General features: G+C 44.4%; 3 protein-coding genes and 2 pseudogenes across 4 annotated transcripts; 2 read left to right on the forward strand and 3 right to left on the reverse strand.

Annotated features, from left to right (window-relative positions):
• Nucleotides 1–27,186: 27,186 nt before the first annotated feature.
• LOC106009036 (pterin-4-alpha-carbinolamine dehydratase 2-like) lies at nt 27,187–27,599 on the reverse strand (annotated as a pseudogene).
• A 3,288-nt stretch (nt 27,600–30,887) lies between these two features.
• On the reverse strand, nt 30,888–90,444 carry Cds2 (CDP-diacylglycerol synthase 2). Of its 2 annotated transcripts, none has more exons than XM_004840781.4 (13): nt 90,096–90,444; nt 50,267–50,403; nt 49,234–49,330; nt 48,216–48,313; nt 46,344–46,483; nt 45,357–45,415; nt 44,699–44,781; nt 42,470–42,557; nt 41,669–41,737; nt 40,534–40,686; nt 38,921–39,040; nt 38,244–38,347; nt 30,888–37,890 (listed from the first exon to the last, which is right to left on the reverse strand). In XM_004840781.4, the coding sequence occupies exons 1-13, from the start codon at nt 90,150–90,152 to the stop codon at nt 37,758–37,760; spliced, it is 1,338 nt and encodes a 445-aa protein (XP_004840838.1). In that variant the 5' UTR covers nt 90,153–90,444; the 3' UTR covers nt 30,888–37,757. The 2 variants fall into 2 exon arrangements, with proteins under 2 accessions (XP_004840838.1, XP_004840839.1); XM_004840782.4 differs by having other exon boundaries at nt 50,243–50,403; nt 90,096–90,336.
• On the reverse strand, nt 82,817–83,881 carry LOC106009012 (zinc finger CCHC-type and RNA-binding motif-containing protein 1 pseudogene; annotated as a pseudogene).
• Nucleotides 90,445–101,808: 11,364 nt separating the features above from the next.
• On the forward strand, nt 101,809–106,110 carry Pcna (proliferating cell nuclear antigen). The gene is made up of 6 exons (NM_001310245.1): nt 101,809–102,187; nt 103,014–103,111; nt 103,572–103,639; nt 104,402–104,596; nt 105,589–105,712; nt 105,791–106,110. The coding sequence occupies exons 1-6, from the start codon at nt 101,967–101,969 to the stop codon at nt 105,868–105,870; spliced, it is 786 nt and encodes a 261-aa protein (NP_001297174.1). The 5' UTR covers nt 101,809–101,966; the 3' UTR covers nt 105,871–106,110.
• Nucleotides 106,111–107,336: 1,226 nt separating this feature from the next.
• Nucleotides 107,337–116,442, forward strand: Tmem230 (transmembrane protein 230). The gene is made up of 4 exons (XM_004840779.4): nt 107,337–107,662; nt 109,647–109,767; nt 111,739–111,861; nt 113,378–116,442. The coding sequence occupies exons 2-4, from the start codon at nt 109,669–109,671 to the stop codon at nt 113,516–113,518; spliced, it is 363 nt and encodes a 120-aa protein (XP_004840836.1). The 5' UTR covers nt 107,337–107,662; nt 109,647–109,668; the 3' UTR covers nt 113,519–116,442.
• The last annotated feature ends 27,423 nt before the right edge of the window (nt 116,443–143,865 follow it).

Genomic DNA, 143,865 nt, shown 5'->3' on the forward strand with positions numbered 1-143,865 from the left:
AGGAAACTGTGGTCTCCCTGCTCTGGCCCTGTGCTGGTACCTGCAGAGAGGCAGCAACATCCAGGGCTGCAGGGGGAACAGGATGCAGATGTTCCCAGGTCACCAGAAGCAGAGAGAGCAGAGATGGAGCTGGGAGCATGATGCCCTTGGCTCCTGACTCCTTCATAAGCATCTCATGAAGGACTTAAGAGAAACTCCCATCAAAGACCAGAAGGCTGGAGGCTGGAGACTCTAACCATGCCCAGTCAAATATTGTACCTTACTGCCTTAGTCTATTTGCTGTTGCTATAACAGAACACCAGAGACTGGGTAATTTCAAAAGAAAAAATTATTTCTTGCTGTTCTGGAGGCCAGGAAACCCAAGGTTGGGGAAGGTATGTATCTGGAGAGGGGCCACTTGCTAGTGGGGCATCTGCATAGTCCTAGAGCAGCCTGGGGCATCACAGAGTAAGGGGTGCATACAAAAGAAGCAGCTAAACTGGACTGTAGGACAGACCACTCTCAAGATAACCCTTCCACTCATTAACCCTTTAATTTAGTAATGGATTAATCCATGCATGAGGGCAGAGCCCTAATCACCTCTTAAGGGACCCACCCAGTTCTACCCTTAGTTCTGTACTTCCCAATGGGGTTTAAAATCCAGAATGAGTGTTGATGAAGACATTCAAACCATAGCAATTAGGAGAATATGGTTTTATCCTCATTTGAAAACTTGGAAGCTACTCTTCATCTCTTCTCTAGTGTTTCTATAGAGTGAGGAGAAGAAAATCCCACACCCTTCCCATCCTAGACTGGAAAGGAAGCAGCCTTCTAGAACTCCTTCACCAAGCAGAACACACCAGCAACCCACTTCCCACACGTTTTGCCACTGCCCTTCCTGGGCCAGAGACACTGCTTTCAGGTGTCTTTAGCTAACTTTGTCTTGATAACCCCTTCCTTCTCCCCTCACATCAAAGAGCAGGCCAAAGCTGCATAACTCATGACTGAGGCTTTGTAACCCTGTTATCTATTGCAGGTGATCTATCGGCCATTCATGCCTGAACCTCACTCATCCTCACTCAGTCCCTGTAGGGAACAGGGAAAGGGGACGTTACTAGAACCTCTGCAGTAAGTCTTGGTCGCCTACAAGCCACGGCAGCACAAGGCGAATTACAGGAAAGGTAGAAAATTGAGACTTTGAGAAGCTGAGCTTTGGGTCTGATCAGTGCTGCTCTGGGCAGCAAAGACAAAAGCCCCGAGCTTGCTGCACCTTTTATTCAACACATGGGAAGAAACAAATGTAACAAACAACCTGCAGAGAGTTCAGTACATTGGGATAAACAAAGTGTAACAAATGACTGAGGGGCAACAGAAATCCAAGAACAAGGAGGAACTGAGTAGATGAAGATTTTGTTCCTCCCAGGATGTCTTCAGCTGGTGTAATCTTGTCCTGGAGCATCACAGCATCACTGGATCATTGAGGTCTCAGTTGTGACCAGGGCCAAAATGGAATTATGTCTCAGAATGACATAGCTGGCCTGTAGGCAGGAAAACCAGGATTTTTCCCCAAAATTATGTAGCGTCCTCTCGACAAGTCCCTGTTATGGCTTGTGTCTAGATGTCCCCCCAAAGCCTCATGTGGTCATAGCTGGGACTTCTCAGACATGGCTGGATCTAGAGTATATGATGCTGGATTTAAGTTTGTGAGGCTGAGATTAAGTGTGTGATGCTGGGATCTAGTCCACTGGATGGTTTGACATTATTCTGGGTGTGGATAATGGGAAGGCCTACTGTGGATGTGAATGCTACTCACCCTAAGGGCTTGTAGCCTGAGTAGAATATAATGGAAAGAGGGCTGCTGTCATGGCTTGCTACTTTGATACTTCACTGCTTTGCTGCTTTTATTGCCTTTTGCCCACCATGAACCATTTCTCCTGTGTAATGCCTCTCTGCCATGACACCCTGCCTTGGAGCCAGCTGACTTTGGACTGAAACCTCTATAAACTGTGAGTTACAATAAACCTTTCCACCTCTAACTTTGGGTGTAGTGGATTTTGTCTCAGCAATGAGAAAAATAACTAAGACAGTCCCAAATCCTTGACCCTCCCACCTTCACTGCCTATTTCAGTTTCTCTGGCAGAACTGGCTGTCATGACTGAGCAATTGGCTGGATCTGACCTTGTGCCCAGCCCGGGGTTTTCCTCCCCACTTGGACAGAGCCTACTGGATACAGAAGGATTTACTCTAGGGAGAAACCACCGCCCAGAGTCCCCACCACTAACCTCACAAAAGGCCGGTTGCTGTTCCAGCACCAGCACAGATCGGTGACAGTGACCACAATTTAGACCTGTGAGATACAGCTCTGCTTTTGGACTTGATCCCTGGGCTCTATCCCTATAGCTCCCCAGTTTATTCCCCTCTCCTTCCCTCATGCCAACCTATGTTCTTGCTGTCTCAGGAAACAAATCTCACCAAAATTAGAACACTTGCTGCCTTTTCTCTTTCTCCGTGTGCCAGTCAGGGTCTTAGTAAGAAATGAATTCAACTCTGCTGGTGTAAATGAGACTTAAGTGAAGGTGCTACTTATAGCAGCATGGGTAGGGCTAAGGGGGCCTAGAAGGGGTGACTGGGTTCCAAAGACTGTAGCAGAGGGCAGCATTACTGCCCTTGGGGATAGAGAGGAGCCCAGGAGCCCAGTGAGAGCTGGAGCCAGGGAAGAGGGGCCCCTCCTAGAGGAACAGAACCTCTTGCAAAGCAGGGGAGGAGGGTGGTTCTCTCCCTACATCTACCCTCCAGTCTCAGGCCCCCCCATCGGTCAAGTCCAACCAGAAACCAGTGGCAGGGGAGCCACAATGTGCCACCTATAGGTCACCCTCTCAGGTACAGAGCAGGACAGAACAGGGCACCAAACACATCAGAGCGTGGGGAGATGGAAACAGAACAAGCAGCTGACACCTCCTGGTAGGCATTGTGTTTCTTCTGCAAGTGCCACAGCTTGATCCAGTCTGTGGGCCTTCTGAAGGGGGGTTCCTGAAATCCTTCCTGACTTATCTGCCTGGCAGAATAGCTTCCACGGTGCCAATTGCTATTCCAGCTACTCAGCTGTGAGTGGATGCAACTCTGATTTCCTTCTATCCCTATGAGTCGGGGTCAGAGATCAGAGACCCCCAGGACTTCTCAAATGCCAGGAGCTCCTAGGAGGTATAGAAAAGGAACAGTAAAAGCCTGTCCCCTACCCCCCAAGAGGGAGCTCCCTGTGAGATGCAGGCAGGCAGCACAGAAGCAGAAAGGAGGAAGAACCCAGGAATGAAAAGCCCATGGCGGGGCCTCTGGCCTCATTGCCTCCTTCCAGGGATGCCCAACAAGCAGCAGAAGGGCTCAGGCAGCCCTGCAGGGAGGGTCACAGCTACACCTGCTGCCCATTCCGACTTTCACCTCTCATCTCATCCCCACCAGGACAGATTCTTGCCCCTCTCAGGCACAAACAATTGTCCTGCCTTTAATTTGTGCTTCTGTACCTGCTTCTCAGTCTTAGTCCCTTCCTCTTTTTTACAAGTTTATTTATGTCATCCTCATCACTTCTTGTTTTCACATAGTCCCAATTTCATGTTCGTTGCCAATTTAGTGACTTTTAAACATTTGGTTGCCATAACAACCTTTGCAAAAATCACAGGCTGGCTGCATTATTTAGCAGTTGGCATGTCCCTTCTTGGAAAGACATCCTGGTAAAAGAGGGGATGGGTTTCCATGTTATGTTAGCACTGAGACTCAAGCACCAGAACCAATAGGCTCAGATGTCAGGAACATACATTAGCTCACAGACTCCTCTCACTGATCCCTTGAGGTATGAGCCACTGTTGGTTCCATTTTATAGATGAGGAAACCAAGGCTCAGAGAGGTTAAGAAACTCACCCCAGGTCATACTGCTATTGAGGGTCAGAAGTGGGACATGTGAATACTCAGAAATAGAGATTGGAACAGTAGTTACCAGGATGGGGAGAGGGGAGAGATGGGGTGCTGTAGGTCAAAGGGACAAAGTTGTAGCTATGTTAACATGAATAAGTCTATAGACCTAATGGATAGTAAGATGACCACAGGTAATAATGTTGTACTGTATGCTGAAAATTTGCCAAGAGAAAAGATTTTGTGTGTGAACACACACACACGCACACGCACACGCACACACACACACACACACACACACACACAGGTAACCATGGGAGGAGATGCTATGTTACAGAAGCTATTTTAATTTGCTTGACCTTAACAATCTTTCCACTATTCTATTTATATATATAAACATCATGCATGCCTTAAATATACATAAGTTAAAGAAAAAAGAAGGAAATGGAACATGACTAGGGATCTCAGTCTAAAACATATGTTTTGCTCCCAAATTTAGTCTCTCATGTCAGTCACCCCAAAGATCCCCAAGTGAAGACACAAACAGGAGATAATGATGCTGACTCCAAGGCACTCTGCTCCCAACATCTGCCCTGCCTCCCCCACTGGGAGATCAGGAGCTTTTCTAAATTACAATCCTGCTCCAGGGCACAGATGGTTGAGGCCGACTCCCTTTATTCCTGAGGACTTGAGCTGTTGGCTGGAACATCTTCCAGGGGCTCCAACACTATCAGAGTCTCACCCTGAGATGGGGATTCAGGTGTAAGTGGTCGCTCATGGAAGAGTAAACACCTTAATGAATTAGATACTAACTTAGGAGAAGCCAGTAAGCATGTGGAGGAAGTAGGATCCAGAAGGGAAAGCAGCCATGCAAGGAGGCACTGCAGGTACAGCCCCAGCTTAGCCTCATCCTGTGGGGAGCTCTGGAGCACAAACTACACCGCTGGCTTTGCTGGGCTCCCACACTTGCTCGCCTGTTCTGGGATAGGAAGGGAGGAGTTTGGTGAACATGGCTGGAAACTTACAGGCCTCTCTGGTTCACTGTTAGGCAAGGTGACTCCACCACCCTACACAATCTTCCAGAAGATGAAGATGCCAGTGTTAAAAGTGAAGCACACAGGGGCCGGGGATTTAGCTCAGCGGTTCTGCTGCCTGCCTCATAAGCAGAAGGGCCCAAGTTCGATCCCCGGTACCAAAAAAAAGAAAGAAAAGTGAAGCACACAGAGCTGGTGTACACAGAGGGCTAGTAAAGGGGTCCCTGGAGACCAGGGTGGCACAATTCCACTGTCCACCGATGCTATGGTCTGAATGTGTCTCTAAAATTCATATGTTGAGACTTCATCACCAAAGCAGTATTATCTAGAGGTGAGGTCTTCAGGAAGTGATGAAGTAATGAGGACAGAGCCCCCATGGATGGGATTATGGCCTTTCTAAAAGGGCTGAGGGAGTGGGTTTGCTCTCTTGTGCTTTTTCACCACTTGAGGACACTGCGCTTGCGCCTTTTTCTCCTCTCTTCCTCCACATGGGGTGCAGTGTTCAAGGCGCCATCTTGGAAGCAGACACTGGACCTCCTCTCACCTTGATCTTAGACTTGCCGGCCTCCAGGACTGTAAGAAATAAATTTCTATTGTTTACAGATTACTCAGTCTGTAGTATTTTATTATAGCAGCACAAAGAGGCTAAGATAATGACACACACCAACATCTCTCCTAAAACCGAGAACCCAAACTGTTCTGCTTCAGAGCAACAGACATTTCCCCCTCTGGATGCTCTGTCCTTCCAGGCAGTCCTTTTGTTGTCCAGCCCTGGTGTGAACTTTGCTCAACTCCTCTCTGTTAGTTCCTCTCTGTCCTGCAAAAATGTCCCTGATCCTAGGGTTAGGTACAAAAGCAACATGTGACAGATGTTGTTTTCTCTCCTCTTGCAGTCATTTTTCTGGCTTCCCCTAAGATGTTGTATAGCTCTTCCCCTCCTCCTTGTTCTGTGTTCCAGGACAAGACTGATCGAATGAATAGCCAGGAGCAGCCTCCTAGATGGGGCTGGCAACCTGAGCCCCAGAACAGGCCCCCTGTGACTGGGTCTTTTCAAGCTCAACTGAACAGCCAGCCATTGTGTCTTTGTTCCCTTCTGCCAGCCTGGTGCATCCCAGGGACAGAAGAAAAGACTTTTGTTTCCTCCAGGAAGTGAGGAAGTAGGGGTCATTCTGGGCAAGGTAAACTGAGACAGAAGTGGGGAGAGCCCCTCACTCTTCCTTCAGCCCCCACTGCCACTGTCAGCACAGGAGTTGGTTTCCATTCTACAAAATCAAAAAGCATGGCAGCCCTTAACCAGCCATTTCCTGCATTATCTCAGGCAGTGTGGGAACCCCATACTCATCCATACCCCAGCACGTATGTGCATACACACACACACACACACACACTCACTCACAGGCGTGCACGCTGTCTTTGGGCGGAACAGAGTGGACACAGGACCAAATGCTCCTGTTCTAGTTGCCTCTGAAGCTAACCCATGTTGTTATATGTGAAGGCTCCACAGAATCCTCAACCCTCTTATTTCCTAAATAGGAAAATCCTATGCAAGGCCACAGAATCTTTTGCTGCCAGGGTATGGTGCAGAGCCCAGGTCTTGTGGTCCTCCCTTCAAGGGCTCCACAGTGAGAAAGGATGTGGCCCCACCTCCGCTCCACCACAGTGAGGTAAGCAGAGTCAAAAGCAAGCAGCTGGACCCCACCCACTAGAATTAAGAGGAGATGGGCAAGGGAAACCGGAGAGCTGAGACTCAGCCTTTCTTAGGTCAGAGAGAGCCTTTCCCAAGTTAGCTGTGAGGCTGACAAATTAAAATACAGGACACCGAGCTAAATTTGAACTTCAGATAAATGAGTAGTGGTTTTAGTAGTAGTATGTCCAAACATTGTAATTCTACCCAATAATTCAATCCCAAATTCCTAGAATTGTGGACTGGGGGATGCTGTAACTGCCACAGACCCTTTCTCATTTCCCTGGGGGAGTTCTGGGGACACCACTATAATGAGTCTCTGACCTGTTTTCCAGCCAACAGAGCGCTAAAGAGCAACTGAGGAAGGCAGAGTAGTCACAAAATACAGGTTCCAAAACAGCTGACCCATGCCACCTCCTTGCCATCTGACTTTCTGAGAAAATGAGACAGATACTTACGTAGGACAGTCTGCCCATTGGAAAGTCCTGGAGGAAATGTCCAGCCAAGCAGATTCCCTGAAAGTAAGCAGGTGCTCAATACATATTTTTGGTGAATGAATGAATGAATGAATGAAAGAGTGAATGAGCAAGCTAGGTCAGGGTAGGGCATCAGGAAGCCTGACCTCCAAGGGACAGCATGCTTACCTTGCACAAATCCCCTCTCTTCTCTCCAAGCTAAGGTCTGAGCCATCCATCAGAGCTCAGCAGAATCCCCTCCTCTTCCAAGAGCCAAGCAAGCTCTGATTGTCAAGGGCTTAGTTATTCACTGAGGATGCCAAGGTACAAAGCAAAAATCAGTTCGAAGTTGAATGAATGAATGAGCTGAGCTGACCAAAGGATCTCAGGAGTCCAAGAAACCAGCAGCTCTCTTGGATTTGGACAATAATAGGAATTTATCCATTCATTCCTTCAAATTAAATATGCTGAGCTTGCTGAGGTCCAAACAATGAAGAAATAACTTCATTTATCCATCCATCCTTTTCTTCAGAACTTCTTTGTTTTACCTCTAGAAAACATTGGAGACGGTTCAGTCACTTTCAACAATAAGAACAGTCTCGTTGTAATATTGTTTTAATTTTTAGCTACTAGAAAATAAATGTGTCCAGTCCAAATGAAAATCCCAATCTCATATGCAATTCATCAACTCTCCTCCCAGCTCATCCCTAACCTGTGGCTCAAGGCCTTGCAAGGAAGAAAGAGGCTATGAGCTGTTCTGCTCTTCCTTTACTTCTTTCTTCTTCTGGGGTATTGCAGAAGGACTAGAGAAACTACAGAAAGCTGGAGAAACCATCAGTGTGTGGCAGGCTTTCAACCTGGCTCCTAGGAGGGTGTGGAGGTGGGTTCTCTGCTGTGAGCAGAATGCGGTCCCTGCAGAACCTCATGTGTCCCACTCTTTTCTGATTCTTGTCTCACGGGTCCATCCCAAACCCTCTTGCTGCTGGAATCCCCTCACCTCTTGAGCAAATTCCCATCCAAACCCCTTAAACCTGGGCCCCACCCACAGTATACCCTTGCCTGGCCTTGCCAACACCAAATGCTGAGAATCCTCACCCTCCCATCCCAGACAGCCCTAGGTAACATTCTGTCTTTAGCATAAGCTGGTGAAATGTGGGTTCCAGACCTTGTTTCACATAAATCCACCAGGCCCAAGGTCCCTGAATAATTCCCATCTTCCTTGTTTGTGGGGCTACCCCAGTGTGAGACCACAGGATTCAGCAGCTCAGTCCTGGGAAGTGGGTAAAGGGACTATGAAGAAAAGAAAACAGCCCAGCAACCCCACCAGGCTGTGTTCTCCTTTCCCAGTGACTTTACAGTAATCATTTCAAATATACTCTTCTCGTGAAGCCTGGAGGTAGGAGAAGGGGTTGATGGCCACTGGACCTGTTCTGATATTTCTAGTAACTCTGCCATGGTTTTATCTAGCACCTCCGCTTGGAGTGGGACTAACCACACCTTATCTGTTTCATCCTAGTCCCTCTCTTTGGAAAGTGGAGGTAACTTTCACTACTCTCCTCACATTTGTGACTTCATCAAAATTCTATAACATCAAGAAAACCCCCTCCAAAATTCATCCATTCATCAATTTATTAATTCTACACATAGTTAAGAGTCTATTATTGAGTATATCCATGGAAGACTTGATTTACAAGGTCCAAAGGGAAGAACTCACTGGGAGAGGACACCTGGTTCCAAGAGTAAGGTGAGCCACCAGTTATAACAAAGAAAAGAGTGAAGTAAAGCGATGTCATCAGTGGCCACATTAACAAATGTAAAATCTGACTGTGGGGACTAACAACCACCTTATGCTCAGCAGCTCAGACACTTAGAATACTGGCATCTATTTGGAGCACCATATTTCTGTGAAGGATGCCAATAAACTGAAGGTGGTTGCCAGAAGCAGCTACCCAGAATGGTGAAATATCTGAAAGCCATGCTCTAGGAAGTAGTAAAATAGTAAAGCACTCAAGTAAAGAGAAGATCAAAGAGAGATGGGAAAATTATTGCTACCTTCAGAGTCATAAATAGTAACCATCCATGTAGGGCATGGTCTCAAGTAGAACTAGGAACAAGGACAGAAGTTTCATTGAATACAGATTTGAACTACATATATTAAATCACTTCCTAATATTCAGAATCATCTAGTTATTTGCAGTCTGCCAAGGAAGATGTGAACTACGCTCTGGTTGACCATCTGTCAGGGATTTGTACAGTGAGTTTCTCTACTGCAATAATCCTCAAGCAGGGCCAGGGATTGAGCTCAGTGGTTCCACTGCCTGCCTTGAAAAGTGCAAGGTCCTGAGTTCGATCCCTGATACAAAAAAAAAATTCCTCAAGCAACATTTGTAGGACATGTTAAAATACAGATTCCCAGGTCCACCAGACCTGAGATCAGCACCTCTGGGAGGGGTCTCTTTGGGTGACTCATGTGACATGGTCCCCCACTCCATCTCTTCTGTCTGCCCTGGTGTGCTCTTGGGCTGGGGTGCCCCCCCCGCCCCACTCTGTTCCCCCAGGAAAGCTTTGTGTGGGCTCCTGTGTGGGGAGGACAGACAGCACCACCAGGCCAACAGTGCAGGCTTTGTTTGTTCCCCTTACCTCCCAGAACTCCTTCTTCATTCCGTGACTACTGGTCTTTAAGATTTGCCTTCCAGGAAGTTCTCCTAACTCCCACATTCTCCCAGAGCTGGGTAAGATGATCCTCTTCCGGCAGCAGTGCAGAGCAGCCTGCCTTGAGTTTTTTTAATGCTACATAATATTCTGTAGTGTGACTCAATCATAATATACTTCATTGGTCCCTTGTTAGTCCACACAAACCTTTTAAATACCTACTGAGAATTGAGTGCTGAGGGCATAAAATTTAATAAGACACAGTATTTGTAAACAATGAACTTGGTGTAATGGGGAAGACAATTGTTAGACAAAATGCAACAATAAAAAGAACGACCAGCAAATAAAATAGTTTTGATCGTTTGAATCCCCTAGTCAGGAATTTCTTAAGAAAAATAATCATAAAAAAAAGAAAAGAAAAACAGTCATAAAAGCCACATGTAAATGATTTCAAGTTTAAAACTCTTGCTACTCCGAGTGCAGCCTGTTCAAGATGCAAGTTTTCAGCCCACACCTGCAGAGTCGGAATCTTCATTTTTTCTTTTTCTTTTTTGTTTTTTTTTTTTTTTGGTACCGGGGATTGAATTTAGGACCTTGCGCTTACAAGGCAGGCAGCGGAACCACTGAGCTAAGTCTCTGACCCCCTGAATCTTCATTTTAATGAGATCTCTGGTGATTCAGGTACACATTGCCATACAAGAAGCACTAACCTAAAGGATTTGTTGTTCTGTACTATTTTGGCCTTATCCCCATTCCTTCAGGAATACTAACTTCGTGAATTTGGGAGTAAATTTAAAATTTTTTCCACATCTTTTTTATTAGTGCATATTGGTTACACAGATGAATGGGTTTCATTCTGGCAGATCTGTACATGCACACAACATACTTTGATCACTGACACTCCAATCACCATTCTTATTCAACCTCCTCCCTAGTTTCACATTGTGGGGTGAGACAGTCTCAATGTCTGCAATATATTCTGATCATATCCATCCCCCATTTGGGGGTAAATTCAATTAATTCCCAAGAATTTAAAAATAATGAATGTAGGAACAGAAATTCTACTAACTAAAAGAGAAGAGTCGCTTGAAAGCTGTCTCAGCTCTGTGTGAGAAGTCTGGGTACAATGCTGAATCTCACATTTAGCTCTTGGGGCACTTCCTATGGCTAAGCCTCTAGCCACAGATGGATTATTCCAGCTCTGAGAGTTTCTAAGCCCTTTTTCTCAGGATCCCCATCAGAATAGATTGTGAGGAAGACACCTCCTGCCCAGGGGCTTATGGGAAGGGACAGAGCAGTGTCCCCAGCTCCCCAGCTGCTAGTCCCAGGCTTGGCCTCAGTCCCCCTTACTCTGTCTCCCCTCCAGGGTTTATAATGTGTATCATGCACCACACTCAACAGATATCACATATGCTTATTATATCATTACCCCCAGAATGTTCCAAAACGTTTGAAAACAACTTTAAATAGAAACTCAATGTATTTTACAAGGGTTTGGGTAAGGGGGTGGTCCCATAAGGAAATGGTGACAACAGATGCCACGGGAGAGTGTGGTGAGTAGACAGTTTAGCAACACGACTCCATTTCCAGGATCCTCTGCTGCTTGTGAGTGACACTGAGTCACTGAAACTGTCACATTTCATCTACAAGGAAGTGGGCGGTGTTCACACAGACTTTCCTGCACTGCCCAGAAGTGACACGAACTTGAGAATCCTGAAACTGTGTCAAGCTTACCTACAGGCCAGTGGGGCTGGCTTCCCAGGTGCCCTCTCGGAGTTGGGGAGTAGGTTCCCAGGGGGAAATGGAGCCAGGCCAGGAAAATCCTCAGCTCTCTCTGGGAGGGGAGCCAGATAACCTTCCCAACCTTATAAATAATGACTGTGAAAACAGAAACTCAAGAATATACAGTTATTCCTCTGTATCTTGGGTCTTGCATCATCTGTGGATTCAACCAACTACAGATCAAAAATATTCAGACAAAAACCTGAATCTAACCTGAGCATGTACAGCCCTTTTCTTCTTGTTATGATGCACTAAATAACACTGCAAAATGACTGTTTATATCACATTTACATCAGTAAATCACCCCATCCCCCCAAAAAAAGTAACATTTTAATGTATAATATTCCAAATGTTTCCTGCATATGTACTAGCACTATGTGTAATAAGCTTACATATCTTTTTTTCTTTTTTTTTTTTTTTTTTGGTACCAGGGATCGAACTCAGGTCCTTGAGCTTGTGAGGGCAGAACCACTGAGCTAAATCCCTGGCCCGCTTACATATCTTTTAAAATACAAATACGAGCCGAGAGTGGAAAAAATTTACCACAAAATACTTTGTGAGCTATGCATAGGATTTTCCAGTTCATCTTAATCAAACCTCCTTTCAAAGCAAGCTCCATTCACACAGCATTTCAGGCTGGATCTTCCTTGCTATACCACCTAGTCTATGAAACGATCATGAGTACATTTTTTTTTTATTTTTTGTTTTTTGTTTTTGGTACCAGGGATCGAACTCAGGACCTTGCACTTTAAAGGCAGGTGGCGGAACCACTGAGCTAAATCCCTGGCCCAATGAGTACATTTTTTATGGGCTGCTCAACATTCTCACCTTAGAATCCTTTCCCTTCCCTTTCCCAAATTAAACCACATGACTCTTCATAGCCACAGGCTTTTTGCTTTTTATTGTTCAGTAAACACTTTTGTTACAAAAATCATTACTGTTGAGAAAATATCTTAATCTAGATCATCTTTACTTTCATGGCTCATTAAAAATAGTTCTTTCAGGGCCAGGGATTTAGCTCAGTGGTTTCGCCGCCTGCTGCGCAAGTGCAAGGACCCAAGTTCCATCCCCGGTACCAAAAAAAAAAAAAAAATAGTTCTTTTTAGTACTGACACAGAGTCCAACAAACACTATTAACTGAGATGTATTAGGAACATCTTTTACCAAACCACCTATATAATTTAATAGTTTCCAAATCTCCACCAATATTTCCTATGTGCCTTTCACATATTTTCCCACTAAAGACTGCATTCTAATTTTGATGCTTTATTGTTCCTCCATATTCTTTCAATTGTTTTATTCTAGGAGGACGAGACAACATTTTACACAAGTGTAGAGCTTGCTCTTATTTACTCTTAAACAAGAAATCTCAAGAGGTTAAGTATTTATTATGAAGTTATGTGAAATTTTTGAAAAGGTCTAAATCAAGTTTCCTATAACTTTAAAAACAAAACAATGAAAAAATAAAGTTTTGCCACCCTCTGGATGCTTTTTTTTAAAAAGTCCTATAATCTTTATAACTTTATGTTGGATTGAACTATATGGAGTTGCCAATATCATATCAAAATATAGCTGAACATTATCAACTTCATTTGATTAAGACTAATACTATGACTTGAATTCTCAAGACATAGTCAACTAAGATAAGGTTCAAAACTAGCAAGAATGGCTATGAATTTGTATTCCAGAAAGATTTCTTAATAACTAAATTTTTAAAATCAGATTGTCATTGTTTTTAACCTTATAGCCTATTGACATAAAAAATGAAGAATATCAGCTCACCATTTTCTTACAGTCTGCTTGACTTATCTCATCGGAATCCTTAGTATGTGACTTACTTGCAGCAAATCCCTTTTAGCAACTTGGTTTTGGAAAATACAACCCATGAATCCACTTAGCCACACTGACACCAGAGAGAGGGTGAGAAATGCCACAGGCAGCCCCTCCATTCTGTGCAACACCCTCACTTCCCTTTGGGCCCCGTCTCCACCTCATGGGTCTCTCAGGGGTCCAAGGGGAACCCAACAAGAACGTCAGTGTCCATTGAGCCACGCAATATTAGCCACGTTTTAAACACAAATAACACTGGGCATTCTACCACTTTCTTCTTGCCATTCAGAGCCACATCCAGCATGAACACCTTCCTTAGGATTTGCAGTTCTAGCAGGTTATGAGCACAGGCCCGTTCTCTGCAACAGGCTGCCCATGGCTCTCAAGTCCCCACCAGCAACCAGTCAGACTCCTCCTGTGTTGATGGCCCAGCCTCTCTCGCCAGAGCCACATTAACAAGAAGCCACCTTCTCTCTCTCTCTGCTCTTGTCTGGTCTGTTCTCACCCCCACATTCTGTATTCTGAACCCTGCCTGCTCTTTGGGAGTCACAGGTGCAACATTTAAATATTGCATTAAGAAAACTTGGCCTTCAGTCTGGCAATAGAGAAAACTGATTTAGAAACTGGAATACACCACACAGACATTGGAATAATACTGTCCTCAGGCCCAACCCAGGGCCAAGAGATCCAAGTCTCTGGGGTGTGGCCGGAAATACCCATTTTACCCAGTTTCCCATTTGTTATGCACAGTTGTGTACACTTAAATTTCAGAATTTGAGTAGGAAATATTATATTCCTGACTGTTAGGGCTTGTGTCTTGATATCCCCCTAAAGCCTCATTCAGTTACACTGGAATTGAGTCATGGTATAATGCTGTGCTCACAGGCACTAGGATTAAGGGTGTGAATGCTACCCACCCTAAGTAGACTGGATAAAAGGGGCAGAAAGATGCTGTTAAGGACCCTTGTTGCTTTTGCTGTTTTTGCCTACAATGAACTGCTTCTCTTCTGCGAAGTCTCTCTGCCATGTTCTGCTCTGCCTTGGAGCCAGCCAACTATGGACTGAAACCTCTACAAACTGTGAGCTAAATAAATCTTTTCCCCTTCAATTTTGGGTGTTAGGTATTTTGTCTCAGCAATGAGAGAAAAGTAACTAAGATACTACGCTACCCATGTGTTAGGAAATTTCCAACATTGATGTAGGATGTAAGAGAGTACCTTCTTCATGAAGAGCAGAATCAGAGCCATATGATAGGCACTGCCATTATTGAATGAATCATTCCTCTGGGTTTCTAGGAGGAAAATAATTCTTTGTGCTAAATCTTCACAAGTCTTTCCCTGAGGACTATGAGAAGTAGATTAATAATTAAATGTAATCAGGAGAACACGGAGATAAGGATGTGAAGTCGGGGAAGATTTATGATTTGTTCTTGTTCTCAAAGAGTTGGAAGGAGTCTATAAAAACATCAAAATTGTTAAGAAAACTTTCTGAACTATGGATTTATACCCATTCTTTCTGGGTTTGTACTCTGCCTTAGGGGAAGACATTTTGAGAAATGAAGGAATGATTGAGTTAGATTGAATCATGTGAGTCCATAGGGGAGGCCTTTGCAGAGTGAGCTGTCTCTGGAAACTGAGCTGGACATCTGCACAGTGCCTGAACCAGAAGAAGGATGAAGGGGCTTCTGATGAACCATGTGGGCCTGGAATGGGGCAGTGCTGCAGGCGCAGGTGCAGGCAGAGCTGCAGAGAGGCCAGGCCTGGGGCTGTGACCTCTCTCTAGATCAATTACTACAGAGATGTTGGATGTCTTACTTTTCTCCTTGCCGAGACAAAAATAGCCAACAGCCAAAGTTAAAGGAGGAAAGGTTTATTTGGCTCACAGTGTGTAGACGCTTCAGTCCATAGTCGACTGGCTCCAAGGCAGAGTAGCATGGCTGAGGGGCACTGCAGAGGAGAAATAGTTCACAACAAGCAGACAGGTGAGACTACACTGGCCCTCTTTCTGTCCCTTATATTTTATGCAGGCTCCCCACCCTAGAGCAGGTGTAGCACTCACACCCTTAATCCTAGCCAGAAAGAACTGTGCCAAAGCAATCAGTGGACTGATTTAGTAATCACGTACCCTTGACCCCAGCACCACACACTGTAGATCCGGCCACCTCTGAAAAGCTCGGCTGCATGAGGCTTTGGGAAGACACCTAGACACAAGCCATGACATTCCACCCCTGGTCCCACAAAGACTCATGCACAGCCCTTTATGCAAAAGGAATTTAGTCCATCTTTAAGAGTGCCAAAGCCCTATCATTTTCAGCATTACTGAGAAGTCCAAGTCCAAAGTCTCCACTGAGATTTAAGACAAACTCTTAGCTGTTAGCGCCTGTACAAATGAAAAGAAAGTTAAATATTTCTAACATTCAATGGAACAAAATAGACATTTCCATTCCGAAAGGTACAAAGAGTGGAATACAAAGGAATGGGATCAAAGCAAGTCCAAAATGGAGCTGGGCAAACATTAAGTCCAATACAATAGTTCTATGTCCAGCATCTGAGGCAATCTGTGGCATGCTGTGAACTCCAAAGGGCTTGGGAGGCTCTGCCCCTATGACATTGCTGGTGGTTGTAGCTCTCAGGGCTTCTCTCTTGGGCTGGCTCTACTCCCTCTTGGTACTTTTCCTCAGATGATCCACATTCCTGGCTTTTCCAAACTTCTGGAGTCTCCACTGCACCTTCAGCTTCACACTCAAAGCTTCGCACATTGCCCTATCAGGGACACCCTGCCTGGCCTCCCAAGCCTTCTTCTGAAATCTGGGTGGAAGCCTTCCTAACCCCACAACTCTTGCATTCTGCATGCACCTAAAACCAGCATCATGTGGATGACACCAGGGTCTGCCACTATGTAGAGCAGTAGCCAGGCTTCCTTCTTTTTGGCTGTATGGTTTAAGTGCCTGGATTGCTGAGCACTCTGAACCCAATCCCAAGGAACAAATTCTCTAGGCTGCCACCATTCTGGAACATGGTTCTCCAGGGCTTTCTTCTCAAAGCAAAGTCTTTCACCTTTGCAACTCTGAGGCTGCAAAGGCTGGAGTCCTGCTAGTTCTTTTTGTTGTTGTTGTTGTTTTGTTTTCCAGTACCAGGGATCGAACTCAGGACCTTGCACTTCCCAGGCAGGTGCAGCGCCACGGAGCTACATCCCCAGCCCTCTGCTAGTTCTTGTGTTGTCCTCAGGCCATCTATTCTGTTGTCTTCTTCTGAAATACTTGGCTTATTCTTGCTACTCTTTTCAGTGACCAATTTCTCCTCTGTTCCTTCTTTGCAGGCCACAGCTTTACTGGAGCTTCCTTTCTGGTGAAACTCAGAATGTTTTGAATCATTATACTGGCCTCTTTGCTCTTGATTCTCAACATAGATCTGGCTAAATGCTCCCAACAGTAGCCATGCCACTTCCTCAAGATTAGATTGTCTTGAAATTTCTTTTGCAAGATTAGTCTGCCACTCTTAATCTCAGTCTCAAGCAAAGTCTCTAGATATGAGCAAAATGCAGACAAACTTTCTGCCAAGCTATAAAACACATCATCTGGAGTCCAACAGCCAGTACAGTCCTTTTTCCCCACAGAAACTCCTGAGCCTGGTCTTTACTGGCAGCATTTCTATAAGCATTCTGTTCTTCTGAGCCCTGACCAGAATCTCCCATCAAGTACACCGTAAGGCTTTCGAGGACTGCTTTTCAGCTGGCATTTCTGAACCTTTTCAAACTCTTCCCACAAGCCAGTCCCAAAGGCTCCTGAACCATATGGTCAGGTATAGTCACAACAATGACAACACTTCTCTGCCACCAAATTCTGTCTTAGTTACTTTTTTCATTGCTAAGACAAAATACCCAACACCCACAAGTTAAGGGAGGAAAGGTTTATTTGGCTCACAGTTTGTAGAGGTTTCAGTGCAGGTGGCTGGCTCCAAGGCAGGGTGGCAGAGCAGAGGGGCCTGGCAGAGGAGAAACAGCCCTTGGCAAACCAGAGCAGGCGAAAGGTAGCCAGCAGTGAAGTAGCAACCAGCCAGAAGTGACAAGCCTTTTTCTGTCCCTTATATCTTATCCAGGCTACCCACCCTTAGAGTGGGTTGCACTCACATCCTTAATCCTAGTACCCTTAAATCCTAGCATTGCACCATGAATCAATCCCGGTGTCACACCCTAGATCCAGCCACTTCTGAAAAATCCCCACCTATTACCACATTAGACTTTGGGGGGACACAAGCCATAACATTGGAAGAATGAAGCAATTTTTTAAAATTAGCATAAAGAGGGGCCAGAGATTTAGCTCAGTGGTTTCGCCGCCTGCTATGCAAGCACAAGGACCCGAGTTCGATCCCCAGTACCAAAAAAAAAAAAAAAATTAGTGTAAAGAGCTTTGACAACAAACAGGACCCCCCACCCTGGGTAGGAGCAGCAGCAGAAAAAAGAAACAGGATGGAATAGTCTGTCTACACAGCAGGCACTGATAGGCTGAAATTCTTCCAAGAACCCTGCCTTCCCCTTGACTTTCATGAACTGGGTTACAGGTTAACAGATATGGACCGTCACCTGCTTCTTTATCAGTGGTGCTAGACAATTTGAAGTCCTCTCCTGGTAGTCATTATGAGCTGAGTGTGTGACAAAGAAGCCCAGACAGCTGTGATAGGAGGTAGAGCATGGCAAAGGTGGTTGGGGAAATAAGAGGGACCTACCAATTAAAGATCCCAGGTCAGCACCAAATAAGTCCCAGGACCCCGTATGTGGAACTTCTCGTGGACTCCCACAAGATGTGGATGGCATAGGGCCGGGGGTTTAGCTCAGTGATTTCACTGCCTGCTGCATAAGAACAAGGACCGCAGTTCGATCCCCAGCACAAAAAAAAAAAAAAGATGTGGATGGCATAAAAGAGACAAGACACCATAAAGAGCCCACTATTGTGTCTCCTCATGGTAGCCCATCCTTTGTCTCTAGTCACAGGATACACTTTTATTTTTGCTTTTATCTTTTCCTCTCTTCATTCAGCCCAAGTTCACTCTGCAGAGCTATTTCTCCCCATACCCCTTCACCCCTCACTTTTCAGATGAGATCAGGCATGTTCAGGGTGGTATGGCCATAGACCATCTCACTTTTCTTTTTTCTTTCCCCAGTACCGGGGATCAAACTATCCCTCACTTTTCAAATGAACTTTTGGCATCATTTTTGGTTTGTCTTGTTCAATTCTTTATTTGAGCAAGAAGGACCTGGAATAGTTTTGATTGGTGAGCCTTTTCTAAAGGAACTACCCAGTAACAGTTGGATATGATTCACGTGGCAGTCAAGCCAACCTCCTGTGAGCTCCCTCCTCTGGACCGAAGTGGAAGGGGACCGAGGCATGTTTTTGCCTTAAGGTTAGAATAGATAACCCACAAAGATGGACACGCAGTAAGGACTTGTATCGGTTTTCTAGGACTGCCGAAACCAAGTACCACAAACTGGGTAGTTTAGACCAACAGAAATTTACTCACCGTTCTGGAGGCCAGAAGTCTGAAGTCAAGGTGGTCCTAAGGCTTTGCTATCTCTGGAAGCTGCAGGGAGACTCCCTCACCTCGCCTAGCTTCCTGTGCTTGCAGCCAATCCCCGGCGTTCTGTGGCTTGTAGGTAGATGCTCTGTTCTCTGCCTCTTCTCTCTGCACTTCTCCTCTTCTTAAAAAGACACTTTTCACACTGGACTAAAGCCTTCTCTACTTCAATATGGCTACATTCTACTTCATTACATCTACAATGACTTTATTTCCAAATAAGCTCACATTCTTCAGTTTTCAGTGTCAGGACTTCAATGAATCATTCTGGTGGGCATAATTCAACCTAGCAGAGGGTTTAATAAGTATTTGTTGAAGGAATGAGTTAGGCCCCTCCCAGCACTTACATTCTGCATGTCTGTAAATGAGACTGCCAATGTGAAGACCTGTAAAAGCAAGAGTAACATGCATAAGAGCATATGGCGGTGTTCCATGACTGTCAGTGGGGATAGTGTCACCTGGAGATGTCATTCTGACTTCTAGCTCTGCCATCAGATTCCACTTGGTTCCACTTGGTTCAGATCCAGAGTTGCTGAGTTCTGGCAGCTGTTGAATCAGAATGTATAATCACAGCCTCTGGTCACAGGAGAGCTTTGTTCACCCCTACACCTTCCCACCTGTAGAAATAACTGGTGTTCATAACAAGAGCCCATGGCTACACAGTCCAGGAGTAGCTTCTAATTCAACAAAGAACCACTAAATCACCTGAAAAGTGCTTCTGTTAAGCGCATTTGAGCAGTTTCTTTGAAATTCACAATATTAAGTCCCTTGAAAGCAGAGACTGAGACACAACTTGGGTACATGTGATTTATTGCGGGAGTCTCCCGGGATGGAAAAAATAGGAAGGGGAAGAGGAAGGCGCTGAGCAAGGATATGGTCAATATGAAGTCTAACCTGAGCGTGATCCACAGGGCAGGGGCTGCTCCAAGCATGAGTTGATTCATCTTTAGGCAAGAGAGTGACCCTTTGTACCCCGTAGCACAGTCACTGGCTATGGGCTGTAAGGGGAGTGGGGACAGGACTTCCTGAGCAAGGAAGATCCTGGATGAAGTGAAGGGGACAACAGTGAACTGTGAACCACCAGCACTCAGAGTAGCTGACAGGCTGCACTGGCTGATGAAAGGGAGTCCGATGGAGCACCAGCAGCGTCCTCTACAGTTGAGAGTATGAGTACAGAAGAGAAAGGTGTGTGCCTGCCTGTGCTCATCCCATATTGACAGCTCTCAGGGCCAAGATGTCCCATTAGCCTGGAAATCTTCTTTCCCAATTTCACTAGAAAACCCTGCTAGAGTTCCATTGTGCCCAATGTCCAGAGGTCACCCATAAAAATGAGTTCCCCTAGCGCTCTGTGTCTGCAGAAGGACTACTAACACTCGGGCACCTCATTGGTGTTTCCCCCACCCAACCAGGGCACTTTGTCCAATAAAAAAGCAGGGGGTTTTTTGGATAAGAATTATAAATTTGAGATTAGGGATGGTTTGAATAACAGTGGGAGAGAAAACCATTAGACTAGGTATGCTCATTGTCTCCTGGTTATAGAACATCTTCACTCTGTAATGCTGATGGGAGGGAGGCAGTGAAGGGTCATGGATGAGTAAACGCTTTATGGCGATACAATCTTAACCACAGATTTATTGGTGGTTGGATTATGATTGGAAAACATTCAAATAGCTATTGATTTTTGTTTTTGTTTTGTTTTGTTTTGTTTTGTTTTGTCTTGAGACAGGGTCTCGCTATGTAGTTCAGGCTGGCCTGAACTCACTCTGTAGCCCGAGCTGGCCTTGAATTCATGGGATTACAGGCATGTGCCACTACACCTGGCTTGATTTTTATTTTGCTCTGTGGGGAAAAGATCAATGCTCTGATTTTACCATCCTCTCCTAAACAATCAGTAAAGAGAACTGTTGAGCCTTTGTTGGACCATTAGATGGCCCCAGCTCTGTGGTGAAGCAGGGTGATGCCACAGTGAACTGGGGCCTTCTCTGAAGGAAGAGATAGGTCTCTTAATGGGTGTCATTAAGTTGCCCAGGCTGGACTCAAATCTGTGATCCTCCTGCTTCTGCCTCCCAAATAGCTGGGATCACAGGCATGAACCACCACACGTGGCCCAAGTTTTATTGGTGTTTTTTTAAAAATCCATTGCAAATAAGATTGTTTTCTTAATTTCCTTCCCAGATAGTTCATTGTTGGTGCATAGAAATATAACTAGTTTTGCTTATTTTTTGGTCCTAGAAAATGAACCAGGGCCTCATATATGCTAAGCAATTTGTGTATATTGATCTTCTATCTTGCAACCTTACTGAACTTATTAGTTGTATTAGTTTTTAAGTGAATTCCTTAGATCTTTCCAGTGCAGGTTCATATTGTCTGCAAAAAGAGATAGTTTTGCTTTTTAATCTGGGTGACTTTTCTTTTTCTTGTGTAGAACCTCTATTACTGTACAGAAATGATGAGAGTAGATGTTACCTTGTTCCTAATCTTAGAAAGAAAGCAGTAAGTCAATATTAGTTATTATATAATAACAGTGGCTTTTATGTAAATGTCCTTTATCAAGTTGAGAAAGTTTTTTTCCTAGATGGTTGTTTTTATCATGAAAGAATATTAGATTTTTGTCAATTTTTTTATATTTATTGGGATCATCATGTAGTTTATTGCATTTGTTGATTTCCAGTTGTTAAGCCAATTTTACATTCCGGGGCTAGATCCCACTTGGCTACTTCCTAAGAACATTTTTGGTCAACAATGGATTGGATACGTGTCGGGGCTGGTGGGCTGAGGGGAGCCCCAGACAGGTGAGGTTCCCAAAGAAAATAACACACATGGAGCAGAAATTACAAAGCAGGAACCAAACTTTAATTTCCAGTACAGAATTTACAGTAGTTCTTTATCAGCTTTTCTGAGACACAGTAAGACAAAACATTTTGGGCAACCTTGTATAGCCATGTGGTTCATGTGTGGTCATCCATGCTGATTTATTATTATAACAAACTCCTTCATGTGCCTGCACTAATGACAGAGTTGTGTCCTCAAGCACCCTCAGACGTCCAGCTTTGACCATCTGCCAGCAGCCTCCTACACTATATGACAATGATTCTCTGAGATTATATCACCCAGTAATGCTGTGGCTTTCTTGGCTTATATAAGGACACTACATGATGTTCACATTATTACAGGAAGCTAAGTTAGATAAAAAGTAATATACAGCCAGAAAGGGGGCCCTCAAGGAAGTCAGTGAAAGGTGGAGACATCAGAATTGTGGCTGGAGCACATCAGAAGATGACAAGACCTCAAGATTGATATCATAATGGCCAGGTTTACATACTTCCCAAGGGGTGGGAAACTTGAGATTATACTGTAATTGGTACCAGCCCTTTGGGATTTCCCATAGAAATAGACCATTATCTCACTAGGGGTGGACCATCCCCTAAGACTAAGGCTAAGACTACTAAAACTCAGAACAAAGACAAGACTAAACTATAGATGATGTTAACAGTGTCATCCATATGCCCTTGCTGTGTACCCTGCTTCTCTATTGGATCAATATTAGCTAAGCACCTACACTTATAATTGTATTGGTTGATTATAGTTTGACCCACATTGTACCCACCTTCTGGCTTTGCTCTACAAAACATTCTCAGAGAGATTACCTTGGTGGCAACCTACTTGGGGGCCCCTCCTGTCTCTCAGGAGCTATTCCTATTCCCCATTTCTATTCCCCAATAAACTTCTCCCACTCTTAGACTCCTTTGTTCTTTGGAATTCATTATTTAATTTCAGAGACACTAACTCGGCACATCTGACATCTAGCAGCTTGGGAGTTATATTCCTCCTATATCAACACAATGGCACAATCATCTAACAATGCATTTCTCAGAATTTATTCCCACATGTTAGGCAATCCATGACTGCATAATCTTTTTATGTGCTGCTAAATTGACTTTGCTAATATTTAGTTAGGGATTTTTGTGTCTACATTCATAACAGTTACAGGTTTGTAGTTTACTTGTCTTATATTTGTCCAATTTTACAATTAATAATGGCCAAATTAAATGAGTTGGAATTTTTTTTTAAAGAGTTTGTGAAGAGCTGTTAAACATTCTTTTTTAAATATTTAGCAGATTGCCAGGAAATTCACCTGGGACTGAGCCTTTTGTGGGGGGACTGCTAAGTCAATATCTTTATTTGATATAGCTTTATTTGGATTTTCTATTTGTTCTCGAGTAAATTTCAGTAGTTTGCATCTTCCTAGGAATCTGTCTACTGTACCTTTCTTTGACTTCCCAGCATGCAGCTGTTTACAATACTCCCTTGTAGGGCTATTTCTGCAAAGGCAGTGATGACAAACCTCTGTCTCATTCCTGACTTTAGTAATTTAAATTTTCTTTCCTTTTATCTTGGTCAGTCTAGATAAAAGTTGACCAATTTACTTGATCTTTTCATAGAACTACAGTTTGTTAACTTTCTCTGTTGTCCTTCTATTCATTCTCTCATTAATTTGCTCTCTAATGTCAATGTTTCCTTCCTTCTACTATTTTAGGTTTAATTTGCTCTTTTCTAGTGTCTTAATAGGAATTATTTTGTAATATAGGCATTTCCAGCCACCAATTTTCCTCTAAGCACTGCTTTCACTACATTCTATACACCTTGGTTTCTCATGCTTTCATTTGCATTCATCTCAAAATATTTTATAATTTCTCTTTGATTTCTTCTTTGACCCATTGCTTTTATTTTGTATGTTTTTGTGGCGCTAAGGATTGAATCCAGGGCCTTCGCACTGAGCTCCATCCCCACCCCTTTCTTAGATCTCTGACACAAGGTGTGAGTTGCTAAGCTGCCCTGGCTGTATGTGAGCCTGCAGTCCTTCCGCCTCAGCCTCCGAGACCCACCGCTTTATTTTAGGAACGTGTTGATTAGTTTTCACTATTGTGAACTTCCCAAATTTCCTTCTGCTGTGGCAGGATTATGGATGAAGAATACACTTTGCAATGTTTCTACCTTCTTTAATTGATGAGGGCTGTTTTGTCCCTAGCAAGTGGGTTGATCTGGAGGTGTTCCTCAGGTGGTGAGTGGAGTACAGACATCCCGTTGGTCTTTCTAACTGCTTAGTAATGTTGTCCACAGTTGTTATACTGATTACTGAAAGCAAAGTATTGAAGTCTCCAACTATTATTGATTAAACTATAATCTCCCTATGTCATTTTTGTTTCAGTATTGTGGGGCTTTGTTCTTGAGCATATAAATAACTGTTATATTACCCTTATGGATCGATCACTTTATCATTACAAAATGTTCCTCTTTACCATTTCTTGTTTTAAAGTTTATTTTTACTTCAATCATATTACTATAGCCACTGTAACTTTCTTATAGTTGCTATTTATGACTTATCTTTTCCTCTCTTTTTACTTTCCACTTATTTGTATCTTTATTTTTTAATTTTTATTTTTTCTAGTACATGTTTGCAGTACATGATGATCACATTCCTTGTGGTAAGTTGGTACATGTACTTAACACATCTCAATTCTTTTTTTCATCCCCTCTCTCCCTCCATCTCTTTGTCCCTTTTCTTTAAAACTGAAGTTTGTCAGCTGGGTGTGGTAGTACACACCTGTAATCCCAGCACTCAGGAGAATGAGGCAGGAGGATCGCCTCATGTGTGAGCTACATAGTGAGTTCGAGACTAGCCTGAACTGCCGTAAGACCTTGTCTCAAAAACCAAACCTAAAGTTTATCTCCTATAAACAGCACACAGCTAAATCATGGTTTGTTTTTTAAACTCCAGGCTGACAAACTCTGCCTTTTGATTAGATTGGTTAATTCATTCTCTTTGATAGTATTGATTTAGTTAGGTTTACATCTGCCTTTTTGCTTTGTTTTCTGTAAGTCTCTCTCTCTGTTTTGTTTTGTTTTTTGTCTGTTCCAGAATGTGTCTACACTTTGCCACATTATGATCACATTCGCTAGATTTTTAACTAAAGCTTCAAGCTTCAAATTGATATAGGCAGCTAAGTTAGGTAGAAATATTGTAGGCAGTCAGACAGGGCTGGGCCCTCAAAGCCAAAGAGCGTGAGAACACATGGAAGTTGTTGCTGGAGGCGCATCTGAAGAAGACTGAAGTCACAATGGCCAGATTTGCATACTTCCCTAAAGGATGAACAGAAGCTTGAGGTTATTGGTATCACCCTTTTGGACTTTCCCTGTAGATAGACCATTATCTCATTATGGGTGGGCCATCCTCTTCTACCCACTAAGACTAAGACCACTAAGACTCCTAAGACTAAGAAGATTTAAGACTAAGACTACAGATTATGGACCAAGGTTAATGATATCATCCATATACCCTTGTTACTATTGGATCAATATTACCTAAGGGACTAGACTTATAGTCTCATTGGTTGATTGTAGTTTTTATCCACATTGCACCCACCCCTCATGAATTTGCTTTATAAAACTTCCTTTGAGAAGTGGGCTTGTTGGCATCCCATATGGGACCCCTCTCATCTCTTAGGAGCTATTCCTATTTCGCAATAGATGTTCCTACTCTTAATCTCCATTGTTCCTCAGAATTCATTCTTAGAATTCAGAGTATCTGACATCTGGTAGGTTTGGGAGTTACATCTATTCCCCCTATATCAAAATCATTTAGGAGACAGTATAAAAACAAAGTAAGAAAGAATCCTTGCCAAGTGGCATTTGCTTGAGAGGCTAGGATCCATCAGGGATTGTCTTGGGACCCAACTGCTAACTCCTTACGAGACACGGTGGCATAATACATGAAATATGCAGAATAATATTTAGCTCCTGGGAATGTTATGAGAAGCCACACTATCTGGTCCACAGAAACCTTTCAAAACAGTCACTACTGATTTATTAACTAGTACGCCTTCTCACATAGTGTTGTAATGGTCTAATTATATATCTCTCACTACCAAAGCTGGTTTATCTTAGCAGGGGGTGACATTTGTCTTTGCATATTATTTTAGTGAATAGGTGAAAGGATAATCAGGATAACTCAGGCCACTGAGTTTTCTCTGAGTCCTGTTAATACCTGAGACCCATCTGGGCCACACCCAACCCAGTGCTATAAAGAAAGGGACGGGGAGGGAGAGGAACTGTCTCAGTGAAGGATTGCGCCGAAGCTCTGTGTGTGACTTCAGTTCTCTCAGAAACCACCCCTCCTCCTCCACATGACTTCAACAGCATTTGAATCCTCGCCAGCTGACAACTCCACAGCCTTAGCATGTTGGCAGCACAAGTGGGCTGTCAGTGAGGCAGAGGCCTGTTTTCCCCTCCTACCCCATTCCATTCTTCAGTCCCCAAACCAGCTCTCGGATGGAGGCTGATCTAAGCAGGGGAGGAACACAGCTATTTGGCAGTGGGCTGACACTATCAGGGGACACTCAACAAGTTAACAGCAGAGTCACCCAGGGAGGTCACTTAACACACACACACACCCTAGGGAGGGCAAGGAGGGAGACTGACAGTTGTAAGAGCTCTACACTTAAGAAAAGGGAGGCTTGGGCCGGGGATTTAGCTCAGTGGTTTCACCGCCTGCTATGCAAGCACAAGTACCCGAGTTCTATCCCCAGTACCAAAATAAAAAATAAAAATAAAGAAAAGGGAGGCTGGCTGTAATTCCAGCACTCTGGGAGACTGGGGCAGAAGGATCACAAGTTCAAGCCCAGCCTGGGCAATTTAGCAGTACCCTGTTTCTAAATTTAAAAGGGTAGGGGTGGAGGCTGAGGATATAGCTCAGTAGAGCACTGGCTTAGCATGCAGGAGATCATGGGTTCAATGCCCAACAACAGTAGTCTAAGCTTCTAAGGACAAAAGGCAAGTTCTGTAGTCATTGCCTTCCTCAGGATACCTAATATGATGGCCTTTTAATTTACCCATTTTTTAACAGTCAGTTCTTCAGTGTCCAGTTTGAGAATGCTTGCCTACTCTAAGGTCATGAAGGTAGCATCTTACGTTTTCTTTGAAATCTTTATTGCTTTTCCTTTCACACTTAGACCACACCCATCTGGAGTTAACTGGGGGAGGGGCTTATGTTATGAGGTAATCTTTTATCACATGGATATCCAGACAGCACATTTATTAAAAAGCCTACCTTTTCCCATAGCACCTTTGCCATAAATCGAGTGTCAATCTATGTGAAGGTCTATTTCCTTGCTCTTAATTCTGCTACTTAACAATTTTTAAATTACCTAAGGTGCTAACTGATTCATCTTTTTGCAGCAGGTATTTAGTACCCAGGACGCAGTTTATTTAGGTTTAAATCATTTTGTATTTAAGCACTGATTATACAAAATGTAAACAAGTGAATTGATTTATGGTGTGACTTGTTTATGTAAGTTGCCTTCAAAATATATTGCAGCTAAGATAGGTGTAAGATTTTACATGCATTTTGGAAGAAATCACACGAAAACAGATGCTTTTTCAATAAATCTCACCAGCTGCACATCTCTTCTGGTCAGTCCACCATAGTCATGTGATGTGAGAGTTATTTGTTGTATACATTGAACCATTCCGCGTGATGATTATCTTCTCTGCTTGTAGGGCAACTCGGGACATAAAGCCAAAAGCCTGTTCATCACTAGGTTGCTGCTTTCTCGGGATGGTGTGGTGATAGTTGGGACATAATTTATTTAGAAAAAGCAGGATAAACGCTTGGCTTTCTCCTTTAGTTTGCTAGTTTAAAAAATAGATTTGGTTTAGTAGCATCCTTCAGAGATGGTCAGTGGCACTTTGGTATCATCATAAATTCACGTGTTAACATAACTGCTGTTTCAATCAACTGCAGTTACTATCTTTATTCATGTTCAGAATCTCCCATCCTTGGGAGCCTCTTCTGGTTGGCTCTGGGTCATCCTGGCACCTCTCTCTCTCCCTCTCCCTCTTTCTCTAAATGTACATACATACATACATATATATATACATATATATATATATATATATATATCTTCCCTGCACGCTGGTGAGTTCGTAGCCATAGATGACAGACAGAAAGAAGCCCTTGCTGGAATAAAAATTCCACAAAGCTGACCAATGGCTGTGGAGGGATTGGTGCCAGCAGCCACTTGTACAACAGCCATGCTGAAGGGCGGGAGGTCCTAAATCCACCCAATGTAGGACCATTTTGAGGGTTAAATGAAAAGGCCAAGCACACAGATCAGGAAGGAAAGGAGGACACTAAATTGGTACTAGTTAGTATTTGTGAAAACTTACTATGTGCCAGAAGCTAATATTGCTCATTACAGGTATTAACCTACTCAATCCTTAGGATGACTACATGTCGTGGGAGCTATTTCTATCCCTCTTTATGGACGAGGAATTGGGGCTTCTTGGTGAATATGACGGGGCCTCTGGAGGGGACTCTGGCACTGGTGGGGAGATGGACGCTGCCGTGAACTGCCCAGCCGACCCTGCCGCGTGCATTGCAGGCCTGGGGCACCCCGTAAATCAGCTCGGCCGGCCGGGTTGGTGCTTCGTCCCCAAGAGCGCTCTTCCCTCCCAGGGCCCAGCCTGTCACCCGAGAAGGCCCCTTCTCTGCCTTCACTGAGCACCGATGCCCACTCCCTCACCACGTGGCAACAGCACACACAAGTTCCTGCTGAGTCATTACCAGGCCAGGAGCTGGACAGGCGCTTCGCATATTTTCTCAATTATCCCCTCCTCACAGAGGAGGAGGTGGAGGAGGCTGTTTTGCTCAGGGTCACAAAGCTAGGGAACCTGGGGCAGGGAACCCACCCAGACGCATCCGATGCCAAAGCCCGGCGCCTCATTCCTAATCCTCTTATTGCCCTCTGCCGGCCGAGGACCGCATTGCCGCGCTCAGCCGGGCCCGCTGTTAGGAGGCCTCGCAAACTTCAACTGAGGAGGGAGCGGCGCCCTCACAGGAGAATGGGGGCGGGGTGGGGAATGGGTCTTGATCTCAAAGCCACCAAAGCCGGGTGTGGTGCCCATGTCTGTAATCCCAACGCTCTGAGAGGATCACAAGTTTGAACCCAGCCTCCTGGGCAATTTAGTGAGATCCTGTATCAAAAAAAAAATTTTAAGGCTGAAAGTGTAGCTCAGTGTGAAGCCCCTGGGTTCAGTCCCCAGTACACACACACACACACACACACACACACACACACACACACACACACACACACACACACACACACACCAGTGAGCCCATTAAATTGCACCAGTCAAAATATACGTTAGTTTTGCAATGGGGAAAACCGGTGAAATTAGTAGGGTTACATAACAGTAAAGCAGCAGCCTGTCTGCAACTTTCAGATGATTCAGAAAAACAGTATACGGAGACAGAAAATGCAGGAGAGCACACAATTTTTAAATTATGGCAAAAGTTTAATATTTGAAGAATTTGAGACATGTAGAGAATTCATTATACTATTCTTACAACTCTTCTGTAAGTCTGAAACAACTTCAAAATAAAACAATTGCACCTTCAGAAAGCCACCAACTACCCCTCCCCAAGACCCTGGAATATTCTCTGGTGACCAAAGGCATCCACTGGAGACTGTGGGTTTGTTACCACAGGCCTCTCCTTGATGACCACAGAAGCACAGAGACCCTGAGGCTGCAGGAGGAAGCAGCTCCCTCTTGGCCAGGGTCCCCAAGGATCTCTGGTACCTCCTGACACACACACTGCACCACTGCAGGCAGTGGTAGGGGCCCCAAAGGTGTGTCCAGACATTGGTAAGTATATAAGGGTCAGTATGTAAGGCAGGCAGCGGAACCACTGAGCTAAATCCCTGGCCCTTGCTGGGTTTTGTTGGGTTTAGGAAAGTGAATAAATGCAATGTTTTGCCTCATGACTGTTGGCAAGGAATTCATTCCAGAACTCCCTATGCTGCTGGGTCCCTCTAGCAGAGAGCCCTATCCAAAGAGGCCTAAGGCATTAGTCCTGGCCTGGCTGGCCACCTGCCCCCAGAAGTTGAGACTTGTGACACTGTCCGCCAGAGTTGTGAGGCAGGAAGCACACCACGAGAAGCACACAAGGGCTCCATGAGGAGGTGCTGGTGATGCTGAGAATACAGGCTAGCAGGAGTTAGGCGGGCTAGGGGCAAGAGAAAGGAGGACATCAAGCAGAAAATGGCACACCTATGGCCAGGAGACAGCTGACTGGAAGAAAGCAGGACGAGGATCATGCATGACTGTGACAGGGCTGAGGGGGTGTACCAGGTAGTGACCAGCTCATTGATGGCCCCAGAGACCGCATCAATCTTGTGTATGTGCTGCTGAAGCAAGCACCAGAAACCACATGGAGAAGTCTGAACTTTAACCCAAGGCACCGAAGGGTCCCAAGCTGGGAAAGGTCACCCAGCTGTGGTGTGAGGAATGCATGAGCAGAGGCAGCCATGCTGCAGGGAGGCCACTGGAGGCTGCCACAAAAATTCTGGCAGGAGAAAAGGGCCTGGCCTCAGCAGCCAGCAGTAAGGGCAAATCTGAAGGCCATTGAGAAAGTGGAGCAGGAAGGCTGCAGGGGCTAGTGGTCACTCCTAGTTACTGCTTGTGAAGCAGAACAGATCTGGGATGGGTGCAGAAAAAGCCATGGGTTTGGTTTTGCAATGTCCTCCAGGAGAAGCATCACGGGCTGCTGTAGGCAGAGCCTTTGTGGGAGAGAGGCAAGGACTGACCAGTATGGAGGAAGTGTGGTGATCAGAGCCCTTGAGCAAACAAAAACACCGGGGAGAGAATGCAGTGGGGGAAAGAGGCCTAGGCAGAATGCCGCCATCTAGAGGACAAGCGGGGAAGCACTGGAATTGGAAGGCCGGCTGAGGAGTGCAACCAAAGAAGCAAAGGCCAGGAGAGCTGCTGAGAAGGCAAGGGGCAGAGATGTCTCCAGAGATGCGGAGCAGTCAGGAGCACCCCAGGATGCTGGCTCCACAGTGGTGACCCCCACAGGGCATCTGCACCACGTCACCACAGCCTTGTTGCACCCCTGGGCTTCAAAATGCATTTCCCCCACCACAAACCACACATGATCTAGAATTCAATATATGTTTATTTGTGTAATAGGAACATTTGGGTATATAAATAGGTAAATACTTTCCAATGTACAATATATCATATTCTTATACTGCATTGAAAAAGAGCCTATGTGTACTGTTCCACATAGATCAGAAGTGCACAGAAAAGGTCAGCTGTGGCAAAAACACTGATTTAGTAAAATGCCAACATGAATAAACAGTGAAGCAAGGGCACACAAACACATGCCTATCTGGGGAGACCCACAGGTCTGAGGAGAGGAAAACCATTGGCACCCAGCCAATCAGTGTGAGAAAGTGAATTCTACCTCTCCCTCCAAAGAAGGGGGTGTGCTCCACCCTGACTTCCCAACTCTGACTTTGCCCTCCTGATTTGGAAGGTGTTAAACATAAATAAAAATTAAATTTGGCATCAGCGCTGACTCTGGAAGGTAATCCATGAGCTCCCAATCTCCTTGGATGGGTTTCCATCCCCACACCCACAAGAGACTCATCTGGCCTCAGATGGTTGTCCTCAGTGAGGGACTCCCATCCCTGCCCCATCCCTCCTGCCGTTGCCCCCAAGGGTTCTCAGAATCTCTTAGCAGACAACAACAAATCACTGCCTCTCAGCCCCTCACTGTTCTCTTGCCACCAAGTCCTTTGGTCTCACCAGCCCTGGTGTCTGGTTGGCTCCTCCTCTCTGTGATCAACACCATACACCCAGTCAGGGTGACAAGGCAGAAGCAGTTTACCAAAGGTCAGTGCTCTTCCTGGGGGATACTGTTACAGAAACATGTGCACATTCTGCCTGCTAGGAAGTTACTCCAGGAGCAGAGGACAGATGGCCAGTGGGTGATGCCAGCAAGCAGCTTCATGGGGGCAAGTGCCAGGTGCCAGCTCTCTTGCACACTATATGTAGGGGAAGTCCCAGTGCCAAAGAGAACTGCATAGACGGTCAGCCCTGTCCACAGCACCCTCCCCCAGCCAGTGGGAAGCCTCCCTCTCTCCAGGTAAAGGGCTGCCTGGGTCAATTTTTGTTTTTCTTTTCAAGATAAGATCTCACTATGTACCCCAGGCTGGCCTCAAACTCACAGCAATTCTCCTGCCTTCCAAGTGCTGACATGCTCCACCACACCTAGCTGCCTGGGTCACTTAGATGGTAGTGAGGAAGTGCCAGGGCTGGTGAACCCCAGTTCAGAAGGGCAAGAGGACCTTCAGGGCAGCCCCCCCCCCCCCGAGATGGGGCTACCCTGCAGGGGCTTACTAAAAACCTCTACTGCCCTTCTCTGACTCTTGTAATTATTCAGTAATGAACTCTAGGGGAGAGTGACCATTTAGATTCCAGCAGTGGGCCTTTGGGTTCCATAAACACCCAAGAAACAATCCACAGTCAAGCCAGTAGTTCTAACTTTTACTATTACCCCACTGGCTTAAGAATCCCATGGATCGTATTAGCCAAACTATTCCTCCAACATAGAGTCCTCCATCTCACACTGCCTTCCCAATCTTGTCTCCAGTAAGAAAACTAAGACAAACATTTTTTCCCTCTGTCTACAGCCTGTTCTTCCCTTACTTGCAAATCACTTTGATTCTTTGCTCACCTAGAACCCAAAAGAAACAGCCTACATCACTTGTCCTCAGCTATCACATACTCTATCACAGGAATCAAACTCAGGGCCTTGTGCTTGCCAGGCAGGCACTGCAAAACTGAGCTACATCCCTGGCCCTTTTTGTTACTATTTTTAAGAAAGAAGAAAAGAAAGAACAGAAGGCCCCAGGCTATGGACAAGGGAGTGGGCAGAGACTCCAGGCTCCTGGTCGGTGATACGCTTCAGAGCAGGTCCTGTTTTCCCCTCTTCTCTAGAAGGCCCCTGAAATCATCCACTGGCACAGGGAACTGCGGGCTCCAGAGCTTCATGCACAGAGTGTGGCCTTTGCTTGGCCTGGGAGGGGAAGTGGGGCCCAGAGAAAGTCACAGGCCCTCCTGTCCACAGAGTGCAGTTGCCCCAGGAAGTGGAAAAAGCCTGGGGGGGGGGATCAGATCATGTGCATAGGAAGTGGGCACCATGCTTGGGCAGGCCACGCCCACTAAGCACAGATTCTCTGCACCCTCTCCTGTCCTCTTCCCCAACACTGTGAGGCACCAAGATGCCCAAGTGTTATAACTGCGTTGCTTCTCTTGAAAGGATGGTGTGGTCACTTTCCAGACTGTAAACACCAGGCTGCGGGCAGGGTGGTGGCAGTATGGTGGCTGAAAACCCATTTTCTGGCATTACACCCAGTGTAGGTCAAATGACCAGCTAAGTGCAACAAGAATAATAATCATTAAAAAAAATAATAATAATAACAATCATTTAATGACCGCTTACTATGTGCCAGGCACTGTGCTAGATGTTTTCATGTGTTACTGCATTAAGTCCTTATAACCACTCTTGGACCCAGGTGGGTAGGAGCAGGAGGCCCGAAGCCACCTAGGGACCTACCCAGGCCTAGGGTTGACTGAGCCTGAAGTCTGTCTTCTTAGCCTCTGCTCTCAGCCTCCATGGCAGAGATTGTTTCCTCAACCGTAAAATGGGGACAACACCATCTCATCAAAGGGTTTCTGGACTAAAAGGGATAATGGATGCAAACCCTTAGCACTGTGCTTTGCACATATTAAGCACTGTATGATTGCAGCCATTAATAGATATGCTCCTGGTATTTCATTAGGTTGAGAATAAAGAGAAGGAGCCTGCGGATAGGCATCTGGTGAAAAAGGGGAGAAGAGGGGGCAAGGTCCTCAAATAGTCGATGGATCTGAACCTCTAGATTTCATATATTCAGCCCCTTCATTCTCATAAATCACCCACACATCCTAACGACACTTCATCCAAGTCACCTCCCAAATTGTCCTCAAAGCAGGATGTTCTGGGCTTGGGATGGTTCCCAGGCAAACAGGTGCAAGTCTTGTCCAACCAAGGGGCAGCCCCAGGTGAGAACAGCAGCCCAGGTAAGGTCAACCTGAAGGTCAACCAGAAAGGGAAGGCTTGGGGGGACAGAATGGTGGGCCACATTCAAGTGAAAACAGCAGCTAGGACCCTGCTCCTGAGGGCGTAAGTGAGGAGAAACCCGGACCAAGGGGAAGTGGGCCGAAGGGCCATTCATCACCACTTGCTCCAAACCCAGCACCCTATGTGGGTGGGGCCTTACAGAGGGAAACCGAACAGGAAGTGGGAGCTATTAATCTCTTTAAAAATTGGAAGCTGGTACAGTGATATTAGGAAAAGGAAGTTCGTTTTGACCAAGATAAGGATGATTCTGTGCTCAAGGATCAGCTCCCCTCTTCAGGAGCTGTGTTCCAATACAGAGCCCAGCCCTGGCTTACTGCCTAGTGGCGTATCTACAACAGTCACCATACATCTTCCCTCGGCCTTTCCTCCCCACCCTGACTTAGGAAGAACAGGAATCTTGGGTCTAAGTGAAATCACTCCCGAAGTGCATGCATGCACACACACTCCTCTCTTTTCCCCCCACACATAGGCATCATGTACAAGAACAGTAGGCCTGATGCAAATTACTCTGAAAGACAACAGTGCCTAGGACAGTGCTAAATAGAGGTTTCAGCAGTGACATGCCGTGTTCGGGAAAGTGATGAAAAGGCCCCTTGGAAATCCACCTCAACCTGGCTTCCTAAAGAACACGGCCACTGCTGGCCAGCCTCTCTGCGAGGACTTTCTGGGCCCAAGTCTCCACATCCTCTGACCCAATGCTATCCACTGAAGGGCTGGCTGGGCCCGCCCAGGCCTCTGACAGTGAGCCCCTGAACCAGGATCCACTCACACTGGGCTCCTGCCAATCAGCAACCAGTCAGGCCCCAATCACAGATGCCTGTGGTCTCCCTGAAATGTCCTTTCAGAATTTCCTTGCATAATGTAGGTCAAATTCCAGGATACGAGCCCAGTTGGAGAAAAGAACCATCAAAAAGGTTTCAAGGTCTACCTGTAGAAGGTTAAAGTTACATTTCGACCCCTGAAGAAAGACCAGTTCACATACATTACACAGCTATCCAACATCAAGAGCACATACATTTTAAGTACAGAGCTACTACAAGACTCTGAATATAAAGGAAGCAAGAAATAATAAACATGAAAAAGTCTCAGCTGCCTTAGAGGGTTTTACCTTCAGGAGTAAAACACAAATGTGCACATTTCCAATGACACGGGCAGTTAAAGAGGGTGGCTCGTACACACACACAGGAATGCTCTTCCCCTGTGAGGTCAGTCGGGGGCCACCAGGCTCATCAACTCCTTATTTCACCACTTATGAGCTAACAGCAATTCAAATACCAGCCTGGCTTGATGGGCCAGGCCTCCTGAATGTGGGGGAAGGAACACTGCAGCATTTCAGGGGCAAGTGGGGCTGGAGACCGACAGGTCCTTGTCCTGCAGGCACAGTGCTGATGGGGTGAGTCTGGCTCCCCTCACCACCCTGGGGAAGGTGCTCATGGCCCTCCCTCGAGGTACTTCAGAGGCCTCTGAGAATGTATGGGATACAAACCAGAAAATGAAACAGAAATCTGTACATCACGTCTATACCACATTTATGAATACATCAACAAGTGGAAAACATCAAACCAGGCATGGAAGCGACAAACACTGAATTCATGACAAGGGTGGGCACACGGTTTTGGTCATGTTTTATTTCTAACAAAAAAAAAAGAACCAATGGGTCTACAGGAAGTTACGCAAGTCATTAAGATCTGCATGGACGCATGTTAAGAGGTCTCTGGAATTTGGTCTATAAATGGGAGAAACACCGCTGTTGAAACCCAAGGTAACGTTGCTCTCCTGGCCACTTGACTGGGAAATTCTGCAGGCCAGGAAATCAGGAAAAAAAAATACAGCCCATATTGCCCCTCAGGCCTCTTACTGGAGGCTCTAGGCAGCACCCAGCTTTAGTTTCCCAGGACCCCCAGCAATGACAGTGTCCACAAAGGAGCACCCAAAGGTGGCCCTGTTGCAGAGTGGGTTCTGCTGCTGGGCCTCACAGAGCTCTTGTTCTCAAGAATCCCACCACATGCCCACAGTGGGGTGACGTGAGACAAATGAGTTCATTCCAGACAGAAAACTACAGCCTCATTCCTAATCACTGATGAAGATGTGAGACGTGAATCATCTCGGAGGAGGCCTGAAAGCACTTCCTTCTGGGTGCCCAGGACATGATTCAATATCCATGGGAGACTTGGGTGGAATCACGAACAGCACAATTAGAAGACAGCTCAGAACATGAAGACTCTGAGTGAGGCTTCCTGCCCAGGGCCACAGCCAGAACTGAAACCCCCAGCACAATGTTTACAGGGCCTTGGGCCTGAAAACAAAAGCCCTGAGGCTGAAATGGAAGTTTAGAGAGAAGCTGCCTCTACCCCTCACCCATCCAGGAGCCTGCACAGTGACAGGGACTCTGACTCCTGCGGACGCTGCTGAGATCTGGGCTGTGAGGTTTCAGGTAGGCAGCATGGCCAATTTAAAAACAAACACCATAAAACAGCACCTGACCAAGGTGCTGGCGAGTTCTGCTCTCGTGGGCAAGGAAAATGAGCAGGGCGTGAAATGAGTCAGCACACTAGGCGCCAAGTTCTCCTCTTGTGCTTGACCACTTGTGGGGCTGACCTGACCGAGAGCTAGTCTGTCTTCCCCCAAGTCAATCTCACCCCTATAATCAGGAGGGGGAAAAGTAAATCACAGTTCATGCAAACAACAACCAAGAAAGGTCCCCCAGTAAAACATACACTACATGTAAACTGTTCACATGATATCAAAAGTATACATTTAATCTCCTGAATAATCAAGCCTCTCATCAGGTAAGGTTTGCCATAGTTTTAAGCCAAATGTTGTGGTTTCCAGCAAACAAGTCATGGTATAAGTGAAATCACTGTAAGAAAGAAGTGACTCTTAGAACACAGACAAGACACACACTCACCTCAAGAGTAATATATACACAACACAGCAGCTACGTGGGCATTCAGTGAAGGGTATGAACCAAAAGCCCCCTGCTCCCTGCTCTCTGCCTGTGGAGTCTCCCGTCCCCCTGGATTCAGCAGCAGCAAGTCTACCGCACAAACGCCCATGGCCTCACCCCTGAAAAGATGCAGTTTGCCAGACTGCCCGCCAGGAGAAGCTAGAGCCCACATCATGGGAAAGGGCTTGGTTACAGTGCATTCTACTGCATACACTTGAACCTTTACAGTGTGTTTGTTCTCCAGATTATTATAAGTAACTTTTCGTGCTTTCTGAAAAAATAAAAACAAACCTTTCAGTCTGTGACGACGTAAGGTGAACCTGTAGTATGAAGCAGAGCTCATATACTCTCTGCAGGATTCTGGTGTGGATGCAGTGCCCATCTGACCAATGAGCCTCCATCCCTCCCTCTCTCCGGGCCTACAGAAAGCCATCCTCTGCAGCTTCCCGCAGGGGTTGCTGCAGAAGCCCCCAGGGACCTGTCAGCACCCTAGCCCAGGTAGGAGAGGCCCCTGCACAAGTTGGGTACAGATCAGCATCCACCATGTGCGCCCCAAAACAGTCCAGTGGATGGGGCTGGAACCACCAAGCAGACATCTTGAGCTGGGCAACACTGTCTTCCAGGTTGTTCAATACTTCACTTGTTTAAAAACTCCAAATGTAAACCCCCGTGACTTCTTTCCAACTCAGAGCTACAGATTACTCACTACTCAAACCATAAACAGACTGTATATACAAATTCTTTTTAAAACCCACAAATAAAAAACACTACCGAAAAAAGAAAAGAAAAGCCAGTGAGTTGAAGCTTGTCACTAAGTCATAGCAGCTGGGCTTGCCTTGGAGACCTGCCCCTCCCTCAGTCCTGACCCTGCTCTCCGGCCCAGGCGGCCCCTACTCATCTTCTGCGGCAGGTGTCAGGATCCCCTTGTCCATTAGGTGAGACTTAAGCGTGTTGAAGATGTGGAGCTGCTGATCTGGCCGCAAGGTCAGGAACTGCTGAATCAGCTTGCTCGGGTTAGGACCCCTGAAACAGAATGTAAAGACACAGCCTTGAACGGGCCTAGATGCTTCCAGGGCCTAAATCCCCAAGTGGCCACTCTGACTTCCAGAGTCTCTAATAATGGAGGGGAGATGGAAGAATCCATGGCCAGTAAAACTGAGAACTGTGTTCATATTTGAGATGCTTTTGACTGAAACTTGTATGTAGCCAAAATTCCAGAACAGCACCATACTTAAAAAACCCACCAACTTGGGCTGGGGATTTAGCTCAGTGGTTCCGCTCCCTGCCTTGAAATCACAAGGACCCAAGTTCAATCCCTGGTACCAAAAAATACACAAAAAACCCACCAACTTGGTTCAGATGGAAAGGCACCATACCTGATAAAACTGGCGATGTACACATTGACAAAGGTGGCCATCAGGTACTGGCAGTCAAAGCGATCCATGATGCCTCCGTGGCCAGGAATGGTATTGGCAAAGTCCTATTAGAGGCCAAGGAAGGATGGATGAGCCCTGCCTCAGCCAACAACCAAATCCCAGCCTACCAGTCCCACCTCAATAGCCAGCTACTGTGGTGGATAGCTAAAGGGAGCAGAAAGAAGGCCTGAATCACAGGCTATAATGTGACACATACTTTTTCTGGTTTTTCTGTTTTTATTTTTTTTGAGAGAAGGTCTCACTATGTGGTTCAGACTGGCATTGAACACACTATGCAGCCCATTCTGGCCTCACCTCATAGCAATCCTCCTGCCTCAGCCTCCTGAGTGCCTGGATTACAGATGTGTGCCACCATGCCCAGTTTAGGACACATTCTTAATAAATCACAAAATATTCTTTTGAAGAAATAAACATTAATAAAGTGAAACCCAACTACTAAATTTTCTTGGAAACAACATATTTTTGTCTAACCCACCTAAAGTCAGCACATGGCTCAAGAACAGTACACTAAATTGAACCGCCGGGGAGCATGGCCTGGAAGAATGAAGGGCGGCGGCTGATGGGGTGCGGGTGATGGGTGGAAGGGAGCAAGACGGGACCAGAGAAGGTTCCCCTACCTTGATTTTAAAGGCTCGCTTGAAGCCGCTTGCGAAGAAGCCTCCAAAAGGGCCTATGAGCGAGGCAAAGGTGGAGAGGGCAATGCTGTGAATCTGGAAGGGGTACATCCGAACAGTTTTCTGGGAAGAGGAAATGAAGTCAAGTCAAGGTGTGCACAAGTCCAGCGTATTACATGTTAACAGAAATAATCCTAAATCAAACCAACTGTATGTTTTTTAAATCGGTAAGAAGAGTGCATTTCTTCCCCATTCTTTTAAATCTAATACCTGACTTATTGGAAGACATTAAGATATTCTGCACTCAACCTGTTGCAATATGTTGTTTTGGTGGAAGTATATGAAGAAAATTCAGCCTTATACAGATATACAGTATTAAAAGAAAGAACATTTTAATAATCTTCTCAAAAAATTGTAGGTATTCAGGCTGGGGATTTAGCTCAGTAGTTCTGCTGCCTGCCTCACAACAGCAAGGTCCCGAGTTCGATCCCCAGTACCAAAAAAAAACAAAACTGTAGGTATTCCTACAGACACTACACCACCATTGGACAGATGGTTGCTGACTAAGAGTTGCAAGACAGGTGAAATCTGAAATCCTACTGATGAATTTTTTGTGCTCTCTCACATTAAAATCCATCAATTTATCTGGCACTTCCAAACGTAAATAATTTCATTATTCAATATCACCTGCTAAAATCACCACAGAGCTCATCAGAGGCACCTTTAAGGATTAGGAAACTGTCAAGCTCACAGCAGCAGGTACACACTTTTCAAATTCTAATTTTCACTTGGAAGCCAAATTTTTTTCTCTGGTAACAATTGCTGTCAGTCATTTCCCTGAAAGTGACAGAATCATTTTGTTCTTTTCCAAAAAAAAGTGTCCATAAGGGCCGGGGATTTAGCTCAGTGGCCACCTGCATCGCAAGCGCAAGATCCTGAGGAGTTTGATCCCCGGTATCAAAAAAAAAAAAAAAAGTGTCCATAAAATAACCCAAGTTTGAAAAACTAGTCAATTCTTTTCAAATAAACATCATGTACTTAGAAAAAAAAAGCTACTTTAGCTCACAACTCAAACAACTGCACGCACTGTATGTCAGTACTTAGGAATGTTTATGATGCTTTCTGTTTCAGTACACAAAGGATTTAAATGGTATGTATGCAAGGGTCTGAGTTTAATAAAATCAGCACTTTTACTATTTAAAAGACATTGCTAAGAGCAGTTGGTATGTTTGAGCAGGAGGGTGTGGCGTGAAGAGGGCACTGCTGCTGCACCATGGAGTGCTGCTGCCTTAACTTGTGTCCAGGTACCGTTTTTACCTGCAGCTCGTTTTGCACCACCACAGCAAATGTCAGCAGAGAAAACGGCACATAAAAGTCATAGGATTTTTAGGAAAACAGCTGTGACTTCACAGGCCCCTTTAAAGGGGTCTCACCAAACACAATTGGAGAACCACTGGTCCAAATGGCATGAAATGGGAGCAGAGGTCAACTCTGGCCCTCAACCTGACCCAACTTGAACAACTCCCCCTCACCCTGGGACTGACAGCTTTAGCAGGCAAGGGGTTGTGGAGGGGCTTCTCTTTGCTGTCCCCATCCCCCATGTAAGCGGCACATACCCAGCCAATGACCGAATGGATCACCCCAGGAATGTTGTACTCCTGCAGGCGGAACAGGTCTGAAGGCTCACAGTCCACGGTGAAGCTGTTGGTGTCATTGTTGTACTCCACGGGACAGACAAAGCATCTGTACCCAGACATCACATAGGACAGCTGAGGGTGAAGAAAGAGGCAGGCAAGGAGAGCACTGCAGCTAAGCTGCCCAGAGGCCAGCTTCGGGATGGCCTGGCTCCTCACAGCACCTAGCATTCTGCTTGCTGTGAGCCATTGCTAAGTCACAGGATCATGTTGCACCACATGTTATTTTATCTGAATTTTTTAAGTGAAAGAGGCAGGCTAGCCAGGGATTTACCTCAGTGGTTCCACCACTTCCCTTGAAAGCGCAAGGTCCCGAGTTCAATCCTCGGTATCAAAAGAAAAAAAAAACCACCAAACTGAAAAAACTACTGCCAAAGAGGCAGGCTTGTGGCCCACTGGGGTCTCATACAAATATGCCAAAAACACAGGCCCTGAAAAAGGCTGGGAGAGACCTGAGAGAATGTGGGCAGTAACTCTGAGGCATCTCTTCCATCGCAGGGAGCTCTGGTCCACCCTGCTCAGGCTAAGCTCAGTGATAAGTGTGGGGAGATCATGGGAAGGAAGTGGTACAGTGAGAGGCAGCCGGTCAGGAAGAAGGCTGCATTGCATTGAAGCTGGGGGAGAGGGGACAGCACAGAAGGACAGCCAGACAACACTGGGAAACGGGGATCAGCCTGAGGACCAGGAGAGGAAATGGTGTCCTCCAAAGGGCTGGAAGATGGTCCACTCTGGGAAGAAAATCCAACTCAGAGTGGCACATCCCACCTCACCCCTTACTCTCAGGTGCCACTCACCCTGACCTTGAAACACTACATGTTGGCACTGCCTTGCCTATGACAAGAGGGCACACAAGCTGCACACGGTCCCTGCTCAACTGTCAAGACCTCTTGAAAACTGGTAGATAAGGACAGCCAGTGCTGCTGGGCCACACTCATGCTCCTCATTGGAGCAAGGTCTCTATTCAGCAGGACAGAGTCCCTGGTCTTGGGACATGCAGGCCCTGGATGGTGGTGTGAGACTCTGTCCACCCCCTACCCACCTGGGGGCCACCACTTACCAGAAGGCCAAACACCACAGTAGCAAAGAAACCCCCAATGAAGCCTTCCCATGTCTTCTTGGGAGAGAGCTGTAGACAGAGAGCATGTTCTCAGCAAGGGTGCTTCATCCCTCTGGCTTTTGGGAACAGCGATTACTTGCGGAAAACATCAGTATCATAAAACCCCCATTCTATTAACATCACCTTGTACATTCCCCTAACATGGTTCACTTATTCCCTACCTTATATCCTTCAGTTTCCTTTCTGTTTCAATTGGTCATTCAAATTATTTTTATTATATCATAAAACTGCATAGTACTAATTTAATGACAATACCCTAATCCAGATCAAAGCCCCTTAAGTGCATATAGCAAATACAGCCTAGAAACATATTTTCTTTAATAACTTGTCATTCCATCCCTTCTTCCCCCTCACTGAGGACTGAACCCAGGAGTGCTCTCCACTGAGTTACATCCCCAGCTCTTTTTATTTTTTGTTCTGAGACAGGGTCTCACTAAGATGCCCAGGCTGGCCTTGAACTTGGAATCCTATCTCAGCCTCTCAAGTATCTGGGATCACAGGCTTGTGCCACCATGGCCATTTAGGTTTTTTTTCTTTTTTAAGAGGACTGCCTATAGTTGTCAGTGTTTCCCTATGGCTTTTCTCTATAATTAACTGACTACCAGTCTGTCTCCAGGATGACATGAGAATATAGCCACAGTGCACACCAGCTGGATTTCTTCTCTATCTGCCACACTCACCTACTCAGGCAGAAAGCACTCCCCTCCCCTCACAGTGATATTTCATGTGAGGGTAACTTACCTTGATGAGTGGGGTCCGACCAAAGAAAAAGCCAAACATATAGGCCATGATGTCATTGCAGATCACACAGGAAATGGGGACAATGAACCTAGGAAATAAATCAAATGCGGTCAACACTCCTGAAATACAAAATTTCAGAGGTGCACCAAACAAGGCCTTTCATCGATTCCAGTACCAAAGAAGCCATAGTGTACTTGGAACCCATCAAGGAATAAGTTAAAAAGAAAATACCCAAAGTATACATAGCTTCTAACACACAGCAGGCATTCTTTACTGAGTGATTACTAAGTGAACAGAGGTAGCATCCTATAAATGTCATGTGTTCTTTTTTATCATAAAGTAATATATGCACATAATATGAATATAAACTTATAGAAAGAAAAAAACTAACTTTTCCTTCTTTCCCTAAGCCTACCTCCAAAAGAACCACTTTCTAATCATTTCTCATTTTTCTTCTACTAGCTAACTACGCATTTCTCTTTTTCTTTTTTGAGACGGGGTCTCACTATGTAGTTCAACCTGGCCTTGAACTCACTATGTAGCCCAGGCTGGCCTCAAACTTGAAGTGACCCTCCTGCCTCAGCCTCCTGAGTGCTGGGATTACAAGCATGCGCCACCATGCCCAGCTCGGCCTTATATTTCTAAATCATATGTTTTATATCTATTTCAAAACTAAGTTTTTTTCACTGTTCATTGCTCTATTCACTGGTGCGCCCCACCTTTCCTTAAAATGATCCTGGGTGCAACAGCACAACAGGCACAGCCACATTTCTGTCCCTTCCCCTGCAAGCCCTGTCATTCCCACCATGAAGAGAAGCAGTTTCCACACTTGTATATTCCCTCTCCTCTCCTCAGTCTCTGACCCTGGACACTTTTTTTTTTTCCCCGCAGTACCAGGGATCGAACTCAGGACCTTGTGCTTGCAAGGCAGGCACAGTGCCACTGAGCTAAATTCCAGCCCCCCGGACATTTTCAGAAGTTCTCTTATTACAGTTAACATGATATTCATAAATCTTGACTTCCTGGCCCAGCAACTACAGGCAGGCAATATTTCCTGACTTCCTGTTTGAGGGAGGGATTTAGATCATCAGTACCCTCCTCCCTCTGCTCACCCCCTCACCCCTACATCATTTACTTCACCAAGGCTTCTAACAGAGTCTCTGCTCTTTAACTGTGTTGAAGTCTCCCTTAGAGATTTAATACTAGTTGCTGTAGAATCAAGGGTGTGCTTGGCCCTGAATCTGAGGACTTAGCATGTAGCACTTTTAAGAAATACGGGCTGGGATGTGGCTCAGTGGTTGGGTGTTTGCCTAAAGGAGAGGGGGCGGGAGGAAGAGGGAGTAGGAGAAAAAAATGAAATACCAAAAAAATTGAAAGAAAGGAAAGGAGTTGGTGTCTCCTCAGGGCATTATAATTGTTTTAAATGTATAAGAGCTAATGTCTAGGTATATTTACTAGTTGACTCTTCAGGAGGTGGGTGTTACTACAACCTTGCTGAGATCTGAGACAGAAGAAATTTGGAATGTGACCCACAATACTTAGCACCTTTCTCTTATTACACCAGGAGATGCCTTTATCTTTCCACTACAGTCATCTAGCTTCTTCATGAGCCTGCTGATTCTATCAACGCTGACAGATGTCCTGTTGAAACCACGCATTTCAGAAATAAACTACTCAATAATAGTGTATTATTACTCTCTCAGCACATTGCCAGATTCTATTTGCTGATATTTTATTTAGGATGGTTTATCTGTAACCATTAAGGAAGTCAGTTTAGATAACACTCAGCTGTTAACCAATTGGTCCTACTTCTTATTCCAAGTGTGAAATTCACACAACTTTTAAAGCTCTTGTATGGCTACTGATCTATTCAAGTTTGTTCCTTTGTGACTTTTAGTAGTTTATAACTGCTAGGAAATCAGGCATGTGTCAGCTGGGTTTTTTTATCTTGTGACATCAGCTGCACTGTTACTGACTGAACAGAGATTCTCTGAGTGTGGGTCCTTATGAGCAGCACCAGCCCTACTAGGTAAGTACTCAAAATTCAGATCCTCAGGCCTGCCTGGAAACTACTGAACCAGCTGCCTAGGGGGTACCTAGCCTGTGGTGACACTGCAGGCTCAAAGTGAGAACCACTGGTTCCAAAGATAAGGCAGGATTCTCTGCCTACCTATACACCAGGAACACCCACACAGGAAAAGGAGAAGTCCTCCCACAGCTATCACTCACCAGATCATTCCTTCAAACAGGTTGTGGATAACGAGATGTGACTGGGTTACAACAATCAGTAGTGTTACATGGGTCCAGCCAAACTGCAAAAGGAGAAAGATAGACTCTACCTATCGAGTTTACCTTGGTGGTAACTTCATATAATCAATAGCAAGAAGAAAGGTGCTGAGAAATAGGAAAAACATCTGCTGTTGTGTCTGTCTCATTTATTAGAAGTGAGAAGGTACAGAGCAGGACTCCAGAAGTAGTAATCTGTGCTCTTCCCAGTAAGAATCCATCAAAAGCAGGGACTGCATGCCCTACTCGTGAGTGCTTGGAAGCCTGGGTACTCTATTTTCTTAAGCTGAGGCAGGGAATGAGCAGCACCAGCTGATCAACTAGACCCTATTCAGACAATGTCTGAAGTTGCAACCACCTCACTGGGCCACCTGCAGCAGCTGGTGGAGACTGCTCAGAGTGAGACAGGAGCAGAGACTGGGTCTGAGGGACGTGGGGCTGCAATGGGCACTCTTTCTTCCTGTTCTACGTTTGAGGTTCACATAGAATGCTTCCTGGAGCTCTGATTTGTCACAAAAAGCATGAAAGGCCAGATGAGCTTCTGCAGACCTTCATGTGAACCAAGAACCACCCCCTCCCCCCACACACACACTTTCCTTACCATGTAGAACTGCAGTCGATAATGCTTCTTGACCAGGCTTAGTACAAACATGCAAAATCCTAGTTTGAAGAAGGCAAGAAGGTAAAACGAATCACACTCTGCATCTTATCTTTCTGTTACTCCTTTCCTTTAGCTATTTTAAGCAGTCCTTTCAGTCATGTCTTCCCAGCAGTTAACCACTGCATAATTTCAAAGCCCAGAGGAGAAATACTAGTTATCCAGATAAGCAATCAGAGAGAAAAACTATCACAATAGCCTGCTGGTTTCAGCTCTAGATTATAAAAGGGCTAACTGAGACTCAGGAAGATTAAGTTCCTCTTCTCCTGAGGTCACAGAGTATTTTCAAATTCAAATCCAGTAAAATTTCCACCCTTCTGCAATGTCTCTCAAGGCTGCCTCCTAAAATGACTCCACTAAAAAATGGCCCATCAGGATTATTTTTCTCTGGTCACAATGCAGTCTTTACCAATAAGAGTCAGGACAGGATCATGCTCTGCTGACCTCCTAGGGTTGTGAGAATGCAAGGACAGGTGGCACAGAGGGCCAGTTTCTACAACTATACCCCCTCGGTCTCCATCTCTCTAGTAAAGAGCTACTACAGAGTTAGGTGGGGGGAAGGGGTTGCATGCTTGTAATCCCAGCACTCTGGAAGGCTGAGGCCAGAGGATCACAAATTAAGAGTCCAGCTGAGGCAACTACAGCTCAACAGAAAACAAAGCTGCCAGCTCACTCCCTGCACAGACAGAATTAACATCACAAAACTTTAACCAAGAAATTCCCCATCTCTCCTGGCTGTAATCCCAGCACTTAGAAGGCTGAGGCAGAGGACTGCTGTGAGTTTGAGGCCAGCCTGGGCTACATAGTGAGTTCAAGACCAGCCTGAACTACTTAGCAAGACTCAATCTCAGGAAACAAACAAACAAACAAAATCCCCAACTCCTACTCAACAATACTGACACAAGAAATGGAGAAGCATTCAATACACACCGGTTAGGTAGAGGGTGAAGGAAATGAACCGGTGGTATTTACTGAGAATCCGCAAAGGCTCTTCTCTCTGGACCAGGGTGAAGAAGTAATCCGTCACCGTCTCACCATAGAAGAAATAGTTTACACACAGCAGAAAGTACCTGGAGGTGGAGACAGGACGGAGTTGGGGGAGCACACAGCCTCTCCTCTACAGTGAGGCTGCCACACAGCCCCAAGGACAGGACAGAGAGCAGAGGCCACTCTGACTCAAGAGCCCAGGCCAGCATGCAAGGGATGAGCAGACCTCAGCTCCCTGCTCCCCGCTGACCCTGTGCGAAGGAAGTCAGTACAGAATCCTGTGCAGCTTTCACTCACTCTCCCTGTGTGTCACACACTTGGGACTCAGTTCTTACCCCTGTAATGGTGTCCCACACCTAACGCACCCCAGCTGCCTCATCCTCAGCCCTATTCCCACTCAGCAAACTTCCCTTCCTACCCCAACAGCGCACTCCAGCTTTGCCTCCTGTCTCCTCTACTGCCTCTTGCTGGCCTGGGACATCCTCTTCACTCATCTTTTTTCCCCACTCATCACTCAAGTACCATTTTCTTTATAGAACTTTCCAGAACCTAACATGCTCTCACATTTATTTCTATGGCAGGACATCTCCCTTTCGGAAGCCTGGCTCTGCCGGGGAGCCTTCCATCACGTTACTCCACACCTGTTTCCATCCTCTCTCCACTGGAGTCTCGCAGGGGGAGAAGCCACGGCTCACATAGCTCCGCAGCCTCCACCATGCTTCTGAGTACAGGACCATGCATCACCGTCCCAGACCCTCAGTGAGAATCTCAAGGCAGGAAGAGAATGGAAAACTTCTCATTCCCATTTTCTTTAATTGTGAAGTTCAAAAATTTCCATATTGGGTTTATTTTGTTATATGGGAAAAAAGTTCCTTTGAAAAATGACCACAGCCAGGAGTCAGGCCTCCTGGGTGTTAACAAAATTTATAATACAGCTGTACAGCTACAGAGCAGGCACAAGAGAGACCTGCTCCGTCTGGAGGCTGGGAGGCCCCCTGCATGGCTGGGTGACAGGGAGCATTGTGGGAAAGGTGCCTGGCCTAAGTCTGAGCGTGTCAGGTCCCTGGGGCACAAAACACTGCTGTCCAGCCTGTTAAGTCACAAGTCAATCCCTCTGTCGCAACATGTTTGGCAGAGTCTCCTCAGAACTGTGCAGTGTTTTGCTCAATGTCACCCCCTAAAAACAGTGTGACCCACAAAACAGGTCAGGAAGGGGTCTCAGATCTCATCCGAGTCAGGGTTCTTCACTTGTTCTTGCTTTAAGGCAGCTAAGCCCTTTCTGAGGAAAAGGAGAAAGCAGAGTTTCTCTGGAGGAGCCCATATCTGTGCTTTCAGTCTCATCCGGCCCATACACACTGGCAAGGAACTACGACTCCATACCACAGTCTAAAAGTGACTGATAAATGTCAATCAGCTGTTTCAGCAATAAGGAAACCAAGTTCTAGCGACAGCAACCCCAGCACCAAAACTTGACAACCCCAAGACAACTCTAGCAGGATGCTAGAATCTACCCTAGCAGCATGCAAAATCTACTGATCTAGAAGGCAGGCAGAGCCAAACACCACCCCACCCTCATCCTGGAAGTCTATGGACTCCAAGTACCAAGGCTCACTGCTCAGACACAGCCCCTCTGGGTTCTCCTGAGGAAGGTCTCTGCCTCCTAGTAGCTACTGAAGACTTCTCAAAGTCAGCCACACAGACTGGCCTGCTCCACAGTGCTGTGCAAGTCTGTACATCCACTGCACCTCCATCCACCATCCCTGCAAATACACACCACCGAACACAACACCCACAACAGGTAGCCAGGCAGCTTACCAGCTGAGGGTCCTAAACCAGGGCAGGTCATAGGAGTGGTAGACATTGTAGCCGATAGTGATGATCTCGTGGAAACACTTTATCTGAACACACATCACCTGCAAGACACAGAGGAATCACAGCAGTCTTCTTATAATCTTTAGAACCAGAAACCAATCAGGTCCCGGGCCTTTAAGAAAAATCACTATATTTAAGAAAAATTTCAGTTCTACTCTGAGATTCTGCTCTCCTTTTCCTTTCTCTTTCATACCATCCCTCATGGCAACAGAGTCCTTTATGCCACAGGGAGCAGATCCAATTTCTCACAATAAAGTACACAGCCCTAATACTCTGATTAACTTTTTATCCTAGAACCTCCAAAATTCAACCAACACTCACCTTTTCTTTTCTTTCTCTTCTTTTTTTTGCAACACTGGGGACTGAACCCAGGCCTTCATGCATTCTACATTCTAACTCTTTCTAAATTCTTTTAAAATTTTAAGACAAGGTTTCCCCAAGCTGCCCAGGCTGGGCTTGAACTTGTGATTCTCCCTGCCTCAGCCTCCCCAAGTGCTGAGATTACAAGTGTGTACCATCATGCCGGACAACTCCTTCCCCTTTATGGACTCCAGATGTAAATATGTGAAAGGCCCAACTTCTCTGCTCAGCAGTCAGCTGCTGTGGCCTGTCCCTGTCCATGACAGTGGGAAGATCAAGGGCAGCTCTGTGGACTTAATAAAAGCTCTAAAACCATAAGTGAGACCCCAGGGAAAAAGACACAAAACCAGGAGTCAACAAAGACAGCTTAATTAAACATCTGGAATAACAAATTCAATTTTAAAAACAAAGAGACCTCCTTACCCACAAACAAGTGGCCTACACTAGTTGGCTACTGTAAGTTGAGAAGTCACAGATAGCCTGAGGCAGAAGTGTCCAGAGAGGACAGGAACCCACAGATTCCCACCCCTGGCACTGAGGACGGTCAGTCCCAAGGGAGACACTGAAGGCAAAAGAAAATAGGCAGGCAGACGGCACTTACGATCATCATTAAAACCATTGGTCCTAGGTAAATGATGATGAAGAAAAATGCAATCATGGCCAAAGTCAGGATGCCTCTCACCCACCAGTTCTTCCATCTTCGAGAGCAGGGGAAGGAGAAAACACAGTTAGCAGTCCAGGAAGAACAGAAGCAGACCTGAGGGAACTAGAACTAGAACTGGCTCTTCTTGAGCCTGCAGGCCCTGAGTGCAGTCCTTTCCAGAGCCCCGCCTTCACCTGGACAGAGGCACCGCCACTGACTGAAGGGAGCAGGGCACCAGCACCAATGCGCACCCCCCACCAAACTCAGCTGCTCCACCATCTACAGAAATACACCTGGCTGCATCTTAAAGAAAGCACCAGGGAAAAACCACAACCCAGGCAGATGTAGAACCCTCTGCTTCAGTCCCGACTCAGAGAGCTCCTGTGAAGAAGAGATCAGTAGCACTTTCCCACAGCGGAATTTTAAACTACGCTGCCTGCATCTTCACAGTGATAATGATAATATGTGTTAGGCAAAGACAACAACAGCTCTCACAATATGTTTAAGGACTTTAAACATCTTAACTCATTCAACCCACAACCCAACTGGCTTTTAAATTTTGTCATTTTAAATAAGTTTTCATTCACACAACATCTGTATATACTTCACTGAGGAAATGGAGGCACAAGTCACACCTCTACCAAATGGTAAGACTAGGATTTGAATGCAGGGGTCTGCTCCCCACTCCATACCCTTTTTCCCTGGACAACATGGCCTCCCAAAGGGACAGCTGGCAGGCACACACAGGGTCTCATCACACAGCAGGTGTGAGAAGGACCAGCTGCTCAAGAGCCCGTGTTTGACCCCTGGGTTTATCTAACCTGAGATGCTGCCCAGTCTTCCTGGAGAACTTACAGAACTGTTGGAAGTGGATGCCTATAGAAGGGCGAAACTAAACCTTGAACCAGAAACCCTAAGACTCTTAAGTCTTCCACACATTTGGTCACAGTGCAAGGTCCCCACAAACCTGGGCATCGTGAAGCCAGGTTACCTTGAAGACAGGTTAGAAAGGGCCCTGTTGAGGACCTCCGGGGTGTCATCCACAGGAGCTGGCGGGGCAACCAGGTCTGCTCGGCTCTCGCTGTCTGATGCAGTCTCTCCATCAACCTTTGCTTCTGACTCCAACTCCTACATGGTAGAAATGCAGAAGGAAAAAAGGTCAAAAACGCCAGGTAGATTATTGGGAAGAATGTGCCTATCATGAGAGTCTGCAGGACAAGACTGGGCCCGGCACAGTCAGATGACAGAACAGACATGGTGCTCTGACATGTGCCATGGCAGCTGCCCCCCACTAGAGGAGAGGTGCGCATCTGTGCTCAATCCCCCTGGGTAGGGGATGCGGAGGAGAAAGAAATGGCTCAATGGTAGCCACAGAATGCAGAAAGGACACTGACTGGGTTCCAACAGACAGGTATCCCAGACTTATGTCCAAGTGCTAGGGTGTCAGCACCCAGGGAGATACTCCCACCCTGAAACTCCTCTCCAACAACACCAGAACCGCTCAGGGTTTGGTCTCTGCTCTGCTGTGACAAGCTGTGGACTCTGAGCACTGCCACAGTGGCCAGGGGCACAGACCAGGCTCTCTCAGGGGGAGCCAGACGTGCAGGCTCTCCCTCCATGCATCAGTTAATGCCACCCTGCCCCAGAGTCCACAGCATGACCTCTGGGCTTCACAAGGGCATCCTAGGAGGCCACTGAGGGCAGGGTGGGTGGAAATCACACCTCTGACTCATTCAAGTCTATGCCTGACCCAAGACTAATTTTTGCCTCTATCCTAGGTGTTAGCAGACCCTCAATGTCACTCACTGAGCTGCCACCTGGGCCACAACCAGGAAGGAAACACGTGCAGGAACCCTACCCCAGCCTGAGAGGAGGGACCACAGTCAAGTCAGGCACAGACTCTATCCCAAGCTCCCGGTAACGGGTTATCCTGAGTCCCAGGAACCATCCACTCCTCAGCTCTTTCATTTCTTTTTTTTTTTTTTTTTTGCTACCAGGGATTGAACTCGGGACCTTGCACTTGCAAGGCAGGTAGCTGAACCACTGAGCTAAATCCCCAGTGAGCTCATGGCCCAGCTCTTTCATTTCTCAGAGGGATTTAGTACAGCTGCTATGAGAGGAGGTGGAGGAAAACTCAGATCACCTAGAATTAAGGCTAGCAAACCACTACTTAGGATTTAGAGTGCCTGCACTCTGAAGAACAGGCCGCAGACCTGAGATCTTCGCTGCAGCAGTGGGGAGAGGGAAATAAGAAACAGGGGCTCCGGGAAGTTAACCGTCTGGCCCAATGCCCCACACTAACCCAGGTATGGTTTCACGGTGTCCATCCTACTAAGTTTTCTTTTACTTATGAGGGGGCTTTTTTGTGGTTTTTTTTTCTTTGGTACTGAGGATCGAACTCAGGACCTTGCACTTGTCAGGCAGGCATAGCACCACTGAGCTAAATCCCCAGCCCCAAGTTTTCTTTTATTTAAGAATTCTGGGATCCATTTTATTCTTCAGTAAGCAATTCAGAACAATAGGAAATAGCAAGTAGACGTTGTACCACATCTTAGAAGATTTTGTTAAATATGCGTATAAATGCAGAAAGTCACATTTTTTAAGATAAACTAAATCTGAATGTCCCTGATGACTAACCTGAAATTGAGCACTAGTTCATGTTTATTAGCCATTTGGATACCTTTTTCTGTGACGCATTTGTCAAAAAGTTGGTCATTTTTTTCTTTTTATTAATTTGTCACATTTCTTACGTGTTCACTAATACATTTCCCCAGTCTCGTGTCCTCCGAACCCTCAGACTTCCTCCCTCTCAGCACTGGCCATGATGGAGACTTTCTTCTGTCTCCCTGCTGGCTCTAAGCTGCTTATAGGCAGGTCCATGCCATCTTGCTTTCACTATTCCTCCATGCCTGGCCTACAGCAAAATTCTGACTAATGGATGGAAGGAAAGAAGAAGTAGTGAGAAGTGAATCCCACAGTGCAGTAAGGACAGATCCAGCCCCATGATAAGACCCTAACAGTCAGGCGCAAGCGACAGCTGATACAAGAGACAACTGGCTTCAGTAAAGGGCTGGTACAGGTGGTCTCCCAGCAGGGTTTGATGGCTCTGGACAAGTGACCCTAGTGCCTGTGAACTTCTGTGTCCTCCCCTCACGAAAGGGGCCCTGAAGAGAGAGAACCCAACTCCATCCAGGGCTGTGTCCTACTCCACCCACCCACCCCCACCCCGAGGTTCTGAAACACAACAACCCACCCAGGTCTGCCCTCTCCATTAGGAGGGACGAAGACCAGGCATTCAGAGCAGCTTTCCATCTCCCACTTTAACATTTACACTCACAGCCCTCAGCTACCACCAATGGTTAAGGTAAGAAAGTGCAGGATAATCTACTCTGATCCTAAACCTCGAAGTCAAAATGTGGGCACCTCGGCTCAGTGAGGTTTCCAGGGCTGCAACCCAAGAGCATCTAGAAGCCACAGGAACTGAGCCAGCACAGCAGGCAGAGGGCCCTTGCTCACAAGTACTGAAGCCCAGGTTATTTTTAACTTCTCTTTCCTGTTGTCAAGGAGACACACAAAGGCTGCTGGGTCCTCAGCAGGAAAGAGCAGGCAGCCTAGCTCTGTAGCAAGAGGGAAGAGGTGTTCTGAGGCACAAAGTAGTGGAAGGAGATAGAGGCCTCTTGTGAGGATGCTGCTGGCTGCTGTTATTACCAAAGCTTTAGGGTGACTTCGATGAACAAGTAAGAAATGCAGTAAGAGTCCAAGGGGGCAAGCCTGAAAGAGATGAACTTCCTAGGTTTTTCCTGCCTCAAAGTGAGTGGTTTCAGGTTCCTAGGCCTCACCCAGGCCCACTAAGTGTCCATCTTCAGAGCCAGTACCTGGAGACACCCCTGAGCAGACCCAGAAAAAACACACCTACCCATCAGCTGAGATGGATCCACACAGGAAGAAAGTGTGGGTCCTTATGGGGGGAAAGGGTGCAGCCAGGGAGGGTGCACGTCTGCCAGCTCCCCAGGTACTGCCGTCAGGAGGGCACTGGCCATGGGAGGAGACCTAAATGAGAGAACCTGGAGGCCCCTGGGCAAAGGACTTTTATCTGCGGAAGCAGCAACTTTTGATGCCTGGATAAAGGAAGTTGATGCTGGGAGCAGCTTCCACAGTGGGCCTGGATGCCTGGATGGAGGCAGGGACCTGGAACCCAGCTTCTGTCTGGAAGAAAAGTAGCACATGCTAGACACGAATCAGCACACCTATCAGTCTCCTTCTCTAAGGGATGGGAAATCAGGCAGATGTCCAGGTGATCCTGCTGGAGGAGGCGGCAGCAGCCACTCTGGGAAGCAGGGCCCAGGGCCAGCTCAAAGCTCAGCACCCTTGGCACAGGCTTGTCTCTGGTGTTCCTGGTGGGAAAAGGACTCCCTATCTCAGACGTTGTTGAGGAGACAAATGCAGCATGATAGAATGCTGTGTCTCCTCCTGAGACAGCACACGGGACAGGAGCCTGAGAACTTTCGACACCCACCCCAGGAACCTGAGCCCCTTCCCACAGAGAATGGGCTGCAGGGAAGAACAGAGGACTGGGCCCAGCTGGCCTCATGTACTATCTGAGCACAGCATCCACCTGGCTGGCTTCCCAACTCAAAAAATGACCCTTTCCCAGGCCAATGTGTGAAGTGGCATCTGAAATACACAGGCACCTGCTGAAGCAACAGTGCACTCTCTCAGGTGGGTGTAAGCACCTCAATGTGCCAAGAGCTAGGAGGAAGTATTAGAACTTATTTCTACTCGCTCTCATTTTCTTTCCCTTGACTGCTCTGTAAGGGATGCTTCAGTATGCACTCAGACCTTAGTAAGTAGTATCAACCGGAGCACTTGGTAAAAGCATCATACGTGTTAGGCATGGTGTTTTGTCAGGGACCATGGGGTGCCTCCACACCATCACACTGGGCAGTGCAGGCACGCAAAGATTTGCTGAGTTAATGAGCTAATTAATTCTACTTGATCTATTGTGGGACCAATGGTCCAGACTACACCGAGAGTATAACAGCACCCACTCCTGCTTCTAGCTCTTGTCCCCAACACATACCCCTGTGCACCCTGCTTGGCACTAGCCCTGGCAGCAAGACCAGGTGGGTGCCCAGTCCTCCCTCCCTCCCTCCCTCCCCAATGGGAAGTGGGTGCAAGAGTCCAGCTCTGGGAGGAGCACAGTGCAGGAGGGAGAGTCTGCCTCGCCTCTCCAAACTGTCTCAGCCAGCTAACCCCTTCCCTCCTTCTTTCAATCCTAAGGCCTCTGATCAGAGGCTTAGTGGGGACTGATTCCGTCTCAGCCACCGCCCATCCTGCAGCAGTTGCTCAACCATTTCCCAGGGGTGGTGATGCTGATGTAAACAGGAAGCAAGAGTGCTGCTCTAACAGGAAGTGTGGGGGCTCTTCTCAGGCCCTTTCCTTTTGGTGTGCACAGACCCTCTAGGGAAAGGCAGAAGCACTTAGGTGTGGGCACACAGACAGTTCTGGATACCAGTAAGAGCCATCCGCACTTTGGGGAAAATTCATGCTCAGCCTTCCAGGGCGCCTCCCTCCCCCACCCAACTCAACCTGGGCTCGGAACTGCACAGAAGCCTGCCTTCCATAGACAGAGAAGGCAGTGAGGGAGGGCCAGGGAGACAGGCGGTGCTAAGAACAGGCTCTTCCTAGGGAGGAACCAAGCTCAGAGGGCAACAATCTGTATCTCTAGATGAACACCTGCTGTTTGGCATGGACTCCATTCCCTTAGTTCCCTCTTGATTCTCAGGATTTCCTCACCCTGTCTTGGCCTACAAAAGCTTCCTCGGCAGCACCCTCTGAAGCTCTCTTTGAGCTCATCATCTCCCTACCTTAATATATCTCAAAACTCACAGTGACACCACAAATGGTGATGGCCAGAGCCTGACCTTAAAAGTGTGGCTGTGGCCAGGGCTGGATGGAAGCCCTTGGCATTGTGCCAGTCAGGCTCCAGGCAAGTGGGACTCACCTTGCCCCAGGCCCCATTTACATATGCCAACTCCATTTTGTACCCACTAAAATCTACATATATTCCATTCTCTGCCTAAGAGGAGCTAAAATCAGGGGAAAAGAAAATAAGTGGTACCATCCATTAGGTTTCTATGCTCTCTTCCATCTTCAAGGAAATGTCATTAAAAGGTGGTTTTCAATGCACTGTTGTCATGCTTCCAACAACTCAAACCTTTCAATCCTGCATTTTAAGGCAAAAGCCCAGGCTGCAGAGGTCCCAGCAGGCCACACTCAGCCACACGTCCCATACCATCAATCAAGGAGACAGCAGTGATGAAGGGCAGGAAAGGTGCTTTAATCGGCACAGTCATGCTGGGAGGCACAGATAAAGAGGTCCAAGATCTACCAGGGGCTGACACAGCTTTGGGTTTTACAGAAAAGAGGAACACAGGCAAGCACTGGGGGTTTGGATAGCTGAGGGGGGTGCACAGCTGGCAAAACTAGGTAACCTGGCCAAGCTGTGGTGTGGCTGATCAGTATCTGGGACTGGTTCTGAGTCTGGGAGAGCCATCACCAGAGTCATCATTGTCTGAGGGGGCAATTCAGTTAGCATCCTGAAAGACGGTTCCTGCTTAGGGGAGTCCAGGAGTCTTGCAGGCATCACTCAAGGGGCCCAGAAACGGAGCTGTAAATTTGGTGTCCCTGCACATCATGAAAATGACTTTAGTTATTCTCATCTCAGTGTCCTCAGTCTTAAGGGGGATGAGACAGACTAGGTAAGTTTAGGGCTAATAACCTTGTAATACAAACACTACTTAAGTGATTAACATGCCTATATGCAGAGCTGAGCAGTGATTTCACCTGAAGTTTTAAGGTAATGAAGAAGACATACATAAAAAAAGACAGAGATGCCAAGCTTTATCCTGCTCTTAGTTACCTATTGGGCATCTGCAGGCCCGGCCTCTAGGTCCTTGTTACATTCTCACTGTCACAGTGATCAAATTTGTAAGTTTCACTTACTGAGAACTCAATCACTTAAGCTATTTTCTGCACTGCCTTATATGCAACTTATAAACCTTGTCCTAAAGCAAAGTCACAGAAAGAACCTAACCTTTCTGCTAAACACCAAGCCTGACATCTTAAGCCTGGTGGCCAGCTGTAGGACACCTGCCCCCCTCTTACGGAGACTCATCCCTAGAAAGGAAACTGCTAAGAACAGAGGATCCTTAACAGGCACCAGAAACGTAGGTATCCCTCTCCAAAACAAAGGTGAGGAGTTTTTCATCTGAGTTCTTACAGGAAAACAAGACAAACTCTGTGTGTGTGTGTGTGTGTGTGTGATATTGGGAGTAACAAATTTCTAGCCCTTTCTAATGGCAATCTCATTTGACAAGTTCAATTGTCTAAGCATCAAAAAGGAGAAGTCCTACTCTGAATAAGTTTAGAACTGCAGAGGCAAAGAGAACTTCTTTCTTTTCTCTGAAAGTTGGTAACTACATCTGCTGGGAAAAAATATGATAGATTAACAAGAAAAAAGGCATACAAATTGATGATCTACGGGCGAGGGGAAATCCAAGGAGAGTGGGTAACCATGAAGAAGTAGCACTGACAGCCATGAGCCAGACATGGCCATGGCAGGACAACTGTTCCCTGGACAACCACACAGAGAGATACCACGTGCACCACACACCCTTTCCTCCCACCTCTTAGACACTCATCCCACTGAATACCCTTCCTCCTCTCTCTTCTCACCACTTCCTCTCCACAGGCCCCTACTTACAACCGTGAAGCAAACTCAATAAACTTCTGGGTTTTCAAGGCCCTGGCTTCAATTCCCAGTACCATACAAAAAAACTACTTCTGGGCTAGGCTGGAGGTGTAGCTCAGTGGCAGAGCACTTGCCTTGCGTGTGTGAGCCCTGGGTTTGATCCCCAACTCCACAAAACAAAACAACAATGACTTCTGACGGCTCATCCAACTAATGCTCCTTCTTCCTCACTTCAAGGTCAACCTTCAAGAAGAGCTGTCAACACTCCAGACCCCTTCCTGACTGTGCACCATTCCTCAAACCACAGCCACCCAGCTCCATCCCACAGAAGGGCCTCTCACCAGCCAGCAATGACCTCATCACTAAACCCACTGGGATCGCAAGTCCTCGCTGCACTCAGTCTCCCTGCAGCTTCTGATGGTACTGTCAAAAACCTCCTCTTTTGGGCAGCACACCCTCCTGGTTTCCTGTCTGCCTCTCTGGCCAGGCCATTAGTGTCAGCCTTTTTTCCAGCTGGCCTCTTCAGTGTCCTTCTCTTCCTCACCCTGCCCGTAGCCTAAGAGTCCCTCTAGCTCTCCTGTTCTACCACTGCCACTGTGCCTGACTAATCTCATTGGTTCTCATGCCTCCAATTGTCTCTTTTTTTGGGGGGGGGGTTAATTGCTGAGGCTCGAATTCAGTGCCGTGCACATACCAGGCAAGTGCTCTGCCACTGAGCTACACCCCAGCCCTCAACTGTCTCATCTTGAGCAGCAGACGCATATAGCCAAGTGCATACTAGATGTCTCTATGGACACCTCAAATTCTCCATGTGTCCAGTACTAAATTCATCATTTCTTCCCACAACCTTTCTCTTCCTACTGTGGGTCCTATCTTAGCAAATAGTACCCTTTTCCTGAATTTTCAAGTGAAAACTGTGGCCGTCGCCCACAGCATCTCCTCCCTCAAACCACTCTGGCTACCTCCAAAACCACTTCCAGCCGCACACACTCCTTCCCATCACCTCTGCAACTCCCTCCATTCCAACATCATCCCTCATCCAGGTAACTCCGACAGCCTAAATGGCTACTCTGCCTCAGCTACCCAGTGCCCAAAGAACACGTCTCAACTCTTTCAAGCGAAGCACAAGGCCCTTTGGCACCAGAGTCTCATCCACCATCCCAGCCTGTCTCTCACAGTATTGTAATCGTTGCACTTGGGACGGAGGCAGGAGGCCAGCCAGGGTACATACCAAGACCCTGTCTCAAAAAAAAGAAAAGGCCGGGGATTTAGCTCAGTTTTTCGGCCGCCTGCCTTGCAAGCGCAAGGACCCGAGTTCGATCCCTGGTACAAAAAAAAAAAAAAAAGAAAAGGCCGGGGATTTAGCTCAATGGAGCCACCGCCTGCCTCACACGCAGAAGGTCCTGAATTCAATCCCCAGTACCAAAAAAAAAGAAAAAATATATTTATATATATAAATCAATCAATCAATCTACAGCAGAATCAGAATCTAGGGTTTGCTGAAGTGGCAGATACAGCTGGGCCACAGATAGATTAGGTCAACAACTCAGGATTTTTTACACCTGTAGTAGCACTGCATGAGGCACTGTAGGGTTGTTGCCAGCTATCCCACCATTCATCTTTTTTTTTTTCTTTCGATAGGGTCTCACTATGTAGTTCAGGCAGGCCTTGAACTCACTATGTAGCCCAGGCTGGCTTTGAACTTATGGCAATCCTTCTGCCTCAGCTTCCTGAGTGCTGGGATTACAGGCGTGTGCCACCACGCCCAGCTCCCCTTCTTTCTTAGATATTTGTCACCAAATGAAGCCTAATGACAAAGGAGGTTCAAAAAGAAAATGCACCATTTGCATATTTGAGAAAGTTCAAAAACAAGGGTAAAACTACCATATGACCCAGCTATTCCACTTGTAGGTACTTATCCAAATGAGGCAAAATCAGTAACTCAAAGAGATACCTACCTGCAGCCCCATGTTTATTGCAGCACTATTCACAACAACTGAGATATGGAAGCAACTGAGATGTCCATCAACAGGTGAATGGATAAAGAAAATGTAGTGTACAATGGAATAGTATTCAGCCATAAAAAAGAATGAAATCTTTATAGTATCAGAGGATGCTATATTAAGTGAAATAAGACAGGCACAGAAAGACAAATACTACATGTTTTCACTTGTATGTGGAAGCTAAAAAAAAATGACTACATTGAAGCAGAGAGCAGAACGGCAGTCACTAGAGGCTAGAAAGCATGAGGGGAGAAAAGGATAGAGAAACATTAGAGGAATAGGTTCTAATGTTCTATAGCACAGCAGGGTGACCATAGTGCACAATGTATTATGTACTTCATTCTCAAAGAAATGATGACTAAGGATGATAATTAAGCACGGTATACGTGTATTGAATTATCACACTACACTCTACCAATATGCACAATTATGAAGTCAATTTAAAAAAGAAGGAAGAGGAAGGCTGCTGACATTGGGCTTTTAGGAACATGGGTCTTTTTAACTCAAATACAATACACACCACTCTACTAGATCCCAATCTTGGCACAACTGCCAATCTCACATACTCAACCAGTGGTGGGAAACCTGTGGCACACGTGCCACGGTGGGCTGTCTGTATCACCGTAACCTCTAAAATGTACACCATCACTGCACTAAACCAAGAGTCTGCCTGACAGGGAAGCAACAGGACTCATCCTTGTCACAGCACTCTCTCCTGCTCGCCCAACAAAGCCTGCTTCTGGAGCAGGTGCATCTATTTGCTAAAACATAAACTATGACTGGAAACAGCTACAGGAAACACCATCCACCGTCAGAAAGTATAATTAATCCCTGTGACCTTCTACCCCTTGTTCTATTCTGATGACATCACTTATTTTCCTAAGGCCTAGAAGGGGTACATTAGGTTCTCTAGTCAGTTCCTGAGTCAGGCTTTCCATTTAGTACTTAAGGGAAAATGAATCTTTAGATTTACTGGGAGAGGAAGTTAACCGCCCCCCTCCAGTGTCCCCCTTATATCCTCTTAGGCTCTTCCAAAGGGAGTATGTCAACTATTACCAAAATATCTAATAAAATGGGAAAGAAAAATCACATTTGCAATCTCAAAAGTGAGTTCAGCTATACTCCTTAAACTTCTGCCAAAAAAGCAGATTGGGCCAGTGTGGTGGCGCATGCCTATAATCCCAGCTCCTGGGAGGCTGAGGCAAGAGGATCACTGTAAGTTCAAGGCCAGCCTGGACTACACAGTAAGATCCTGTCTCAAAAATAAAAAATAAAGTGGATGCAGAGGGAGGGTCTGGCTTCCTTACATGAAAAGACCCTAAATCATAAATTTCTCAATAGAGCTTACTTCTGGGAGCAATGCACTATAGATCACTATGGCCAGGCCTAACTCACCTCCTCCTGCTGACGAGGCAGGGCCCCCACAGGAGGAGAACAAGTGACATGAAGGCATGGAGGAGGAAGACATGGAGGAGTAAGGCCTGGCAGAGAAGAGGACTACTTTCCTTCCCACCCGTTCAACAGAAAACCAAGCATTGTCTCCTGCAGACCCTAGCCATTCTCCCTGTTCCAATCAGGCATCCCCTTTCGGGTTTCCTTATCTACACTATAAATAAAGGTGCTGAGGATGTAAGCCAAGCTTTTTGTCTCATCAGAACAAAGAGTTTTCCACCTGGCCTTGGCTATGCAAACTTTACTGTTGTCTTTGTCTTCTTCTTTCTCTTCTTCGAGTTTCTTAATCTCTCACCCTTGTTTCTCACTCCGTGAAGTGAACCCTTCAGCCATGTGGGCCATGGCAGTTTACTACAAAGATAACTAGGCAAGGTGGACATGAGAGCTTATGTCCTCAATGTCTCATGCCCTCCCTTACCCTTCCCCTATAGACAGGCAAGCACCCTGCATGGTTACTGCATTGTAATATTATACTGGCCCTTCGTGGAAATTCCTGGTTCATGACCAATAATCATGGAAACAAGTGTCAATCAAATGGGAAGGAGACCGAGAGCTGGAGGGAGCTGGAGGGGAGAGGAACAGTTGTAAGGAGAATTGAGATGTGCTGTGTACATGTATCAACTCTTCACAGGGAATTTAATCATTATGTACTGCAAACATGTGCCAATAAAAATAAAAATTTGAAAAAAGATGGATAGATTTTTATAATATGTAAATTATACCTAAAGTTTTTTTAGATTGAAAAGTTAAAATTTCTCCCATGAAAAACATACAATTAACAGTGTTCTCAACCCAAAACTGTCATACTAACTGTTAAATAAATTATGAAGCAGCAATGCAAAAGTTTTTTTTATAATCACTAAGAATGCCTAAGAAATATGAAAATGAGAACATTATCTAAGAAACAAAGGACTCCTAATAACAAAAAATAGTATAATTCAAACATTAAATAATAAACTAAAGGTGGTTTAAAAACAAGTCTATGAAAATCTGAGTCTGTAAGTGCTAACTCTAAGTAGTCCCTTGGCCACCAATTATGATCCTACTCCTCTGGCGTCTCCTTACTGTTTTAACCACTGTACTGGACCAGTGCTAACCAAAGCCAGCCTATACCCATGTTAATACAGCCAAAAATTTCAGTAGGTAGTTTTGTTGTCTGAACTGTGACTCTTTCTTAACAACTAAAGTTCTTAAGTATTTACATGTGCATGTTACTGTGAAATTACATCTCCCTTAATTTGGGCTCCTGCACTGGTAGGTAAAGTCTAGTGTTAACTGCTGTCTAATTTTTTCTTGTCTTCTTATGCATGTATCTGAGATTTGTGTCTCCTGTAGGATTTTTCAGAGTGTCATTATTAGTTTCATCTAAGTCCTTGATGATGAAGGTGAATAGGAACAAAGCAGAAACTACAACTATGTTACCCCCTCAAGAAATATATACAAACACATATAGCTGGATGTGGTGGTGCACATCTGTAATTCTAGCACTTTGAGAGACTGAAGCAGGAGGACTTCGAATTCGAGCACAGACTGGGCAATATGGCATCTTAGCAAAACCCTGTCTTAAAATAAAAAGAAAAAAGGACTGGAGATACAGCTCAGTTAGAAGGTGCTAGGTTCAATTCCCAATATCAATACACACAGAAAAGAGGCTAGAATGAAATGCACCAAATGCTTTATACTTGGGGTACTGAAGTTGTGAGAAGTTTTAAAGATGAACATCTCATGCCAGGCATGGTGGTGCAGGCCCATAATGCCAGCATTCAAGAGGCTGAGCCAGGAGGACAGCTGTGAGTTTGAGGCCAGCCTAGACTACACAGTGAGTTCAAGACCAACCCGAGCTACATAGCAAGACCCTGTCTCTAAAAAAATGTACACCTTACTTAAGGAACATGAATTTACCAAGACCAGATGAGGGTGCAGCCCTATTCACTCCCCTGGGACTTCACTCAAAGCTGATAATGAGTTTCAGGCAGCTTAAGTGCTACAAAGAACAGAAACCATTCTAAGAGGACTGGCAGTGGTGGACCTAGGCCATTATTTTAAGTAGAGTGGTCAGGGAAACCTGAGGGAAAATCCATGCAGATTGCCTGAGGTAGCTGAACGGTGAGATTCAGTATAAAGCCACAGGTCAGAAGGGAGCTCAGGGTCAAAAGGGGTGGAGGAAATCTGGAGATCCCTGCGGACAAGGAAGGGACGGAAGCGAGAGGCTGGGATCTGGCAAATCACCCTATGGTGGTAAGAAGTCAGGAAAGGGGTGGAGGAGGGATGCATGAACTGATAAATGTTTTAGAAAGACGGCTGGCTACAGGAAGCCATACGGGTAAGAGACAATGGGGACGAAAATGAGCCTCAAGACTAAGGAGAGAGCATCAACAGACTTCAGATCTGTTTTGGCTACAGAAGCAAGATGGCTGCAACCAGTCATTCCAACTGCAGGAACAGATCACACAACTCACTGGCTTGCGTGGGTCTCTGTGGTCAGTCCACTCTGTCTTCCTGGTGCTGCTGTTATCCAAAGGCTCCCCTGGAGTGCAAGTCAAGACCAGAAGCACCTGGGGCTATGCTATTCCCCTGATCCTTTTTCTTCAGGCTGGTGGGGAAAGAAAACACAAGAGTCTCCACCTCCGTCATCTAACCAGATTCTAGAGCTCCAACTTTACTGGAGCAGCTGAGGTCAAATGCCCACTCCAAAGCTGCCAACGTGCACACTGGCTTCCGGTGGGATTCAAGGCCTATTCATGAAGCCGTCACTGTGGCAGACAGGTCAGGATTAAAAGTAACTGGCCTGTGTGGGCTGCTAAACACCACAAAGGAGTGGGATAGATTTTAGCAGGAAGTCAACTTCAGTGTCCAATACCAAAGGGAAGATGAAAATTAAGTATGACTCAAAGGTTTCTGGCTTATGCAGGATATAGATTGTGGTTCTGTCAACTGGCTGGCCAGGCAAGACTTCAGGATCAACAGTTTTCCAGGCAATATAAAGTTTTATTTAAACCAGGTGTGGTGGTGCACACCTGTAAAACCAGCACTTGGGAGGGAGAGGCAAGAGGATCGCTGCAAGTTTGAGACCAGCCTGGGATACATAATACAAGGCTAGCCTGAACTACATGGCGAGACCCTGTCCCAAAAAACCAAACAAAAAAGTTCTATTTAGATGCCTGTGAGAACTTCCTCATGGCTCTGTTAGTAAGTGGTAGGCACTGGAGCAGGCTGGGTTGAAGATATCTATGTCAGGGTCACTGGCATAGGGTTGGTCATTAAAGCAAAGAGGCTGGATAATGATACTTAGGGAGGTCCCCAGTAGTCAAGGGAACAGCTTCAAACAAAGTTCAATGACTCAAGAGCAGGTCTATTTCCTGAGCAAGCCCAGGAAACTTTATGGAGTTGCAGGCCTGAGAATAGACTTCAGCAAAGCCTTCCAAGCAGATTCCAGCTGCAACAGACAGAATAGCTGTGATTCTTACACCATCAATCAACTACAGTAGCAACAGTAAAAACAGCTCGGTGGGGGCCGGGGGGGGGCTGTGTAGGTATATGAGGTGGTAAACTCGGAACCTCTCCACTGTGCTACATCCCCTTCCTTGTTTTTTATTTTGAGACAGGGTCTCATTAAGTCACTAAATTGCCCAGGTAGGGCTGGAACTTGTGATCTTCCTGCCTCAGCCAGAGTGCTGAGATTACAGGTGTGTGCAACCGTGTTCCGCTCACCTCAGCTTCTTATTATCAGCAAAATACAGGTAGCCAGTCCAAAAGTAAAATGATTATCTATATGCACATCATTTTTGAAAAAAGCAAAAAACCCCAGTAATTCTACTTTTTAAATTGTTGAACTGCACAAATTTAACAAAATTTCTTCAAACAAATTTATCAAGAATAGTAAGACTCTTCCTTTGATTCTTCTCTGTTCTATATAACCTGATACAAAATTTCTGTAACATTTTCAAAGTGTTCCAATTAGCACTCTGACCCACTGCAGAAACACAGTTGTACATCTGAACCACTGAATTCTTTTTAATTTCATGCAGGCTGAGCACTTTTTAACAAATTATTGGGACTGATATTAAATACAACATATGCTAATGCAGCACTAACACATATTAATATAATACTTCAAAACTAAAAATAAGCACTGATATCCCAACACTTCCTCTGCGCTGCCCAACACTAGTCACTAGGCATAACAGATTCCCCCCAAACCCAGAGGCCTGGCACTCACTGCCCAGGCAGCTGCTAATCTTCACAGCTGACTTAGCACCAGCTCCACCTCCTGACAACCTCCAAGCCCATCCGTGGATAAGGAGTTCATGACCAAAGCAGCAGGAAAGCTGAGCCTGAATGCGATGTGCCTGTGCCTGGAGAAGGCAACCAAGACCTAGAGACCATCTGCCGAGAAGATGAAAGGCAGCACCTAATGGCGTGTGGACTGTGGATCTCACGGGAACCCAGGGAGGGAATGGTGATGAGGAGAGGGGGTGGAGATGTCACCAGCTAGTGGGGCTCCTAGCCACACAAAGATGGAAATCACACATGGGACAGTCTTAAGGCTAAAATAAAATGCCTCACAGGGAAGAAACACAAACACAAACAGCAAAGCAGCCCTGGACAAAAGACACATCTCTTATTTATGGGGTTTCGTCCCAGTGCCCTACACATCCTGCTTCCTTATCTCAGAGAGTCCTTTTGATTAACTATCTACTTTCCCCCTCTTATCACCCAAAAGTGCACCTGCTTGTTTCCTATCACACAGCTACTTCAAAGTCCTATTAGTTCCCTGACTCAGTTATATACCTGGACTTCAGGCCTGGGTTCAAATCCATCTCTGTAGCTTACTGGAGGTCTGACTGTGAGCAGGTGACTTAACCTATTTTAAAGTCCTGTTAGCTCCCTGCCCCAGAGAAGCCAGGAAGGCTCCACAGCAGATGGAGGCTGGGCTGCACCATGCCTGAGGAGACAAGGGCTTTGTGTAGCAGAAGTCTCTCCCAGCTCTTGGACGCCCTTGCTTCCAGCATGCAAGTCACAAGGAACTCAGTGGCAGCTAGCCACCTCCTCTCTCCAAATCTGAGTAGAGTAAAGCAAGGGCTAAACTTGAGAAGCTCACAAGTCATTGTTTTAAGGGCTCCCTGGCAAAAGAGCAGAAATGCTTAGGAAACCAGGAGGTCAAGGAAGCAGAATGTCTAAGGAAAGAAGCAGAGACCTCAGATTCAGCCCATCTGGGTTCAAATTTTAACTCGTCATGTTATTAAACTTAGACCTATTTGCTCAGCCCTGCAAAATAGAAACCAATACCTCTGACAACCCACCAACCTCACTTCTAGAAATGGAGTCCGGTGGAAAGTTGGTTACTGCATGCTCAGGTGATGGAACAGTATCATAGTCCTACTGTGCAGCTGGCCAACAAAGGCCATGCCCTCCCCCGCCCCAAATCCTGAACACTAGACGATCATTTCCTAAAATCCTTTAAGGACAAATCTATACCTCAGATCTCTGCTTCACAGTATTCATTTAAATATATTCCAGATGGATTAATGATTTCAATATCAAAAGCAAACTATAAAAATACAAAGAATTCAGGTCCAGTGGTGCATGCCCATAATCCCAACACTCTGAGAGGCTTAAGTAGTAGGATCTCAAATTTGTGGGCAATTTAGCAAATTAGTAAGACCCTGTCTCAAAATTTAGGGGGGCAGGCGGAGACAAGTCATGGATGTAGTGCAATAGCCCTGGATTCAATCCCTAGTCTGGAGTGAGGGGGGTGGTGAGAACATGTAAAGTGCCTACATGAAGGGGTGAGGGGAGGGGAACTAGGCCTTTCTCAGCAAGTTATCAAAGGAAGAAACAAAAGATGACTGACAGAGTGGCAGTGTGGCTGCATGGTAGAGTGTGTGGTTAGCCTGTGCAAGGCCCTGCATTGGGGCGGGGGTTAAAATTGAGAATACAAAAGCACTAAAAATAATAAATTAAGGGCCAGGGATTTAGCTCAGTGGTTCCACCACCTGCCTCGCAAGTGCAAGGCCCCGAGTTCCATCCCCAGTACCAAAATAAATAAAGATAATAAATTAAGAAAAAAATGCAACATATAGCAACAAGTTTAACTTCTTTAAATACATTTTTTAAGAAACTCTTACAAATCAAGAAAAATATGAACATGCCAACAGAAAAATAGGCCATTTTCTAAATATAAGCATCATTTCAAATACAAATATTTAGTCTCACTAATAATCAACAACATAAAAAATAAAATGGCCATGAGAAAACATTTTTCTCATATCGGACTGAACAGATGAAAAACAACATTCACTGGACCAGAACCAGAGAAAATCATACAGTACTCAATGAAAATGTAAGTGAATGCCACCCTTCTGAAAGGTATTTTGGAAGTCCGTACTAAAAACCTTTAGTGCTTCACATCTTTGATCTACTCATTCCATGTGAAGAAAAATACCCTAAGTGAATATCCAGAGAAACATAACTTATTTACAAATGTTCATCATAACTATTAATGAGATGAAACAACTAGAAACAATTGATGAGTCCAACAATAGAAGATTCTGCCAAAATCTATTTAACAAATAAAGGAGGAATACCAAACAGCCACTTCTAAACCACAGGAAAAAAATTAGCAGGCCATGCATGAAAACATTAACAGTGGTTATATTCTGGACAGTGAAATAAAAGATAATTTTTCCATTTACTTTCACATTTTCCACAAAATAAGTATTGCTTCCATACCAGCCCTCAAGGTCCTTCCACAAACCCATGACCTACACTAAACCCACCCAAGCAGAGAGAGATTAGTGGCAAGGTGAAGCGACACAGGCTGGACTCCTGCGCAAAACTACCCTGAAAAGAAAGGGCCTGAAGAACGCTCAAACCATCCTGATTTCCCACTCCCTTTTTGATCCTCTGGCCAGTAAAAACCTTTGCTTCTTTAGCTCTCAAATGCTGGCCCATTCTAGTGTTTTAGATATTTTGAGACTAATGAAAAATACGAAGCATGTATCAGAACGCCAGACTTAATAACTGAGATAATTCGCCCCCATGATTTAGAGAACAAGGTATCTCTAGGTGCTGCTCCTGGGACTCAAGCAGGAGTGTCTCTGATCTGACAAGAGGTCCCTAGGACAGGCTGCTGTCTCTGAAGGAAATGGTCCTCAGCCAGAGGTTCTCAAAATAGCCACCCCCCAATGGCACATTCAGCAGACCACTAGGTGCAAACTGAAAATTCTCTGCACAGGGAACGCTATGGAACAGAGGGGAGATAGAGATGACAACTGTTCAAGAGAAAGGTGGGGGTCTGGCTGACATCCCGTAAGAGAACAAAGCTCATGTGGCTCCTGCTCTCACAAAACAACAGACAGACATCAGGAGGGGACAGACATCAGCACAAACACAGCCCCAACTACACTGTAGGGACAGTCCACTCTAAGTGGCCAAAAGGTCAGCAGCAAGGGGAACTCTGGGCATCCCAGCTAACCTCACACTCAAAGCAGAATGGGACATCTCAGACCTACAGCTGAAGCGAAGGTTTACATTTTGGTTTTGGTTTTTTTTGAGACATGGTCTCGCTATGCAGTTTAAGCTGGCACTAGCAGTGATCCTCTTGCCTCAGTCTCCCAGAGTGGTGGGATTACAAGCGTGTGCCACCACATCTGGCCATATATTTGTGCCTTCAGAGTTAAATCCTCAGAAAAAAATGGCCCAAGATAATCAGAGAGCTCTGTGCAACGGGCCTGTCTCTCTGAGCCTCATAAAACATAACGAGGCTTGCAGAGGCCTAGTTCTCAACCTTATCCTTCCATGATTTCTCTACCAAAAACCTCCTTATTTTGAAGCCCCTCTAATAAACTATGTTTATTAATAACCAATTCATTTCCCAGAGAGAACTGCCCCACCAAGTTGTTAAACATAGTATTTTTCTTATATGAGCAATTAAATATACATAATATATGTATTATATCTGTGTGTGTGTATATATATATAATATATATATATATATAAAATATATATATTAGAAATGATAGGAAACCTGAAGCAGACTTTCAGAAATGGGGAAGGGGTTCAGGAGAAGGGAAAGGAAAGGGAGAGGGAGGTAATGGGGATGAAAATAATCAAAATACATTAATGCGTGTACAAATATACCAAAACAAATCTCATCATTCTGTATTACAAATATGCTCTAACGAAAAATAAAGGGTGTAAAATACCATTCTACTGATTATACTATGAAATGATCATATTCTGGGCCGGGGATTTAGCTCAGTGGTTCCGGCGCCTGCCTCACAAGTGCAACGTCCTGAGTTCGATGCCAGGTACCCAAAAAAAAAAAAAAAAAAAAAGCATGAAATGATCATATTTTGACCATGGCATATAGATTGTTAAATAAAATATATATTTAAAAAAAAAAAAAAAAAAGCTAACAAGGCCCTGGCATTCAGCCCCGAAGGGAAGAGGAGGCCAGGGTCTTCATTCCAGCCCTACACATACCTGTGACCCCTTGGGCTTGGCACAGGTTCAACATCCCAGAAAGACCATTTCTGCTGTGATCATTTGGAAAGCAGCACCTTTCAGGATCTCAACAGGGTTATTTCCACACAGCTTCTTAAGTAGTCAAGCATATCATTTTAGATAACACTTGCTGTACTGTTTGACAGAGAGACCAAAAGATGCAAATCAATGAAGGACATGGAGCAGAGGCACTGGTTTTCCTTGTACTTTTAGAAAAGCAGGGCTGGACATATTGGAGAACCAATGGGATGCCAGGAATTTTCTGCATATTTATCCCTTTTTTACTAAACATTTATGTGCCTCACACCAAAAGACCCTCAAGGTTGGTGCTCTCCTGGATCAGTGAGGAGCAGACAGTGACAGAACTTGTACCCAGCCCTTTCCCAGCCCCAGACCTGCAACCCAGTCCTCCCTCCCCTTCCTGCCTCACCATCAGTAACTTAGCTCTTGCCAGCACCAGCAAAGACCCTCAGTGTCCATAACTGCTCCCTGCTCTCCACCTGTCTTTTCCCAGCACTCCTTTGCATCTTACATTTCCTTTCCACTTTTTAAATAGGCATGTTTAGGCCTCTGAAGTTTCCAAAGCCTACTAGTTGACTCCCAACATATTCTCTCATTCTCTCTCTCATTCGTATTCTCTCTCTCTCTCCCTTCTCCCTCCCCCATCCCTTTATGGTGCCAGAGATTGAACCTAGGGACTTTGCACTGAGCTATATCCTCAGCCCTTTTTACTGTATTTCTTAAAAAATAATTGCTAAGTTGCCATGAATCAGGAAACAGGGAGGACCCCAGCACATATAATTCTTTATCACAAAGATAGGATCAAAAAGTAGCTTTTAATGATGCCAGCAGCTCAGCGAGTCACTTCTGTCAGTCTCAAGAGCCCCAGATAGAAGTTTGCACTTCCTTATATAACTTTTTACATCTATGAAGCTTAATTCCATTGGAGTTTCCCTGGGAATATAGCAAGCAGGATTTACACAAAGCACAGCAGCGGAGGAGAGAGAACCAAGAGTTCTGGCAAGACTTTCTGAGTCCATTATGCTTCTTTGGTGACAGATTATAGAAGTTGTCATGGCTACTCAGGTACATTCTACAATAAGCATAGTTACCTAGTTAACCCATAGTTATAGTTGTCTAATAACACAGTTAACTCATATATGCCTAATAATACAGTTAACCCATAGTTGCCTCATTCCATATGGAGGGGTGGTCCACTCTCAGCCCGAGATAGGCTCAAACTTGCAATCTTCCTGCCTCAGCCTCCCAGAGTAGTGGAATCACAGGCATGTGCCATCACATCTGGTTCATTCTTCTATTGTTATAGAAACCCCAACACTTAGCCAAGCTCATGGGTACCTAGAAGAGACATTTCCTTCCTCTGCAGCTAAACAAAGGACATGTAACTGAGTTCTGGTCAATGGGGTCTTTAAAAAAATCATGCCTTTTTTTTTGGTACTAGGGATCAAACTCGGGACTTTGGACTTAGGAGGCAGGAGGCAGAACCACTGAGCTAAATCCCCGGCTCGAATTGTGCCTTTTCCTTATAGGCGAAGTATAGGCCTCTCCTTTCTCCTTCCTTAATCCCTGCTGAAATATGCATGTGATGGCTGGAATTCCAACAGCCATTCTCTACTTGCAATAGAAGCCACATCCTCAGATCAGTGAGAGAGCAACACAGAAACCTTAATCCTTCACACTGTGAAGCTGCTGGAATGCCAACCACTAGCTTCTTCCACACAGACAAAACACACTTCTAGCTTGTCTGATTTTCAGTCTTCAGTCACATGTAGTTAAACAGAGGATAAACTATTTTTTTGTATAGAAGCCTGAGATTTTGCTGTAGTATTTAAAGAAACAACAAGAGTAATTTTAAAGTGAACATATAGTACTAGTAATTTCATATGGGACTAGACCCCTATACACACACAAAAAAAATAAGAGCTTAGGCCTGGCACTGGTACATACCTGCAATCTCAGCTACTGGGGAAGCTGAGGCAGTGGAATCAAAAATTTAAGACCAGTGTGGGCAACTTACCTCAAAAAATAAAAAGGACTGGGGATGTAGCTCAGTGGTAGAGTGCTTGCCTAGCATGTATGAGGTCCTGGGTTCAATCCCCAGCACCACACACACACACACACACACACACACACACACACACACACGAGTAAAATTTAAAAGCTTACAGCTGGGGATTTAGCTCAGTGGTTCGGCCGCCTGCCTCGCAAGTACAAGGGACCCGAGTTCGATCCCCAGCACCAAAAAAAAAGCTTAGCAAAATCCATTAAATGGCAAATATATGTATAAAGGTTTACTACTCAGAAAGACTTAGGTCCCCTCACCTTCTGAGATGACAGCCTCCTCCATAAATGAACACCAGGCCATTCACTGTTGGAAACACACGTGGTGAACGAAACCATGTCTATTTTTTATTCTGCTTGACACCTCTGTGGCACTTGTCATTCACCTTTTCCTCCTTCTCTGAAACCTGTTTTAGGCTCTGGAAGCAATCACATTTCCCTGGCTCTTTCACTGGTCCCCTCCCTAGACTCCCCTGTCATCCACTCTGGCTACACACAGGCAGGGTCAGCTGTCAGCACTTGACCATCTTAATGCCAAGAGCAGAAGCCCAGAGTTCACAAGTGTCAACGGCCAAGAGGAACCATTTCTACTCTTTACCACATACACAAAACCAAACCAAAAAATAGTAACAAGAAGTGTCGAAACTACCTGCTTCTATGTTTTAACACCAGGTCATGGTCTCTCGACTCAAAGTTCCCTATTGAAGAGAGCAGATGAGGCCCATGCCTTTGACTTCAATATCCTAAACAATGAATGGGCCAGGGGATTTAGCTCAGTGGCGCCGCACCTGCCTTGCAAGCACAAGGTCCTGAGTTCAATCCCCGGTACCAAAAAAAAACAGACTGAAGAGCTAAGATGGATGAAATAAACGGAAAATGAGGCACAGGTGTACTTCAGGAAGGTGCAAAGGGAATAGGAGCCCTCTGCCTTCTGAAATCTTGGAACCTGTGGACTAATTAATGTGTGACATTTGGGATGGTAGATACGAATAAGGAGGAGGGATTGCAACAGAAATCAATGGTCTGCACACGTGAAACCACCACGCAAGTTACACATCCTGCCCCCACATTCATCTACAGAGAACCTGGCCACTGCCCCAGCCTAAAACCTACAGCAGTAGTGGTGAACCTATGGCACACGTGTTATTGTGTTTTTCTTTTAAGACAAAAGATATGAGGAAAAAAAAAAGATATGAGTTGTTTTTTCTAAACTAAGACCTCAGCATTCAGGTTTAATTGCAGTGTTGGCACTTTTGTGATAAGTAAATAAGTTTGGAGTTGCAGTTTGGGCATTCATCTGTAAAAGATTCGCCATCACTAACCTAGAAGGTACACCTTTCGCCAGGTGTGGTGGCGCACACCTGTAATCACAGCACACAAGTTCAAGGCCAGCCTGTACTACCCAGCAAGACCCTGCCTCAAAAAAAGGGGAGACACCCTTCAATAAACCAAAGGGACCACCTGGGTTCATTTAAGCTCCCAGTGTGAGTCAGGGTCACAAGTGTGAATTCTCCTCATCTGGGATCCGGGGGTCCTGCTCCGCATCCACTCAACCTAAAATGCAGCCTTCCAGGCAACAGACCACTTGGCACAGGAGGTCTCAGTTAAGTCACCACTCAGGACAGCTAAGCCAAGACACCAATGTGCAGCTCCCATTCTCTCCCTGTTGGAATAGGAAAGCTCATTTTGGCTTTCCTGCCCCCTCCATCCTGTCCCTCTTCTACAGTTCTACTCAGCAGAGACAGAGATGACAGAAGAGCCTTTGGAGTTCGCCACCAGATTCAAGAAGGAGACTACCGGGCATCACATCACAATGCTGAACTCTTAGCTGCACACAATGCCTGGTGACCAGAGGGGGCTTTGTGTGGCCTCCCTACAAAACTCCCCAGCCTATGTTTTCTTGGGAGCTGGGTCACTACACAAACTCCACAGAAGGCTCACATGTGATCCTAACGTAAGGGCTTTAGTCAGTGCATACAGGAAACATGGATATTTTACCTCAAAATTCAGTCGACATTTTAAACAAAACAATGTGTGGGGAAAGTTTCATGTTGAATTTCAAATAACACTGGAAGAAGTCAAAGCATTTCCATTTTGTAAAGTATGTCAAATCTCAAAGAGATGTGAGGTCCCTAAAGCCAAAGCATTTTGAGAGACACATATGTTCTGATAATATGCTGAGAAGATTTCTTTTTAAAAACTGCCTGACACTTAATAAAAATGTCTTAGAGCCTCCCATACAACTTTCACTATATAAAAGCTTCACTCTGAAGTTTTTTCCTCTTCAACCCTAGTCCATCATGGTCCATGGTAAGATGAGAGCTTGCCTTCAAGGAAGCTGCACCACAGCATCCACACCAGGGTGCTGTCTCCAAAGCTGACAAAAAGCCTGACATGGATTCCATCACCAGGGTGACCACACAATGTACCACCTGAACCAGGACACACAAGCGTGAAGTGTGTCACCCTAATTGTCACCCAACTTATCCACACCATCACTTTCCACACCCACTGACAATGATGGCTTCAACTCCCTGTCTTGTGATAAGGAATACAGTTCATTAAAGCAGCTGTTCTTTTTTGTTTGTTTGTTTTTTGGTATCAGGGATCGAACTCGGGACCTTGCGCTTGCAAGGCAAGCACCTGAACCACTGAGCTAAATCCCCAGCCCTAAAGCAGCTGTTCTTGAGTTATTGAGGACCCCCACAGTTGTTGTGTAGATTATATCTATCAATTTCACTTTAGAAATTGAAAACTGATGCCTCACAAGCGCAAGGTCCCAAGTTCAGTCCCCCGTACCAAAAAAAAAGAAAAAGAAAAAGAAATTGAAAACTGAGAAATTTCCAAAACACAATACCCAAGTACAGTGGTTGCTCAAAATATTGAACTTAGAGGCTAGTGGGATGTAGCTCAGAGGCAGAGCACTTGCTAGCATGCACTAGGCCTTGGGTTTGATCCCCAATACATAAATAAATAAATGCAAAACTACCATGCAATCCAGCAATCCCACTTCAGGCACACAACTTCAAGAACTGAAAGCAGAGAGAGGAACAGGTATTTGTACACTCATACTTATGGCAGCATTATTCACAATTTGGACTGTTTATACTTCAGGGCTTCTACAAAACAGCTTCGAATGCTCTAAGATCTGTCTTTCAGGGAAGCTAAGTACATATTTCTATGGGTAATCACCTAAGAACAGACTGCTTGACCACAGTTTTGTGCATAAGTAGCTTCAGTAACATTGTCCAACAGTTTTCCAGAAAGATTTATCAATTTATACTCCCATAAGCAATATATCAAAGTTCCATTTGTTCCAAATTACTTGCCAACTCTTAGGATTTTCATTCTTTTTAATTTTAGCCATTCTGGTAGGTGTGAAGTGATAAGGTAGGTTTTAATTTGCAGTACCCTGATGACCAATGATATTAGGAATCTTTTCATACACTTATTGATCACATGAAGTGCCATTTTTCTGTTGAGCTGTCTTTGCTATGTACGTTTTGCAGGAATTCTAAATAGATTCTGGAAATGAGTCCTGTTTCAGATATACTTTATATTCTCACTGTGGCTTTTCTTTATACTCTCTTAATAGCTCAATTTTTAAAATTTTCTTAATTCATATAGGTCAACTCCTCAATTGTTTCCTCTATAGCTAGTATTTTGGGGGCTTTTGTTTTGTTTTGTTGGTTTCTGTTTTTCTTTTTGCAGTAATGAGGATAGAATCCAGGGGCTCTCTACCACTGAGCTACATCTCCAGACTGTTTGTGACAGGGTCTCACTATGTAGTTCAAGTTGGCCTTGAACTCACTATGTAACCTAGGTAGGCCTCAAACTTGCAGTGATCCTCTTGCCTCAGCCTCACAAGTGCTGGGATTACAGGCATGCACCACCACATCCAGCTCTTAATTTTTTTTACTTTGAAGCACGGTTTCACTAAATTATCCAACCTGGCCTGGAACTTGTGATCCTCCCACTTCAGCCTTCTGAGGAGCTGGAATTACAGGTGTGTGCCATTGTGATTGGCTCTTGGTAAGTCCTTTTCTTTTTGAGACAGGGTCTCACTGTGTAGTTCAGTCTGGCCTTGAACTCACTATGTAGCCTAGGCTGGCCTTGAACTCACAGCAATCCTGTCTCAGCCTCCAGCGCTAGCATTCCAGGCATGCACCACCAGCCCCTGCTTCTTGGTAGGTACTTTTAAACATCGTTATACCACTGTCATGCCTAAAAACTGACAATTCCTTTATATCAAAGATCCAGTAGATAAACTGCTCTCAGCCCCATTGTTCAGATGAGAAAACTGAGGCACCTTCATTGGGGAGCTAGGCTATAAACTATGCAATCCAACTCCTGTGTCTGTGCCTGTAATTACCAGGCTGTAACACCACTCTAAAAACCAAGAGGGCTGAGGATTTAGCTCAGTGGTGCCACCACCTGCTGCTGCCTGCCTCAAAAGCACAAGGTCCTGAGTTGGATCCCCTGTACCAAAAAACAAACAAAAAAACTCCCCAGGAAACAAGTGAATATTCAATAGCACTTTGCAGAGAGATGAGATCGCAAACACAGTTAGGGAGGCTACAAATTTACTGCAGAAGGAAATACTGTACATTAACTGTATCAAAAGCCTGAACAAGACACATCCTTTTTTGAGTGTGCAGTTCTAAACAAAGGAAATTAGAAAAAAAGAAAGGGAAATTAGCTAAGGATATCATGCATGTGCAGAAAAGACTTTTTTGTTGTTGGAAGGGCTATGTCCATTAGAGTTGCTTATCATAGCCCAAAACTTAAAAAAACCTAAACGCCCAACTGGTTCCATAAACTGCAGATCAACACAACTCAATGCAATGACTCACTTCTATTAAAATGATGCTAAATTGAAATGTTTATAAACCTAAATAATATGTAGGGCATGTTCTTAGGTTTAAAAAAATGGGTTATAAAGCAGCAGTACACACACAGTGTGGGAATGTGTGACATGTCTAAAAAGAAAGGCTATCCATTAAAACACTAACTGTGATTATCTCTGAGTGGAAGAATTAAGATGAATTCTTTTGGGGGCTTTTACAATGACTATCTTTTATTTTTATTTATTTACTTATTTTGCAATGGGGGATGCTATTGAGACAGGGTCTCACTACATAGTTCAGGCTGGTCTCGAACTCACTTAGGTAGCCCAGGCTGGTCTCAAATTTGCAGTGATCCCCCTCCCTCAGCTCCCTCAGTGCTGGGATTACAGGCATGCACCACCACACTCAGCTGACTATCTTTTATTTTCATCTGTTTATTTCATAATTATAAAAGTGTTTGAAATACTGTTTACAAGAACCTTAAGGAAGCTTAATGATGGGTACAATGCTTCTAATTAGTGCAAAAAAGCAAACTATCCCATTACACATGGTCACTATTACAGCCACACACAGCTATATGGATGGGAAGACGCTTTTGGACAGTGATGTTTTCTCTGAATAATGAAACCCTATGGTGGATTTTATTCTCACATAGGAACATTTCTGTGATTTCTATAATACAGGCTCAAATCACTTCCAGTAAGAAAATGTAACTTATGTAGATGGAAATGGGGGAGAGGGTGACTGAAAGACCATTTTCAGGGGTCAGGAGTAAGAAGAACCAGACTCATGGCACAGAGGTACAAAGCAGGCGGAAGAGCTGGTTAAGAGATATGAAAAGGATTCTGTCCTTTAGTTCCTTAATTCAAGGGCAGTTTCAGGACTACTAGAAGATACCAAGGACAGATGGTCTAGAACAGAAGGTGTTGAGAGCAAGTCCTCAAGGGTGGAGGATGCTCAATTAGAAGAGTTTAAGCAGGGCAGGCAGGCCCTGTGCAGAGGGAGAGGAGTCTGACTGGAGACAGTGTGAATATGCGCTGACCAGGTGACCTAGGAATGCTTGCAGACCACAGAAACCAAAGGGCACAGCTGAGAGTCACCACTAAGGTGACTCAGTGCCAAAGACCCAAGAACAGAGTGTTGCCTATAAATCTTGAGTGTCAGGTGCTCTCAGAAACTCAGCAGTCTTCATAGAGAGGCCTTAAGCAGGTGCTGCGGGGACCCTAACACAAAGGAGCTGATGCCACAAGAAGGTAATCAAAAGGACACCTGAGGGGCCGGGGATTTAGCTCAGTAGTTCCACTGCCAAGCACAATGTCCCTAGTTTGATCGCCAGTACCAAAAAAAAAAAGACACCTGAGGCACACCTGGAATGCCAGCACTAGGGAGGCTGAGGAAGGAGGATCACAGGGAATTCCAGGCCAGCCTGGGATACATAATTAGACTTGCACACCCTCTCCCCCTAAAGAAAAGGACACCTGATCATGACAAGATAAGTCGGGTCCTTCCACACAGACAGCAGAGCTCAGGAGCACCACAGCCCAGCAGAGGGCTCCCTCTGTAGGGAGGAAGGTGGACTCAAGAGTGTATACCCCTTGCTCCTCTCAAATTCTGATCCAGGCACTGCCTGGTCAAAATAATACAATAAAGTGTAACTTTCCTTAGAAATTCACTCCACTTAATAGGCCCAATGCCATTCCTACTGCTGGGCAAACAACATGAGGACAAAGATCAGAGGCTAGCATGGGAAGCCAGCTAATGGGGACACTGTGGGGTGCTTCACTACCCCCTCAACCCAGCAGCCACCACATGACAGAAGTTGGAAGAAGTCTGATCGATGCCAGAACAAATCAGCAGTATTCACTTAACAAGACCCTGGCAAAATTAATAATCAAAGAGTCGGTCTCAGTCCCCGCTTTCCCAAACCAGAGGAACAGCTACACTGTCACCTCACAGCCTGCAGCAGCAGCCAAGAAGGCTGGAGTCTGTCACAACACAGGTGTAGGCCAGCAAGCTGGGAGGAGGAACATACTCCACCAATGTGGGGCCAGAAAAGATGGAAAGGTGTGAAATCCAGGAATATTAGGCGTGGACTCTTTCAGTCCAAGAGTGATTCTTTATGGTCTAAAATCTCTGCACTGAATAGAAGGAAAAAATGGAAGCAAAGCTTTTATAAATAAGGAGAGGAAGAAGGGTCAAAGGGAGGGGAGGGGAATGGGAAAAAAAAAGAAATAAGATATATCATGCATAGGGCCAGGGATTTAGCTCAGTGGTTCCGCCGCCTGCCTTGCAAGCGCAAGGACCCGAGTTCGATCCCCGATACCAAAAAAAAAAAAACAAAAAAGATATATCATGCACAGATACAAATTCCCTATGATGAATGTTATCATTATATATCTAAAATGTACTGATAAAAATAATGTAAAAAAAACAAAAAATCTCTGCACTCAGGAGGCTGAGGCAGGAGGATCCTGTGTTCAAGGCCATTTGGGCTACAAACATTTTTTGGCCAGCCTGAACTACGTAGAAACCTTGTCTCAAAAAAGAAGAAAAATTAGGGCTGGGGATTTAGCTCAGTGGCACTACACCTGCCTCATAAGCACAAGGTTGTGAGTTCGATCCCCAGTCCAAAAAAAAAAAAAAAATCAAAAATTTGCACTGTGAAATTTATTATGAGATTCATTTTGTTTGTTTGTTTGTTTTGAGACAGGGTCTCACTATGTATTCCAGGCTGATCTCAAATTCATGACAATAAGCCTGCCTCAGCCACCCCGAGTACTAGAATTACAGGCATGCACCACCATGCCTAGCTCACAAGCTTCATTTTAAAAAGAGTGTCTCAGATATACTCAAAATTATACTATTTCTATTGCTGGGAGTATACCTCAGTTGTAGAGCACTTGCCTAGCACATAAGAAGCCCTGGGTTCAATCCTCAACACCACAAAATGAACAAATGTTTTCTTTAAATCAGCAAAGAAAGGATGAACTCCTAGGGACCAAAACTGGGGAAAAACCCTGGGTAATATTGTCATGAGCACTGACCCTGGCCTCCCTTACAGCCACAGACCCTACACAGAGCAGCCTGGAGTCAGCAGTGCTCTGAGCAGAAGTGCTGAACACTGAAGGCCAGAGCACTGCTAGGACAAACGGTTCCGCACTGAATGGCTTCAACTGGAAAGAAAGCACTTGTTCCAGGCAGCCTCGCCGGCTGCTGAGTGCAATCTGTGGCCTCCCAGTGGCATCCCGAGAGTTCCTTTCCAGGATGCTCCAGCAGCCACTCCCAGGGATGGGCTTCAAAATACATAAATCATCAGCCTCCAATAACTGGGAAAATCTCAGCTAATCAACTTTCCCCACCAAAACAAAACAAAACAAAACATCCTGCAAAATCTCCACACTTGCTGAGATCTCAATTTTAAAAATATTTGACATTGTATAAAAATTTATTTTGCTATTTTTCTGACTTGTGATCACAGAAGAAGAGGTGGTATTTGGGGATTTTCTTCAATCAAAGTTAACCACTACAAGAGCATGTGTGTGTGTGGTGCAGGGGATGAAACCCAGGGCCTCCTGCATGCTAGGCCAAGCGCTCTACCACTGACCTACATCCTTAGCCCCAGTGCAGAAGCTTTAGAGTCTGTAGATTAACTGTATATCCTTGAAGGCAGCATTATGTAACACAATGAGGGGGATAAAACAGGAATTAGAAAATCTTCATACTATTAACCTCTGCGTCTCACCAGCTATGTGACCTTGAGCGAGAAAGTTATGGTATCTTCTATAAAGCAACCACCTCTAAGGATCCCTTAAGGGTAAGGACCTTAATACCTGATGAGAGCAATTTCACATTTTTAAAAGATATTAAATTCTTCTAATAAAATATATCAATTTGCACAAAAACATTTAAACAAAATTAGCTTTCTGATAAAACTAAGTATATATCATTAAAAATGAGAAGTGAGTTTTGGGACAAAATTGTACTATCTGAGCAACATAAGAAACCTGAAATGCTGGGTTACATGACAAATCAATCTTTCATTTCCTGTCCCTTTTTAAGTCTGGAAACCATCATTAAAGTCTGCTGCTTTTCCAATTCCCAAATCATTTCTCAATATTAAAAAAAAACCTTTCTGAAAGAAATAATATACTAAATGGAAACAAAGTATTTGTAAATAGGAAGGGGTGGAAGGGTTGAAGGGAGGGCAGGGGATTGGGGAAAAAATAAGAAGCAAGATATATCATGTAAAGGTACAAATTCCCAATGATGAATGCCATTGTATTGTACACTTAAAATGTACCAATAAACCTAATGAAGAAAAAAGAAAAGAAATAATACACTTGCCCTACATTTGAGATAGTTACAGCTCTTAAAATAAGATTTTATTTCAGTAGTCCACACTCAAACTCTATCAGAAAACCATCTTAATTACTCACCAGAGTCCTAAAACATATTATACCTAGTGCTATGAAAGAACGTAACTGCATACAGCAATGCCCAGTGCTCCTTCTATAGTTGCTTGACTGTGACCTGAGTACTGAAAAATTCAGTAAAATGAACTGAAGACCAAGTCATAGAAGGCCAATGCCTTTCTGTAAAACTTTGCTTTAAAAGTGATTAATGAGGCTACTCTAAACCCTAATAACGTGAAGATTTAATCACCTTCCAACACTAAATGTTTCCTGTAAAAATCTCTTTTAATCAGTAGCAACAACAGCCAACATGTTATTACAAAGTGACAAGCTCTGCCTGCCCTAGATGTGTAACATGCACACTTTCGGAAACCACTCCAATGTTCTAGGAAGCCCATGCAGATTTATCACTCTCATTTCTGGGATGGACAAACTGAGGCTTACACAACTGAAGTGCTCTGTTCAAAGTTACACAGCTGGTAAATGGCAGAGCCGGGCTTAATGTAGACAGATGTGGCTGACAGTTAAGCAACTGTTCTTTGTGTGTGTGTGTGTGTGTGTGTGTGTGTATGTGTGTGTGTGTGTGCACGTGTCAGTCTGTCTGAGGACTGAATCCAAGGCTTCATGCCTTCACACTGTGTTACATCCCTAGAGCTTTTTTTTTTTTTTTTGGTACCGGGGATCGAACTTGGGTCCTTGTGCTTGCGGGACAGGTGGCGGAACCACTGAGCTAAATCCCCAGCCCCCCAGAGCTTTTTGTGTATTGGGGGGGCGGGGAGGTTACTGGAGAACCCAGGGCCTTCACAATGAGCCACATCCTCAGCCCATTTTTAATTTTTTTTTTCAGTTTCAAAGTGGAAATATTTTATTGCTTTTAGTAATTAAAAAGGTAAGTGTAGGTGTTCTTACAAAGCATTAAACTGTACAGAAATATACAAAGTAGAAAAGTGAAGACTCCATAATCCCACTCTTATACAACCAACCACAGAATTACAGGAAGATTTACTCATAAAATTCAAAGAAACATAATAAATACATGAAAAACTTATAAGATCATTTACAAAAAACAGAAACAGTAAATATGGATTTAACTGAAATTTTAACATAGCCACATGTGGGAGGTGGAGAAGGCAATGGGGGCAGTATGATGGGTTCGAAAATCCTCCTTTAGCCTTTTATCAGTTGACAGAAATTTAGGCATTTTAGTGCAGTGCATATACATAAAACAGCAATGGAAAGTAGTTGCTTCTGGAAACAGAATTTGGTATTACAGTCAAAGTAGATAGGTATGTCCCGTTTGGCTTTAAGCCTTTTAGAGCTACTTTATACTTTTTTTTTTTTTTCCTCTTTTCTTTTTTGTTTTTTTGAGGCAGGGTTTTGCTTTGTAATTCAGGCTGGCCTTGAACTCCATGTGTAGGCCAAGCTGGCCTGGAATTCATGGCACCCTCCTGTCTCAGCCTCCCAGTGCTGGGATTACAGGTGTGCACCCCCACACTGGCTATTTTATGGATATTTATAACTTACATACATGTAGATTGGGAGAAAGCTGAAAGACAAAGCACCCATATTTAAAGACAACATCTTTTTGAAGTTTATTAAACCCCTTATTTTTTCAGTTCATATGAAGTTTTTGTTTTAAAGATTGAATTTATTTCAGAAGTACTTATAAACCAGTGAGACATGACTAAAGCATTCATAGTAGTTTTCAAATTTTAATACCTACCTTTTTATGGGATTAAAAATAGCATTACCATTGTAGTATTTTTGTTTTTATTAAAATTAGTTCTTTTCAAGTTTGATTATTACTAACAAATCCTGAGTTTTACTACAGGCAGAGCATCCCTTATCCCAAATACTTGGGACCAGCCAGGTGCAGTGGTACTCTGCTTCCAATCCCAGCACTTCAGAGGCTGAAGCAGGAGGATCACCTTAAATTTGAGGCCAGCCTGGGTTACTACATAGCGAGTTCAAGGCCAGCCTGAACTACACAGGAAGACCCTGTCTCATAACCAAACCAAACAAGAAGATTTGTACCAGAAGTATTTTGGAATATGTACATATACAGAACATGATATGTTTTGGATGGAACCTCAGTCTAAGAATGAATTTCACTTATACTTCATAAATGCCTTCTGTACATAACCTGAAGGCAATTGGATACAGTAGTTTTCATGTTGCCTGTGGATCAGCTGCATGGTGTGGAATTTTCCACTTGAGCATTCTGGATTTTTGGATAAGAGACGTTAAGTCTATAGTATGCCAAGGCAAGGTAGAAATATGATCTTTTTTCTATATGGGGAATTGAATCCAAGGCCTTCACACTGAGCTATATCCTCAGTGTAGCTTTTAAAATTATCTTTTATTTTGAGGCAGGGTCTGGCTCACTAGCTAAGTTGCCAAGGCTGGGCTTGAACCTGCAGTCCTCCTACCTCAGCCTCCCAGAGGGCTGGGATTATAGGAGTATGTCACCACACCTAGCTCCAAACATGATAATTTAAAACATTATTTTTCATCTTCTAAGCACTATTTTATGGTTTAAAAAAAATTACTATTTGGTCCTAAGTGTTCTTATATGCAAATAATTTGTACTGCGGATGGTTTTTATTTTCCTGACATTTACATTACACAACTCTAATCACTAAATTCTTCCTCATCCCTGAAGTATGTGCTCTTCTTTAACCTCAGGCACCTTGAATCCTCTGACATTGAGGGGCCCCCTGCACTGGGTTTCCATTCGTTCTGTTCTTCAGTCTTAGCTTGCTGGGAGGCGATGGCTTGGCTGAGACCCTCCAGAGCAGGGTCTTCCCCTTCATCTTCACTTTCTGCTACGTCCTCAATTTCTTCCAGTTCAGCAATTTTCTTTTTCTTCCTTTTTTCTTTCTTCTTTGGAGGCTCACATTCTCCAAGCATGTTTTTGGACAGGCATAACTTAAGTGTCCACTTTCCCCACATTCATAACACTTCAAGTTATCAAAGTAGTTTCATTTTCGGATGAATTCAGCTGCTCTCCCATTGTCAACAGCAATGCTTGCCTTTATCACTCTACAAAACAACTGCTTGTTATTTATGGCTCTGGTACAGTTTTGTGGAGTCTTTATCCAAAAATAATATAAATGCAACCCCTTTACTCTTCCTCGTATCTTTTTCTTTCATTATAGTAACCTTTACAACTTTGCCATACTTGGAAAATATCCGTTGTAAGTCGTTGTTTGCCAGGGAGAAGGGCAAGTTGGACACATATACTGTGCTCTTACTTGGAGCCAAGCCACCACTCATTTCTTCAGGGACAGCAGCCCCGGGGCAGCAGGGATTCAACCCGACTTTTCCTCGCCCCTCACAGCATCCTGCACCCGGGCAGGGTCGGCCCTGTGCCCTGGGGTCGCAGGAGCGGAGGGGCCCTGTGCAGCTCCCTTCAGTCAGGCCACACGGGGCGGGGCTCTTTATTTTTTGAGACAGGGTCTCACTAAATTGTCCAAGCTGGCCTTGAACTTGAAATCCTCCTGCCTCAGACTCCCAGACTGCTAGGATTACAGGTGTGCGACACCAGCCTCAACTCTTTTTATTTTTGAGACAGGGTCTTCCTAAATCACTAAATGGGGGGGGGGGGGGGCTGAACTTCCAATCTTTTTGTCTCAGCCTCCCAGAGTGCTGGGATTACAAGCATGTGCCACTACACTGGTTAAAGCCCTATTCTCAAGAACTGTTTTCAATTAAAATTAAACCCCCCTTTCTAAATGATGTCATTTACTTCCTCTCGGTTGGTTTCATTGATGGAGAAAGGAAGCCTTGAAATAAGTAAAGCTCTCATTTTAATAGCACTTCAGTATCTAAGCAAAGCAGAAAACTCCAGAACCTTCACTTTAACTTCCAGAACAAAATCTGAAATGCCAATCCAATCTTTCTAGATAGAGTCTCCCTATGTAGTTCAGGCTTGTTGGGGTCTTCTTGATGGAACACTGGAACCTGAAGACAGTATCTGACAAAACTTATACAAAGAAGAGCATGGGGGACCAGAGCTCCATGAAGAGTTAAGGTAAGGTTTATTGTTAGTATTCTTCTTTTATACATTTTTCACCAGGATACATCAATCATTTACAATTTACAGTTAGTCAACTAACCAACAGTTATACTCGAGAGTACATAAAACATCTAAAGAACCATCTGTGCACACTTAATCTTAGTATATCTTATCTAAATCATCTTGGTTATTTAAAGCTTCTAAAGAATTAGCTACTTTTATCTATTCTTATGCCAAGCGAATATTTGAGAGTCTCAAGGGACCACAGTGGACCAACACTGTGGGAACAACAAACAGCCTTCTGAAGTTATATTTAACTTCTTTATCTGGGCTTGTCACAGACATCAGGACAATCTTCCAAGGCCATTTGAGGGCCCGAGAACTTCTCACATCCCCTACAATTCCCCCTTCTTTAAATTATTGTAGTTGTAGGAGGCATTTTTTTTTTAAATAGCAAGCATAGCAGTAGTAGTACGTAACTGAGATTGAATTATTTGTCTTTGGAGGACACAATATCCTATAATAAAAATGTAAATAACAATCAATAAAGCCATTAACTCACTCCCCAAATTATGGGTTAAACTTTGGATCATTTTTTTGGGGTCCAAACCACTTAACTGATCAGCTATATAATCAGTTAAAGTAGCGAGAGAGGTATCAGAGTTGTTTATTGAAAGTATTAAATATTTTTTGTTGGAGCTCCTTTACAGCCAGGGTAAAATTTTTTTTTAAATTTTGTAAATGAAATGTAATTTGGTCCCATGTACATTTGTTACCATTAAATTTTGTAGGAGTCACGCAAAATTGAGTAGAATTTTAATCACATTTTAACATCAATTGACATTGTATATCCATTACTTGATCTCTAAGTCATTTTAATCCATATTGTAATTTACCAATTTGTTTATGTTTTTTTGTTTGTTTTTTTGGTACCAGGGATTGAACTCGGGTCCTTGTGCTTGTGAGGCAAGCAGCAGAACCACTACGCTAAATTCCCGGCCCTGTTTATGGATATTTTTATCTACAGAAGTTTGTGTGGCCCAGAGGTGGTGTGAATCTTTTTGTCAATTTTGTATAGTCAGTATTTTTGATATTTTGTTGTAACGTAACTCCTGTAACTGTGGCAGTAGCACAAATAGTAATAAGTCCTAATATTTTTTAAATTACCCATTTTATGAAACGCTTGGATTGATGTATCAAACGTTTTAATAAGTGATAGGCAAGCCCTGTCATAGGTCCCTCCTCCCACTGTCTTTTTAAATTTACAGGGACCCATACCCCCCATGTGTGATTTTAAAATCAACAATGACACATTAGAGAGATTAATGTCAAGATTAGGGTGAACACAAGTATGTAAAGTACAATTATAACAGATAACAGCTTTTAAGGTTTTATTGATTTTTAATTTTTTTGAAGCTAATACATAAGGTAATTGAACACAGGCAGCAATTGGAATGTCCTTTTTTATGAAATTGATATTGTGAGGAGCTTTATTTTTTGAAAAATTTCCAGTCCATAATTTAAGAGGCTGTGTAGCTGCAGCCAATTTCCATAGTTCCCATTGTTCTGGTCCCAAAGAAGCATTATTTAAAACAATCCTGGGTTGAGGGGGAGAAAGTCCACCATCATGTCATGTCATAAGACCTTTAGGATGATTTCTATCCAAAGAGTCTGTGGTTTGATTTCAACTAACTTGTGTAACATAATCACATGACAAAGTTTTACTATCATCACTACAATTATTTAAAAACATTCCTCTGGGACCCCAATCTATTATAGAATATTTACTTAATGAATATAATGCCATGGGGAGATCAGCATCAAGACCACCTAGGCTCACATTTATATACATTGTTTTGATAAGAAAATCCTTTACACACTGGATATGACCCTCTTTTTGAATTATAGGTATAGTTATAGGATCTGGCCAATGACATTGCTGAAAGCATTTCCATAATTGTACGGGAACCCAGAACAGGAGGGAGGATGTAAGCCCACCACTGTTCTTGAGTTTTAAAATAAGCAGGATCCTCCCCTAAACAAAGAGGCAATGATTCATAACCTAAAGAAATAAAAGGAGGGCCAGGGATTTAGCTCAGTGGTTTCGCTGCCTGCTGCACAAGCACAAGGACCTGAGTTCGAACCCCAGTACCAAAACAAAGAAATAAAAGGAGTTCCCTCTTCAGAGCAAAAGGTGGGAATCCCCATTCCCAAAGGAGGAGGTAAATAAGTAGATTCATTAGTATAAACCAAGGGGCCAACCTCATTCCATTTTACAATTTCCAATAAAGGTGGATGGGGGACATAAGCCCAATAATGATGATCACAAGCACTCAACACAGTCGAAGCACACGCCATGACAGCCATCATGGCCAAAAACAGGTTCTCAGGTGTTTGAGAAGAAGTAGTACCGGTCAATACTTGTCCAGCGCGATGGGTCAAATGTTTAATCTGGCCCCAGGTGGGAGGATCAACCTGATAGTGAGGAGCCCGGTGTTTTTGGTTTTCCTTGATCTTTAGGGCTGTCATCTCCTGAACTGGAGGTTGGGGTGTTTTTCCCCATAAGGCTGTCTTGATTCCACTGGAGCTGAGTTCTGGGAACTTGAACACCGCCGGCTTCCCTGGGCCTGACTTTCCAAAGAGGCAACCATATTTCTCGATTGGATCCATCCTCTAAAGAAACACAAGCATAACCTCGACCCTGAATTAATAACCGAGCAGGTTCCCACACATTTTTTTTTTTTAAGTTTGGACCCAAACCGGTTGGGGAGTTTCCAGAGGTAGTGTGTTTTTTTGAAAATGTAATTTGTTTTAGTTAATATTTTTCCTTGTGGTGAGTTCAAAAAATTTAAAACAAACAGAGCCATATTTAATAATTGTGATTGTAACATTTTAAATAAATTTCTTTTATATTCCTTTTAATATAATGTGTATTTGTTATCAAATCCTCTACCTGTACGCCCCATACAGGCTGGCCTCTAACTCATGGCAACCCTCCTGCCTCAGCCTCCCAAGTGCTGAGATTACAGGAGTGAACTACCATGCCAGGCAACCATAAATTTTAATATGCCAATCTTTTGGCCCACAATTCATCCTTTTATTTCCTAAGCTCCATTGGAAAAACATAGTTGGGCAGGAAAAGCATCATTCTCAAAGGCTACATTCCAAATTTCTTAGTTTGATAACACTCTGCTTGGTGACTCTAAAATTATAAGCACAGATCCCAGAAGAGAACATTTCTTTTATTAGTAGTTGGCTTTGAAAATTCCATTCTAGGATACTAAATATAACAAAATACCTCCTGAATTTATAAACACATTTTCCAGATTATTTTGATACTAGTGATTGTCTATTTATTTACAAGACAGTTTTGCAACCTAAGCAACTGTAACATTTTGAGGAATCTTTCAAATTTGCTCTAGCTCTTTTAAAGAATTGATCTGAAAATTGTTCTCTGGATTCTTCTACTATGAAATAAGAAAGTTCCCACTAAAAAGACATCCTAGTTTTATTATTTCTAATGTTCTTGGATTGTAACACAAAAATACTGGCAAATCCAGAATCATGGAAGTAGGCTTTTCTCCAAACCATGCAACAGAATAAACCAGGGCTCTTAAAGTTTTTTACTATATACATTCACTAAAAGCAAATAATGCATTTCACAATTTTTTAAATGTTCCCTTATTTTAAAAACCTCATAATGTCAATTCGGAAATAATGATGGCATGAGAAGCTGACTACCTTGCTCTGGGCTAATGGACTCCGTCAGGTTCTTAACAGAATGCACAGCTGCTGTATTTGGGGGAACAACAAGCACCTAGTGGCCTCACACCCCAGGCACCCTTCCTTCCACTGTGTACACGAAACCACCCTACAAGTGGAGTTGTCACTACTTAGGCACCTTTCGCTGGACAGCTCCTCACGTCCTCCCCAACTAACACATAGATGTAAAAATATGAATCAATTGGCAACTTTACCTTTGGAGGACAGATCCAAGAAGTTGGACACAGAGGCTAAAAACTTGGTTTCACCATAAAATCCTATGATTTTTTTCTTGTTTTCCTTATCATATCTAATTATCATAAAGTTAGCTTTTCAAAAATATAGTTTAGCAGCTATCATGTAGTTTCTTCTTTTCATACTGTCTTGGCCCACTGAGAGCCATTTACATCAAGTGTGATCTCATCCTCAGACAGGGCCACAGAGCCTTCAAACTTCTGAACACTGCACGTACCAACTAAGTGGTACACCAGGTGAGTACAGAGTCCTCTGGGGCTGAACCAAGACATTCAACTGAGATTAGAGACTTCAAGTATCTTATCTCTGCAAGCAACTCCTAAACCTGTACCTCTAACCCTAACTTTTCTGCAAAATATGTTCTAAATATCAATAAGGACAGTTGTCTTCACATGATCCACTGTCAACATAGTAATCAAAAAAGTTATTTTTTAAAAATCCCATTATCTTTCACTTGAAACATTCCTCCTAGCAAAACTGCTCTGTTCCAACCTGTCACCAAATCGTGTGCTTGCTGCCTTCCTGATGAGCAAAATGTACAGGCTGTGAGTGCGTGTCGGGCCTGCTATTAAGGCAACGAGGGAGACTGGTGGGAACAGATACTCAGTCCACCGTTAGTTAATCAGGTGAGAATGTGATGCCAGATTCTCCAGTTATCCAAGACCAGCCGGAAATTCAGAGTCTCAGGAGAGGGCAGGGGATTTAGCTCAGTGGTTTCACCGCCTGCTGCGCAAGCACAAGGACCCGAGTTCAATCCCCGGTACCCCCCCCAAAAAAAAAACAGTCTCAGGAGAAACTTTCTGACGTTTAAAGTAACATGTGGGCCTAAGAAAACAGCTGCAGGTGGCAATCCCTGAGTAATTCCGGTTCAGGTCCCTCTGTTTATTCTACACATCTCTATGTGATCAGTTATCCAACCACACTGCTCCTGATCGCAACACAACTGGTAAAACACAAACACTACCACAAAAGTCGCAAACCTGCCAGGCATTGTGGCGCACGCCTGTAATCCCAACACTCAGTGGGCTGAGGCAGGAGGATCTCAGCGAGTTCGAGCCCACCCGGGCCTTATATTATATTGTCATTCAATCTCCACAGTAACACAAGCACTCTCCCCCTTCCTCAACTACCTTTACACAAACCATGCACATCAACCAGGAGTCCACTGCTCTTCCCCCTCACCCCCACCCGGCTGTGTCCCCAAGATGGCCTCCTTCTTACCTCCTCCTTTACCCCATCAGTGCCCATCTAGGCGCAGAGCAGGAGCCCACCGTTGGGAAGGATCGTCCCCCACCCCACCTGCTAACGGTCTGGTCATTGCGCAAAACCAACACGCTCCTACTCAAAGCCAATGGATCTAACTTCCAAGAAGGGGTTAAATCTCCCAAGAGACAAATTCTATAGCCTTGTCTCGATTCGTGCCCCAAAAAGAAAAATAAAACACTTTAACGGGAGCGATGAGTCCGTCTTCCTGCGGGGGAAGCTAGACGGGCCCCGAGTCTGCACACCCGAGGTCTCGTGGGGACCTTCTCCGCCCGGGGTGCGCGCCGAGCGCGACCTCCCCGCGTTCCTTCTGGACCTCAGGGCACCAACCCCCGCCGCTCAGCCGGGTCCCGCCTCTTGGCCCGCGGCCCCGAGGACCCTCTGCGCGCCCAGGCCGGTCCGCCAGGATGACGGGGCCAAGGGCGAGACTGCCCAGCCGCCAGCCGCGCCCACCCGCCGCGCTACCTTGTCCTCCGTCGGCGCGTCCGGCTCGCGGGCCGTCCTCTGCCTCAGCTCCGTCATGATGGACACTAGCGCGCGACGTTGCCACGGGCCAGCAGCGCAGTCACCGCCGCGGACAGGTGCTCAGTGCGGGCCGCCGGGCCCAACTGGCCAGAGCTCCGCAGCGGCTCGAAGGCGGCTCTGCAGCGCAGCTGCCACCCCTTGAGCCCGGCCCCGCCTAGAGCCGAGGCCGCCTTCCACCTAGGAGGTACGAAGTCGGCCTTCCCCAGCCCCCGCGGCTCGCTCCTCCTCCAGAGAGGCGGTTTGGAACAAGTGCGCACGCGCACTGCAGCCATCTTGGCCCGGGAGACCTTCCAATGGCACGAATATGCCAGGGAGGCGTGGCGATAGGGGTGGGACGAAATAGAATGGAGAGGCATGCATTGGACAGCAGTCTGAGGGGGCGGGAAAGGAGCGCGTCTCAGAGCTAGATAAACCAGTGGGAGCTCTATTTGACAGAGGGGCAGGGTCCGAGAAGACTCCCTCGGAGGTCTAGCTCTGCCTGTACTTGCTACCCTCAGCTTCCAGGCTTCCAGACCCAGGGCTCTTCCCTCAAACACTTCAAGAGGGAAGGAGTTGTCTTGGTGGCACCGGACTACACAGTGAATTTAAGGCCATCCTGACTGAAGCTCATAGCGAGACTCTGCCTTAAAAAAAAAAAAAAAAAAAAGGACATTTGTTAGACCCTCACTGAAGAGGCCAGATGTGCCCATCTGATTAAGAGGAGGGAATCATGTGCCAAAATAAAACCTAAACTTAAGTCTACCTTGCTTTGCCAAAGAGTCCCTAGTAATTACTGAGCGCTTACTGTGTGCTAGGCACAGAGCTGAGTAATCTCTTATTGGTTTATCTCATCTAATGCACATATCACTTGGAGTGCATCTGATTTTCATTTTACAATAGCACCCACGTTCTGTTAAATGGTCTGATAAATGTCTCATCTTCTGGGGGTTTTGTTTTTGTTTTGTTGCTGGGTATTCAACCCAGGGACTAACGCATGCTAAGCACAAGCTTTACCACTGAGCTGCATCCCCAGGCCTGGGATGGTTGAAGTACCTTTTTGGAGACAAGAATGCACCCTGCTTTGTTTACTGTAGATTCCCTGTGCACTAGACGCATCCTAAGTACTTGTTGGATGGGTTTTTAGGAAAATTATTTAGCCAAGATCAGCACTTAGGCCGGACATGGTGGCACATGCCAATCCCAGCACTTGGGAGGCTGAGGCAGGTGGATTCCCAAGTTTGAGGCCAGCCTGGCCTGAATAGTGACTTCAAGACCACCCTGAACTACATAACAAGACCCGGTCTCAAAAAAAAAAAAAAAAAATCAGTGGTTAGGAAATATCTAGTAAGAATTAGAGCATAGAGCCAGGTGTGGTGGCATGTACTACACCTGTAATCCCAGCACTCTGAGAGGCTGAAGCAGAAGGATCATAAATTTGAGGCCACCATGGGCAATTTAAGGAGACCTTGTGTTAAAGCTTATATCTAGATGTCCCCCCCAAAGCCTCATGCGCTCATAGGTGGAGCTTATTGGAGGTGGCTGGATCTAGAGTGTGTGAATATGGGTTAAGGGTGTGTGATAACTAAATTAGTTTACTGATTGGTTTAGCATAGTTCTAGGTGTGGATAATGGGAAGGCCCACCCTGGGTGTGGGTGACACCATCCAATTGGTTTATAATTTGAATGGAATAAGCTGGGGATTTAGCTCAGTGGTTTCACCATCTGCTTCGCAAGCACAAGGACCCGAGTTCAATCCCTGGTACCAAAAACAAAAATCACAACTGAATGGAATAAAAATGGAGAGAGGGAAGGCAAGCTCAATGCTTTCTGCCTACCCTGCCATGGACTGTTTATCCTCTGCCAAGCCCCTCTGCCATGCCACCCTGCCTTGAAACCAGCCAACTATGGGCTAAAACCTCTACAAACTGTGAGCTAAAATAAACCTCTTCTCCTTTAACTTGTGAGTGTCAGGTATTTTGCCCCAGCAATGAAAAAGTAACTAAGACACCTGTCTCAAAATTGTATAAGATATTTTAAAAAATTGTATTAGGGAGGGACTGGTAATGTAGCTCAATGGTAGAGCATCCCTGGATTTGATCCCTAGTGCCAAAATAAAATAAAATAGATCATATTTTTTGAAGCAAAACATTTATTGGTACATTTTAGATATATAGGGCCAGGATGTAGCTCAGTGGCAAGTGCAAGGTCCTGAGTTCATTCCCAGGTACCAAAAGAAAAAAAAGATTCAGTTTAGAAATACATAATGATAACACTCATCCTAGGGAATTTGCACCTGTACATGATATATTCTGCCTCTTTTTTTCCCCTTCCCCCCTCATATATGCAAAAGCTTTGTTTCCGTAAAATAGAGCATACTTGTTTTAAGAACACACTCTGTTAAACAAAACAAAAAAGAAGATGCTCTAACCACTGCTCTAAAACTGGCTGCCTTAATTCATTAACATCTGAATTGCTCCAGCGTAGCACTCAGTGCTGGCTACTTACTGCTTTTTAAGAAGGGCAAAAAAAAAAGGAGCCCTGTCCTTAACCTTAATGTAACCTAACAAGAAACACTCATACACACAGGACTTGCAATTTCCTATAAGCAATTTGACCTAGGCTGTGGGTTTTGTAGAAAGGAGTAAGCATTCTGGAAAGGACATTACATAGTCTTGATTTCTGTAAGAACATATTCCCAAGTGCTTGTAACAATCATTCAAAGTGACAGTAAGATAGATTTGGAAAAGCCCTGAACTTTGTTTCCTATTTTTAAATATTTTGTAAGCACTAAAGTGGTGTTTTGTTGCTGCTGTATCTTTTGTTTAGAAACAGATAACCATGATTTAAAGAAAGATTTGCTTTCTATGTTCTATTTGTCTTGTCTATAAAAGCAAACAACATACTGCCAGACATGGTGGCACATATCTTGATCCCAACACTCAGAAGGCTGAGGCAGAAGGATCACAAGTTGGAGACCAACCTAGACTGTATAGTCAGATCCTGTCTCAAAAAAAAAAAAAGAAAAACCTGAGGGTAATTTTAAGATGTAATAAATCTGTTGGAGATGTGCTACCACCATTTTGACCAGTACAATTATTTAAATACAGGATGACAAAAAAATTGCATATTTTATTTTCATTAATTTTTATAAGACAATATAAGAGGAAATACAAAAACAGCATATACCAATGTATTCAATACAAGAATTGACTGGTTGAAATGACACCTGCCAGAGTGATGCTTGGATAGTCAGTAGGTAAACAAAGGCACTGCCCAAGTGATACCTGGGGTAAACAGTTAAGCGGTTAAAGACCAGGTATCTCGGGTAATTTAAGCAAGGTGTGCCTATCATCCAAAGGACTTAGAAGACATTGGTGCAGAGGTGGAGGCGTTACCAGACTCTCACGTTTAGGGTCTCATAGTTGAGAGAGGTCATATCCAAGTGAGCATCGAGTCTGCCTCGGGAAGCTCAGCCCTTCAGTTTCAACCCCTAGGTGAGAAGCCAGCGAACCTATGCACGTAAGTCATAGATGGCACCATGCGGGTGCTCAGATAACTCCCTACAATTTTGCTGAACAGACTGATTTTTGAGACAGGGTCTCACTATATAGTCTCGAATTCACCATCCTCCTGCCTCAGCCTCCTCAGTGCTGGGATTATAGGCTTGGGTCACCACACCTGGCTTCTGAACAAACTTCTCTTCTGTCACTCTCAGCTCTCCTGGGTTAACTGAGCTTGGACTGAGTACATTTCTGAACTCAGGGCTGTGAAAAACAAGATCTGTCTGGCTACTCAGGCATCTCTAGAAGTCATGCCTGTAGCCCTTTAGATTAGCTTTCTGGCCTCTCTCTCTCTCTCTCTCTCTCTCTCTCTCTCTCTCTCTCTCTCTCTCTCTCTCTCTCTCTCGATTGCAGAGATAAATTAAAAGTTAAAAATCTCCATCCACCTCCAGCCCAAAGAAGAATTTTGCTCCTTTACATTATCCTACACCGCCCCTCTACTCTTGATTTTCTCTTCTGTTCTTTATATTAACTCTTAGATGGGTGTGGTGTCCCATGCCTAAAATCCCAGCATTCAGGAGGCTGAGACAAGAGATAATCACCCTAAGTGTGAGGCCAGCCTGAACTACATAGTGAGCCCCTGTCTCAAAAAAATAAAATAAAATAAAATAAAATAAAATTTAATTCTTTCTAGAGTCATTTCCTCCAGGCTTGGGGCACATCTTCCATACAATAACTTCATTACATGCTTTGGTTAGTTCCATTATTTTTAAATACTGTGTTGAGTAATGGAAATAACCAGCATGGGCTTCCTAGGCCCACAGAATGGGCAGGCTGACTGAAAGCCCAGGGTAAGAGGTCAGCCATTGCTACAATCGTCATTCTGTAATGAAAACACCTCCCGTCATCCTGATATTTGAAAACTGTAGCAGCACAGGTGGCACGAAGATCCTCCAATTCCTTAAATAGTGATTTTCCTCTCTGAGGTGACAAATTGTCACACAATTCCTTACACAATTAATTCACTAAGTGTCCTTCAGAAACAAAACCAGGCTTTATCTGCTCATTTTCTTGCCCATTTATTGCCTTTCTAGTTATTAATGTAACAAATATTCTCAGGTAGCTAAAACTTCATTTAAGGAGACAACATACAAAATGGAATTGAAAAATAGTTTGTGCAGAATTGTCCAAGTACTTATGACTTTAAAAAAAAGCAAATCCTGTGCTCCTAAAATCTTATAGATACACTAAATTATTAGATAATTTTGTATTAGTCTTCTCTCTCAAAACCTGGGGGCTTCACTTTTTCCAGTCAGCAGTGTCCACCAGGGTGCAGGTGGCTCTAAATACAAACACCCATCTATTGATCACACATGCTGAGTCCTCTTAGTCCAAATTACTCACTGGGCAAGGGAGGAGTCTGGCTTACAGTACAGCCCTTGCCCAGCATGCACACAGCCCTGGCTTCAATCTCCAGCACCACAAAAAGAAATGGTTTTTTTAAAAATATGGGGTGGCACACACCTGTGAGCCTGAGGCAGGAGGATCACAAATTCTAGTCCAGCCTGGGCAGCTTAATGAGACCCTGTCTCAAAAACAAAATAAAAAAGGCCTGGGGATGCAGATCAGTGCAAAAGCCCTGGGTTTAATCCTCAGTACTGCAGGTGGTTAGACATTAGAAGGCCTGAGGGACAAACAGGAAGTCCAAAATAACATGCTTTCCAGGAATAGTTAAGTAAAACAAACAAATAAACAAAAAGACCCTACTGTATACATTTATAAATGTATAAATACATTTATAATGATATTAGATCTGAGACCCAAAGACACAGGGTCTCTATTTCTAAAATAAAACACACAGCATTCCTGGCTGCAATAGCCTGCAGCCCATTGATATCAGGAAAGGAAATGTTCTTTACAGACCCTCCCACCGTGGACTGGGCCTAGTTTCAATTAAGAATTTATCTTTCACAGATTTCTTACATAAGTTTCTTACACATCCAGCCCCTGAGGGAACACTGACCATCTGAAAAGAAGACATATTACAATTCCAAAGAAACTTCTGAGTAAAAATGTCAGTCACTAAGCATCACAATCACCCTAGTTCCCTAAACTCCAGGAGCAGCTCTTGTGTGCCAGCAGGAATGGGGAGCCAGACTCCTACTGGAGACAGAGGCCTGTGGTTCGGCTGCCTTCTCCCCTGAAGGCGCAGCTCTCTAGTGTGCTTTACAGTGAATTCCACCTGCACCCTGCCCAGCTGCCTATGTGTCTGCACTGAATTCTCACCAAGGGCACAGAAGCACCAAACAAACTCACCAGGACTGCTCGTCCCTCACAGTGTCAGGACCTGACATAGGAGACTCTTACACTGGCTGTTAACATGGCTTTTCATCATTTAGCAGACTAAACATGCATCTCCAAGGAATTCATGTTTCTCTGCTTATTAATGTAGCTAGCAGCTTTTTCCCACTCCTAAGACTGGGCCTAGACACCAGAAGCCAAATTCTTCTGGCTTTTTAGATAAATAAATTCCCTTTCTCTTGTTAAAAAAAAAAAAAAATCCTGTGCTGGTAGAGCTTGTGTTTTGCTTGCTGAAAGCCTCAGGTTCAATCTCCAGGGCGGAAAAAAAAAAAAAGAAAAGAAAGAAAAAACTCCTTAGGCAAATTGCGTTTAGTAGGGATTATTGAGCAAATAAAAACAAAACACAAGCCAGGCCTGGTGGCACATACCCATAATCCCAGCACTTGGGAGGCTGAGGCAGGAGGATCGTTGCAAGTTTGAGGCCAGCCTGGGCTACATAGTGAATTTGAAGCCAGCCTGAACTACGTACTGAGGCCCTGTCACAAACAAAAAACACAATTCAAAAATTGGGTAGTTTCCAGGGCAGGTTCTGAGAACTCTAGCCAACAACCTGATCAGACAGCATTTACAGAAAAACACAAGAACTAGAAAACAACTTAATTGGGTATATAGCCTACTAGTCAACTGGTTACAGCTTAGCTACTTACCAGTAATCATTTGTACCTTAATTAGTTCATTGGCTACAGGACGTTCAGCAATCAACCAAAGAGCTCATTTACTACAATTAAATCCTATATTGGTCTGTTCTGATAGTCTGCATTGTATTTTCTGTGAATGAAACCTTTTTGACCTTTTGTTTTGTTTGTTGTTGTTTTTTTGAGACAAGGTCTTGTTACATAGTTGAAGGTTGTCTTAACTCACTATGTAGCCCAAGCAGGCCTCAAACTCACAGTGATCCTCCTGCCTCAGCCTCTGGAGTGCTGGGATTACAGGCATGGGCCACCAGGCCCGGCCCTCTGCTCCTGAAAGCTAAAGTGTACTCACCAATGCAGTGCTTCAGGCACACCAAAGTCTTAAAACTTTTGTAGTGGGCCCAGGATTTAGTTCAGTAGTTCCACCACCTGCCTTGCAAACATAAGGTCCCAAGTTCGATCCCTGGTACCAAAAACAAAAACAAAAAAACTTTTGTGGTCATGGGCTTAAAACTTATGTAGCTCAGTGGCTCTGTGCCTGCTTGGCAAGGGCAAGGTCCTGAGTTTGATCCCCGGTACCAAAAACAAACAAACAAAACTCACATAGTCATTCTATGTTTTATACGGTTTTCCCTTTTATGCTTAGATATCCACAACAAAATCGCATAAATATTTACAAAAAATCCTTTTCATTTCTTACTGAATTTATATTCATTCGAATTTGAATTCTTTGTCTGGAATTTGACAAATACTTATTAGGAAGAGTCTAGAGCTTTATTTATTTATGTTTTGGTACCAGGGATCAAACTCTGGACCTTGTGCTTGCGAGCCAGGAGGTGGCACCACTGAGCTAAATCCCCGGCCCAAGCTTTATTCTTTTCTAAAAGTTTAACTGATCATTAGATAAAAATTTACTTCATTCATACTTTCTTTCGCTAATCAGATAGTATCTTTACTATATGTTAAGGAATCCTCTTCAAATACGAATTGAATCATGGCAAAGACCTGCTTTTGGTCACTTTCCCTTGCGCTTAGCGGATCTACAAGTTCCTTCTTGGTTGTTTTTTTTTTGGTTTTGGTTTTGGTGTTTTTTTGGTACCGGGGATCCAACTCAGGACCTTGCCTTGCCAGTCAGCCATGGCGCCACTGAGCTACAACCTCGCTACAACCTCAGCTACAAGGTCCTTTTTGATCTTGCCCTGGCTCAGTTTGGAGCCTGACCTGCATTGCTCTTCCCATTGTTCAGTTTGCATCAGATGCGTCAACCTTTGAGCTCTACATCAAACTACTGACTGCACCCCTCCTAAGCATGTCTACCATTTTATCTGTTTTTGGCAATGCTGGGGGTTGAACCCATGGCCTTGTGAATATAAAGAAGCACCTGCCACTGAATCCCCAGCCTGATGCCTATCTTTTTGTTTTTGTTTTTTTGGTACTGGGGATCGAACTCGGGTCCTTGTGCTTGCAAGGCAGGCACCAGAACCACTGAGCTAAATCCCCGGCCCATGATGCCTATCTTTTTAATGATGCTATTCTTGCAACCTACAGTGCTCTTTCTTCCATTTTCCAAACAGCTGCCTGCTCTAGTAAAATGTCACATCTTCAGAGAGGCTTCCACATTCATAGGTCATAGCCATTTTTAAGTCCTCATTTCAACAAATGCACAGGCATTGTGGGTACCATACCATTGGAGTTTAATTGCTTCATAGGCCTTGGGGTGAAGCTCAATGGCAGAACATGTGTTCAGGGCCGGGGATTTAGCTCAGTGGTTTTGCCGCCTGCTGTGCAAGTGCAAGGACCTGAGTTCAATCCCCGGTACCAAAAAAAAGAACATGTGTGAGGCCCTGGGATCAATTTCCATTGCCCCCCCCCATCTTCAACTAATCACACTGTACTTTGGCATTGAACCATAATATTGAGTAAGCTTAGATCTAAATCACTTTTCCTTTGCTGGGTCAAAATACCCAACACCCACAACTTAAAGGAGAGGAGGTTTGTTATTTTGGCTCACAATTTTAGTCCATCTACGGTTGGCTTGATCCAAGACAGAAAGGGCACAGTAGATGAACATGGCAGAGGAAAGCTGCTCACCTCTTTATAGCCAGGAAGCAGAGAGAGAAGGAAGAAACCTAGGACAAGAAGACACAGAATACACTCTTCCAGGTCAGCCCCCAGTGACCCACCTCCAAGCAGGCTCTACCTCCTAACCACACAGCAGTGAATCCACTGACAAGTATAGCACCCCATGATCCAGTCACCCTCCAAACATGAGACTTTGGGGGAACATTTTAGATCTAAACCCTAACCTTCAAACACCGAAACAGTAGCAGAGCACACACAGTTGTTATTAGCAAAGCAAACGTTCTTCACTGGATGAGTGAACACATTCCACATTTTGCAAAGGGACTGAGATTTTAAGAGACTCAAGAAAGGAAAATACCTGCAAATAGATGAATTTATACTTAAGTGTTTTGTTTTTGTTTCTGGTGCTGGGGATCTAACCCAGGGCCTTGTGTGTGCTAGGTACAAACCATACCATGGAGCTATACTCCCAACCTTGTATCAGGTTTTGACACTGAGATCTATACAGAAAGATAAGTGGTCACACCTAAAGCAAGAAAATGCCAGCATGAAAACTTGCAAATGGGTAGGGGCTTGGAAACAATTCCAGAGATAATAGAATAGCACAGGGATACTGTATCATAAGCAACCTTGACAGCACAGAGTATGATATTTTATGGAAAAAACAACAGTATCAGCAGCTGAGTAGGAAACTCTGAATGTGGAGAAACAGTGGGGCCTATGTGCTTGCAATGCTTCATACAAGCCAGGCAAGTGCTTTACTTATAGCCCGAGCCCCCATGTATTTTTCACATATGCACAAGAGTGACTCAGGATAAAAATGCTTTATGTAGTCGAAGTTCTTCTAGTAATTACACAATAGAACTTCTAAGTGATGAAGAATTGGGTTTTTTTGTTTTTGTTTTTGTTTTTCTGGTACCGGGCATTGATCTCAAGACCTTTTGCTTGCCAGGCAAGCACAGCGCCACTGAGCTACATCCCTGGCCTAAATGATGAAGAATTGTATAACAGTGTGGGGTTTTTTTCTTGTACTACATAAAATAATGGTGCATCTTAGAAATTTAAGGTGTTTTAAATTCAATGAAATACATATGTATGCTAGAAATGCTAGAGGGAGAGAAGGGTAGAGAGTCAGCATTTGAAATCATAAGGGATGATCATTTTTAAAAATTCTATTTTGGGGCTGGGAATTTAGCTCAGTGGTGCCCCTGACTACCTCACAAGTGCAAGGTCCTGAGTTCAACCACCCGCACCAAAAATAAATAAATAAATAAATAAATAAATAAAATTCTATTTTGTTTGTACATATTTGCAATACATGAAGTTTACATTCATCTTAGGGAATAGGTACATGTACATAACACATCTTGATTCTTTTTTATTTCCTTTCCCTAGTTGAGAATATTTTAGATTTGCTGAAATAAATGTATCTTCAATTCTATAAACAGGATAAATAAAACTAAATCCATAACTAGATATATAGTAGAAAAGCTGAATAATTCTACATATCAAGATAAGATGTTAAAGGTAACTAAAGAGAAATGCTCTAAACAAAGCAAAAAAGAAAACTAAGGGAGATATATATATGTGTGTGTATATATAGGCAAATGATTAACATTGTAATATATAAAATGCTTTTTATCAATAGGAAAACGATTAAAGAATGCAATAGTCAAGAAATACATGAAAGATGTTCAATTTGTAACAGCTAAAATTTTCACACAGATGATTAGAGATTTAAAAGTGAGATTATTGAGACCAGGGGTGTAGCTCAGTGGTACAGCAGTTGCCTAGATCTAGGAAAACAAGGGGAAATGGCCATACCGATGCAGTCTTGGCTGGAAAGTAAATCATAATTTTTTTTTTTTTTTTGGTATCGGGGATCAAACTCAGAACCTTGCACTTGCGAGGCAGGCACTGTGCCACTAAGCTAAATCCCCGGCCCCAGTAAATCGTACTCTTTTAGAGACCAATCCAGTAACATTTATTAAGTTTATTTGTTCTTCAACCCACAATGCTATTTGAAGGAGCTGATCTCACAAAAACCACCTTAGTGCTCAAAGGTGTTTGTAATTACAACAGGAAATTGATAAATTAGGTGACTTATATGGGATATTGGGGAGGGGATTTGAGGATTTTCTGGGGGTTTTTTGGGGGGGCATACTGAGGATAGAACCCATGGAGCACTGAACTTTTTACTTTGAGACAGGATCTCTCTAAATTGCCCAGGCTGTACTAACGTAGAAAAGATGTGGGGGGGGGGGGCAGATAAAAGAGCTGGAGATGTAGCTGAGTACCCCATGGTTTGCCCCTCAGTAAAGCAAAAAATAAAAGAAAAAGTACGTGTCATAAAATAAAGTGTACGTAGGCCGGGGATTTAGCTCAGTGGTTCCACCGCCCGCCTCGCAAGCGGAAGGAAAAAAATAAAAAAATAATAAAGTGTACGTACTTTACTAGGTAGTTTGCCGAAGTGTGCACAATACAAATAGATTTTAAAATCTGTATTTATAGAAAACAAAACCTTGCAGTAAACGATTGTCATTGATTATAGAGGTGTGGGACGGTGTTAAACACGGTGGCTAGGAGCCTAGATAGCGGTAAGGATACACATCCTTACTGCTTGGCATTTTACTGCATCGCTGCTGTAGTAGCAGAAATAGCTCAGTATTTACAGCAGCTATAATCTTCAGGGTACAGGCGGCTTTTTCTCCTGTTAGGTTTGATTTGCGCTTCACTTTCACAGCTGGAAGCTCTGTACTTCCGAAGTGGGAGTCTGAGGAGGCACCATCGAGCTAAGGCTTATCAACCCGGTCCTGCACCTGGCCTTCAAGACTGCCAGTACGGTTCAGTGCCGAGGTCCACAAGGAAAAAGGCGGGAGGCCCCGGGGACGCCACCCCGCCCACCCCTGAGCTTCGGCTGCGCACTTTCCCAGTCTCTGCGCACTCGTTGCTCCAATGGATGTTCAGCAAGGGCGGGGTTTCGCGGATGAGAGATACGATTGGTTCTGGAGTCTCCCCTCTAGGAGATGGGCGGGGAAGCGTGGTGACGTTGCAACACTGGGCACAGGGGGCGGAGAGCGCGCTCACGGAAGCTGCGGTATTGAACGGCTCTGTGGGTAGCGAGCTGGTCGCGTTCCTCCTAGTCTGAGCCTCTTGCTGCGCCTTCGCCTGCTCGCTCTCGTTTTCGGGAAGCCTAAACCAGCTGGGCTCTACTCCTTCCTCCCCGTGCACAGCTGCGTCGTCACGACTCCGCCACTATGTTCGAGGCACGCCTGGTCCAAGGCTCCATCCTGAAGAAGGTGCTGGAGGCACTTAAGGACCTCATCAACGAGGCCTGCTGGGACATCAGCTCGGGCGGCGTGAACCTGCAGAGCATGGACTCGTCCCACGTCTCCCTGGTGCAGCTCACGTTGCGCTCCGAAGGCTTCGATACTTACCGCTGCGACCGCAACCTGGCCATGGGAGTGAACCTCACCAGGTGAGCCGGGCGCGGGAACCGGGCCCTGGGGCAACCCCGGCCCCCGCTCGTGACGGGAGCGCGCCGAGCTCGGCCCGGGTTTGCTGTCGCGGGACATTCGCGTTTTCTCATTGGTTGTGGCGCCGGGGGCGGGGCCCAGCGGAGAGCGCGGTTCCGAAAAGCCCGCGCTGGCAACCGCGCAAACCGGCTCTTTCCGCGCCAAAGTCACAAAGGCGGTGGCGGGAAAATGACCGGCTTCTCCGCGGTCCCCCAAGCCTCTTTCAAGACTCTTTGCTCATTAAACTACAGAAGTCCTGGAGAGGAAACCTTAGTTCTAGTTGACTTCAACCGCCTTATAATGTGCAGTAGTGAGAATTGTCATTCTGTCATCTCATGTAGGGACAATAGGTGTTTGGGGTTTCTTAACTGTTTCACAGATGCTGAACTTGCAGGAAAATTTTCCTAGGGCAGGGACTTTTAACTTTCTGATCACTGTCTAGTCCAAATGTATACTTTTTTTAAAACTTCTGAAAAATACAGTATTTACTCACAGTACATGCAGCGTGTTTAATACGTTTACTGGATTACCTTTAAGTATCATTGCGGTGTAATTTACTTCGCCCGCAGGGCTTTGCAATTCAGAAAATCCTCTTTTATTTGTCTACAAGGATGAAGTTGGTGGTGGTAGGGTGTCGGGTTGCATTCAAAATGGCTGCATCCATGTTCGGCTCTTCCTCACCATTTCCTCCCACCACCTGATGTGTGCAAATGCTAACTCATTGCTTTGGAAATCTAGATGTTAGGCAGGTAACGTTGATTTTTAAACTCTGTGTCTTCTGCGTTTCAGTATGTCCAAAATATTAAAATGCGCTGGCAACGAAGACATCATTACCCTACGAGCTGAAGATAATGCAGACACTCTGGCACTAGTATTTGAAGCACCTAGTAAGTTGCACCCTTTTACTGAGTTACAGTATATGGTTATAAAGTTCAGTGTTAGTAGGAGGCTGAGGCAGGATGGCAAGTTCAAGCCCAGCCTGGGCAATATAGAGACTTAATGAGACCCTGTCGAAAAATAATTTTTTTTTTTTTTTTTTTTTTTTGAGACAGGGTCTCTCTATATAGTTCATCCTGGCTTTGAACTCACTATGTAGTCCAAGTTGGCAATCCTGCCTCAGCCTTCCAAGTGTTGGGATTATAAGTGTGAGCCACCACGCCTAGCAAAATTCAGTTTAAAAGGCCCTGGGTTCAATCCCCAGAACCCCGTTCCCCCCAAACAAAAACAAGCAGTTTGTTTCATTTCTCAAAGGTGTGAGAAGCTAATGTTTGTCTGTATGCAGTGGTTGTAATATTTATATCATCATTACGAACACATGCCTTTAATAACATTTGCTTTCATTTATAGATCAGGAGAAAGTATCAGACTATGAAATGAAGTTAATGGATTTAGATGTTGAACAGCTTGGAATTCCAGTGAGTATATTTCTTTTCTTTTTTTTTGGTACCGGGGATCAAACTCAGGACCATCTGCTTGCAAGGCAGGTGCTGTGCCACTGAACTAAAATAATCCCTGGCTCAAGTGTATTTCTAATTATAGTGTACCACACACAGTCATGATAATTCTGTAACAGCTCAAACTACCAACACAGGAGTTTTAAGGGCATTTAATCACATGTTATTTGTATTAGCATTTTCCAAAAAATTGGGTACTTTGCCGTTGATTATTCACACACTTGCAGGTATACTTGTAGAAAAAGTTCTGTTAGGAAGTAGGCTTTAACTCATGTTACTAGATCTTACATGGTGCATGCTTCAGAGTCACCAAGTTGCCCAGGCTGGAATGGTGGATTTGTCATTTTTCTAAACCATAATAGTTTAAATTTTTTAAATTTATCGTTACTTGAATTCATTGTGTTGCTGTGTACTTGCATTACTCATCCATGCATTTCTTTTTTTCCTAGAATGCTTGATTTTTGTCAGATTTTAAGCATATCTTAGAAATTTATTAAAGACTGGTTTGTTAACATTAAAAAAAAAGGAAAGGAGAATTATTGGGATGTTTAAAATGGTTAGTGCTTTGTTTTCTTTCAGAAAGCAAATAGATCTGCTTGCACCATCATTTCTGTGTCACACCCACCCTAATGTTCTCTTGACTTACCCGGCAGTGTTGTAAGGAGGCTTTTGTTTTGTTCCCTGGATGGTGGAATGTGTTGACTAATGAATTTTGTTTTGTAGGAACAAGAATACAGTTGTGTGGTAAAGATGCCTTCTGGTGAGTTTGCACGTATATGCCGAGACCTCAGTCACATCGGAGATGCTGTTGTAATATCATGTGCAAAAGATGGAGTGAAATTCTCTGCAAGTGGAGAACTTGGAAATGGAAACATTAAGTTGTCACAAACCAGTAATGTTGACAAAGAGGAAGAAGCTGTAAGCAGTAAAATTAAATTTTTAATTTCTAAAAAAGAATTTTAAAAATTTCTATTTAAGTAAATAGAAACTTCTTTGAAGACGATTGTAGAACTGTTTAATACTAAGATACTTGCTTAAAACCATTTCATTGTAACGGTAAATTGCATTCCATATACTTTGTGAAAATTGAAAGATACTGTTGAAATCTACAAGTGATTTATAGGTGCCATCCAATTTTGGATTATATCTGTCAAAAAAGAATCCAAACTTAGCGCTTGTTTTACAAACCTCAAAAGAATGGGTTTGTATATTAAACCTACACATTCTCTGAGGATAGGATTATCTTCATTTTTAGCTTTTGGGAGCTACTTCCTCTGCTTTTGCCAAATAAGAGCAGAATAACAACTGAAAAGAAGGATAATGGGTAGGAGTAAAACGGTAGCTCTTACAAACTCTTGTGTATAGTCTTTTAGTTGAAGAAAGTCACACAAATTTTTCACAGTCTGGATTTTGCTATTGCATGTGGATGTTAATTAACATCTGCCTTGTATGTCCTGTAAACTGGTAATTACAACTCTAGAGGTTCAATATTCTGTGTGTTTTGTTTGGGGGCTGGGACAGCAAGAGTACTACTTGATGGGCAGTGGTGTGTACCTCTAATAGGCACGAGGAGTGTGGATGTTTTTATCTTAGTAGTCATAATAGTCTTCTAGATCCATTAAATCATTGGGGTTTGCAAAATTGAAATATTTTAGTTTATTTCATTCCTTCATCTAGTAGCTGACTTAATGTATTAGAAGTATTTCCATAAAGAAAAGCTTTCCCATATTGCATATTTTTATTGTCTGTTGATACAGGAAAGACAGGTTAAATGCTACTTTGGCTTTATCAGTCTTTAAAAATTAGTTTCATCCCACCCTCCAAAGTAGCTAGTACATTTTATTTAATGTATATTAACCCAATGGATTGGAACTTTGTTTTCAAATGCAATTCATCTTTTTCTCCTATAGGTTACCATAGAGATGAATGAGCCTGTTCAGCTAACTTTTGCACTAAGGTACCTGAACTTCTTTACAAAAGCCACTCCACTCTCTCCTACAGTAACACTCAGTATGTCTGCAGATGTACCCCTTGGTAAGATATCTATTTGAACCTTGTTTTGTCGGCCACGTATCTGATGCTCCTCAGTAACTAACTTTTCTTGTCTTTCAGTTGTAGAGTATAAAATTGCTGACATGGGACATTTAAAGTACTATTTGGCTCCCAAGATCGAGGATGAAGAAGGATCTTAGGCATTCTTAAAGTAAAACTCAGCTCTTTGAGAAGTGCGTCTGAGATGCCAGCATGTACTGAATGAAGTCTTCTGTCACCAAATTTGTACCTGAGTACATATGTAGATAATGTTTTCTGTAAATAACCTATTTGTTTTCCTGTATTCTCTCCACTTGTTTAAAGAGGTCCAGAGTTAAATCTGGTTGTTAACCTAGAAATATTGCCTTACTTAAATACTCCTGGTGATTTTTATAACAAAAGGGCTTGACTGTTTTTCAATTTAAATAAAGTTATTTGAATTTCAAATGTCACAGCACCTTCATTTGGACCATAACTTTTGCAAAGTACCTTACTAAATTATCAGCAAAAGCTACATTTTCATGTGAAGTTCAGATCTTTTTTTTCTTCTTTTTTTTTTTGGTACTGGGAATCAAACTCTACCTTGTACTTGCAGGACAAGCAGTGGCGCCACTGAGCTAATCCCCAGCCCTGATGTAAAAGTAATTATTTTTTTCAGTTTAGTGTAGTATAAATCCATTATGGAGATAGATATTATTTATAAAAGGCTTGGAAGCTTTAGTAGACCTGTCCTGGGGCCCGAGAAATTTAACTGCAAAAATCTGTAGTATGAGTATCCCTCTTTAGGCCTTCGCCCCCTTAAAGGATGAAGATGATATAAATCCCATGAATGTTGGATCCAACCTAGAAAGTGAAAAGGTTCTGCAATTTATCAGACGGTTGAACTCCCTATATCCAGCAGTCATCGTTCATTACTGCGTGCTAGTGAGCCCCAGGGAAAGAGACAGGATGCAGGGTCGCCTACAGGCTTGTCACGGTTTCAGGACTGCATTTCTCAGAACTTATTTAGTTGTACTTTACAGTATATAAATTGTACCTTCGGGCCGGGGATTTAGCTTAGTGGTTTCACCGCCTGCTGCGCAAGCGCAAGGACCCGAGTTTGATCCCCGTTACCAAAAAAAAAAATTGTACCTTAATAAACTTGACCTTTTAAAAAGCTTCACTTGATGAAAAATGTCCCTTATGGGCAGGTAAATCTGGGCGATGCCTGATAACCTGGAGAGGGACCTCTAAAGAGTCGTCCGAGGCGTCTCCGTGTAAGACTGGGTACTTTGAATAGTGGAATGCGATCTGGCAGTGCTGAGGCCCCAACCTCCACCTCCCTGGAATCTGGCTTGCTCTACTGTGGCCGTGAGGGCACTTGGTAGGAACTATGTAATAGATTTGCCCGGAGTCTGTGAGCCAGGAGGGCGGGGATCCTGGGTACACATGCGCCTGCCCCAGGATAGGCCAGTATCGGCTTCAGATTGCGAGCACACCCGAAACCTCACGGGCTGCGCCAGGACAAGTCCCAAAGCCTCAGATTGCTAGACCCGCTGGAAGGCTAGCCCGAGACATGTCCCGCTGCGCGGTGAGGTGATGTCGCTCCCAGTGATGCAACTTCCGGCGCGCCTTCGCCCAACTCGCCACTTCCGGCGCGCTCGCGGCTCCTGCGGAGCGGGGTGGCAGTTAGACGGGTGGTACCATGTGGTCTCCGTCCGCTCCGCAGTTCGCCGCGGCTGAGCTCCCTACAAACGGGCTGCGCGGGGCGGCGGACCCTTGAGCCGTGAGTGGCGGGCGGGGCAAACGCGCCCTCCTTCTGAAGCCTGCGTTCCCGGGACGACCCCGCGCTCTCCAGGTCCAGCCAGTGCGCACTTGGCCTCGCCAGAACCGGTTTTGTTCGTTTTACTCCTGAATTCGCATCAGTTCTTTTTTCTCTCTGTGGCGACGTCTGGAGATTACCAGGAAAATAGCGTATGTAGAGGCGCGTTATGCGAGGCGCAGTGCCGGTCACTTACTGATCTTTTATAATTCTAACACTCAGGTGCTGAGAGAATTTGGCGTTGCATGGGGCTGTTGAAAAGCCCGTTGGAAATTTGCTTTTTTTTTTTTTGGCAGTACCGAGGTTTGAACTCGGGATCTTGCGCTTGCGAGGCAGGCGCCGGAACCAGTGAGCTAAACCAGCCCCCGTTGGGAATTTGGACAGATTCTTTCAAGATACTCTTGCATGACCTTCCTTTTCCGTTTTAGAATTCTTTCTCTTTGCCAAGTATAAGCATAGGACTTGCTATTCCCTTGCGAAATTTGGACAGATTCTTTCAAGACACTCTTGCATGACCTTCTTTTTCCGTTTTAGAATTCTTTCTCTTTGCCAAGTATAAGCATGCAACTTCCTACTCCCTTGCGCCCTTGTTTTGGCAGGAGTGTGTGAATTAATGGAAAGTACGTACATGATTTTTTTTGGAAAACGCTAGTACAAATCAGGTGTGATTAAATGCCCTCAAAACTTCCATGTATTGGTAGTTTGAACTTTATTACAGAATTGAACTTAATCGTGTCATTGCCTCACAACCCTAAACTCTGAGTATTTAACACAGCTGAGCAAACCTTTATAGCATTATTTTTTTGAGTGTATGATAGCTGGACCAGTACGAGCAATAAAAAGGAACAGAAACATTTTAACACCAATTCTTTCACGAAGCTACTTGAGATCAGTTGTAGGATTTGTTATTTTTTGTTATTAAATATTTATAAAGCACTAGAACAGTGCCTGGCACTTAACCAAGACTGTTTTGTCCACATAACTTTATAACTTTATGGAAGATACGTGTACAAATTTCGAATTTTTGAAATGTAAGTCTCGTTTTAAAACCCTACATACTGTCAAACTGGACAAAATAGCCATATTTCATTGCTGTTGCTTTGAATATTCTGAACAATGAACCAGTCTTTTGGGAAACATTGGGGATCAGACCCAGGGCTTTGAGTTAAAAGCTAAGCAAGCACTGTACCACTGTACTACACCTGGAGCCCAATAAATCAGGTTTTTATTCAACTTTTTTAGGTAGCTGCAAAATCTGAAAAATGGAACTCACTGTTTTCACTGCTTAGAGTGAGCCAGGGAGGTAGACATATCTGAGCATGTGTGCTTAACCACTGAGCTACCCTGCAGCCCCAGCACCTGGAGGTAGACATATCTTTTTTTTTTTTTTGGTACCAGGGATCGAACTCCAGTCCTTCCTCTTTGGAAGCAGGCGGTGGAACCACTGAGCTAAATCCCTGGCCCTGGAGGTAGACATATCTGAAGGCACTGGTGTAATACGGATAGCCAGTAGCTGATCCACATTTAGAAGCTTTACAAATCCTTTCTGTTAAAAGGAAGATATCCATCAAGGGAAAAGAAGCAAAATGCCTCTGTGAATGTATTCTGTTCCCTACCCTTTCTTCCCTCCCTGGCAAACAAGAAAATCTCTTGAATATATGTTCCTAAGCTGGGGCAGGGGACAGGCCATACTATATCAGAGTGGCCAAGAATGTGGACTTCGGTGTCAGGTGCACCTAGGTTTAAGTCCCCACTCTTCCACCTACTTTATGTGTGACTTTGGAAAAATTAGTAGGCGGAACATTGATGGCAGGGTAAACTGTGGTCTGGTTCTTGGTGAATGTCCTGGCTGTCATCCTAAACTAGACAGACCAGAGTAGGTACATAGGTCATTGTTTAACTGTCAGGAATATCGGGATTTTGGGGAGGTGGGAGGTAGCAGGGGTTGAACTCGACCTTACACTTTCTAGTCAGGGGTGGTGCCACTGAGCTAAATTCCCTTGCCCAGGAATATCAAGCTTTAAGAGCAGTGAGATCTAAATTGCATGGTGCTCTAGAACTCCAGTACATGGTATCTGATGTCATGGGCTGTACTGTATTACTCTTGGCTACAACAGTAACAACTTTTTGATTTAGACTGTGGCTGTGTCAACGTGTTATGATGCCATCTCGTACCAACCTGGCTACTGGAATCCCCAGTAGTAAAGTAAAATACTCAAGGCTCTCCAGCACAGACGATGGCTACATTGACCTTCAGGTAAGAAGGGAACTGACAGGGCTGACTGGCTGTGTTTCTATTGAGCTAGGAAGAAGAGCTTCTAGGTGGAGGTTTTGCTAATGGGCCCTTGGAATTAGAGGGAGCAGCAGGAAGTAAACTCATCTCTGAGACTCTTTGGCCCCAACTTGCAGAAGGCCCAAAGAACTATGGCACAGCAGTTTCAAACCAGGTCCAGTTTATAAACATTTTTAGTTGTAATGCCAGAGCCCTGTAGTTTCAAGTTTTCAGTTTATCCATGAAATAAACAGACTTTGTTTTAAGTGAAATTATTTTAAGGACTACATTTATTTACACTTTAGCCAAAGTCAGTTCATCTTTTAAGGGAGAAACTAACTGCTAAAGCCAGCAGACTGTGGGAATCTTCCTTCTTTCCTGATGTCATGAGATCCAATTTATTAAAGGTATTCTTTGTGACAAACAGTAAATAATAAAGAATGTTGGCTGGGGATTTAGCTCAGCAGCACAACGCCTGCCTGGCAAGCTTGAGGTCCTGAGTTCTATCCCCAGTACCAAAAAAAAAGAATATTAAGTTTGTATCCTATCTTGGCTATTATCTATAAAGTACTGTAGTACTATAGCATTTCCTTTTACCCATCCCCCCTTGGAAACGAATATTCTGGCTAAAACTTGATCCAGCAATGAAGTAGAAGAAACTTATCCTTTTAAATATAAATAAATCAATTCTTTGTACTCTTTGGACCTGTATTTGAAGGAGAGATAAAAATAGACCTGGGAAGTTTCCGTCTAGTTAGGTCAGACTCAACCATGAGCCTAATCTTAGAAAATTTGTCTCTTAACCTTGAATTGAACTTGTTCATAAGACAGTGCTTTAGAAAAAACTGCAATTACTCCCCTGCCCCCAGTACTAGGAATTGAACTCAGGACCTTCCATTTGCCAGACAGGTGCAGCACCGCTGAGCTACATCCCGGCCCCTGCAATTTTATTTTTAACACCCTTGACTGTGCTAACTTTGAATCCTAGAAATGACTTCACTTCTTTACTTTTCCATAGCATGGTGTTCACTCTTAAGTCTCCATAGGTCAGTATACCCTTCCATGTGCCAGACACTTAATAAATACATGTAATGAACTGTAATGAACAAGTGACCATAAAGTAGTTTTGTTTAAAAAAAAAAAGTGTTGTAAAGTCCAAGGAGTGGTCTGTACAATGCTAAACTTGGATAGAATGACACCCCTCGAGGACTCTTTGGAGTGATGCTAGAGCATAGCTAGAGCTTCATCTATTGTCTGTCCCTTCCTTTCTCTCCTGGAGCTGCACTGGGTGATAAGACATACATACTTTCAAACACTTGAAGCATCCAGCTTGGTTCTTTTTGCCAGTATCTTATTAAGGATTTTTGCATCTATGTTCATTAGTGAGATTGGCCTGTAGTTCTCTTTTTCAGTTGAGTCTTTCTCTGCTTTGGGGATCAAGGTGATGTTTGCTTCCAGGAATGAATTTGGGAGTATTGCTTCCCTTTCAATTTCATTGAAGAGTTTAAACAGCAGTGGCAGCAGTTCCTCTCTAAATGTCTTGTAGAATTCAGCAGTGAAGCCATCAGGACCCAGGCTTTTCTTAGTTGATAAGTTTTTAATTACATTTTCAGTTTCATTGGTTGATACTGGGTTGTTTAGAATTTTTGGGTCTTCTTCGTTCAACTTTGGTAATTCATATGTATCTAGGAATCTGTCCATTTCTTCTGTGTTTTCCATCTTATTGGCGTATAGGTTCTGGAAGCAGGTATTGATCCTTTGGATTTCTGCTGGGTCCGTTGTAATTTCACCCTTTTCATTCTTAATTGCATGGATTTGGGCCTTTTCTTTCCTTTTTCTGATAAGGTTGGCTAAGGGTCTCAGCTTGGTTCTTAATTATCCTCCCTGCTTTAAGGTGTCAGCCCTGCCATCTTCATAATGTTCTTCTATCTTTTTTTGTTTTTGTTTCTCTTCCAGTTTAAGAAAAGCCCTCCTAAGATCCCCTACAAGGCCATCGCACTTGCCACTGTGCTGTTTTTGATTGGTGCCTTTCTTATTATCATAGGCTCCCTCCTGTTGTCTGGCTACATCAGCAAAGGGGTAAGCTGATGGCAGTATGCCATAAAAGCTTTAAAATGTGAGCTAGAGCTTATTATTTTTATATTACGTGTAGTACAACAGATTCCAGCAGAAAGAAGAAAAAATATTTCTTTTATATTTTGTTCACTGATAAAACATCCTTTTATAGCTGGGCATTGTGGCCCATACCCGTAATCTTAGCAGATTGGGAGGCTGAGACAGGAGTCTCACAAAGTTGAGCCCAGCCTAAGCAACTTAGCAAGACCCTGCCTGAAAAAATTAAGGCAGGCTTGATGGTGCATGCCTGTAATCCCAGCACTGATCACAAGATGATGAGACAGGAGGATCACCACAAGTTTGAGGCCAGCCTGAACTACATGGCAAGACTGTGTCTCAAAAAACAAACAAAACTAGGGCCAGAGGTTTAGCTCAGTGGTGCCATCACCTGCCTGGCAAGTGCAAAGTCCTGAGTTTGATCCCTGGTTCCGCAAAAACAAAACAAAACAAAAAAACCCTTAAAAAAAAAAAGATTTGTGTATAGGTTAGTGCAGAGACCCTGAGTTCACACCCCAGTTTTGCAAAAACAACACAAAAAACAATAAATTTCTCCCATCATTCCTCTGAGGTGGGTGTTATCAGGTAGGCAAACTTGACCCCTGAGGTATTGAGGAGTTTGGCCACAGCCACAGTTTGAAATACCATAGCTGAGCCCCGGGATCCCTGATCTATAAGAGATTATAGCCTGAGTAGCATACTCTTGTTACAGCTGTGTAGCAGCACAGATACACTGGTCAGGGTTTGAGGAGAAGCAGGAGGCTTGTGTAGACCGCTATTTGGTTGCAGCACCTGTTGAAGGACAATATAATGCCTTAGAACCTAAGGTGGTGTTTGGTGGTTCTTTCTCTCGGGCTATCCCCATATGTACGTGGTGTCTAAGTTGTCCTGAACTTACTCTGATACAAACCAAGGAAAACAGAAGTTTATTGTGGCATTCTGTATGGTTGCAGAAAGAGAAAGACAGCTGTATGAATTGTACATCGATTTCAGTGGAATGTTACCATACAGTTCAAACATGAGTTTTTAATACTGGCAAGTGCCCGTTATAAAAAAGACTTCCAGGGGGCCGGGGATTTAGCTCAGTGGTTTGGCCGCCTGCTGTGCAAGCGCGCAAGGACCTGAGTTCAGTCCCAGGTACCAAAAAAAAAAAACACAAAACAAAACAAAAAAGAAAAGACTTACAGGATACAGTGTGGTGTTTTCACAAGTAAGAATTTTGAAAAAAGAGCAGAAGGAAATGAGCCCATCTCACCTGAATAAAGAATGGATAATTTTCTTCATAGTTTTTAGTGCTTTGCAGTTTTCTGTCAGTTTGTAATCAGAAAGGAAAGAGATGTAAACATTTCCCTTGGTACTGTACTACCCAAGGAAGATATTTAGAAAAGTATAAAATAGTGATCTATAGATTAGGTCTGTGGCATTTTTTAAAGTGTGTAACTTTCATGGTACTACTGTAATGTTTTCTTCCTTCTGCCACCAGGGGGCAGACCGGGCCGTTCCAGTCCTGATCATTGGCATTCTGGTGTTCCTGCCAGGATTTTATCACCTGCGCATTGCCTACTACGCATCCAAAGGCTACCGGGGTTATTCCTATGATGACATTCCAGACTTTGATGACTAGCACCTCAGCCCAAGAAGAGTCACAGCGGAACTACACCCAGCTTTACAATACTGAGCAGAAACCATGGCTAATGACTGAGGAATTTTGTAGTTTGTAGATGTTTAACAAATCAGTGGCCAGATTTTATGGGTCCATCCCAAAAATGTTCACTGAGCTTACAATTAGCTAATTAGGACACTCTGTTTTCATTTTCCTGGCCCTGGCAAAAGCTCAACAAGTTTTTCCACATGTGTAGGTACCATGAAAGAATCCATTGTTAATTATCTTGAAAAGCAGGAAGTTATTCTGTAGTGGAAAGTGATATTACTACTACCCTCTTTAAAGTTGAGGGTTTCTCTGAAATAGTCCTCATTATCAGTTTGTCTTATAGAAAATGGAAGTATGCAATATATTTAATTACCTTATTAAGTCATTTATTTTTAATCTAAGTACCTTACCCCCCATACATATCTCTGCACCTTCATGTTCTGTGGGAGACCTGGGTAAAATCAGATATCAGCGTGGGTCCATCTGTAATATTTTTTACTAGTTTTGTTATTGATAGCAACCAGGAATTTTTTACACTGTAGAGTGAATTTTCAAAATACAAACATTTTCTCTTGAGTCTTTGGCCAGCTCTAATCTAGTTTCTCAATAGTGTTGCCAGCAAATTATTTGAGTCATTTTATCCTTTGTAGATCAAGATGTTCTGTATGTCATGCCTTGAAGGACTGGACATCTGACTGTTTCCTAATGAAAAATGTGGAGAAGTTATTCAGGGTTTATAACCTTATTGCTAACACCTGGGACTGCAGTATCCTTCTGATAAAGATCACAATATTTGGCCTTGCTCTCTGGAGGACTAGATTGCCTTAGGTTGATTCTGTTTCCTTGCTTGCAAAAAGGGACACATACTTAAAAAAATTAAAAGGTCAGAATCCAAATCCTAGACTTAAAAATGAGTTCACTTTAAGCATATTTCAGAAAACATTGTAAGGATTTTATGATATGTTTGATCCCACTGCCCAGGATTCCCTTTGTTTTTAGGTAACTGCAATTATAAGTTACACTCTACTTTTCAAACTTTTTTTTTTTGAGACAAAATCTCGTTCTGTAGTTTAGGCTGGTGTTGAACTCACTGTGTAGCCCAGGTTGCCCTCAGATTTGGATCAATCCTTCTGCCTCAGTCTCTTGAGTGCTGAGACTATAGGTATGTGCCTTGCGTACCAGTCAAACTTACCTGAGGTTATAGGCTTGGGCAAGTAGACACCTGGCTGGACTGTTGGGATTTGGAGGGCTTTGAATAGGGCAGGTTTGGGGGTGAAATGAGTTCACTTTTGGATGTGCTAAATTGTAGATGTCTACTTGGTGTCCAAGGGAAGCTGTGGAGGAAGGAGTTGTGTAGTGTGCTGCAGTTCAGGAGGCTGGAGCCAGGACGTAGAAATGTGGCTATGTTTAGACAGCCTCCTCAGAGCCATGGCACCAGATAGGATCATTAGTGGAGTTAGGTGAATGGAGAAGAGGACTTGGAACAAGGGACAGGAAGTGCCCTAAAGCAGCTTCCAAGTTTGATGCATTTGGTAATGGGAGGGAAGCCTGGGAACCCCAGTTCTCTAAAGTTCTTGGGCTCTAACAGTGAATAATATAATATAGAAGACTGAACCTGGGCTAGCGGCACATGCTTGCGATCCTACCACTTGAGAGGCCAGGGTGGGAAGATCATGAGTTGGAGGCCAGCCTGGGCAACTTAGAGTGAGACCCTGTCTCCCCCCCCGCTGCAAAAAAAGAAAAAAAAAGAAAAAGCTGTGCTATTCTTGCAAAGCACATCTTAGACAAAATAGTTTCAGCCAAATCAAATTATTTGGTCCTTTTTATAAAGATAATGCTGTTGGTAAGGGAAAAACTAAAAAAAATCAGAAGAGCATATGAAGTATAAAACTTGGTGAAGGGGCCATTTGTTCCCCCAGGTCACTTTCCAGGGTTGGCCAGTAAAGTTCTTCATGTAACTTTCCAGAAATGTAAGTGTGTAAACACATATAACCATTTTTTGTTTGTTTTGAGACAAGGTCTTGCTATGTAGCCCATGCATGTACCACCACACCCAGCAATATATACCCATTTTGTAAAAAATCTTAGGCCCCCGTTGTGATGCTTTATAATTTCTTTTTTTCCCATTCTATTTTTTATAGCTTTACACATTCAGGGACGTTAGACGCCACATTTTAAAATTACAGTGCTGGGGACTGTTGACTTCTGGAGGCCTGAGTCTTATCAGATTGGCAATAAAATTAATTTGTCAGCATGCAGAGATTAGGACTCTGGAATCTTTTTTTTTTTTTTTGGTACCAGGGATCAAAAGGACTTTGCAATCTTGCACAACAAAAGAGGCAGGCACAGAGTCTTAAGTCACATCTGCTATTGTCAGATTAGACCTACATTTACAAAGGTCACAGGAGAGTACTTTGGGAGCTACATATATCTTTATTAAAACAACTTAAACATTAACCAAAAAAAGGTGACCACAGAACTTTGAAAGCAGCCCCATCTTAATACAATTAGTTCCTCCACATATCTGAACTTTATCAGTGATAACTTTAGCTTTGGTTTTTATCTCCAGACTGATTTAAAATCGCATATTCACCTTGAATCATACCTTTAAACTTTCCCTACCTTTAAACTTACCTTTTCCACAAGCTCGGCACCTGCTACACAGATAGCCCTTTACTAGGCATCAAAAAATTGTTTACTGGGCCGGGGATTTAGCCCAGTGGTTCCGTCGTCTGCCTCACAAGCGCAAGGACCCGAGTTCGAGCTCCGGTACCAAAAAAAAAAAAATAATAATCGTTTACTTTGTCTATCCACCAGAAGTTTCTAGCTTCCTTAAGAAGAAAGTGTAGTCCATACTTGACCTGGCTTAACAAATAAAATCAATAATATCAAATGAGTTTAAAGATTGTTGCTGTAGTAAGTGAATTTGAGAGGAAGCAAGGACCAACAGGGTCTGAAATGATCTTACTGAGACAGGGCTTGGGCTAGACCATGGCAGGCGGGGAAGGGGACCTGACGGGCTGGGCTGATAATGGTACTGTGGTTTGGAGTCTGAATTCTGGGTGTGGGCAGAGCTGGGGCCTGAGGTTAACTAAGGGGCACAGGATTTGAGTTACGAGCTGCAAGAAATGAACAGTTTTCTTTTTAAATTTTATTTTACTTCTCTCAAAATATTACCACTGCACATATTTTTCTTTTTTAAATCCTATAAGGCTCATCCTGAGAATTAGTCATCCACACCCTTTCCTCCCTCCCTGTCCTAGAAACACCCAGCTGTTCTTGATAAATCTGAGTATTTGATCTCCACAGGATATATTTATATTACCACTTGAGGATTTTTCAGAGTTGGCCTTTCAGTTGATTTTATTTATTCATTTAGCTCTGCTCCCTGATTGTCTTCTGACAGGGACACATACCTTAGTCCCTCTGTTTTGTCCATGTAACTTGTCTCGGGTCCGTGTCGATGCACACATTGCTAAGAATCTACACATCTGGGCCGGGGATTTAGCTCAGTGGTTCTGGCGCCCACCTCGCAAGTGCAAGGTCCTGAGTTTGATCCCCGGTACCAAAGAAAAAAAAAAAAGAATCAACACATCTTATTCACAGCTAAGCCAGGGACATTAGGACTTAACTTTTCTCGCACGACCTTTAGTTTTTCCCAGAGTTAACAATCTGTTTGTTTGCATCATTTACTACACATCCATTCCTAGTTAAGCCCAAACTGACTCGCTGTTGTGTGAGTCTCTGTGTGCTCTACCTGTCTCATCCTGAAGAACTTTCCTCCGGGAGCTGCCCCTCTACCTGCAGGATGTGACCACAGCGCCTTTGGGCTTCCTGTGCGGCATCTCTGCCACTTGGAGTCAGTCTGGAAACTCATGTCCTTTGTTATAAGAATATTCTAAAATAGATTTATTCAGTCAGTCACTTCTTACACTCACAGGTCTCTCCTATTTCTGAAATTGTCTTAATTGTTGGCTCTTTTCTCCTTTTTTCAATATTTTGCTGTTTATGGAAGATTTGTTTTTCCTTTAACTTTTGTGTTGTACTTCTTTTTTTTTTTTTCTCTTTTTTTGGTACCGGGGATTGAACTTGGGACCTTGCGCTTGCGAGGCAAGCGGCAGCACCACTGAGCTAAATCCCAGGCCTGTATGTCATCTTTTTCTAATGTCCAACGACTGTCTTTTATGTCTCATAGCAGTCAAGTTTTATTTCTTGGCTGTGACATCTTTTATTATCTCACTATTTTCTCTTATCAGCAAAGTCTTCACTTAGCACAGCAGTCAGACTTACGTATCTCAAAATTGAGATGTGTCACGTTACTCTTCTCTCAAGAGTCCCACCGCCATCCCCCACACTTGACTCAAAGTTCAAGCCTTCATCCCTCCGTGGCCCACAGGACCTGCCATGGCTTCTCCATCGTCACCTCTCCCATGTCCTACGAGTTCCTCTGGCCACACCAGCCTACTCTTGGTCCCTGACCTCCTAGCTGAGGTCCCAAGAATCTTCCACTCCTTCACAATTTTGCTCAAATCCTGTCTTCCTAATAAGGCCTGCCCTGCCTGCTGTTCACACTGCACCCTGCCCACATCTGTCTCCTGTTCCCAGCATCAGCTCTGTCTCCCTCTGCTGACTTCTGTACCAACTGGTACTTGGGAGCACACTGCTTAACTTATTTCCACGTCTATCTCCCACTCCAGTCAGAATATGAGCTTGCAAGGCCAAATGCCTGCCTATCTCTCTCCTTCCCTTCCCTCCTTTCATCTTTACTGGAGTATAATTGATAAATAGAAATCATATGCTTATTTTTTACTTTTAAAATGTTTTTGTATTTTTAACTTTTGTATATATTTAAATTTTACAACTTTTGATATGATTTATCTGGATTTTTGTTTACATCACTGATATTCCAAGCAGTTAACCATGCTTGGGACATAGGGCACCTAATAGTAACCTTTGAGGGCTGGGAATTTAGCTCAGTGGTTTCGCTGCCTGCTGCGGAAGCACAAGGACACGAGTTTGATCCCCGGTACCAAAAAAAAAAAAAAAGTAACCTTTGAGAAAGGATGAATGAATGATCCTTTCCGGGAATATTTGGGGTTTGGGGAGGTGGGTGAGTATTGGGAATGGAACCCAGGATCTTACACTAGTTGGGCAAGTAAGTCCTCCACCACTGAGCTACACTGCCAGCCCCTAATTTTTTTTTTTTTTGGTACCAAGGATCGAACTTGGGACCTTGCGCTTTTGAGGCAGGCAGAGGAACCACTGAGCTAAATCCCTGGCCCACAGCCCCTAATTTTTAATGTTCCTATCTACCTTCATGTCTTTTCTTTGTTGCACTTTGTTTCTCTGCTTTGCTTCAGTCTCTTTTAGGTGATCCTTGGCTGTGAGATCGTGGTAAACATTGAGAATAGCCAGGCACAGTGGCATACATCTGTAATCCCAGCGCTCAGAAGGCTGAAACAGGAGAATCACCATGAGTTCAAGGCCAGCCTGGGCTACATGGCAAGACCTTGTCTCAGAAACAAAAAAAAAAACCAGTGAGAGTTCCAAACTTAGTAGAGTGGGCTGAGTTGTAGCTCAGTGATAAATTGGTGAGTGTACACAAGGCCCTGGGCTCCAGCTCAGGTTGGAGGTGTGGGGTGTTGGTTGTACATGAGGGACAGATGGAAATCTGTGCTGTGAAAGGGACTCGTGGACCATGAGACTCTGTATTCACTGGGGAGCCCACAGCCAGTAACTCCAGAGCCCTGACGGCGACCTGTTTAGAGACAAGTGCCAGACTGCAACCTGAAAACCGCTTACTTAGCACAAAGTGCCAGCACTGCAATTAAACCTGAATACTGAGGTTTTAGTTTACAAAAAACAATTTTACATTAACATCTTTTGTCTTAAAGGAAAAACACAATAACATGCCATAGGTTCGCCGTACTGCTCTAGGTCTTTCTCTGGGGCTGGCCTTTCCCAGACAGCACTGGCCATCAACATCTGGGACTCTCAGTGTTCAATATGTTCCTCTCCCTTCCTCCCTGCTCTCACCATGACACTCCCACCTCAGCGGTGAGCGGTGTCTCCCATCCTCACAGTTGGAAACCCATGGTTCTCAAAATCCTATCCAAAGTATCTGCCAGTGTATGGGAAGGTGCTTTGCCATGCTCAGATTTGGGGAGAAATGGGACTTAACTGATTTACTTTATTCAATTATAGCAAATATACAGAAAAGTGCACAGATCAAAACCTTCAATTTAAAAGTCAATAAACATATATGTCTCATTTTTTCCCTTTTTGGTGCTGGGGGTTGAACCCAGGGCTTCACATATGCTAAGCACATTCTCTACTGCTGAGCTATACACCCCCAAACCTTATTCTTTCTTTTGCTTTTTAAATTTTTTTTTCAGTAATTCAATAATTTATTCCTCTGAAAAAGTGTGTAAAAGTATATAGCTCTCATCCACAAGGTATATATGAATGACATTTAAAATGGAGGCCTTTTATTATTGTTTCTTTTTATCAAAGTCTTTTAGTGTACTGTACCAGCGCTATACTGTAGTTTTTTTTAAATGAACTTCACATATTTTTGTATTCTTTCAAATTGTTTGCTATATATAAAAGACTGCTTTTTAAATTTAAATTTCTTTATTTTTGAGAAAGGGTCTTGCTATGTTGCCTAGGCTGGCCTTGAACTCCTGGGCCCAAGAGATCCTCCTGCCTCAGCTGGAACTATAGGCACACACCACTGCCCATGGCTCCTAAATTTATTTTTCTAAATGCCACATAAAAACATTAAAATGGCACATATTATGGGGTGATGTGTGCTGTTTCATACATGTTCCCACTGTGAAATACTCTGATCAGGTTAAACACTTGTCTTCTCAAACATTTATCTTTGCTTTATGGTGAAACCATTCAAAATCCTTTCTCTTAGCTTTTTGAACTATACATTACGTTTTCATCTGAAGTCAGCATAAAGTCTAATTCTTAGACTTTTAGCCAGTCCTCTCATGTGTGCTTCACCTCTATCCCCCACTCTTGCAAGTACATGGCATCACCATTCTCTGGGTTTGGCGGAGCTTTTTCCCTGGCATTGGGATCCAGCATTTAGTAGTCAGGTCTGAGAGGAGACTCTGTCCAGTTGGCTTGACATGGCAGGTGAATGGTGCTCATGGCTGCCCCCGTCCTGGGTTAGAGGGTCCCAGCTGCCAGTGCAGTAAAGCAGTGCCCTATTTGTCATCTTTTCTTTCCGTGTAGTGATTGAAAGGAAAAATGAGTTATGATCCAGGTGTCTGAGTCCTGACCCTGTCCCTGCTTCTGACCCAGTTCTTGTGTTCTTGCCATTTTCTTCTCCCTCCTTCCTGTTCTTTGCCTGGACCCCAGCGTTATCTCTTTGCTGGTACCCATGTTCTCTGCTCTCCCAAGTCCTACTACCCACCCTCGAGTGTGATGTCATTAACAGTGTCATTCCACTTGCTGCTGGGACCTCTTGTCACCAGTGCAGGTGTCACACCTGCCATTATTAGACCTGGTTCCTTGGCCTTTGCCCACACTTCTGCAGACCCAGCCAAGTTAGACTTTAGTCTAAAAAACTGCTTCACTTTTTCAACCTCTGCCTCCCATGGAAATGCTACCTCCCCTCCCCTACTCCCAGGACCCAAGATGAACTACATCCTCAGCCCTTTTTATTTTTTGCTTTGAAGCAAGATCTCACTAAATTGCTAAATTGCCCATGCCGAGCTCAAACTGCAGTCCTCCTACCTCAGTCTCCCAGAGTTGCTGGGATTACAAGTGTGAGCCATCAAACCCAGCTCATTATTCTTATTTTTCTTCTGTAAGAGAAATTGTATTAGAAGTAATAGTGATTGAAGATTTTTTTAAAAAGGGAATATCCTTAGTCCTTGAGGTCCTTAGCTGGCCCCCAGGAGTGTGCAGAACTAGACCTGGCAAAGATTAGGTCCTGAGGTTCAAAGCAAGCCTGGTGAGTAATTGACAGTCTGGCATGAGGACAGAGGCATGGGTGTCTGTCATCAAGGAAGGAGACAGCTGTGTGTTGAAATCTCTCTGGACACAGCCAAAGCTGTGAGGGAATCTGGTCATCTGGGGTCAGCCCTGAGTTTTTCTGCTGCCTGTATCATTTTCTAGAGTGAAAAATAATAATTTATTTTAATACAGAATTGTGTTGAGCAAAATGTTAAAGAAAACTCCATATTAACAGTCTGTCATTGTCTTCCTCCAGAAAAAGTACATAGATAATAAGAATGTATACAGATACTTTTAAATTATTTTCACTGTAAAATATAACACATACAGAAAAGTACATGAAGTTTAAGTGCAAAACTTAAATAATTGTCAAAGTGAAAATCAAAGATGTATTGCCCAGGTCAAGAAACAGGACATGGGCATCCTAGACAGATGGGACAGAGCCCACTGTGTGGCGTGAGGTGGCTTGAGGTGACAGCAAGTGGCCCTGAGGTTCTTCATGGCTGGGAGGTTGGAGGAGTCTCAGGAGAGACTCAGGTGGTGGGAGCTTGGAAAGCCTCTGTTATGGCCAGAGCCTGGCTACTGGGGATCCACTTCCTCTTTGCTCACAGCTGGTCCTCTAAATCTAATAGATAAGGTCAGAATAAATGCAACTTTTCTTTTTTGTCTGTCCAGGTTAGAACAAAAATCCCAGAGCACAACTGCTGACAGCAGACAAAAGCAGGCTCCTTTGGGCTCATGAAAAGATTCAGGAGTAGAAAAGCAATCAGAGGAGGAGAATCAGAGGGGAACAAAAAGAAGTTTGGTCCCAGCACTCAGGAGGCTGAGGCAAGAGGACTGAGAGATCCAGGCCAGCCTGACCTACATAGCAAGACCTTCTATCAAAAACTTTTTTAAAAAGCACATTTATGGGAGATTAAAGAAGACATTCAAGGGACAATCTGGAGTCCAAGAATACTGCTTTCAGATGAAGTGCAAGATTCAGGGAAAGATACTGTGATAATAATATAAGCCAATATGTGAGAGTTTAGACCTTGAAATAAATGGATTTTTCTCTTCAGTCCTGGAATTGAACCCAGGACCTCTGTGTAAGGCTATGCTGTACCACTGAGCTACATCCTCAACCCAAAATAGTTATGATTTTGGGGAGTTTATTGGGGGGGGGGTTGAGACAGGGTCTCACTATGTAGTCCAAGCTGGCCTCAAACTCACAGCGATCCTCCTGCCTCAGCCTCCTGAGTGTTGGGATTACAGACATACACCACCATGCCTGGCCAGTTTTTAAAAATAAAATACAAATGACTAAAATTGACTAAAAGAAATGGAAAATTTGGATAGACCAACTATTCAGGTAGATCAAATTATGTGGATAGGAAAGAGCCATCAAAAGTCTAGGGCCAGGGATTTAGCTCAGTGATTCTGCTGCCTGCCTCGCAAGCGCAAGGTCCCAAGTTTGATCCCTGGTACCAAAAAAAAAAAAGTCATACCCCCCAAATTTCAGCTCCAGTTGAATAATGTGGAGAATTTCCAGTAAATCTTCAAGAAAGATAATAGGTAGTTTTACAATCTAGAATCTAGGGTATGAGAAAAGCTCAGAAACATGGTTTGTTGTCTAAAAGCCCAGTACAGGGCTGGGGATTTAGCTCAGTTGTGCCACATCTGCCTGGCAAATGCAAGGTCCTGAGTTCTATTCCCAGTAGCAAAAAAAAAAAAAAAAAGCCCAGTATAACTAACTCCCTATCCGAGCTTGTCCAACTGAATGTTTTTAAAATGTACATACCAAACTCACAAATACTGATTTTAAGACTGAAAATAAATCATAAGTAGATAATCTATCTGTGCATTAAAACAAAGAGGCAAAGTCAAAGGTATATTAAAATCTGATGGGCTGGGGTTGTAGCTCAGTGGCACTGCACCTGCCTGGCAAACACAAGGTCCTGAGTTTGATCCCTGGTTCTGCAGAAAAAAAAGAAAGAAAGAAAATAAACAGAAAGAACTCAATAAATAATTCCTATTGTTTAAAAAAAAATTTGAGTTCGATCCCCAGTACAAAAAAAAAGAAAATGTGAGAAAATGTGTTGTGTAATTTATTAATAGGTGAATGAGAAAAAAATCATGACTGTCTTGATAGAGACCAAAAAGGCATTAGATGAAATCCAACATCTATTTCTGATCTAACATTTTCAGAAACAGTAACATCTTTGCCAACTTCAAATAGATGGATGTTGACATCATTGATGATAGAATTAATAGCAAATATCATACCTAAAAAATACAGCAGATGCAGCCCCATTGAAATCAGAAATAAGACAAAAGTGCCAAATGACATCTGTCTCTGGTTAAAGCCAAAGCAGGCATGAATCTCAGTCTACGGACTCAGGAAAGAAATAAGGCTTTCCAATTTTTTTGTTTTTTAAAAAATTCCATTGAGTCACCATTCCGCCAGGTGATGGAAAATTACTCTTGATCACTATGGGCATGTCCCCTCCTGCCAGCTTTGTCATCTCATCTGGTGCAAAGGTGTCACATAGCGCTTGGCGAGGCCTCCTGAGAAGAGAAGCATCTGACCCTTGGGTGTCCGCTCAGGGTTGGCTAAGATGTAGTTTGTCTCCAACTGACTTTGACCTTGGGAGCTGCTGTGTTGTCCTTGTTCTCAGCTGTGAATTTCCTTCAGGTCTGATCTTGCTTCTCTGAATCTATAGACTTGTAGTCTAAAGAAGCATCTCCCACACAATCTGTGGTTAAGGGCCAGTTCTCCAGTTGTCACGGATTAACGTCAGTACTGTTTACTGTTTGGTAAGCGGGTTGGTCAGTCATGTAACTGTGTATTGCACCCACATCTAGAGATTCTCGCTCTCAGTGACAAACTGCTCAGGTACCAGCAGTGGCCCAGAGGCCACACTGAGTAAGCTGATGTGTGGGCTTTGTCTCTTCCCTGTCTGCTGTTCCAAATCTGATAACAACTTTAAACTTGACTTCCTTTCCCTCCATTTTGTCATGTCATCCCTTGCCAGGGCCACCAGCCACAGAAACCCTGGAGAGAAGTGGTCATGAGGTCCCAGGAAATAGTGGAAATGGGCATTTTATCAGCTAACATAGCAAGTTTCATTCTTGCTACAGAAATGAGAAGTATAGCTGGGCGTGGTGGTGCACGCTTGTAGTCCCAGCACTCTGGAGGCTGAGGCAAGAGGATTACGGTGAGCTCAAGGCCAGGCTGAGCTACATACTTGTCTCAAGAAAGAGCCAGGTGTCTGGGGATTTAGCTCAGTGGTTCTGCCGCCTGCCTTGCAATTGCAAGGTTCTGAGTTCAATCCCTGATACCAAAAAAAAAAAAACACGAAACAGCCACGTGTGGTGGCACATGCCTGAAATCCTAGCACTTGGCAGGCTGAGGCAGGATGATTGCCACCAGTTTGAGGCCAGCCTGGGCTACACAGTGAGACCCTGTCTCAAAAAACCAAATAAATAGGGCCAGGGATTTAGCTCAGTGGTTCTGCCGCCTGCCTTGCAAGCACAAGGTCCCAAGTTCGATCCTGGTACCAAAAAAATAAATAAAAGGAAAGCCACATGTGGCGGCACATGGCTGTATCCCAGCACTCAGGAGGCTGAAGCAGGAGGATCACCATGAGTTTGAGGCCAGCCTGGGCTACATAGTTCAAGGCTAGCCTGAATTACATAGCAAGACCCTGCATCAAAAAAACAAAAAAAAAAAAAGAAGGAAGGAAGGAAAGACTAGAGTGGTAGCTCAGTGCAAAGGCCTTGGGTTCAATCCCCAATACTGAATTTAAAAAAGAAAAACATATAAAACAAAATATTTGAAGACCAGGTTGATAGGAAGGTACTGAATATAATTGAAGAAAATCATAAAACCTTGCTGAGATACCAAAAAAGATTATTTTATTTTAGTTTCTTTTTTTTGGTACCGGGGATCGAACTCAGGTCCTTGCGCTTGCAAGCCAGGCAGCGGAACTACTGAGCTAAATCCCTGGCTATTTTATTTTTTTGACACAGGGTTTCACTATGTAGTCCAGGCTGGCCTTGAACTCACTAGGTATGCCCAGTTAACCTCAGACTCACAGCTACTCTCCTGCCTTAGCCTCCCAAGTACTGGGACTACAGGCATGCCCCACTGTGCACAGCTACCAAAAAATATGTACTATCAGTACATGTTTGCAGTACATGATGTTTACACTCATTGTAGGTACTGGACATGTGTACTTAACGTATCTTGATTCTTTTTATTCTCTTTCCCTTCCCCACCCACCACCCTCCTCTGTCTGTAGATCCCTTTCCCCATTTTCATTTTTTTTTTTTAGTTCATGTTTGCAGCATGTAATAATTACATTTATTGTGGATAGCTGGTACATGCACATGACACATCTTAAATCTTTTCAACCCCCCACCCAGTGTCTTGGTCCCTTTCCCATTTGCAAAAGGTCTATCTCCCTATTTTCTTTTACCCATCTTTTATTTTGCTCTTTATTTATACTTTTTGGATTTCTCAAATGAGAGAAACCGTACAGTATTTAAGCTTGTGTCTGATTTATTTCATTTAAGATTATGTTTTCGGAGCCAGGGATTTAGCTCAGTGGTTCCGGCACCTGCCTCGAAAGCTCAAGGTCCCAATTTTGATCTCCGGTACAAAAAAAAAAAAAAGATTATGTTTTCAAAGTGTATCCATTTTCCTACAAATGTCTCAAATTTATTCCTTTTTATACCCAAGTAGTATTCTGTTATGTATAGATACCACTTTTCTTCATCCATTTGTCTGTTGATGGATATATAGGCCACTTCCAAGATTTAGCTATTATGAATTCTGCTGCTGTAAACGTTGATATGCATGTGTTACTGTAATATGATATAGATTATTTTATTAAACCTCTTATATTGCAAATATTATAAGTTCAAAATTTCACTTTAATCAAAATCATAGATGAGGAGTGGAGGACTTAACAAAGTCACTCTGAAATCTGTCTAGAAAGGAAAGAGATAATAGCCAGAAAACATTTCACAGGGGCCTCTCGGAATACAATATAGTACTTAGTGTCTTTGCTGATGAAGGACATCATAAAGCTCCAGAACGTGAAACCGAGTGAGTCTGCGTAGGCTTCGACAGGAAATCAGGCCTTGGAAGAGAGATTTGAACAGCGGTGAACAGGAAGCCTGTGATAAAATCCTGCTGGAAAGGGTGTATTGTTCAGTAAACAGCTCCTACTCGCAGGTCCTGTGTGAGCTGCCCTGGCTCTGCTTGAGGACAAGTTAGCTGCCGCCCTTTTCTGGCCAGTTTCCTCACTAATCAGCCTCAGGCTATACTTTCCTAGAGCACTGAGGCAGACATCTGTAGTCCACTCACGATGTCGTTATCACATGTCATCCCCTGTGCTCCTTACCCTGATTCTGTTTTTTTCTCTCAGTTCTTACCAGCATCCATCATATGGATCAACTCATCATCTTACACATGTGTATCCCCCTACTAGACCGTTGTCCACAAGGGCAGAGGTTTTTGTCAGTTTTGATCACCACGTGCCCTATCAGATACTTGCTGCTAGGTAAGCATTTGCGGTCAGAATGAATAAATGAGTTAAAGAGTATTAATCAGGGGGTGTGTCACAGGCATCCCCATTATGCAGCAGTATTGCGCAGCTGCCTCGCTAGTCCCTGTCCTATCCTCTGAGTGAAAGCAGCACCAGACCGCAGCGTCTGCCTCCAGATGTTGCCTACCTGGCCAAGTCTTGACAGCAATTCAGAAACATGGTCTTCCAGGATGTCGTGAACTTGGGCCCCTTTAGGGAAAGGATTCTTCTTTGTGGTGCTGGGGATCTAACCTAGGGCCTTGCACATGCTAGGCAAGCACTCTGCCACTTGGCTGCCCTCTTTTATTTTTCTAAATCAACTTTAGTGGAGTAGAATTTATGTATCATAAAATGCACCCACTTTAACTGTACGGCTTGGTGTGCTTAGATAAATGCATTTGCTATGTTTGACAGTGAATGGGAAGGCCAGTGACCCGGCTCTTTCCAGTAGCTGGTAGGAAAGCAAAGGTTTGGGACCTGTAGTGGGATGGAAAGTGAACATGATCCCAAGGAGGAGGAGCACCTAAGGGTGAGTCGAGGCAGATGCCCGAGAAGTAAAGTAAGCCAGGCAGCTCCGGTGGAGGAATGGATGTCTCACAGGTCTGGCCTAGACCTTCCCCCTTCGGGGGAAGCTGATAGTCTGGTTCAGGAGTGTTGGGGAGAAGCTTGAGTGTTAGTGTAGGCAGGAGGAAGGCTGGGTGTAAGGTCTGGCAGAGTTTAATAGTCAATTCCAGGGTTTCCAGGAGAAAAATCTGGTATTTATTTATTCTGTTATCAGAGATCCAGTGGAAGGCCCCTGAGTTTCATGTCTGAACAGCTAGGTGTGTAAACAGATGGGGCCTGTCCAGGGGTCAGTTTGTGGCCTTTGTTACAAGGAGAGTGACAGCTGCCAGGAGGACCTTTACACAAGGGGGCCAACCCTAAGCTATTGTTTTCAGGAATAGAGGTATGCCACTGGGCATTGGGGGACCCCAGAGATGTGTAAGGACCCCTAAGGCTACATCTTTAAAAAACAACAACAACAGAGCTGGTCTTGAACTCACAGCCACCCTCTGCCTCAGCCCTCCGAGTGCTGGGATTATAGGCTGTGCCACCATGTCCAGCTGAGGCTACCTCTTTTTCACGAACAAAGAGGCAGAAGGGCTTGGAGGGGTTAGCAATGGGCAGGGCTGTGGCAGTAGTAAGTGAAGCTTTGTCTCATCTTGGGGTTCCAATGTAAGGGACTGTCACTATCCTGGGCCCCTTTAGGGCTTCATAGAGGGATTTGGACTGAACCAGGGAATCCAGATTTGATAGAATCTGCCCCAGAGTTGTAAGCTATCATTTAGAGGCCAGGTGTTTATATTAATGATTAGATCTTTGGCTGGGGATTTAGCTCAGTGGCACCAGGCCTGCCTTGCAAGTGCAAGGTCCTGAGTTCAAGCCCTGGTACCAAAACAAACAAAAACACTTAGATTTTTTTGGTACCTGGAAAGGCTTCAGTGCCCAGGGAAATGATGAACCCTAGAAATTGTACTTGTTAGGAGATCTGTGCCTTTTGGGGACTGGTTTTATAGCCACATTTGCCCAAAATATAGAGAACTTTGATTGTATTTTGGTCTGGTGTTGACTTTCTGGGGATCAGAAGGTCATCTTCATATTGGTGGAAGTTGCTCCCAGAGGGTAGGATGAGAGAGGCTGGATCCCTGGCTAATTTGTAACCAAAGAGGTGAGGCCATCCCGGAAGGTGAGTTGGTGAGTGATCTGAATGTTGGGGTCCTGCCATTCAAGAGTGACGAGGAGTTGAGAATTGCGGTGAAGGGTATTGCAAAAGACGGCATCCTTGCCTTTTCCAAAATAGGGGTGTTACAAGGGGAATTACAGGGCACAGGAGCCCAGAGATTTGTTAATAAGTGGGTTTAGTCCCTTAAAAGCTTTGGGCTTGAGGGAGTCTGGGGGGGTCTTCAAGGAAAAGAATGTGGGTTCTTGAGAGTAATTTGGACACCTATCTCAGCAGGGCAATATCCCAGGGTTCCAGAGGAGTTGAATCCAAATGTAGGAGTCTACGTGAGGGGAGTCTTGGGGGTGAATAGGAGAAGGCCCTAAATTAGCTAGGAAGGATAATGGGTAGTGATCAAAGGTGGCTTGTAATCAATCACAGTGTCCCATCTGAGCAGCAGAATGGGGCATCCAGGCAAAATCAGGTGTGAAAAGAGGTGTCCATCTCAGTGGTAGGCCAGGAGGAAAGCACACCTCAGTTTGGTATCTTTGTTTTTTTGGCACCGGAAACTGAACTTGGGACCTTGCGCTTGCAAGGCAGGCAGTGGCACCACTGAGCTAAATCCCCAGCCCCTGAGTTTGCTTTGTGCCTGTCCCTAAGGAGGATCAGAGAACAGAAGGCCTGGCCTGAGGAGGTTAGGGCAGAGCACGTAGCATCCATATCAATAGAGATGGAAAGAGTGGGAGCTTGAAGAGCCACTGGGGCCTGTTATTCTTTTTGTTTTTTTGGTACTGGGGATTGAACTTGGGACCTTGTGCTTGCGAGGCAGGCGGCGGAATCACTGAGCTAAATCCCCAGCCCAAGGGGCCTGTTATTCTAATGATCCTGTTTCTCAAGAAGATGAGCCTGTAGAGTCCTGATTGAGTTGGGACCTTATGGAGGTGAAGTCCTCCCTCTCTTCCATGACCTTCCTGTTGCAGTAGGGACATGGTCCAGGTGGAGGTTGGTATCCCGGCAGCTCAGGGCATTGTTTGCTCCAATATCTCCCCTGTCTGCACCAGAAACAAATAGAAGTTGAGGACTCTCTTTATTGTTTGGTGGAGTCTTAAGTGTTCTTTTGGTGGGCAGGGCTTAGACTATATAGCAGCAGCCATGTACTGGGCCTGGCGTGTGTCTCTCTCGTCCTCTAGCTTTACCTTCCTGATCCTTGGGGCCTTCTCTTGAATATTGAAAACCTGGAAGGTAATATCTAAAAGTGTGGATAAACAAGAAACCAAAAATAAAAATAGAAATAAAAGTGTGGGGAAAGGGCTTGGGTTTCTTGCTCTGACTTTTGTATCTTTGTCCACTGTCTGGGAGGCCTGGGTGCAGAAGTGAATGCTGAGGTGACTTTGCCCTCACCTGAGTTGAGCTTCAAGCTGGTATATCTTCTCCTGGCCTCAGCTAATCTGCTTCGAAAGAGGGCAGAGTTCTCAGCAGGGCCTTGGTGACCTCTTTGAACCTGTTGTAATAGATGGATATGACCATCACCTTTTTCATGGTCTTTTGGGGAGTTTGACCACCATCACCCACAAACGAATCAGCTTGGTGCTGGCAATTGGGGTCACAGCTGGGGCTGCCTCTGACCTGGGATGATTACAGGCAGGACTTGGGGCATGGGCTTCTTCAGGCCAAGCCCTGGCCAGAGACCAAATGTGGTTCTCCTCCCACAGTGCTCGACAGGAGGAGAGAACAGTAGAAATGTTGGACTGGGGAGGGCAAGGGCAACAGTTAAGCCCTAAAATTCTCGAATGAAAGTGGTTGGCAATAACAAATGCTGGCGGGGCTGTGGGGAAGGAGGAACCCTGCTCCACTGTTGGTGGGAGTGTAGACTGGTGCAACCACTGTGCAAATCAGAGTGGAGATTCCTCAAAAAACTAAAACTAGAGGTTCCATTTGATGCAGCTATACCTCTTCTTGGTGTTTTCCCGAAAGAATTAAAAGCATCATACCACAGCGATATATGCACACCCATGTTTATAACAGCACAGTTTGTAATAGCTAAATCTTGGAAACAGCCCAAAAGCTCATCAACTGACGAGTGGATAAAGAAGATGTGGCAGAGTACTACTCTGCCATAAAGAAGGATGAGCTTCAGACATTCATAGCTAAATGGACGGACCTTGAGACCATACTCCTAAGTGAAATAAATTGGACATGCATGTTTAAAAGCCACATTGTTTCTCTGGTGTGAGAAACCAAAAGTGGAAATAAGGACTGAAATGTGTAATGGATATTGGGAAATGGGAGGAAAGTGTTCAAATGGGAAGGGGAACAAGGGAGGGAGGAGGGAGAAAGGAAGGGACAAGAAAAAAATGAAAATAGTAGGAAAAAATGGAAACAAAGCTTTTGTACATAGGGAGGGGAAGGGGCTTGAGGGGAGAAATGGGATAAAATAAAATAAAATTTATTTAAAAAAAAAAGAGAAAGTGGTTGGATCCTGGTTGGGATCATAGGGCAGAGCCACTAAGGCTTGGACAAGCTGAGCGTGGGGGTGCACGCCCATAACCCCAGCATTGGAGAGGCTGAGGCAGGAAGATTGCTGTGAGTTTAAGGCCAGCCTGGGCTACATAGTGAGACCCGTATCAAAAATAAAAATAATAAAAATTGGGCATATGAGACTTCAGAGTCTTTGCCTTGGTTATAGCAGAAGAGGTCCAATTGACGGATGGTACAGACAGTCCTTGCTTAATGATCTACCTGTTTAACAACTGTTTGGACTTACACTGAGGTGTGCAGTTCAGACTTATGAGCCATTTTTTGGGGTACAGTTCTATCTTGTTTATAGAGCCTCAGTGTCTTTTTGTATAGTATACTTTGTTTATATAATACTGTAATTTTTGCTGATTATACTGTACAATACAGTACTGTAGTTTTATGTTTTCATATACACTATAGTACTGCATGCAAGACTCATGCAAATCAATGCAAAGTCATCAAGTTGGAGTTTCCTTTGACCACTTCTTTGTTCTGAATCTTGTCATGTACATACTCTACACGATTCCTCATTTAGTAGTAACCAATTCATTTAATGATTTAGGTGCAGGAATGGAACTCAGAACTTGGTGTTTAAACAAACATCTGTATTGTAAATGAAGATCCCACTGAGAGGTCAAGTCTCCTGGTCTGCAAGCTTATATTGTAACACAGCCATGTTGAAGAAATATATTACTTGATTTTTTTCGTTTTTAAGAGTTTGAAGGTTGAATCTGGTCCAGTTTTTGAGAGTGCACCCAGGCAGTGAGTGAGAGGAATGGAAGTTCCCTGACCCATAACTGCGGTCAGCTACTGAGGCTCCATAGCCAGTCCTAGGTGCCCCAAGTTGATGGTAGAACCTGAGAGAGTAAAAGGTCCCTCTGTTATGAGCGTTCAAACACAGCTTTTATACGTAGGGAGGGGAAGAGGCTTGGAGGGGGGAGGGATAAAATAAAATACATTTTATTTTAAAAAACTTTTTAAAAAAGAGAGACACTACTGAGAAATTGGTAGACACCTAAGCAAAGGCTGGGACTTTGATCTAAGGCAGGTGAGTCACCAGTAGAGATGGCAGGAGGCCAGGGCACAGGGGAGAGGTGACGTCCTTATAAAAGACCTGCTTAGAGGGTTCAGCCACTTTCCCTGTCCCCAGCATACACACACACACACACACACACACACACGCTCGCATACACAGTTACGAGTGTCCCCAAGTTAGAGAGCCTTTCTAGTTCACAGAGCTAGAGGACTGGGTCTTGTGCCTCTGGAGTTACTTCAGGGCCATGCCCGGTGTCTGGGTGACCAAGCCAGACTCCCTCCCTGACTGAGTAGAGGGGAAGGGGAGAGGTCACTGGTTGTTTGAGTTTGCCCAATACCCAAAGGACAATGGGGACTCCTCAGTGTCATGGATGATGACCCCAACTGGAGCTGGCCAAAGCAGGTATGGGGACCCCTCTGGGACAAAGTTAGAGCACTTGGGGTCCCAGTATGTGTGGGTTCACCCTGGATGAGCAGTCCCTGCCAGCTGCATGACACACAGGAAGGAAGACCCTAGAAGGAAGAAAAAAGTCCCCTTCCGCTGCAGACTATCACAGGCCAGCCTCCTCTTTCTGCACCTTCAGGTTCCGTCAGAGTAGCCCCAGCCAGTCTTTCCATTTCCAACAGAAAGTAAGGCTTTCTGCAAGGGACTGAACTGAGCTCCTTGGCTTAAACCCTCACAGGCCACAGCCTGGAGATCCTCAGTCCCCCAGAGGAGTTGCCCAGCCAGGGACATCAGTCACCCATAGGCTGCACACTCACACACAAGCATCAGAGTGAAGTGAGGACAAGAGAGGCAAGCCAGAGGCTCCCTGTGTGGGCCACCAAAATGCTGTGCATGATGGTGACACGGGCGGCAAAAGAATTTACCAAAAGCAGAGTAGGTGCTGAAGGAAATTTTCTGAAGCACAAAGTGGGGCGATCAGGGCCAGAGACCGTGCTAGAGTCTGGGAGCGCTTCTCATGAGGCGGGGTCTGATGTTGGCCATTGGCAAACTACACTCTGGGCTCTTTTTATTTTCTTTTCTAGTTTTGTTTTGTTTTTTGAGACAATCTCTCACTGTGTAGCTCAGGCTGGCCTTGAGCTCACTATGTAGCCCAGGCTGTCCACAAACTTACAGAAATCCTACTGCCTCAGCCTCCTGAGTGCTGGGATTAGGGTCCTTTTCTTTTTTATTGCCTTTATTTCATTCTTTTCTTTTTTCATGTCTGTGCGGTGCCAGGGATTAAGACTAGGGCTTCATACATATTAGCAGATGCTCTACCACTGAGAGACATTTCTAGCCCCAGGAATTTTTTTTTTCAGTACTGGGGATTAAACCTGGGAAATACTGAGCTGAGCTACATTCCTGGCCCTTTTCAGATAAGTTATACATGTATTTTGTTTGTTTGTTTTGGGGTACTGGGGATTGAACTTGGGACCTTGGGCTTTCAAGGCAGGCAGCAGAATCACTGAGCTAAATCCTCGGCCCTATTTGTTACTGTTTTTTGAGACAGAGTCTTGCTATTAGTTCAGGCTGGTCTTGAACTCACTATGTAGCCCAGGCTAGCCTTGAACTCATGGTGATCTTCCTGCCTCAGCCTCCCAAGAGCTAGGATTACAGGCATGTGCCACCATGCCTAACTTGTAAGTTATATTTTGACAAGAGTCTTGTTAAGTTGATAAGCCAGGCCTCTAAGTGTAGAAATCAGTAGTGTTGAGTAGATTCACATTGTGCAATATAGCTTTAGAACTTTTCCATCTTGCAAAAAAACTCTATACTCACCAAAAATGAATTCTATCTTCTCCCTTCCTTAGGGGGAAAAGATTCTTTTTGATTCATCATTATAAATGGAGCATTCAGTATATTTAAACAACTCCTGAAAATGATCTCAAAGTAGGGCCATTTCCAAAAAGAGAGCTAATGCATCATTCAGGACCTTCAGAGTTCTAGGAGGAAGAAGAGGAAGAGGAGAGGGAGGAGGACGAAGAAGAGAAGGAGAAGAAAAAGGGGAAGAAGGGGGAAGCTGGGCATGGTGGTGCACACCTGTAATCCCAGCACTCAGGAGGCTGAGGCAGGAGAATCAACATAAATTTGAGGCCAGCTTGGGCCTCCCATAGTGAGTTCAAGGACAGCCTGAACTACATAGCAAGACCTTGTCTCAAATTAAAAAAAGAAGAAAAAGAAAAGCATACCTGTAATTCCAGCACTCTGGGAGGCAGAGGCAAGAGGATTGTGAGTTTAGCCCAGCCTAGGCAACTTGCCAACTTAGAGCTGTCTGCAAAAAGGAGTGAGTGAATATAGCTCAGTGCATAGGCCCTGGATTCTGTTCTCGGTATCAAAGAAAAAACTCCTATTCAAGTTGGCCACAGGTCACCAGGGAATCTGGGGTCCCCTGCTCCTGAACAGTCCTCTACCCAGGGTGTGGAGGATGTGACAGGCCTCACTTCTCCTTTCTGCCAGCTCAGGCTCTGACGTCATCTCCCTTCCAGGCTGGCTGGGGGCAGAACCAGGGACTGTGCCCGACCCCAGGTCCCAAGCCAATATTGCCCTGGGCTTCCGGCTATGATGGCCAGAGGAATGAGCCTGTGCCCAGGGAGACCAAACTCTGCCACATCAGACTCCACCAGGAGGCTGGGACAGGTCCTCAGGATGCTCGAGCTCAGTCCCCACAGTCTGGTGGCCAACAAGGACGAAGGATGCCCCCTTCCAGCTCCAACTAGAACAAGCCCCAGGAGAGTTCTGCCTGGTCAGCATGGAACTGCCTCAGGGACAGCAGGGACAGTCCTGCAGGCTCCCTGGGTGTTGCACAACAGAGAGTGGGACATACTTGCCAGACAACAGGGTGGCTTCTCTGTTCAGACAGAACAGTGCATGACAACTGAACTGGTGAGAGTGTGGAGTCAGGTACATGTGACTCAGGCCCAGACTAATATTGCCTCAGAGACAGATTTTTTTTTTTCATTACAGGGGATTGAAACCAGGGCCTTTGCACTGAGCTACATCCTAGGCTTTAAAAAAGTTTCTATTTGTAAGGTCTTGCTAAATTGCTAATTTGCCCAAACTGGCCTGGAACTTTTGATCCTCCTGCCTCAGCCTCCCAGAACACTGGGTTTACAGGTGTGCAACACCAGGCTTGGCTCAAAAATTGTTTTAAATACAAGACTTTCAGAGCTATGTTTTCAGAACACCATGTGTTAGTTGCTTTTTTTGTTGCTGAGACAAAATACCCAACACCCAAAGTTAAAGGGGGAAGGTTTATTTAGCTCACAGTTTGTAGAGGTTTCAGCCCGTAATCAGCTGGCTCCATGCTGGGGTGGTGTGGCAGACAGGCCTTGCAGAGGAGAAACCTTTCATGGTGGCCAGAGGGAGCAAAAGAAACAAGGGAAAGGGGAAGGGCCCTCAACAGCATCTTTCTGCCCCTTTTATCTTATGCAGATTACTTAGGGAGGGTAGCACTCACACCCTCAATCCTAGTGCCCTTGAGCCTAGCATTGCAGTAGGAATCCTTCCAGAAAAGGCCCCACCCATGACACCATGAGGCTTTGGGAGGACATCGAGACACAAGCCATAACGCACCAGTTGGAAAATACTATCTCAGCCTCACCTCCTATTCCCAGTTTTGCTTCTGTCAGTGCCTCTAGATTATTGCATCCTGAACTTTGATTCCTGGACCCTGGGAAGTGTTAAGCTGCCTTTGGAAATATCTCAGGGCTCTGTGAGCGTGGGGAGTCCATGAGGCGTCCTGGACATTTTAGATGGTCCCAACACAGACCACTGGGGGTGGGGGGGACGCAGTTCTGAGTTCTGGGCTCTGTGTAGCTCAAATGAGAGGCTGTCCAGCCTTCTTGAGTGAGGAACCAAGAGCATGAAGGAGTCTTGCATGTGATTGTTCCTGGCCTGATTTCCTGTAAGGACTCAGAAAACCTCTATGTCAGCATCTGCCCATCGCAATGGTGCAAGCTGCTCGAGTGACTTACAGGCCAGACCTAGTGTAACCCAAGTCCTGAGACAGTCAGAATAGCATCAAGGCAAACCCCCACCACCACTTGGATGATTCAGATTTTAAATTTTTGGTGCTTCATTTCCTCTCTCTTTTATACCGAACTTTTATCTTTTTAAAAAGAGATGATATCTTTCTGTGTTGCCCAGACCGGCCTGAATTCCTGGACTCAAGGGATCCTCCTGCCTCAGCCTCCTGAGTAGCTGGGACTACAGGGATGTGCTACTGAACAAAGCTAGCCAACTTTTACTTTTTAGTTGTTTTTTATTGGCAAGTATTGAAAAAAACAAAAAAAAGTAAATAAAAGTAATCACTCGAAGCCAAACTCCTAACATAGTCTTTGCATAGTTGCTTTACCTATTTCATTTCAGACTTTTGGCATCTGAAAGTGTTTTTTGAACATAATCACACTCATATTACACATGGTATTCTACATACCGATTTTTAAACTGGACATTAAGGATATCGCCAGGTTGCCTTGCAGTTTCTATAACCATAATTTTTATAGAAAAACAACAATAGTAAAGAAACTTTTAGAAATATTTTAAAAATTACTAGTCCCCATGGCTAAAACAACTTCAGACATATTCGGCTATCTGATCTTTGACGAAAGGGCCAAAAATTTACACTGGAGGGAAGACAGCCTCTTTAATAAATGGTGCTGTGGAGCCTGGCTGTCTACATGCAGAAGACTGAGTCTAGACCCATATCTCTCACCATGTACTAAACTGAAATAAAAATGGGTCAGATCTAAATGTTAAAACAGAAACACTGAGTCTACAAGGTAAAACTCTTGAAGACATAGGAGTAGGCATGGACCTTCTGACCTGAACTCCTGCTGCACAGGAAATAACACCAAGAATCAACAAATGGGATGACATCAAATTAAAAAGCTTGAGTGAGTTTGCACAGCAAAAGAAACAACCAAGGGAGTGAAGAGATAATCTACAGAATGGAAAAAAAATTTTGTCAGCTACTCCTTGGACAGAGGACCAATATCTAGAATATATAAAGAACTAAAAAAATTAGACCCCCTCAAAATAAATGACTCAGTGAAATAGACAATTGAAATGAATAGACACTTCTCAGAAGTACAAGTGAACAATAAATACGTGAAAAAATGTTCAATGTTGCTGGTCATTGGAGAAATACAAGTTAAAACAATGCTTACTCCAGAAAGAATGGCTATCGTCAAATAATAACAAATTCTAGTGAGGCTGTGGAGGAAAAAGGAACATTTCTATACTGTTGGTGGGAAGGGAAACTAGTGCAACCATTATGGAAATCAGTATGGAGATTCCTCAAAAAACTAAGAATAGAAATTCTATTTGACCCAGCTATTCTCCTTCTGGGTATCTTCCCAAAAGAGTTAAAGACATCATGTTACAGATAAACATGTGTACCTATGTTTATAGCAGCTCAACTCATAATAGCTAAATCTTGGAAGAGGCCTATATGCCCCAGATAAATTGATACAGAAAATGTGAGATACCATTAAGAAGGATAAATTTGAGTCGCTTGTAGGAAAATGGATGCACCTTGAGATTAGAATACTAAATGAAATAAATCAGAACAGAAGGTTAAATATCACATGGTTTCTCTTATATGAGAAACTTAAATTATAAATAATTTAAAGAGAAAAATAAAAGTTAGATGATAGGAGAGAGGGAGGTAGACCTTACACAGATGGGGAGGAAATCTAGGAAAGCGGAGAGGATCTGGGAATGGCAGAGCACATCTGTAATCCCAGCACTCAGGAGGCTGAGGCAGGAGGATCACTATGAGCTCGAGGCCAGCCTGGGTTACACAGTAAGTTCAAGGCCAGCCTGAACTACATAGCAAGACCCTGTTTCAAAAAAAAGCAGGGAGAAGGGGAGAGGGGAAATAAAAGAATTAAGATGAGCTATATATATGCACCCCCATAAATGTACTAATTGTGTATTGCAAACATATATGTACTAATAAAGAAAAAGAAAACTGAGTCCTTAGCTAATACTACATAAAAGTGGGGGGGGAGATAATAAGTTCCTTTAATAACATATATACCTAGCCAGGTATGATAACATACATCTGTGATCCCAGCACTTGGGAGGCTGAGGCAGGAGGATTGTCACAAGTTCAAGGCCAGCCTGAATTACACAACAGTACTCTATGTCAACCCTTCCCCCATAAAAAAACATATGCACCTAACAAATAGCAACTGATGAAATGATTTCTAGTTTGATTAAAAAATACTGACCTTCTCAACATTCTATCCCAGGCTTTTCTAACCGGGCATATATCACACATAGGCAAATAACCTCGTTTAGTCTCTGAACATCTCTCCAAGGGCTCATATTGACCTCTGTATCCAACTTGATCTCTCTCTTTGCAATCTGTTCCTGATTATATGGGTCAAGGGTGTAGCTCAGTGGCGCCACCCCTGCCTGGCAAGTGCAAAGTCCTGAGTTCCATCCCCGGTGAGGGGAAGAGGGGGACGGATGGACACATTATGATTATAAATCTGTATTTCCTGGTACGAACATCCACATCCCCAGCTTCCCTGGCTCCACAGAGCGCACCACTCCTGCATCAATCTCTCTGCTTTATGTCCCTGGCCTGCTTTAGGCCACCCATGTCCCTGAGACGCGCACTTCCTGGGCTGAGCCATTCGCTTCAGACTGGAGCCCAGCACAGTCCCACTCTGTTCTACCATTATTTCTGGGGCACTGGAGTTGTGGTCGCCTGACTTCTGAGGTCCCCTGACGACTGACGTCTCCACTGTCCTGCGAATGGGGACAGTCAACTCCTGGAAAGTTAAGGGAAGCAAACAGAAAATGCTATATGTCTTCTGAGGGCCCTGCTGCTTTTCTTTTTTTGCCACATGTACTCCAAAAAGAGAGAAAGATAAAAAAAAAAAAGAAGAAGAATGGAAGGAAAGATAAGAAAGAAAGACCACTTGGTGGGGGTACTGAGGCCTGAGGGAACTTTCTTGGGAGGCTGGACCTGTGAGAAGTGGCAGAGACAAAACCCCAGCAACAGCGCATGGCCGCAGCAGGGAGCAAGGAGGAGCTGAGCAACCTGCTGGACTTCAGTGCGGTGTTTTCTCCACCTGTTAATAAGGGGAAAATCAGACCAATGACACTGGGAAGCAGTCAGTGCAGTGGATCAGATTTTAAAATGAAGCTCCCACTAAGGAACAAGAACCTGTGTCTAAGGAAATTGCAAGACCTAGCATGGTTGAAGAAGAAAGAGAAATGTCAAATGCAAAAGTAAGCAAGATGAAGCTTCATCAGAATGTGGATGTGATGCAAATTTACTTGAAGGCCCATCAGCAAACACAGAGGGAAGAGAGCTTTACAGTTTCAGATAAAGAAAATGATGTTGGCCTAGCAGACCAGGAAACTAGCTCAAAGACAATCTTCAGTTGTGATTCACACATTGGAGTGGATAAAGTGTAAAAGGAAAAAGAAATACAGCACAATGCCGGGGATTTAGCTCAGTGGTTTCACTGCCTGCTGCTCAAGCGCAAGGACCCGAGTTTGATCCCCGGTACCAAAAAAAAAAAAAGAAAGAAAGAAAAAGAAATACAACACATTGGTCAGGAAATGGAATTGAAGACGGGCCAACGTTCACAAAATATAACTTCGTGTGATTAGATTGAAGATCACAACTCCAGTGAAGCTAAGTTTTCTTCAAAGAACATTAAGGATTTGCTGTTAATGTCTAGTGATGTTAGCATTGATCAGTTTTTGAGAAAAAGAGATGAACCCAACTGTTAGTTTTTTTTTTTTTTTTCCAACTGTTAGTTCTGATGTTAGTGAGCGAGGCAGCGTTCACTTGGAAACTTTGACACCATCAGAGGTACTTGAGTGTGAAGCCACAGGGATTTTCAGAAAGGTAGCAGTGATCTTTCAACTGAGACTGATGAAGTAGTGTCTGAAAACAGTCCTACCTAGCACAACAGAGACAACAGCACATCTGGTAGATGAGAAAGAAAGAAGGTGAAATTATGTAGCTACTCATAGCGCACCAACAGGAAGTGCATCTGGGAACAGTGCTCGCAGGTGAGCACACTCGTGCTCTGGTGGAGGTCAGAAATAAGAAAATGTGAGGGAGGTCATTCCTATACTTCGCCTGTATGTTCAGGCGAGGTTATTAAACAAATCAACTAACTAATAATAGCACGATTAGTATGGATTGCCAAGTTTTTAAAAAATGAGTAAGATTTTAATGAAGCCTTCAGTTTATGATCAGAAGTTCTCATCTAAGTTTTTGAAGAAATGAGACTCGGTTGCTGATACAATTATAAGAATATTAGCGATTTTGGTAAAACTTCTCAAACTTTCATCAGTCCAAGCTTAAAATCCTGTTACTTATGCATCTTTTTCAGTTAACTTAAAGGAAGTGATTTGGAAGCCATACAGATTTTTCAAATGATTGATTTAAGGTAATGGCTGATTGGCATTATTAATGAAGACTTAGAGTGTGATGCTGGTAATGGAGCATAGAGCGTGCTCAGTGGCTCTCATGAGAACTGGGAAGGACATAATTTAACTGTGAATTTAATGTAACATCCCAGTCTTCCAGGAGCATGTAAACAGAACATTTGAATCTGTGTGCCTCCGTACAAGTGTTAGTCTGCTGGGCTGTAAGCTTACCTTTAGTTAAAATGAAATTATTAAAATGCAAACTTATTGAAAGAAAGAAAGAAAGAACCCCCCCCAACAAAACCTGTCAGGTTATTTCTGCAGAGTGAACAAAAATCCCTGTATGCGAATATTTGTTTAGCCTTTGCCTGCTCAGTGATTTCACCTCTCTTTCCACTTGTGCCTGGCTGAGTGACTGCCGAGGTGGAAGGGAGCAAGCTGTCACCTGCTGCACCCCTTAGCTCACCAAAGCAGGATGGGCCAGGGAGGGGGCCAGGCAAGAGAGGTCCTCCAGACTTCTGCCCCTGGTTGCTTCACTCTTTGGTCATCTGTTTCTGTGCTGCAAAGGCCCCTACTACTTAGTGGCTACACGACTGGCTCTATGTCTCCTAGCCGGGCACTGACAGGGCTCAGCCGGGCAGTGCTACTGGGCTATCGCGTGATCGTGGCAGATGTTGGTGAGGGCTGCGATCAAGTCTGAGGTCTTGATCAGGCCAAATTCAAGATAGCTCAGCTACACAGGTGGCATTTGGTGCTAACTGCCTTTGAGAATTTAAAGGCCTACACGTGGACTTCCCGGGTGACAGCTTGGAGGCTGGGGTCTGCAGGGAGAAGCTCAAGAGTGCATGCACATCCCAGGATGGCCAGCTGCGAGCTGCAAGGCTTCTTAAGACTGAACCCTAAGCCACAGTGTCCCTTCCACTGCAGGGTCCCAAGGCAGCCTTGATTCACAGAGAGGGGGCTGGATGTGTAGAGGTGAGTCGCTGCCTCCCTGGGCCAGGAAGGGTCCCAGTGGAGGCTCCCCTCAAGGCATCCAAAGGAGGAGCAGCAGAGGCGTCTTATAGGCAGGGGCGTCTGAGGGTGCGGGTGAGTATGTTCAAAGGGCCACCCTGTGACTGTCCTGAGCACGCAAGTCAGAGCTGCCTCGAAGATGATGCCCAGTGTTGCAGAGAAGCAGGACACAGCAATCGCCATAGATGTCTGGGAGAACAGAAACGGGGTACAGCTGTCCCCACCCCACACATCACCTCCCTAGTGAGACTGTCCCGGGCCCCCTGGTTCCTGGGGGCAGGAGGATCCCTTCTCCTTCCTAACATCCTTGATGTGAGAGGATGCCAAAGAGGAGTGGGCTACCTGTGGTACCCACGGCTGGAGGCCCCACACTACTTCCCTGCTCCCCTCTTCCTTAGTTATAGATCTGTGGGATCTGTGCTGGATTAGTCATGCAACTATGGGGTCATATGACCTGAATGTGGCCACTAAGACAAAAACTATGTTTCCCAGCACCTTTTGTGGCTAAATTGGCTATGTGATTAATCCCTGGCTAATGGACTATAGGTAGAAGTTGTTAGGGAGAGCTCCTTTAAAAGCAAATTATCCATGCAAGGATTGATTGACTGATTGATTGATTTTATCTTTTTACCTGCTTGGAGTGCAGATGTGATCACTGGTGTTGCAGTGCAGACTTTGCAGCCATGAAGACTTCCTGATGATGGGTGGTGGAGCAAGAAAGATAAGAGCCTGAACATGGCTGGCACTGTGGTGCATTCATCCAGAGCATGCTGGACCATTCCAGATGCCTGATGAATTCCTGCTTCTCAAACCTCCGGGTTCTCTCCATCACCATGGAGATTCATCCAGTTCAGATGCAGTGAGAATCTGGATGCTCTGAAGTTTCAGTACCTCATGGGAATTCAACTGAGTGCAAGTATCAGATGGCATTTTCCTGTTTCTCAGTGGTCCACTTCTCAGTGGACCATGGTGAAGCATCTTCTACCAGACGCTTCCAAGGGCTCCCAGCAGGACTGAGCCCCATCCCACTTTCCCCGCCTCTCTTCCCTGCTTCCCCTTGGAACTACATCCACACAAGACTGCAGAAGCCAAGATTGAGACAAGAGTGGAGTCAGCTTCGCTTTGAAGTCCACGGGGGCACCCAGGGCTCTAATCAGGGGCTCTCCAGGGGAGAGGTCGGCAGAGGTGGAGGTGGGATAGAGAGCGAAGAGGTTGCGGGGAGAAGAAAACACTTGTGTCCAGGCAAGGTGATGACAGTGGAACCAGGCCAGTGACCTGTCTGATCCCAGAACTGTTCCACGGGTCACTCTGTGAACCACAGGTGTGAGTAGCATCAGGAAGAGCTCTATTAGGTGTTTGGGGTTTTGACACCTTTGTTTTGTTGTTTGGTTTTTTGAGACAGGGTCTCAGTATGTAGTTCAGGCTGGCCTTGAACTTACTATATAACCCAGGCTGGTCTTGAGCTCTGGCAATCCTCCTGCCTCAGCCTCCTGAGTGCTGGGATTATAGGCATGTACCGCCATGTCTGGCTACACTTGTTTTTAAAGAAATGCTCTTTTCTGCTCTGCAGTCTTCCCTTTTGTGGGATGCCCCAGAGCTCTAGGAGGAGAAAGGAGCAGGTCACACTTGACAGTGTGTAAAGGCAGTGTCCTCCTAAGAAGAGTGATTCATCCTGTGGGGTTGGTGGATGGCCCAGGGCCAGGCCCAGCGCAGCCCAGGAGGAGGCGACCATAGGTCGCCAATTGGTTTCCTGGCCTCGGCTGGGCTGACCATGAAGGAGCAAGCCTGTGAGTCTCCAGGTCTGAGCCAAAGTGGGGCTCCAGGACAGGCGGGAAGGAGCCGGGAGCTGGGGTCCCTGCCCACCCAGTTCAGGTCAGCTCTGCTGCTCTGGTCCTCCTGGGGGCAAGGGCTCAGCACAGCCCCCACCATGGTGGCCCTGGCCATCTGCGGCACTGCTCGTATCTGACCTGCAGTTGTGGTCTCAGAGTGGCAGGGTGTGGTCCACACCCCACAAACCTGTGAGTGAGAGCTCCTGTGGGGGTGGCCACTTCCTGCCCCTCATGTGCCCCTAGCTCTGCCACTCTGGCCCAAGCCCATTCATTAGACAGCCCCTGGCATTTTC

The sequence above is a fragment of the Heterocephalus glaber genome, unplaced genomic scaffold (genome assembly GCF_053883595.1).
Source record: "Heterocephalus glaber isolate CG9 unplaced genomic scaffold, H.glaber_assembly_v1.0 deba00001532, whole genome shotgun sequence".
Taxonomy (NCBI): Eukaryota; Metazoa; Chordata; class Mammalia; order Rodentia; family Bathyergidae; genus Heterocephalus; species Heterocephalus glaber.

What these genes read in the sequence shown, in the direction of transcription:
- Cds2 (XM_004840781.4), bottom strand. Translation starts at nt 90,152, where the DNA reads ATGACGGAGCTGAGGCAGAGGACGGCCCGCGAGCCGGACGCGCCGACG. An exon ending in GTCGGACCCCACTCATCAAG is followed by an intron (nt 41,738 to 42,469) that starts GTAAGTTACCCT and finishes CTCTGTCTACAG; the next exon opens with CTCTCTCCCAAGAAGACATG. An exon ending in TACATCGCCAGTTTTATCAG is followed by an intron (nt 37,891 to 38,243) that starts GTATGGTGCCTT and finishes ATTCTGTTTCAG; the next exon opens with GGGTCCTAACCCGAGCAAGC.
- Pcna (NM_001310245.1), top strand. Translation starts at nt 101,967, where the DNA reads ATGTTCGAGGCACGCCTGGTCCAAGGCTCCATCCTGAAGAAGGTGCTG. An exon ending in TTGAACAGCTTGGAATTCCA is followed by an intron (nt 103,640 to 104,401) that starts GTGAGTATATTT and finishes TTTGTTTTGTAG; the next exon opens with GAACAAGAATACAGTTGTGT. An exon ending in TTGACAAAGAGGAAGAAGCT is followed by an intron (nt 104,597 to 105,588) that starts GTAAGCAGTAAA and finishes TTTCTCCTATAG; the next exon opens with GTTACCATAGAGATGAATGA.
- Tmem230 (XM_004840779.4), top strand. Translation starts at nt 109,669, where the DNA reads ATGATGCCATCTCGTACCAACCTGGCTACTGGAATCCCCAGTAGTAAA. An exon ending in ATGGCTACATTGACCTTCAG is followed by an intron (nt 109,768 to 111,738) that starts GTAAGAAGGGAA and finishes TTTCTCTTCCAG; the next exon opens with TTTAAGAAAAGCCCTCCTAA. An exon ending in CTGGCTACATCAGCAAAGGG is followed by an intron (nt 111,862 to 113,377) that starts GTAAGCTGATGG and finishes TTCTGCCACCAG; the next exon opens with GGGGCAGACCGGGCCGTTCC.